Source organism: Nuphar pumila, chromosome 2 (genome assembly GCF_984573655.1).
Source record: "Nuphar pumila chromosome 2, dmNupPumi1.hap1.1, whole genome shotgun sequence".
Taxonomy (NCBI): domain Eukaryota; kingdom Viridiplantae; phylum Streptophyta; class Magnoliopsida; order Nymphaeales; family Nymphaeaceae; genus Nuphar; species Nuphar pumila.
Genome location: NC_143250.1, coordinates 19,125,485 through 19,269,663, shown reverse-complemented (window position 1 = coordinate 19,269,663; position 144,179 = coordinate 19,125,485). Strand labels below are relative to the sequence as shown.

Sequence of the window (144,179 nt, the reverse complement as noted above, 5' to 3'; positions counted from 1 at the left end):
AACCCACTGTTTTGGTTTAGTTTTGGAAGGCATAAAGGGTTGGAGGACCAGGGTTTACTTGGTAAGTGGTGGGCTCACTAAGTGATGCGTGTCACTAAATGGTTCCTCGTCTAAAATAAATAAATAAATACATTGGGTCAGGTTCGAATTGACCAAGCTTAGAATTGGACACGTTCCAAAAGCTCTGCTAATGGTGTCACCAGTTACCGTGATCATTCATATTTTCTTTTTGATATTTATACGGAAAAACCAATGTTATCACTATCGGGGAGTATCGGCCTTGGTTTCGGCCAGAATTTTGATACGCTGCAGGTCCGATTCAATTATTTTTTAATAAATGTAAAAAAATACCAAAAAATATTTTTATAATATTATTTTTAAATTATTTATAAAAAAATACCAAAAAATATTTTTATAATATTATTTTTAAATTATTTAGGTGAATCGCTTAGTTTTCTTATAGAGATCCAAAAAAAAAAAGATGGTAGTTCACACATAGAAGGGCAGGCTCGGCAAGCGAGGAAGGAGGGCAATGATCTGTTATCCTTCCACTGCCAAGAGCGGGAGGTGCTCGCTGCTCTGTGAAACCAGCCTCACGCATTCCCCTCCACTCTAAGGAAGAGCCCACCCAACCTTTCGACCGGGTAGGCCGTGCCAACTCAAAGCTTGGAACAGGGCAGACCATAAAGTGCACCCCCACCTCACCAAACCTGACCAACATGTGGTCCTGCCATCTTATGTGCCCCCACTTGGGTTACAAGCTCACGTTGCTGAGCTCGGCAATGTTTAACAGAAGGTTCTTGAATTTTGTAGCATTAGATATTGAGCAAACTCTTAGATATGGGACTAAACTTTTATTTTTCAAGAAAAAAATCATTTAAGGGACAACTTTTTTTTCCTAATCCTAAAAAGGAGCTTCACATTTCTGTATTTCCTGATATAAGCCTCTGTTTTTTCAAAAACAGCCAAACAAAGGCCTACTCTTAGCTATTAACCATCAACTCAGGTTAAATCTCAACTAAATTAAAAATGACAAAAATACCTTCAAATTAGAAAAATACTTTCCTTCCTTTTTTTCTATGATGATAAATAAGTATTTTTCAACTCCAACGTTAATACAGAAAAAACCAAAAGGATCAAGTTTCCCAAGATCTTCCACCTAAAGTTTAGGTCTCCATTTGGCTGTTTTCTGAAAAAAAACCTGCAGCCCGAATCAAGAAATTGGGAAAGTCACCATGCTTTAAGTATAAGTGATATCTTAAAAAATACCACAAACTTTAGATTTTTAGAATATTATAAAAATAATATTTTAAAATATCTTCAATAATTTTAAAGTAGGCGACATCCTTAAGATATCTCTGATACTTTTAAGTATGATCTAACCTGGGGTTTCATAGAAAAATTCAAACCATATCACATGAGGGAGAACCAAGACCGTATCTTACCCTGCTTGCATTAGCTATTCTTCATTGCATACAAATGTGATTTGGAATAATGAGTCTCATTTGCACAACTATCCACACATGTAATTATTTGAAATCTCATATAAATGAGTGAATGAATCTCATTTGCACAACTAATCAAACATGTTTTTTTGGAGTCTCATGCAAATGAGAAACGTGATTTGAAGTCATGATTTCAAATCACATATTCCAAGCGTGACTTCAAATTTCTATCTCATGTAATCCCAAATCGCATGACATGCAACCAAATGTATTAGTCTCAATTGGGTCCAACCAAAGCGTCTATTTGCTACTTAGCTACTTATAAAAATGTCATTTTGGATAAACTTGTCCCAATCATTGATGGTCCAAATTGTGCTTCAAGTAGATCATGGCTTAGACAAAGTATGGGATCCATCTTTGGATATTGTGAAGGTAACATCAATAAGCTTTAAATGCAAGCATAAAAATTTTCTTTCAAAAAAAAATGCAAGCATACAAATGACATCTCTCCAATATCCTTTTCTAAAAGTGTCTCTTGCCAAAGTCTAATGATTGTCAGAAGGTTGTTGGTAGAAAACCACCAAGAGTACATTATACTTTTGGGTAAAGCCCAATTATTATAGGGGCGTCGTTGTTAGAAGACTGCCATGAGTGAGAATTAGAGAAATTTGTTTCTAACAAAGAAGATGCTTTCATAAGAATTCAAAATGTGGGAAAATGGGTTCCTTTCATGAGGATTGATTGTACTACTGTATCGTGGGTTCTCTAGAGAGAGCAGGGCAGAGCAAGACGTGACCATGTCTGCACCACAAAGCAAGAAGAGAGAGAGAGAGAATGGTGGAAAGAAAGATTATTATAAAAAAAAAAAGGAAAAAAAGGAGCCCACCACCACGTGGATGGGGCTAATGTTGAAGTTGGTTGTTTTTTAACCGGGTTATAGTAGGATGGGACCTATTCACGCCAGGTCAAGTCAACTGCATTGGACCTTTTGAACTTGACAGACTTATTCAGCTCATATCTAATGGAGTGGGTAAGATCTACTTCGACAAAGTCCAATCTCATCAATTTGGATTGTCGTAGTTTGAATGAGGTTGTATAGAACTTGAATCAAGCTTGTTCTCTAGAAAATAGGGGGCTCGATTTTTGGGTAATTTTAGAAACATGCTTGTTCTCTAGAAAATACCAAAGATAGGGTTATAGTTTGTGGTTGTTTTCAAGACAGACCCTCGATCTTTCTAAAATTTCAGAGAACCCCTTGAAGTTTTCTGTTTAACCCAATCAGTTTTGAAATTTTTGTTTCAAGTTGTGGTTTATTTATTGTTACCCAGAACAGACTTCTAACCTTTTTATAGAAAAGTGTTTTTTGGATTTGCTGAAAACCTTTCTTTGACAAAAACTGGTTTGAATCTAGTTATGATCAGAATTGAGCGTAAGTTTAGATCCATATTAGCATAATGGGATCCACAATTTATTTATATTGTCATAATTGATCCATCATGTGTGAGTGCTTTGTTTGGTATCACTTTTAAACTTTTGATTGCATGGGTTTTTTAAGGTTTTTGGATGTTGATCAAATAACTCAACATCGATCAAGTATGTTGATCAAGTTTTGCAACTATTTTATGGCAAAACTCATGGTGTAAAATTCGTACATGATATAAATGAGTTGGATCCATATGAGATCTAAGGATATTTTATATGATTGCATGTTAGTTTATTATGTGCTTTATGGACGACATTCAAGTTTATTTAACTTGGTTACATGAAACTATGTGTAGTTTGATGCATGCATAATTTTAGATGGTTTCTTATTGAGTCCTCTTATTAGACGAATCGTAATGAATCCGAAAAGTATAATGCACGGATATGAGATATAGATCTAGATTTAATCTAAAGATGGATCTAAAAATTGTATTGCCAGACATGTTGTATGGATCTAGATTTGATCAAAATTTTATGGTGAATCTAGACAGAATCAAGCAAAGTTTTTAGACCTAATAATATATTATGCATGGGTCTTGGTTTGACCAGGATAAATCTAGTTAAGCATAATATTCGATGTGTGGTGTTGATCCATTTGAATTTAGAACATAAGAATATGGATTTGGACTATATTCAAATCTGGTTAACCCATGGTTTTGCTTAAGCTTGCATGTAGATTCATTTTTAATATGGATCATGTTGGACTTGATGATAACATTTTAAGTCGGTTTTGGATATGGACTCATATAAATCCAATGGATTTGGATATAGATGTTTGTGTGGATTCGTTGGATCTGAACTTATATGTTGACATATTTGTGGTTTGATTGCTTATTATCATATTTGATATGATTAAGCCTTGGAATAAGATTATCAAGTTTGACATATTCGAATGGTAATTGGATAACTTTCCTTGGATATGGATTTGGTGCATATCTAAATTGAATATGGATACGAGAACTTATGTTTTACTTATAATGCATACTTCTTCTTGTTTATAATGTCTTTATGCACATATTGCTTAATTGCAATGTGTTAGAAAAGTGAGAGTTGAATTATCATTTGTGCATGCATATAGATATTTATTTGCATATGATGATAAATAATCATCATAGATCATGCTCCTTATAGTTTGTTTGTTTGAATGCATAAATGAATGGTTTTAATGCTTTAGAATCTTTATGCATGTTATGCAACATATATAATGATACTTATATTTATTTTATTTGGATTTAGATATATCGATTAAAAAATGATCAGATAGTGGTTAACTTGATGAGAATTTAAGCATGTTGCATGTGATGAAGATGCACATGAATAGTGAGAGTATTTACTATGTTAAAAGTTTGAAAAGTGAGAGTATTTGCTTTGTTTGATAAATCATATTTTATCATGGATCCATAAGTTGACAAAAAATTATAGTACTCTACTAGTGTGCATGTGAATATGATGATAATATCTGATGATATGGTCATGAAAAAGCAATAAGAAACCCATGACTAATTAAGAAAGTGAGACATACTGTCAAAGGTTTATTTCTTAAATAGGTAAGTGGGGTGCAACGGTCCTTTCGTACTGTCGCAAGCCTTCCCATCGTTCGCTTGCTGTTGCGAAAGCACTACCTAATTCTCATCAAATTAACCACTACCTAATTATTTTTTAATCGATATATATATCTAAATCCAAATAAACATAAATATAAGTATCATTATGTTGCATAATTGAGAGTCCAAGAGAGTAAGAGAGAATAGAGAGGGAGAGAAATTGAGAGTGCAAGAGAGCTAGAGAGAATAGAGAGGGTGAGAAATTGCAATAACTTAAGAGTAATCACAACGAGGGTGAACAAAAGAAAGCTCAACGCATTTGCATTCATTCATAATTTTGCCCACAGGCTCATTATAATTCGGATCTACGGGCTGACTCTTCAAAGTATTTATCAACCAGAACCAAAGTGCAACAGTGGCCTAGAAAAGCTACAACTGACTCGAAACTTACATCAAGACTCAACCAAAGCAAAACAGACTCTGAACACAATTGTACCGTGTGTGAAGACTTGCCTCCAAGAGTAAGGCACTACACCATGTGTGAAGAGTTTGTCCCCATGATTGTCAGTGAGTTAAACTTCGACAACATTATCACATTCTGGTTATAAAGAAACTCTATGCCCAAAAATTTTCAAAAATCGTATAGGGATACCACTGAGAAGTTGGTTTTGCCGACCCAACTGTCAATTTGGATAGTCACATCCCTTACTTTACCAAGGATTGGCTTGGCCTGAGAGTTCACCGTCTTGATGGTCTTCTACTTTGGTTCGGGCTTCAAGCCCAACCACTCTGCCTCTTCCTGCGAGACGAAGTTATGCATGGCCTCAGAATCTACCATTATCTTAGTAGACTTTCAATTCTCAATGACTTATAGGAACATGAGTTCTTTGCTCACCGACATGCTCTCTACTGCGTATTTTCTATCTGCATTAATCTACTGCATGGCTCTCATCCTTTGTTGCATGACCTCGGTGTCACTACTCTCTGCCTGCACTGCATTGGTCTACATGTCGTCCTTCACGAGACGTTTTGGATATTGCTTTGCGATATGTTTATCGCCAGAGAACCAACAAGTCACAACTGGCCCATTGTTGTCATTATTGTTGTGCTTTTTATAATTTTGCTCTTTTCAAAATTGTGTTGGGTTGATGCCTCACCCTTAACTATTGCGTCAATCCTCCTTCTTGCTTTCGTGATCTAGTTTCTCTCCAGCCTTGGTCGATAGAGTGAACGACTTGCGTTGAGTATCTACTAGTCGCTCGACCATCATGTACGCATCTTCCAAAGTCTTAAGATTACTCTTTTCTACTTTGAATTGTGCCCACAGCTGTAGTCCCACAATAAATCAGTTGAGTCTGTCTTTATTTAGCATATTGGGTACGTCTATCATGAGCTTCTAGAACGTCCTAATGTAGTCTATTAAGGCTCTAGTGTAATTCAATTTTGACACCATCCGATAAGCTTGGCGTTGTACACTCTTTAGCATAAAGTAGTTGCGTAGCTCATTTTTGAAGGCTTCAAAGGTATCAATTATACATTGCCCTCTTTCCATGTTGCTATGTTTTTGTCTCCACCAGACTATGGCATATTCATCAAGTAGAGTTGTTGTTGCCTTTACCCTGAGGTCCTCGATCGATATATTCTGAATGTCTAAGTAGTCTTTCACTTGGAACAAAAAGTTTTCTATGACCTTACTATCTCGGGAATCATTGAACTTCGATGGCCTCGACACATCTATCTTTGATGGCCTGTCGCCATTTTCGCCATTTAGGGTCACTGTTTGATGCAGAGTGTGGTTCTTTAACTGAAGCTCCCCTACTTCAGTCTGCAGTGTGGTCACTGTCATAGTCTGCGAAGTAACCTGTCCTATTAGTAAGTTCACCTGCTCTCGCAGACTCATCACCTTATCGTCCAATCCTCTAAACGACTCAACTGCGGGTGAAATCGCTTATTTATGCGAAGTTACATCAGCCACCAGACTATTAACAGTCTCGGCCATCTGTGCATGGCCTCGAGGTGAACACATCTCCTCAGCTTCGACAATTGCTTTACCTTTAATGCTACGCAAGTTGTATTGGAACACCATGATGTCTTGCTCATAAATCGTGGTCTGTCAGCGCGTCTCTTGACACCAACTCCTGAGTCCCTTTTCCAGCTCGAGAACGGGCTCTGGTACCACTTGTCACAGGCCTATTTCTTCATTAGGCCAATGCGACATGGTGGTCCTTCCTTACCACACAAGCCTTCTGGTCGCTCGCTTGCCATTGTGGAAGCTTTGATAATAGAGAGTGCAAGAGACAAAGAGAGAATAGAGAGGGCGAGAAATTGCAATCACTTGAGAGTAATCACAACAAGGGTGAACAAAAGAAAGCTCAACGCATTTGCATTCATTCATAATTTTGCCTGCAGACCCATTACAGTTCAGATCTATGGCTGACCCTTCAGGGTATTTATCAACATGAACCAAAGTGCAAGGGTGGTCTGAAGAAGTTACAAGTGACTCGACACTTACATCAAGACTCAACCAAAGCAAAACATACTCTGGACACAACTGTACAAATTAGGTCACAGGGCAACACATACATTGTGATGTATTAAAATTAATATGACAACCTTATGATAAATGGCATGATATTCTACATTAATGGACATTATGCAAATTTTGACAAGATGAGAAACCCATATAGTGATGTGAAACAAGTGCATGAAAAACGATGTCATGGCTTAATCCATACTATATGTAGAATAAATCATGGTTCATATAATGATGAAAAGTCTACATGGCTATGTAAGAAATAACTTATAGCATGCATGAAAACCTTTTATTTTTTAAAATTAATGATGAAGAAATCCACATGACCACGAGAAAAATAACTCATAGCATATGAGAAAAATATTGTATCTTATTATATGAAAATGATGAAAAAATGCATATAGCTATGTGAGAAATAACCAATAGCATGTGTGAAAAACCTCATATTTGAATATGAATGTTGCAAAGTTTACATGCTTACTAAAGAAATAACTTATAACATGCGAGAAAACATCATATTGATATGACCTTTGGAATTGTGCATGGCTTATTGGGTGCATGTTTTATAATGTAATGATGTATATAATACATGATACAACAATTGTGATATAATATGGTTGTTTGCCTCACATGGTCAAGTGAAAGATGTTGGATCATAGTAACTGGATCGAGTGTGGCCATATGAGCTCATAATGGAATCCAAGGAGTAGTTGACACATAACTCACAGAACATGTGAGCAAATTTCCATTATAAACGTATTGAATGGGATTAAAATCCTCATTCAAAGCTGGAACCATGGCTACCTAAGGGAGAACTATAAATCCCCAACTCATGCACACTGTAGGCATGACCAAGAAGGAACCCTCCAGATGCAGGCCTTTTTCCACAATTTTCTCATCTACCTCTTCTTCTTTCTATTCTCTCCACCCTCACTCTAAGCACACCCCAATCTGAATTCCAACACTTCTCTCTATTGTCCGTATGAATAGTTGTTGTATTAGGTTTTTTAGGTATTTTATTTACCCCACGGAGTCTTTATGCTTCACCCAGGATTTGAACCTAGTAGTCTAAGCCCCATCCAACTACGTACATCAAAAAGCACCCATACTCATTGACATGAAACTCATTTAATCCAAAGGAGAAATTTTAACCAATTAGATAGTTGTTATTAGAAGATTTATATTGTTGTGTGTTTTGTTTAGGGATGGTAGTGGACTGGGCACCCCTGCCCCATTTCAAAATTCGAACCTCTATCCCCACCTCCATCCCCGCACGGGGATGGATTTTAACCTCCACCCCCGCCTCCATCCCCGTTTCATGCCCTCCATCCCCGGTCCAAACGAGGGCGAGGTGGGGTGGGGGCTGTTTCCCCTTAGTCTATAGTCATCCCTTAAAGGATTGGGGGCGGGGTTGGGCGCGGTGCGGCGGGGAAAAGCATAAGTCCATCCCCACCTCCATCCCCGCACAGGGATAGATTTTAACCTTCATCTCTGCCTCCATTCCTGTTTCATGCCCTTCATCCCCGGTCCAAACGGGGCAAGGCAGGGCGGAGCCCCGTTATCCTCCGGTCCACTGCCATCCCTAATTATGTTCACATAAAAACTTGCTAAATTGGAAGTAAAGTGAATAAGTAATTGAATAAAAATGTGATGTACAATTATAAAGTCCTTATGTCATAGTTTTTTTTTTTTGACAAGAAAGATGGGGTTAGGCAGACCCTTACCCATTATACAACCATGCCATGAGGTTTGAACTTGCAAATTCCCAACACAAGGTGACGTGCACTAACTGCTCCTGCCCGATAAGTGGATTCCCCATTGGTTGTTTATCTCATAGTTAGCGATAAAGTGAATAACGGGGCACCAGTCTTTTATTACTTGCATTTTAAAACTGGATTTAGGCATGAACAGTTGGTCATTTGCTTAGAGACTACCCGAGGTTTTCTTTATCCGATAAGAACGTTGGAAGATTAAAGCCCCCATCTTCTATTAAGCATAAAACGAACACACGGATTGCAAGTTTGAATCCTAATGGTATGGTTGTATAACTGGTAAGGGTCTGTCTAACCCCCTCGTCAAAAAAAAATTTTGATAGCTAGGTAGGTTGATGCATGATGTACGCCTTTATTATATGCAATGAAGTTGGTGTTTTTTGCTAAAAAAATGGCTAACTCGTGGTGATTAGCTTGTAACATCAACGGATGATTGATTATTTAGGATCAAAGATTTTTTTTCTTTTCTCTCTTCTTTGAAAATATGGACCCTTCCTAAAAAACTAATTCCCACAATTGAGATTCTTATACTTTAGACTTCTTTAGTCTCAGGTTGGTATAAGATAAGTGACACTTGGATTCATTGGGATTTTGCTCTTGTAGTTCTTCCTTAGCTTCAAGCAACTAGTTATAGGGATATAAAACTAAGTCACAGTGCATTCATGTTAGGTCTAATGGTTTTCACTAAGACTTGAATTCTTAAAAAATTAGAGATTGATTAGAATCCATTTAAATAGATTTTTTGTCTTTAGGTAAGTTTTTTGAAGTCTTTATTTTTAGCTCGAAAAGAGCTTATTCCTCACTTTTGTCATCTTTTGACCTAAGACTTGGCAATCATGGGTCTCATGACTACTAGGTTTAGGATGAATGCCACTATTTATTTAATCTTTTACCTTCTAAAAGCCATATGATTGAAGTTTGCCACCTCGCCACAGATCTACAGGAAGAGAGAGTAGAGTTCAAATAGCCGCACAATTTTTTAGGTTGAAGGCTCAACTCATCCAAAGGAAATGTCATTTCGGTGTCATCTGATATAACCACGCCCTCCATTGAGTTGATGATAGTGATGCAACTTTTGAATTGATCTTTTAGAACCCATGTGAGCTCTTTCTTTTTGCATTTCTTTCTCTTAGGCCATTGATAGTCAAGTCTTTGGGTTTCCATTTTCAGCACTGTTGTGAAAGGTGTCCTAAAACTTTGTTGGTTCTTTCCTAGTCTCTTAAAATGTTTGTACCCCATGTACAAGTTCATCCGTTAATGTACATTGAAATATGTCGATATTGGGAGGTGACTCTTGAGATAAGAGCCATCTATCCTTTATTTTAGTATTAATACCTTGAGCCTTTTTGAGAGGTCAACAACCAACACTTGACCCAAATTGGATAATGTCACACTGATGATTACACTAGATGGTGGGATCATCTCTTCCTTCGTCCACATAGTAGCATGTCAGTTTGCCTCTTAGGTCTGAATAGCATGGGTTGTATTGTCCTGATGGTAGGGTCATCACCATATACCACCACAATTTGATTATATCATGGTATCTTGATGCATTGGTGGAACGTGGAAGGGACAACCTTAAGGTCATGGATTTAATGTCTCCCTAATAGTAGGTTGTATACAGGTAGCACATCCACCACATAAAAGAATGTTTTTTTAATAAAGTTTATTTTGTTGGATTCCTGACATGTGCAGGAATCATACTTTTTTATAGAATTCAAAAATTTGCCTAGAATCTCTAAATAAAAGTGTTTCAAGAACACCTAAAATCTAGATATTTGTTTGTCCCGAAATTCAATCTGCCGCTAAACCAGTTTTTGAAAATTGCTTAAAAATCTGACTAAATCAACTCCGAATGAGTTGAAATTTGGTTTGCACTCAATGGACATGCAGATGAAGAAAATAGAACCAATTTCACTTCAAAACTCTGAAAAAAATTATATGAAATGACTAGTGCAACAGACTGTAAAATCTGATTCTAAAGTTCAATTCAACTTTAATCAAAGTCAATGCAATTCATGCACTATCGATACTATGCAACTTCAATAACAGAAATATCAGTACTAACACTTTGCTAAAATATAGTAAACAAACATTAATTATGTTAAAAAAATTAAATCTAAAAATAAAACCTAAATTATTGTGAAGGAATTAAATTCACTCTAACACAAAAGTAAATAACGACTTAGACTAAAGGGATAACCCTAAGCTAATAGAAATAACAACTAATGTGAGTGCATACCAAGATTAACTATCCCCTATGTGGGACCTATTCAAACTATAATTAAAATGAAAAGACTAAAAACCAATGTACGTAAAGAAAATGAGGAAATAACTACTATGCTATCTAAATTCCTAATTAATCATGAAATAATAAAAAATGTAAATGCAAGACTTACCTAAGTCACACAAGCTTCAACTATTATCTATACTAAGTAACATGAATCCTACTTAAGCATTACGAAAGTTAGGAGATATGAAATATAAAACATGCATATAAAGAAAAACACTTACCTCAATAACACACTAGAATGAAGTTAAATGCTACCTACTATGAACCATCCCCTATGTGGGACCTACTAAACATTTAAATAACAATGAAATGAAAATGTAAAAGTTAACTACAAATGACTAACTAACCTGACTAATATGCAAGACTATTTATTAAATGACATGCAATTAGTAAAAATATCTAAGTCAAGCTTTCCTAAATCAATGAAATATGAAATCCGGCATATTATACTAACCTAACCAAGAGAAGGGCCATTAATAAATGGTTAGGCTAATTTAGAATTAAGACGGGGCCCATAAACACTCTTGCCTTAAAGGAAATTGACTTTTTAAAGTAAAAAATGCCAGCCCTAAGGGAACTACATGTTTTTGCATAAAAATCCTCTAATTAATTAAGAGGAGATCTCTTCCTTTAATCAGAAATTTCAATTTTTAAGGAAGGTGATTCAATTTTTTTTTTGAATCACCTTACTTATTTGGACAATGAAAAGATACTCCAAGGCTGGGTCTTCAAAGAAGACCCAAGCTTCCCAAAATAAAATTCCACGAGATTTGGAAACCCATCTTAACTACCAAAATCGCCTATCTCTTGAATTTCAAAAAATACCCTTCATAAAAAATCAAAAATTTAAATTATACTAACTAAACTAAACTAAAATCTAATCTATATAATGTCTAGAATTACTGATGCATGGACAAAACATGGAATAATAAAATCATAAATAGCTATTGCTTACAAAAAAAATGTAAATGCTAGATTAGTTAACTATTTACTACTAAAATTGCTATAACCTAAATGCAATGAATCCAAATGTAAAGTCTTACTAAAAATAATTAATTTACTAAACTAATACAGATCTAAGATCCAACAATGGCTGTCATCCTCTATGGAGAAGATGACAGCCCCTATTGACTTGAATTTTAAGAAACAGAAAAAAAAATGATTTTAGTTAAAATGCAAAGCTAAGAAAGAAAGAAAATTTATAAACAATCAAACACTTTAAAACTCGATCTTAGACTATTAAAAACAGGGTTTCAATATGTTGCAACTACTGTAAAAAAAATCAAAAAAGGGCATTGCATCTGGACACGACATGACTCGATTTAACTAGAAGAACGAGATGGGAAGACTCACCTCAAGGGTTGTCCAACGAATTGGAAGGAGAAAGATCGGTCTTTGGTGCAAAACGACACCTCACATGACTTTGGTATTGTTGCTGCACTTCTAATGGTTGCCGCTTCGAAGTAGGGCCTGAGATACGAAGAGGAAGACGTGTGGTGGAAGCAAAGATGGAAGACCGGTTGAAGAGAGAACACGGTCGATCTTCATGTGTGGTAGACAGCGAACTGAATCTGAGTTAAAGGTGCTACTTGTACGACTGCAACCTGCAAAAAATATATAACAACAATATCAAGGTAAAACATGTTAAAAAACAATGAAAATGAAGCCAAGAAGAGAAAAGAAAAACAAGGTGGGCGTTGGGAATGAGAAATGGCTATAAAGTGGAGGATAGAGTAAGAATTTAGGAAGAAAGAAAGGAGTCAGAATGGACGATAGAGAAAGAAGAATGAAGGAGGGGAGGAGCATCAGTTCTATAGCCAAAAGACCCTTTTCTAGGTTTTTTTCAAAGTATTTAAACCTATTACAAAGTTTTGATATTTCAAAAATAGGTTTAAAATAAAAATATTTGCTAGGCACCACTTTTTGAGGGGGTTTCTTGCAATTTTTTCTATTTTGAACTTTGGATCATGTGTGGATTGAATTAACCTAGTTTAAGAATTGATCTATGATCCAAAAGTAGGCTCTTGGGTTGGATATGGATCCACTTTGCCTCGAAAATCGGTCCAAAAACTTTAAAATGCACTATCATCTTCATTTTAACTTGGATTCAAATGAAATTCGAACCATGGCTCCTTTGCATCTAATTCCACATAAACATGAGTTTTTATCTTTGAAAATATATGTGAATGCATGAATTATGAATAAAATTGATATGTATTTCATGCATCATCAAAGGGATTGTGGTGGACCCTACTGAATTTGAGCCAAGGCAAGAGGTGGATTCAATTGTCATACAACATAAGGGACAAGGTCATGGGTAGACAGATGAGCAGTGTACCAAGGAAAACCAACGGGGTTCGGTTGAGCGTTTAGTCACAGCAACCGGGACAGCAGGCCAACATAGTGCCAGGTCAGGTTCATTCACAGTAGGGTAGTCAGTTTGGTGAGGTTGGTGCGGTATAGGGTGGACAACACTAGAGGGCCATGGCAGTTTGGTTTCAGCTAAGCGCTAACGGTTGACGCCAGTCAGACTTGAAGTGTGGGCCGCTCAAAGGCTTGGCGCCAAGTCAAGGTCAACTCTATAAATAGTTTGATCTTTTATAAATAAGGATTATGAATTTGATGAGATTTGACATTAGAATGAGATAAAGTTTTCTTTTGGCTCCTCTTTTGGAGATCGACCTCTCTTGAGGCTTTAGGCTAATTAGACTAATTTGGTTAGTCTAGTTAGATCATCTTCCTTCCTTTCACTTCCCATTCTATTCTTCTATCTTAATTGAGAACTCAAGTGATCGGATAGATGATGCGTCATTTAGCGATCGTCTTCAATTGCACACTTATCCAGAGCCGACGGATGATCAAGCTTTCCATGTCGCAGCTCACCTCAGCGTAGACTTGCGCCTATGCATAAAGCCTTGACGCAGAAAGAGCACACTTAATCTTGAGGGTCCGTGTGAATCACAGTTGAGTGCAATCACTTACACTCCTTTCTTCTTTAGTTTTTTGTTTTTGAAAATGCGTTTATCATATTGTAGAAACTTGGTTGAGTGGATCCGATCTTCTGCAGCCACTGTGCCAGTGGACTACACATGTCGATTGAGCTTGAGGCACGACGCCAAGCATTGAACACCATAGCGACTATGAGCATTATGTAATGCCTTGCGCTTGCACACGCAAGTCACTTGCCTGTATCTACGTGCACAGAGGAACTCCGCGAGCCTGTGAACGTTGTATGCTTAAGTGCGCTTGCATGCGTTGTGAGTGAAGAAGTGCCTATGTGCGCCAAAATGAGTAATACATGTGTGAGTTGAGGAAAATTTAGCACCTGTGTGTGCCTAGTCAGTTGTGTGCCTGCGTGCACCGAACGAGTGAGCTTGGTAGTAGATGATCCTTAGCAAGGCCGCATCATGCGCCAACAAACTCGTCACATGACCAGCTTTAGCATTTCATCCAACCACTGCACGAGCAACATAGGCGTGTGAGGGCATTCGTCAGCAGGACAGTCAGTGTGAGCATATGCGGCACGTGTGTGCCAATAATAGAAGTGGTTTGAGAGCAGGCATGATTTCAGCAGAGGGATTAGAGTCATCACCAACAGGGTTTGATGCTGGGGCCACCCAAGGCTTGGCGCCAACTCAGCTATGAGCACTATAAATAGTGCCTCTCTTTATATTTTCTGCATTATGTGATTTTTTAAAATTTTGGAATGAATTTTCATTTGGCTCCAGATTTAAAAATTGGCCATATTTGAGGATAGGCTCTTGTTTAGAGCTTTTAAGTTCTAATAAAGAGATTTATTTCTTCTTCTTCTATCTTTCACTGATCATCTTATCCACTTGACACGATGCTTCACCTGTATTGATGTCATGTTGTTGTTGATCACATCTGCAATAACATCAACACAACACACTCCGATTAATCTGCATCAACGCAATTGCACACGCACTACCGCAGCAACAACATGGCATCCGCAACATAGGGCACCGCCTATGCAAGAACTGCAGACATATCTAAGAGCACATTAGCTCTTGCTCATCTTAATTCGTTGTGCAGATGAGTGCATCAGCTCAGTAGTAACTAATGATTTGTTTCTTAACATAATCTATTTGCATTTGACTGTGTAGCTTGCAGCGAACGGATCTCATCATGCTATCTCAAGCTATGCATTGCACGCGCATCACCGTATGATTGATTGCCTGTGCACGTGTCTCCACCTAGTAGCTATGACTTTGCTTATAACTACGGGCTCTACGCACAGTGCTTGTGCATGCATTTGACCTACGAGCACATATGTGTGTGTGGTTTATTTAACGCATGTGTGTGCATTGTTTGCTTAGCGCATGTGTGTGCCATGACCTCTACTACGCCTAAGTGTGCAAGGTTGTGTCCAGCGCCTGTGTGCACCATAACCTCTATCACACCTGAGTGCACAACTTGCATATAGCGCCTGCGTGTGCCAAATTGGACAGTGTTTGCAAGCATAGTGAAAGGACTAGGAAGTGCAGCGTGAGATCCGTGAGAGCAGCAAGGTCTGACCGCAACAATTGGTATCAGAGCAGCATGCCGCCTAAGGCGACTCTGTTGAAGGAAGGCATCCTTGATCAGTTGCAGCAATGTGTGGATGAGAGGATGGATGAAGCCTCAGCCTGAGCCAGTCGTTGGAAGGTAAAATCACCAATGTGGATGGTCGTATGATGGGAATCGAGTCACAGCTCGCCACGCTACAACAACAACTCACCACGATGATGTTAGATTTAAAAATGCACCTCTAGGCATAAGGCAAGTGGCCTGAATCGCCGGAGCATGCTTAGGATGCTCGTGCATCTGTTGCACACATGTCGGGTGCAATTGAGGCTGACACACACCCTATCAGTGCACACATGCACGATGCACAACCATCCAGAACTTACTCACGTGATGCACAAGTTATAGATAGTCACGCGTGTGACTCGCGTATGCACAACAACCCTACACGCGAGGCATAATGCTATGGCACACCCATGCAGTTGTCCACTCCATGCGCTAGTCACAAGTGCCCATGCACATGACATGGCAGGCGCAAATGCCTATATGCATGATGTGTCAGGCGCGAGCGGCCATATGCACCATGATTATGCATGTGACATGCACAACACGCCCGTCGCGAGCACCCATGTGTGCAATAGTCACAGTACGAGCTTCTATATGCACAATGTGCCATTTGTGGACCAGTTCACATGTACAAACTATGTAACTGAGTTCAAAAACTTAGGCAGCTTTCCGGTTTGAGTGAATGAGCAGTGTTATAACCAGCCTAGGGCAGATGAGAACGCATACACGATGGGTTTGAATCAAGTGCATACTCTGCATGGCAGTGACAACATGCCCAAGCATGGGTATGGTCGTCAACCCTATGCGCAATTTGATGAATCTAACAATTTGACTCTACCCTGGTCTATCAAGTTACCATTTCCTATATTTGCCGAAAAGGACTCATTAGAGTGGGTGTATAAGGCGAGGCAATTCTTTATAAGCCATAATGTGAGGCACGCACACAAAGTTAGGTACACGGTGATGAGCTTTAAAGGCGAGGCTCTAAGATGGTTCCATTGGTTTGACCAATGATGTGGACAGACGACATGGGACATGCTTGAGTGTGAGTTGCTCTAATGTTTTGGGCCAACTACCTACACAAACCATAGTGTGAAAATGAAGCAACTAAGTCAAATTGGTTTGGTACAAGAGTATCAATCACAATTTGAAGATTTATGCTCCTTATGTGAGGCATGGAATGCTGGTGCTCTTTTGAGCACATTCCTTGGTGGGTTAAAAGATGATCTATACTATGAGCTCCTAGCTAAAAATCCTCACTCTTGAGAAGTGTTACTTATAAGCCCAAATCATAAAAGAGAAGCATAAAAGAATGCAAGGCTTTCACAAGAGTTTCACTAGCACCAACCATGGTGCAAAGTTTATACCACGGACCCACCAAATAAGGGAGTCAAATTCTGAGGTACTAACTATCCTAAAGTAGATCATATCTCTAGAGAAGAGATGGATGAATTAAGAAGAAAAGGACTTTGTTTCAATTGCAAGAGCAATTGGATGTCGGGCCATAAATACAAAACTCTAAAGTGTTTAATTGTGATCGACAATGAGAGTGACCATGAGTCGGAAGAAGAAGAAGCCATGAAAGAATTTGACCAAGAGAGAATTGAAGTAATTCAAGAACCAATTGGCCAATGCTACGCTTTGGAAAGCAAATCCGCTCCTATTTTCATGCGAGTTTCTGGCACTTTATCCGGCAAGAAGGTTGAGGTCCTTATAAACACAGGGTCTACCCACAATTTTGTGAGAGTGGACTTAGTGTCTAAGTTCAAGTTTCACCCACATGACCATCCGAAGTTCAATGTGATAGTGGAGGATGAAAGTCATCTTAAGTGCGGACAACTTTGCATGGATGTGAAGATTAATTTCCAAAGTTCACATTTTATACTTGACTTATTTGTTCTACCCATTCATGGTGTCGACATTGTTTTGGGAATGTGTTGGTTATGCTCCTTGGGAAGTGTCACTTGGAACTTCACTAGTATGAAGATGTCCTTCACCATGGCGAGTCAACCTATAGTTTTAAGAGCCAATCACATGCATGATGGTTATGTTATTGATGATCAAGAAGCCATTTGAGATCTATCGAGCTACTCATACGGCTTTCCTATGCGTTGCTCAACTGGTCACACCAAAAGAGGATTCTAGCATGGAAAATAATATTTCACCGAACATGGGTGAACTTCTAGGGTCTTTTGAGGATGTTTTTGAGGAACCCAAGGGATTGCCTCCTTCATGCACACAAGACCATTATATTTCTTTATTATTGAGGCAAGGTTTGGTTAGTGTAAGACCATATCGGTATGTTTTTGCACAAAATGGTGAAATTGAAAAATTTCTGCAAGAGATACTTGCTAGTGGCATTATTTGTAACGCCCCGGATTTCCAAAACAAAGCTAAGTTAAAATTTTCATGAATTTCTTTTTTTTTTCTTTGCAGCGGAATTTAGAAAAGCTTTTAGCAACGGAATCAGACGATAATGAGTCGTCAGTTTTAGAAAACTCCGAGCACGTTGCAGGTATGTGGCCAAGCAACTCATTGACCACCAAAGTGTTCCATTTATCGAAAACCACTTGTTTATTACAACACTACTGCTTAGAAAAGCAGTGTAGGTTCAATAAAAAGGAAGCAGTACAACTCTGTCTAGAGAAACCCTGGAACTCGACGCCGCCTTGCTCCGCATATCGCCACGCAGGTACAACACCTGAAATCCCCATGAAACGGGGTCAGAACCACTGATGGTCTGGTAAGCATGCAGTCATATATCCATTCAACTCAAATACAATAATGACCACTCAGGGTCGCAATGCGCAATAACGACGCTCAAGCCTCCAAGACTTAGCGTATATCGCAAGAGCCTCCTCAGGGCTATGAGTTGAACATCCGCTCGAGTCCTCATGACTTAGAGCAAGCCTTTTCAGGGCTGTGATTTGAATAGCCACTTAAGTCTCCACGACTTAGCCATGACCTCTTTCGGGTCTCAAAGTGATGTCTAGCTCAAGTCTTCATACTTGGCACATCCGTATCCCACGCATCTAAGGACAACTCCTCGAGCTTCGCTTAGTCGTGCGGATACAACACGGGTCTTTGCCCAGTCGGTCCAGTAGTATACCGAACATGACACCTTCACAAAGGTTATGCAGGACTGACTCAACACGTCATCCACTCATACATTCAAAGCATCGCTGTACCTAGAGCTAATGCATTGTTTGATAATTAACCGCTCCCGCCTTTGGTACGCAGGTAGAGCTATTGTCCGGGCATCAACGCGACGTTCTGGGGGTTGATTATTCTATGTATTTTAGATACCCCAGAGGCCTGTTGACCCTATCCATAGTAGGGCAGTGTGTTTCAACTGGGAGAATCCTACTAGGCCCATATTCGGATGCATCCTCTACTTGCAGTAGTTGGGTTCAATCCTTAGATCTTAAGGATAACCACGACCCCAAAACCCATGAGTGACTGAGGCCATCGTGGACTCTATCAGGTCCAAAGTAAAATACATGTCACTCAAGGCTGTACCATCACTGTCATTCCACAGTGAGCATAATTCCTGAAGGGGTCTGCCAGTCTTACAATTACTTAGACAGAATCTGCATGCCATTTAGGCAGCCCGTGCTTTCAGCACTACGGGAGTATGTACCCGACCCCATTCAGTCTTCCCCAACACAGTCATTACTGAGGGGGTACCCCTAACACGATCTTCAACTGCGGGGTATGTGCGACCTTAAGTCTTATTCATATGCATGCAGAACACCGCTCTTTGGCACTTCGGCCACCACGAGCATCACACCTCTTTGGGTGGAAACAACACACTCTGGCTCTTCGGCCCTTACGAGTCTGGTTGTGTAACCGTTCTCAATGAGCATGCATATGACTCGATCTAAATAGATCGGCTACTCGGCGTATTTTTACGCAACGAGTCCAAACCTAGCCAAGGCGCAACCTCTACTCCGGCTCAGCGGCCCTTACGAGCAAGGTGTTCTTGCAGGCACAAGGATACGAGCCGATCTGGCATCGTTCCATCAACGGACATCATTATGCCGTTCCATTGGTTCCGGCAGCTCTTCTGCCAACTATTTCGTCAGCACCTCCCCTGCTCTACCGGCAGTGGTGCGACGAACCCTTCTACGTTGTAGAGGGCAAACCATGAACTGGGTAGCACTCTGCTATATGTCAGAGTATCTTGCTACGTTCTTTCTGAGCTATTCTTAGCTTCTTCAGAAATTTCAGCAGCACTTCCTCTCTTTTACGGAGAAAGCGTGCGTTTCTTTTATCCATTTCAGCAGCATCTCCCCTCTTTGGTAGGAAATCGCCACGCTTAATTCGGAAAATGGATGCGCACCGTTGTGCGTACTTTGCATCCATCAAGGTTGCAGGAACCCTTGGCCATAGCCAGGCCATACGAAATTGACTTAGTCATTACGTAAAGAGCATTTTGCCAAAAACCGAAGCCTTTCCAATAGGGGCTTCATTCGTCAAGCAGAATCTTGAACGAGGAGCGGTCAAGGAATCGCATGGGCGATTTGGAGTTGATCTCCATTTGAACGCTCATTTATGCGCTATATATGTAGTATAAGCAGAAGCCTGTGCTTTATACAGCGGCGGCGTAAAGAAATGCATATACTATTGTTCAGGGTGTGTAACTGAACGAAATATTCTACATATATAACAAAGCAGAAGCCTTGGCATCGTTCGACGCGACGGCGTAAGTAAAGACATTGCAGAAAGCAGAAGCCTTGGCATCGTTCGACGCGACGGCGTAAGTAAATGCATAATCGGAAGTGCAATAATCGGAAGTGCAGAAAACAGGGAGCCTTGGCATCATACGACGCGACGGCAAAGGTAAATTACATAGCCTGTGCGATATAAGACGCGTCGGCAGTATCAGCAGATATACACCTAGATCTGTATCCAACGATAGTTACGAGGCGAGCGAGTGAACACCGAAGTGTCCTAGAGGGCTCAACCAAGAACTAGGGTGAGATACTATTTTGAAGAACACATATACTGCGCATTCGAACATATATATCCGACGATAGTTACGAGGCGAGCGCGTGAACACCGAAGCGTCCTAGAGGGCTCAACCAAGAACTAAAGCAAGATACTACTTCAGAAAGTATATTCTATATACAAACAACCAAATACTTGAGAGAGATGGATCAACGAAGCGAACTTACTTCAAATCGTGGAAGAAACGGCTCCGGGTTGCTTCTTTGGCTTCGAGCCTTCCTTCGAGAGGTCAGACTAAGTCAGATGAAGCTGACTTAGTTGAGAAAGAGGTAGAGCAGGTCAAGCTACTCAACCTAAGTGGTTTGAACCAAACAGGGTTCAATCCAAGTCAACTGGGTTCAGCAGGTTCGAACTCAGCTCAAGTAGGCTAAGTCTGGGTTCAGAAATCCAAACCGGAATCTGGACCAAAAAAGGACTTTGACTTTGACTTTAAAAGCAACTAGGTTCAAGTCAAGTCAACTGGGTTTGGACCAGGTCAAGTAGGTTCAGACCTAGGTCAAGTGGATTAGGACCAGGTCAGGCAGGCTCAGGCTAAGTCAGGCAGGCTCAGACCAGGTCAGGTGGGCTCAGGTGGGCTAGGCTAGGTAGGGGAGGTTTAGGAGAGAGAGAGAAGGCAAGAGAGAGAGGGGGGGTCGATTTTTATGAGAAGAGAGAGAGTGGGGAGGGCTATTTATAGCCCAAGCCCACCTCCTCTTGGTTTTTTTTTCATCCCCCTTCTACCCCCTTGGCTTCTTTTTAATTCCAAGAGGTTCCTTGGTGTGGGGCCCACTTGGATATTCCATGGGATATTTTTGTGGGTCCCACCAGATATTTTCTGAGGAATATTTTTGTGGGTCCCACCAATATTTTCGTGGGTTCCGCAAGAATTTCGGGTTTCCGGCGATTTTTTTCCGAAAAATTCTGAGTACGCCATTCCCTTCGTATTGACGTAACTAAGAAAGTTGGCTCGCAGGAATCCTTTGATTTTATTCAGGTAGGAAGTTATGGTTTCCAGAGTGTTTGAGGATATATTCGTGATTCGACGAATATCCTAAGTATAACTGGCTCGCAGGAATTGATTCGTTTCGCATTCTGAGAAGAAATGCTATTTTTACCGGTAAATGCCTCATGAATTTTATTCAGATATTTTCTGAAAAATTGCGGGTCTTACATCATTACCCCCTTAAAGGAATTTCGTCCGCGAAATTCAGCTAAGAGTACAAGGTGAAGAGTTCAGGATATTTATCCCGCATATCCGATTCGGGCTCCCAAGTGCAATCATCGATTCCATGATGCTGCCACCTCACTTTAACAAGTGGAATGACCTTCGTTTTTAGCACTTGCTCCCGTCGGTCCATGATCTCCACTGGCCTTTCTTCTACCGTCATATCTTCTCGGATGTCAACGTCTTCATGTTGAATGACGTGAGAAGGATCATGAACGTACTTTCTAAGCATTGATACGTGAAATACATCATGTATTTGCGCGTATTGTGGTGGCAATGCTACTCGGTAGGCAGTCTCTCCGATTCGGCTCGAAACTTCGAAGGGACCAACAAATCTGGGGCTGAGCTTCCCCTTCTTTCCAAAACGAAACACACTTTTGGTTGGAGAGACCTTGATAAAAACCTTATCTCCAACCGCAAAAGCGAGTTCCCTACGCCGCTGATCGGCGTAGCTCTTCTGTCGACTCTGAGCAGTCAGTAGCTTCTTTCTGATCATGTGGACCTGCTCAGTGTAATGCTGCAACACAATGGGCGAGTCCAAGGTTCGCTCACCCACTTCACCCCAATGGATCGGTGATCTACAGGGTCGTCCATACAAGGCTTCATACGACGCCATCCCAATGCTAGCGTGGTGGCTATTATTATAAGCAAATTCAGCCAACGCTAGGTGGGAATCCCAATCACCTTTCCATTCCAGCATACAGGCTCTTAGCATATCTTCAAGAGTCTGTATGGTTCGTTCTGATTGCCCATCTGTTTGGGGATGGAATGTTGTACTGAACTTGAGTTTCGTCCCCAGAGCTTTCTGAAGCTGCTCCCAAAAGTGAGAGGTGAACTTCGGGTCACGATCAGATATGATCGAAATCGGCACTCCATGGAGTCTAACGATTTCCCGAATGTAGATCTCCGCCAATCGTTCGGTTGAGTATCGAGTGTTGATTGGCAGGAAGTGAGCAGACTTGGTGAGTCTGTCCACAATCACCCATATCGAATCGTGTTGTTTCTTGGATCGAGGCAATCCAACGATGAAATCCATCGTAATGCCTTCCCATTTCCATTCTGGAATCTCGATCCGTTGCATCTTTCCACCAGGGCGCTGATGTTCGATCTTAACTTGCTGGCAGATCAAACACTTCGAGACAAACGTAGCCACATCATGTTTCATACCCCTCCACCAGTACTTTCTCTGTAAATCTCTGAACATCTTCGTACCTCCAGGGTGAATGGTGTACTTGCTATTATGAGCCTCCTGGAGTACTTCCTGTCTTAGCTCAGGGTTATTTGGAACCCAAATTCTTTCTTCCATCCATATTCCTCCATCTTCTTTCAAATGGAAGAAAGTGTTATCTTTTTCAGCACGAGCTTTCAATTCCAAGTACTGGGGATCCTTGAACTGTTCGGCTACGATGCGATCGAGGAACTCAATGTGGATCGTCAAACATGACATTTGGATTTTACCTGAATCAGCCACAAATGGCTTCCACTTGACGAAATCCTCCATCAACTTCCATTGTCCGGTTAGGCTGGCCAGAGTGCCAACAGTCTTGCGACTAAGGGCATCTGCTACAACATTCGCCTTTCCAGGGTGATAGGAAAGCGTGAATTCATAGTCTTTGAGGAATTTCAGCCATCGCCGTTGCCGCATATTGAGTTCTTTTTGAGAAAAGAGGTATTTTAGGCTTTTATGGTCCGACATGACCTCAAATTTCTCTCCATATAGGTAGTGTCGCCAAATTTTAAGTGCGAACACTACCGCGGCAAGCTCAAGATCGTGGGTTGGATAATTTTTCTCATGGACTCTCAACTGTCGTGACGCATAGGCGATTACTTTGCCATGCTGCATCAACACACAACCCAGACCTGTTCCCGAGGCATCGGTATAAGCAACGAAGTCTCCCTAACCAGAAGGTAAGGTAAGGACAGGGGCAGTGGTAAGCCTCTGTTTGAGAACCTCAAAGCACTCCTTACACTGGTCAGTCCATTCAAACTTGACTCCCTTTTTAAGCAATTTCGTCATCGGTACGGCGATTCGGGAGAAGTCTTGTATGAACTTCCGATAATATCCGGCAAGTCCAAGGAAGCTACGGACCTCGGTAATATTTTCTGGCTGCTTCCAGTCCATCACAGCTTCCACCTTCGCAGGATCCACTGCGATTCCATCTTTTGAGATCACATGACCAAGGAACATCACTTTGTCTAGCCAGAATTCACATTTTGAAAACTTAGCATAGAGTTGGTTATCTTGAAGGGTTTTCAAGACGATTTTCAAGTGCTCCACGTGTTGTTCCTTGTTCTCAGAATATACGAGAATGTCATCAATAAAGACGATGACGAAGCTATCCAAATATGGTCTGAATATCCGGTTCATTAGATCCATAAAGGCAGCAGGCGCATTAGTGAGTCCGAAGGGCATTACTACGAACTCATAATGGCCATATCTCGTTCTGAAGGCAGTCTTGGGTATATCCTCTTCCTTTACTCTGAGTTGATGGTACCCAGACCTGAGGTCGATCTTGGAGAACACCCTCGCTGTTCTGAGCTGATCGAATAAGTCCTCAATCCGAGGCAACGGGTACTTATTTTTAACAGTTGCCTGGTTAAGCATCCGATAATCGATGCATAACCGAAGGGATCCATCCTTCTTCTTTACAAACAGCACTGGGGCTCCCCACGGTGACACACTCGGTCGGATGAACCCTTGCTCCATCAGTTCTTCCAACTGACACTTCAACTCACTGAGTTCAGCTGGCGCCATTCGATACGGGGCTTTGGATATCGGCGCTGTTCCAGGTAAGGATTGAATTCCAAATTCAACCTCACGAAGTGGCGGAAGTCCTGGCAATTCCTCAGGAAACACATCGGGAAACTCCCGTACCACTTCCAAACTCTCAAGGGGTTGGTCATTGGATTTTTCCACCGAGAGACTCAACAGGAAGGCCACACAACCCTTCCTAAGGTATTTTTGTACCTTAAGTGCTGATATGAGCCTTTTCTGTGGAACTGGTTTGGATAACCGGTACTCCATCTTAGGCAATCTGGGTTGAGATAGAATCACTCTGCCCTCGCGGCACAGAATCTTGGCATTATTCTGAGCCAACCAATTCATTCCCAGAATGACATCGTACTGTACCATATCGATCAGGATGGCGTCAGTAGGCAAGTGTTGCCCTGCTATCTCAATATCCAAATTTTTCACACACCGGATACATTTGGTGCGTGAACCCAACGGGTTATATACTTCGATCATTTTATCAATCGGTTGCACCGAAGCGTGGAGTTGTTCGGTAAAATCGTCAGAGATAAACGTATGAGTAGCACCACAATCAAACAAGACGTAAGCTGCATGTCCATTAACAGGTACGGTGCCTTCAATCAGGTCACCATTTTCGACTTGTTCAGTCGTTACAGCGTATACACGACCTGCAGCAGGCCTTTGTTCTACTCTAGGTGGAGGTCGTTGAAACTGAGAACGTTGTGGCGCTGGTCGAGAGGGTCCGGCAGATCCGGCATTACCCCTCTGTTCATCTGCAGCCTTCTTGGCGCAATCCCTTATAAAGTGGCCCATCTTGCCACAATATAAGCACCCACCAATGTCACGAGGACATGGCTTTCCAGGGTGGTTCATACGACACCTTGGGCAGCTGAAGTTGGACTGCTGACCATTCGGAGTTGTGTTCTGTCTTGGCCTCACGACTTGCTGAGTGTTGTTCCCTCCTTGGAACTTCTTCTTTTGAAAGGGTTGTCGTGAACCCTGGCCACTTGGGAATGTCCTTTTACGATTCCCACCATTCACTATGGGCTTCTTTGCTATGATCACTTTAGATCGCGCCCAGTCCTCTTGGATTTTTGAAGCTGCTGCTACCGCAGCCTGAAAAGTCGAAGGCATGCTTGTTATCACTCGAGATCGCAGCCCTTCGCGCAGACCATTCACATATTTGTCGGCCCTTTCTTGGTCTGTTTCGAACAATCGAGAGCAATAGCGCTCTAGATTCTGAAATTTGGTGGTATAGTCCATTAGACTCATACCGCCCTGTTCCAACTCCAAAAACTCCATCTTTTTCTTGTTTCTGGAATGCAACGGGAAGTAGTTATCCATAAAAGTCCTCCGAAAGTCAGTCCAAGGAATGACTTCGACTTGTGAGAACTGGATAAGTTTAGTGGTATCCCACCACTTCCGTGCATTATCTTTTAATCGATACGTGCCAAAGTTGGTCTTCTTCTCTTCTGGTACTCCCAGTACTGAGAAGGCACGTTCTGTCTCTTCGATCCAACTCTCCGCGAGCTCAGGATCGGCTCTGCCAATGAAAACTGGTGGGTCAAGCTTGAGGAACTTCTCATAAGTTACTCCTCCCAGGTGCTCATTTCGTGATGCGACTGGTTCTGGCCTTGTTTCACGGATGGCGGTAACCAGGTTGTTGAGTGTCTTCAACAGGAATCCTTGTGTATGGGACTCCTCGCTTGGTATGGTTCTCCTCGTCATAGGAGCCATTTATCTATGCACACACAAGCACATGTTTTTAGTTTCTCGATGTATATGAGGAAGTAAAAGCTTTATTTACTTAATATACATCACATTTACACAAGCATCGCCTTAAACAAAACGTCATGCCGCACTGGCAGACTTTAGGCGTTGAGAAACTATATACATGAGTCTACTGACTCCAAAACATCACCAGTCTCTTTAAGACTTGGATTTCTTTGATGAAGACGAACTCCAAAAGGTCCATCTATTGCCACATGGCCTTGGTGCAGGCACTACTAGCTTTGGCTTGGGCGACACTTCCGCACTAGCAAGCGAATACTGGGGATATATGAGAGACTCCAGTCCACTTTCCCAGTCAGCAAGATCAAGACTCTGGGAGTCTGGAATAATGATTGGCGAACAGAAAGAATCCCCTCTTTTGTTCCTGCCATTTAAGCTCGGCATATGTGATGCCGGATGGTAGCTTGGCGAGTGATAGACCTCCGCAGGGAAGTTCAAATCAAAATCCCTCAGCCTTGGTAATTCATCAAAAGATGTTGGGGTATGGTTGCTCCCAACACTAGAGTGATGCGGTCCACTGACACGCGAAGTCTCATCCCTGAGACCCTTTGAAGCCCGCCGACCCATATCGGCGGTATATTTCCTTTGGCATTCGTTGGCGGAATGCCCATCTTCGCCACAGTATTGGCAGTCTTGGACTTCATACGGGCATATCCACTCATCGTGCATGACCTTGCAGCGATAGCAATATCCACGCGAGTCATGAGTTGCCATCTATACAAAGATGCACCCAGATCAGAACAAAAGTATAAAAACATATACTTACAGTGCGATATCGGTACCATGACGGATCTTGAACCAGGTTTCTCAGACTCATGCTCTGATACCAATTCTGTAACGCCCCGGATTTCCAAAACAAAGCTAAGTTAAAATTTTCATGAATTTCTTTTTTTTTTTCTTTGCAGCGGAATTTAGAAAAGCTTTTAGCAACGGAATCAGACGATAATGAGTCGTCAGTTTTAGAAAACACCGAGCACGTTGCAGGTATGTGGCCAAGCAACTCATTGACCACCAAAGTGTTCCATTTATCGAAAACCACTTGTTTATTACAACACTACTGCTTAGAAAAGCAGTGTAGGTTCAATAAAAAGGAAGCAGTACAACTCTGTCTAGAGAAACCCTGGAACTCGACGCTGCCTTGCTCCGCATATCGCCACGCAGGTACAACACCTGAAATCCCCATGAAACGGGGTCAGAACCACTGATGGTCTGGTAAGCATGCAGTCATACATCCATTCAACTCAAATACAATAATGACCACTCAGGGTCGCAATGCGCAATAACGACGCTCAAGCCTCCAAGACTTAGCGTATATCGCAAGAGCCTCCTCAGGGCTATGAGTTGAACATCCGCTCGAGTCCTCATGACTTAGAGCAAGCCTTTTCAGGGCTGTGATTTGAATAGCCGCTTAAGTCTCCACGACTTAGCCATGACCTCTTTCGGGTCTCAAAGTGATGTCTAGCTCAAGTCTTCATACTTGGCACATCCGTATCCCACGCATCTAAGGACAACTCCTCGAGCTTCGCTTAGTCGTGCGGATACAACACGGGTCTTTGCCCAGTCGGTCCAGTAGTATACCGAACATGACACCTTCACAAAGGTTATGCAGGACTGACTCAACACGTCATTCACTCATACATTCAAAGCATCGCTGTAACTAGAGCTAATGCATTGTTTGATAATTAACCGCTCCCGCCTTTGGTACGCAGGTAGAGCTATTGTCCGGGCATCAACGCGACGTTCTGGGGGTTGATTATTCTATGTATTTTAGATACCCCAGAGGCCTGTTGACCCTATCCATAGTAGGGCAGTGTGTTTCAACTGGGAGAATCCTACTAGGCCCATATTCGGATGCATCCTCTACTTGCAGTAGTTGGGTTCAATCCTTAGATCTTAAGGATAACCACGACCCCAAAACCCATGAGTGACTGAGGCCATCGTGGACTCTATCAGGTCCAAAGTAAAATACATGTCACTCAAGGCTGTACCATCACTGTCATTCCACAGTGAGCATAATTCCTGAAGGGGTCTGCCAGTCTTACAATTACTTAGACAGAATCTGCATGCCATTTAGGCAGCCCGTGCTTTCAGCACTACGGGAGTATGTACCCGACCCCATTCAGTCTTCCCCAACACAGTCATTACTGAGGGGGTACCCCTAACACGATCTTCAACCGCGGGGTATGTGCGACCTTAAGTCTTATTCATATGCATGCAGAACACCGCTCTTTGGGACTTCGGCCACCACGAGCATCACACCTCTTTGGGTGGAAACAACACACTCTGGCTCTTCGGCCCTTACGAGTCTGGTTGTGTAACCGTTCTCAATGAGCATGCATATGACTCGATCTAAATAGATCGGCTACTCGGCGTATTTTTACGCAACGAGTCCAAACCTAGCCAAGGCGCAACCTTTACTCCGGCTCAGCGGCCCTTACGAGCAAGGTGCTCTTGCAGACACAAGGATACGAGCCGATCTGGCATCGTTCCATCAACGGACATCATTATGCCGTTCCATTGGTTCCGGCAGCTCTTCTGCCAACTATTTCGTCAGCACCTCCCCTGCTCTACCGGCAGTGGTGCGACGAATCCTTCTACGTTGTAGAGGGCAAACCATGAACTGGGTAGCACTCTGCTATATGTCAGAGTATCCTGCTACGTTCTTTCTGAGCTATTCTTAGCTTCTTCAGAAATTTCAGCAGCACTTCCTCTCTTTTACGGAGAAAGCGTGCGTTTCTTTTATCCATTTCAGCAGCATCTCCCCTCTTTGGTAGGAAATCGCCACGCTTAATTCGGAAAATGGATGCGCACCGTTGTGCGTACTTTGCATCCATCAAGGTTGCAGGAACCCTTGGCCATAGCCAGGCCATACGAAATTGACTTAGTCATTACGTAAAGAGCATTTTGCCAAAAACCGAAGCCTTTCCAATAGGGGCTTCATTCGTCAAGCAGAATCTTGAACGAGGAGCGGTCAAGGAATCGCATGGGCGATTTGGAGTTGATCTCCATTTGAACGCTCATTTATGCGCTATATATGTAGTATAAGCAGAAGCCTGTGCTTTATACAGCGGCGGCGTAAAGAAATGCATATACTATTGTTCAGGGTGTGTAACTGAACGAAATATTCTACATATATAACAAAGCAGAAGCCTTGGCATCGTTCGACGCGACGGCGTAAGTAAAGACATTGCAGAAAGCAGGAGCCTTGTCATCGTTCGACGCGACGGCGTAAGTAAATGCATAATCGGAAGTGCAATAATCGGAAGTGCAGAAAACAGGGAGCCTTGGCATCATACGACGCGACGGCAAAGGTAAATTACATAGCCTGTGCGATATAAGACGCGTCGGCAGTATCAGCAGATATACACCTAGATCTGTATCCAACGATAGTTACGAGGCGAGCGAGTGAACACCGAAGTGTCCTAGAGGGCTCAACCAAGAACTAGGGTGAGATACTATTTTGAAGAACACATATACTGCGCATTCGAACATATATATCCGACGATAGTTACGAGGCGAGCGCGTGAACACCGAAGCGTCCTAGAGGGCTCAACCAAGAACTAAAGCAAGATACTACTTCAGAAAGTATATTCTATATACAAACAACCAAATACTTGAGAGAGATGGATCAACGAAGCGAACTTACTTCAAATCGTGGAAGAAACGGCTCCGGGTTGCTTCTTTGGCTTCGAGCCTTCCTTCGAGAGGTCAGACTAAGTCAGATGAAGCTGACTTAGTTGAGAAAGAGGTAGAGCAGGTCAAGCTACTCAACCTAAGTGGTTTGAACCAAACAGGGTTCAATCCAAGTCAACTGGGTTCAGCAGGTTCGAACTCAGCTCAAGTAGGCTAAGTCTGGGTTCAGAAATCCAAACCGGAATCTGGACCAAAAAAGGACTTTGACTTTGACTTTAAACCCAACTAGGTTCAAGTCAAGTCAACTGGGTTTGGACCAGGTCAAGTAGGTTCAGACCTAGGTCAAGTGGATTAGGACCAGGTCAGGCAGGCTCAGGCTAAGTCAGGCAGGCTCAGACCAGGTCAGGTGGGCTCAGGTGGGCTAGGCTAGGTAGGGGAGGTTTAGGAGAGAGAGAGAAGGCAAGAGAGAGAGGGGGGGTCGATTTTTATGAGAAGAGAGAGAGTGGGGAGGGCTATTTATAGCCCAAGCCCACCTCCTCTTGGGTTTTTTTTCATCCCCCTTCTACCCCCTTGGCTTCTTTTTAATTCCAAGAGGTTCCTTGGTGTGGGGCCCACTTGGATATTCCATGGGATATTTTTGTGGGTCCCACCAGATATTTTCTGAGGAATATTTCTGTGGGTCCCACCAATATTTCCGTGGGTCCCGCAAGAATTTCGGGTTTCCGGCGATTTTTTTCCGAAAAATTCCGAGTACGCCATTCCCTTCGTATTGACGTAACTAAGAAAGTTGGCTCGCAGGAATCCTTTGATTTTATTCAGGTAGGAAGTTATGGTTTCCAGAGTGTTTGAGGATATATTCGTGATTCGACGAATATCCTAAGTATAACTGGCTCGCAGGAATTGATTCGTTTCGCATTCTGAGAAGAAATGCTATTTTTACCGGTAAATGCCTCATGAATTTTATTCAGATATTTTCTGAAAAATTGCGGGTCTTACATTATTAGACTATGTTCAAGTGCCTATTCTTTGTCCGTTCTTTTTGTGCGCAAGAAAGACAATGTGTGGCAGTTTTGTATTGACTATAGAGCATTGAATGAGGTGACATTCAAAGACAAACATCCAATACCGGTGATAGATGAGATATTAGATGAGTTATTTGGTGGGAGGTATTTCTCCAAGCTTGACTTGAGAGTAGGATATCTTCAAATCTGCATGGCTAAGGAAGACATAGCCAAGACCACTTGTCATACTTATGATGGTCACTATGAATTCTAAGTTATGCCATTTGGTTTGACAAATACATCGGCCACATTCCAAACGACTATGAATGACATTTTTAGACCGATGTTGAGGAAGTTTGTATTGATATTCTTCGACGATATCTTGGTCTATAGTTCTTCAAGGGATGATCACCTTAAGCACGTGAAAATTATGTTGAATATGCTAAGGGAGCACACTCTTTTTGCCAACAAAAACAAATATAGTTTTGGACAAGAGAGTGTGTCCAATCTTGGTCATATAGTGGGCAGCCAAGGGATGGGTGTCGACCTGGACAAAATTGAGGCTACGACAAGTTGGCCTACTTTACGCACCATCAAGGCATTGCAAGGTTTTTGGCTCTCACATGCTACTATAAGTGGTTTGTTCAACATTATGGGACTATTGCTCAACCACTTTTTTTTTTGAAAAAGAACTCATGGGATTAGAGTAGTGAAGCCGAACATGCTTTTCAAAAACTTAAGCAAGCTATGGTAGAGGTGCCGATCCTTGGTCTACCCGATTTCGACAAATTATTTGTTCTTGAAACTGATGCTCGTGATATTGGGATAGAGGTTGTCCTAATGCAAGAAAGACATCATTTGACTTATCTAAGTAAGGCTCTTATGGGTAAGAGCAAAGCCCTTTCAACCTACAAACGAGAGCTTTTTGCCATAGTATTGGCTTTAGAGAAGTAGAGACCATAATTGCTTGGGAGATACTTTGTTATCCAATCAGATCATTAAAGTCTCAAATATATTTTGCAATAAAGGGTATCAACTCTTCTTCAACAAAAGTGGTTGACGAAGTTCATGGGTTATGATTTTGAAATCAAATACAAGAAGGGTGTAAAAAATACAGTAGTCGATGCCTTATCTCAAAGAATGGAGAATGACTCTCTCCTAGTCATTAACAAAGTCACTTGCACTTTTGGGGATCAATTGATCCAAGCTCAAATTGAGAGTGAAGAAATTTAAACAATCATCAAAGAGTTGATTGAAGACTTTACTAGTCATCCCTCTTACTCGGTGAAGGGAGATAAGTTGTATTATGAAGGCAGGTTTGTATTGCCTAATGACTCTCCTATTCTCAAATAAGTTTTGGAGCACTTCCATAATTCTAGAGAAGGAGGGCATAAAGATGTACACAAAGCATGGCAAAGAGTTAAATCCAAATTGTATTGGCCTAACATGAAGAAAGACATAAGGAGCTATGTGCCTGAATGCCAAGTATGCCAACCTAACAAATATGAAGGTATCCACCCTCCCGGATTGCTTCATCCTTTGACTATTCCATCACAAGTTTGTGCCGATATAAGCATGGATTTCATTGAGAAGCTTCCTTCTTCCTAAAAGAAATAAGTGATTTTTGTAGTTGTTGATAAGCTTACAAAGTTTGGCCACTTCATCGCATTGCCTAGCACCTACTCGGCCCAACTAGTGGTACAGTCCTTCTTACAAAATGTGCCAAAATTGTATGGCATGCCCAAGACTATCATATGTGATAGAGACCTGATCGTCCTTAGTCGGTTTTGGAAGGAGTACTTCACTTTGATGGTCACTAAGATGTGCTATAGCACGGATAGTCACCTATAAACCAATGGACTTACCGAGGTGGTCAATCGAGCACTTGAGACTTATTTGAGATGTTTCTCGTGTGAGAAGCAAAAGGCTTAGGTTGAGTTTCTCCCTTGGGCTGAATGATGTTATAATACTTTATTCCATTCACCCACGAGAATGACACCTTATGTAGCCTTTATATGGTCACACGCCCCCTCAACCACTCTTCTATGAAGATGAGTTGGCAAAATCCCTTACATTTGAGAAGCAATTAAGGCAAAGGGATAAGGTTTTAAAATTTTTAAAACAAAACCTTGAACATGCCCAAACTAGAATGAGACAAATAAGCTAAGGATAGAAAATTCCAAGTTGGAGATTGGGTATGGCTCAAGCACATTCCACATGGGTAGTTTTCTTTGAGTAAAGCTCCTATCATGAAGAATACCTCAAGGTATTTTGGTCCATACCAAATGAGCGAGCGAATTGGACAAGTTGCTTATAAGTTTAAGCTACCTCAATGAGTGTATGTGCATCCGGTTTTTCATGTTTTTGATTAAAAGCTTATCATGACCCGATTCCTATTTAAGAAACTTCGACCATGATTGCAGGGCAGCCCACTAAGGTTTTAAGAACTCGAAAAGAGCGAGCACGCAATAGCCGAGTAAAAAAGCATCTAATCAAATGAGACAATGAAGGAGAAGCCACGACTACTTGGGAATGAGACTTTAACATCCATAAGAAGTTTAACAGATTTCTTCTTAGAAGTCTAGGAACTTCTCAGCAGGGAGGGAATGTTGCAAATCCTACTACGCATGTGCCATCGGTAGCAGCCAGCTTCAGTCGATGCACACACCAACAAACTCGTCACATGACTAGCTTCAACATGCCAGCCAACCACCACACAAGTATCGTAGGCGCATGAGGCCAGTGGGATAGTCAGCGTGCACATGTGTGACACATGTGTACAAGCAACAAAAGTGGTTTGAGAGGAGGCACAATTTCAGTAGAGGGATTAGTCATCACCAGCATGGTTTGATGTTGAGGTTGCCCAAGGCTTGGCACCAACTCAGCTATGAGCACTATAAATAGTGCCTCTCTTTGCATTTTCTGCATTATATGATTTTATGAAATATTGGAAGGAATTTTCATTTGGCTCCAAATTTGGATATTGGCCTCATTTAAGGATAGGCGCTTGTTTAAATCTTTTAAGTTCTAATAAAGAGATTTCTTTCTTCTCCTTCTGTCTTTCATGGATCATCTTCTCCACTTGACACGATGCTTCACTCGTGTTGACGTTCTGTTGTTGCTCGCTCTGATTGATCTGCATCAACACAACTGCACACGCACTACCATAGCCAATTGACACATCTGCAGGGCACCACTTGTGCAAGAGCTACAGACGCATCTAAGAGCGCATTAGCTCTTGATCTGTTGGGCAGATGAGTGTATCAACTCAGTAGTAACTAATGATCTGTTTTTTAATATAATCTGCATGCATTTGACTGTGTAGCTTGTAGTAGACGAATCTCATCGTGCTATCTCAAGCTCATGCACCGCACGTGCATCACCGCATGACTAATAGCCTGTGCACGTGTCTCCACCTGGCAGCTGTGACTTTGCTTATAACTACGGGCTTTGCACATAGCGCCTTCGTGCACATTTGACCTGCGAGCGACTGCATGCATGTGGTCTGTTTAACGCTTGTGTGCGCATTGTTTGCTTAGCGCCTCAGTGCGTGAGGTTGTGTCCAGCACCTGTGTGCACCATAACCTCTATCACGCCTGATTTCATGACTTGCATATAGTGCCAACGTGTGTCGAATTGTACAGTGCCTGCAAGCACAGTGAAAGGGGTAGAAAGTGCAGCGTGAGGTCCATGGGAGCAGCGGGGTCTGACCGCAACACACCCTTCTCTCACCTTGGTAGTAGATCAGAGGAACCAAAGGTAGTGATCAAGAACATGTGTTGCAGATGAGGCCTTGGGGAATGTAGTTTAGTGTGTTGACTGATGGTCCTTGATCTATGGTGTGGTCCAAAAAAGGCTCTTTAATCGTTGTTGCTCAGCTTCGGTTTTCTTCATCGATCAATAATTCACCACTGTCAATGTTTTCTTGTATAATATGCTTGAGGATAAAGTACTTCTTTATGTCATGACCTACAACTCTATGATATCTGCAATAATTTGACAGGTTTTTGCCCTTCATTTGTACCTCAAGTAACTTGACTAGGCCATCTTGTAATAGAAGATTTGACTAGGCCATCTTGTAATAGAAGATCTAACACCTATTATTGAGGTTGTTTGAACTTTGTAAATGTTAGGTCCCTAGTTCACTTTGGATTTTCACCATATTCATTTTCATTAGTGTTCAGCTTCCTTGGTACAATCATCTGGTTTCCTGCCCTCTGTCCTTGGTTGTCATTGTTCTAGGAGTTCTGTCTTGTAGTTCTCACAAAATTTACCTGACCTTTAGACGAGTCTCACTTCTTCCAAATATTATTGTCTTTGTTATTCTTTAGAAACCTATCATACACTCTCCTCTTGATGTCTATCTCAAAGATGGTAACATTCTCAATGAGTTCAATATAGATTCCGATCTGAGCCTTACTGACCAGGCTTCTCAAAGGTTGAGAGAAGTTGTTCATGATGATGATTAAGGCATGAGAGTCTAAAATCAATTTCTTTATCCTATTGAACATTGACCACCATCTATTTGTAAACTCATGAGCACTCTGTTTTAGGTCATACATTTGACTTATGGTCGAGAGGGCTTCAAGATTAAAGCAAAAACGATATGGTGGTTTGTAGAGACCACAACCAACATGAGAATGTATGAATGACACTGTTGGGAGTGTTGTCCCAGATCAGACGATCGTTTGCTATGTTGAATAACTGACTTTGTCGGGCAGTGCGGTTGCTAGATGACAGGGATGTCTAAATATAGGATGATGGGTTTTCATCAGCCAGGAACTTTGCTGAACGATGAAGCTTGTAGGGAACTGAGAGGTAGACCCCGCAGGCTCTTTGCCGAATGATAAAGTTTGTAGGGAACTGAGAGGTAGACCATGCAGGTTAGGGACTTCAGCCAGTTTGACGGTCTGCAGAGTGTGCAAACGACAGAGAGAAAGACCGAATTATAGAGTGGTCAATCATTCAGGATACTAGATGATAATATCTTTATATGACTCGATGGTGTAGATGGCAGAGAGGCCAATCAGATGACAGGCCCCGTGCGGCCGATGACAGACAAAGCCTGCAACAGAAAAAAAAAATCAGATCACCTCCCTGCGAGTGTCGTTCAGGGTTGGACGATAGAGGAGCCGACCAGACGATGGTCAATGGCTGGCCAGGCGGTTGCTGGAGAACATGCTCTGTAAGAGTTTAACGTAGCAGACCCTATGAATTAGGGGATGCTAGGTGATCTGACTGTCTGCTGAGGATGTAGATGATAAGGTCAGACGATAAAGGGGTTGGTTGGACGAACTGGCTAGACGACACACCCCACTGGAGTCTAAGGCATAACACCTTGCTGGATTTGGTGTTTTCAGTTGGTTTGACAGTTTGTAGAGGGTGCAGACGATAGTGAGAAGGACCAGACGACAGAGTGGTATGCCATCCGACATATTGGATGGTAGGCTTTGGCAGCAGGAAGATTGCTAGTTGACAGGCCCGGTGAGAGCCTAGTAGCTAGCCTCCAGAAAAATGGTGCCAGACGACTCTCCTCTAGAGGACAATAATCAAATGACAAAGTTGGTATGCCATCCGGACAAAAAAACCATGCAAATGGTGGCTTTTGGGATCTTTAGGACCCAAAATCACTTGATGATGCTATTCTAACTACACAAGATTGAAAAAGAACATGTCATTCCACCATGATTGCCAAAAAAATGTTAACAAAATTTTTTATAAGAAAAGATTTGACTTACCTGAATTTCATAAAATCCTTTTCAAAAGCCTTCAAAATCTATGGGACACTCGTTTCAATCCTGATTGTCCTTTTTTTCAAGAAAAAGGTAAAACAAAGATAGTTTTTCGATCTCCATAGTTTCAAAGCTCACCACTACGTACTGACTCAGGTATGCAAAGAGACAAAATGTGTATTTCTGATAAACAAATAATAATAAGCAAAAGATTTGGTAAGTACCTTTTTTGGACATAAGCATCCGTTTTGGTTCTTTGGGGCTCCTCCTGGGTTCAGGTTCGAGAATTCTTGCAATGATTTGGGCAGCACCTCCATGCAGGTATGTCAATTTAGGGCTCAAGCCAAGAGAGGGTCAGAGTACAGGTATGGCTAAGGTAAGCGTTCTCTAGGGACATCACTTAGGTATATGATTTTTCCATTCCCCGGACTTTAGGAGCTACCTTCTATTTATATGAATCTTGAATGGGATATGGATCCAAGGTTTTTCAGATAAAAATTTAACCGAAATAGATTCAGGCTTATCCTTAATTAGGATAAGGCTCATTAGGGAGAGTCCCACACAAAACCCATAGGAGGAGTCTAAGTTCAACTGGGATAAGCCTCTTCAAAGGCTTATTCACACGTTCGACAAGACCAAATGACACATCAGAGTGTCATCCCAGGCAAGACCGCACACTGAAGTGTCATGCCAGGGTAGTATGACACTCTAGTGTGTTAACATAGAAAAATTTTGGGTGTTTAGAAACACCAATCTGAGTAGGAACGAGAGAGAGAGGATCTGGTCTTGTGCGTGTTGTGAGAGAGGGTGGTGTATGTTCGCCCCCGATGATTCACTGAATCCCACGTCTGTGTTCGAGGGATCGAATGAGCGCCACGTATTCATGCACATGGGGCTCGTATTCCCGTGTATGTTGACATAACTTTGCATCGGACTCTGGTGTTGTTGCAAAGACTTAATCACCCTTACTTGCTTTTCTTGCCCTAAAATGACGGTTCGAGGAAATGACAAAAATATCCTCCATTCAAAAGTTGTGAAACGACGGGTCGAGAAAAGGACAAAAAAGTCCTCCATCCAGAAAGTTTGATGTTAACCATTTAAAGTGGAGATGTTCCCTATTCATTAAACTCCTGCGCCATCTGCTGTAACAGTTGCTCCCATTATCAACCCAAACTTTGCCTTCGTCTTCAGTCAAGCTTTCCGCCTTGTTTTTTATCCTGTTATACAACACACTGTCGCCTGCTCGTGCCTGCCTTGTGTTACAAAACATTTCAGTGTCTTCTCTTTATTGTTGCTGTCGTTAGGCATCATGGAAGAAAGCAATGATGCACAAACATTCCTTCTAGTGCCATTAAGGAAGCATGAGTAGCTTTCCATCTCATCATGCTATCGATGAAGAAGTCATATCGTCTTGTGTGCCATTAAGGCATTGTTTGGTTATTGCAGGTAGATCTTGTTCTTACGAAGGTTGGAAACTTATCGATATTTGTAAGACGCTGGGACCTATTGACAAGAATGCTTGTTTGCAGATGCTAGGAAGGGCCTCTACCCCATCAGGTATCCTACATTCACTCATCATATGCATTGTATCTCAAACCGTTGTATTAGTAACAGACTCCCGTTTTTGTGAGATACATTTTTGTTAGTTAATATCGATTTGTTTGCTATTATGCTCAAGTTCTTCCTTATTGATTTGTAATTTATTGTGCGATATATTTATCGACCTTTTAGATAGTATGGTTTTGTATCGTCGAGTTGTAAGTTATTATGCTGAACTGCCGTATCGATTTTCAATATCTTACAAATCGCTATACATATCGTTTTGTAAGATATTATATGTTTTGTAATATGTATGTGTAAGATATTTGTACACAGACTTTGAAAACGTGTGGATGTAGAAACACATCATTACACGCATGGCGGGGCGATTTTCGCATGCATATCGCTGCTCTCTGAGCGACTTCTATTGAACTCGCTTTAGAGCCTCGTGGATATTATGAGAGCGTTATCGTCAACACACATGTACGACATGTGTATTTTATTGGCATGGTAAGCGACAAGTCGATGCTCAGTATAAGCAAACATGAAACCGCACTTGCTTTGATACTTTCATTCATTAAATCGTTGCTTTGACATGCTTAACCCTAGTGGTATCCGTTGTTATATGCATCCTGATTAAATCGTAGTAAACCTATGCCGCTTGGTAACGCAAATTGATATATTGCTTACAAAATATTCCATTGTCTTCTCTTCATTGTTGTTGTCGTTAGGCATCATGGAAGAAAGCAATGATGCACAAACATTCCTTCCAGTGCCATTAAGGAAGCGTGAGTAGCTTTCCATCTCATCATGCTATCTATGAAGAAGGCATATCATCTTGTGTGCCATTAAGGCATTGTTTGGTTATTGCAGGTAGATCTTGTTCTTACGAAGGTTGGAAACTTATCGATATTTGTAAGACGTTGGGACCTATTGACAAGAATGCTTGTTTGCAGATGCTAGGAAGGGCCTCTACCCCATCAGGTATCCTACATTCACTCATCATATGCATTGTATCTCAAACCGTTGTATTAGTAACAGACTCCCGTTTTGTTAGTTAATATCGATTTGTTAGTTATTTTGCTGCAAACACAAATTGATATATTGCTTAAAACATTGTTGAGCTTAACATCAGGTTGTAATAAAGATGGAGTAGCTCAATCAATCGAAAGATCTGGAGAATTGAATATCTATACTTATGACGCGACTGAAGATTTGAACATCTGCACTAACGATGCACATGAAAAGAAGGGTGCAGACATTCGACCCACTCTTGACTTGAATGTTTCAGTGGAATTAATGCAATTCAATGATGAGGTAGACTACCATGACAGTGCACATAATAAAAGTGTAGGCACCGAGAATGTACACGTAAGTACACTTGACTTGAATGATCCAGGAGAAGAAATGTAATTCAATAATGAGGTAGATTTTGATGTCAGTACACTTAATAAAACTGTAGGAACTGTGAATGTACATGGAATTACACTTGACTATGTTCCTGTAGAAGGAATGCAGTTTAATAACGAGGAAGATGCATATAAATTTTACAATGATTATGCCTTAAAAGTTGGCTTCAGTGTGAGAAGGTTTTCTTGGTCCAAAAATGCACAGGGTGTCTTGGTTAGAAAGACATATGTCTGTTCTAAGCAAGGTTGAAAGAAATCAATGGGAAATTCAACAAGGAGCATGCCAGAATCAAGATGTGGATGTCAGGCGAGATTGGTTTTGAGAAGACATCCGAATGGGAAATTTGTCGTGCGTACTTTAATCAGTGATCATAATCATGATTTATCTGCATCATTTATGACTCCTATGCTAAGGTCACATCGTAAAGTAATTGTAGCGCATGTTGCAATGGCTGAAATAGCCGATAGCGTCGTCATTGCACCAAGAAAGACATATAATTTGTTTACCTGCATAGATGGTGGTCGCGAAAATGTGTCATTCACACCTTTGGATCTAAGAAACCACTTGAGAAGGAAGATGACAGATAACATGAAGAACGGAGAAATATGTTGTTTGGTTCGTTACTTACAGAATAAATCAAGCAATGAACATGGTTTCTTTAGTGCAATGCAAGTGAACAAAGATGGATATGCTGTGAATATGTTTTGGGCAGATTCAAAGTCTAGAGTAGATTATGAATGCTTCAATGATGTGCTTGTGTTTGATACTACAGTAAAGATTAATACTAAACAGTGGTCATTTGCGCAGTTTGTGGGGGTGAACCATCACGCACAGACTTGTATATTAGATGGTGCTTTTGTGTATGACCAGACCAAGGAAAGCTTTGAGTGGTTGTTCAGAGTATTTACACAGGAAATGAACGGGAAGCATCCTGAAACTATACTTACATATGGTGATCACGCAATTGCGGCTGCAGTGCTTCATGTGTGGCCAGATGCACATCATCGCCTATGTTTGTGGCATATCTTTCAAAATGCAGCAAAGAACATAGGACACATATTTAATCAGAATACAGGGTTTGACAAAAAGTTTACAAGGTGTGTACTTCATAGCGTAGACGAGGTCACCTTTAAGTCAGATTGGGACAAAATGATTAAGACATACAACCTTACTGATTGTGTGTGGTTACAAAATTTATATGCAGAAAAAGAGAAGTGGGCATTGGCATATGGAAGACAATACTTTTGTGCAGGTATGATAAGCACACAAAGAGCCGAATCTATGCATGACACCCTAAAGAAAACCCTGTATTCATGTTTAACAATGTTTCGTTTCATGGAACAATATGAATTATTTGTAGACTGTCTAAGACAGAATGAGCTTGAACAAGACGTGAAATGCTTCAATACACGACCTCTAACTTTTGGCATGAAAATATTGATGCGACCTACAGCTCTGTATACACTAACTGTATTTGAATGGATCAAGAAAGAGGTGTTGCATGTCATGAATTGCAAAATAGAAGGACTCGTGCAAACCGAGAATATGCACAAATACCATATTTTTTGCCAGGGCAAAAAGCATCAGGAAAGGCAAGAAGCACATGTCACGTACAATGTTGACAATGGAAGGGTAGAATGTTCGTGCAAAATGTATGAATTCAAAGGTATTCTATGTTGTCATGCATTAACGACACTCAATCAAGAGAAGATACAAGAAATACCTAAGTCTTACGTAATGCGAAGATAGACGAGACGCGCGAAGATTGAAATGCTCGTTATGGACAATGTGAGTAAATCTGGTGTTGACGAGAAGTGCCACATAGCCTCCCGTTACCAACAACTGTGTAGGTCATTCATGCGTGTTGCTGATTTGGCATCGAGAAGTGAAGAAGGCTATGCATGTGTGAGAAAAGCTGCAACGGAGTTACTTGAAAACGTGGAGTTAATTCACATTAAGTCCGTTGCAGCGAATGAATACCAGCCGAAGATAATGGGATCGAACAGCGTAGGTCAAAATCATGTTTCGCTTGACACTCCCGAGAAGTTGCGCCGAAGCGTAAACATTATCTTCAACAAGTCAGTAGTGAACGTTGTTGATTATCATGGACATATTCATGAAGCGAAGGGTATCAAAAGAAAACCTGCCTCTGATCGCAGTCGTCGGAGGGCAAAGGGTGCAATAGAACTGGTTGGCAAGAACAGGACTAAGAAACAACCAACCTGTAATAAAAAACAACAAAGCCCTTCGAATGAACAGGTATGTAAAACATTATATTACTTCTCATTGCATGAAGTTTGTCAAATAGCTAACTCGTGTAATGTCCATCATGCAGCAATACCCTGCAGAAGTACCACCAAACGTTCAAACCTACATTCCTCCCGACCAGATTTCCAGCAACGATCGCTACAGTTTTACAAGTCTTTTGGTATGTAATCAATGTTGCGAGGAGGTATGCATTTCTTGTGAAACTTAATTCAGTGTCTAATATTTTCTCTTTCATGACAGGCTCTGATGCATTCGACATATAGGTATGGGACACAGGAATCTCGTGTGGGCTATTAATTTAGTTGTCATGCCTCTTTGCATGCCCCGATCTTCACAATGCCGGATTTGTTGAGAGTTTATAGTCATTTGTCACTGACGACTTGCGGTCCGTGGTTGGATTTGCTTAAATCGATAGATAATGATTTTTTGCTTCTGCAGGAAGTCGATTGATGACATCACTGTATGGCGATTTGTGGTTATCATTGATTAGCGATATGTGGCATCGCAGCGTAGTGATTTGAGTGTATTGTTCGAATGTCAATCAAAGTGGGATGACAAAGGTTGTTCAAGTAAGCTTTTTTCGGGCAATGAGCAAGGTTGTGCTTCATTTTATTATCTAAGTATGCTATCACCTGCGCGGTTGAAAGCCTACTTGGATCATAAAATGAAGCGCAACCTTGCTCAATGCCCCAAAAAAGCTTACTTGAACAACCTTTGTCATCCCGCTTAGATTGACAGTCGAACAATACCCTCAAATCACTATGATGCGATGCCACATATCGCTAATCAACGATAACCACAAATCGCCATATAGTGATGTCATCAATCGACTTCCTGCAGAAGCAAAAAATCGCTAACAGCCGCTACTTATAAATCACTCTCTGACTCACAGCACAAACTATCCAGCGATGGCAACAAATCCTTGTCCAGATGACAGCACATTCGCTTTCCCGCGTTAACCACAACTATCTACGCAGGGAAAGCGAACTCTACTTACGCAAGCGATAATCACTAATCGAAGCTTACACTTCTTCGGCGCCATGCCTGGACGAAGAGAGATCAACCATGGAACAAAGAAGGAATTTCGGTCAACTTTACCAACTTTAGTTGGCAAAGCTATGACCTAGCATCAATTCAACTTCTTCTTCAGCAAATCTTTCGTGTTCCCGACACCTCCAATTGCCTTTTGAAATCATTATTGTTATCTTGTGAAAAGTTGTATCCATATATTATAAATAAAAGGCTACTCAATGTGTCTTTTCTCTTCCTCACTTCATTTCTTAAGAGGTAAGTAAATCTCTTCATCTGATATAGGGGGAACTTTGTTCGCTTTAACAGTGGAAATGCAAGTGTGAGTGGTACTCCACAATTTCTCACAATCGCTATGTAGTTCAACCCGTGGGATCTTTCTGATCCGTGGGGTTTTTATCAACAAACGTTCATTATCGTGTTATACTAGTATCGTTTAACACCGCAAATCGGTGTTGACTAACACCCTTTACAAAGGCCGAGTATTGTTGTAGAAATCGCTTGCTCGCGATAACCACAACTCGCTATGCAGCGAATATGAAGTCGAATTACGCAGTTCCAACGGATAACCATAAATGTTTGATTTGTCGTACAGTATTCATTGATCATGTTGGTTGAGAAGTACATCTTTTAGGTAATAAATAGTCGCACAAGTACTGAAAGTTGTGTTTGTCTTCTACTTCGTGAACCAGCAACAACCAAACCGACGATTCCTTCATAAACCTGGCGATCCGCCCTCGAACATAGAAAATTGTGGTCGGTGACGCAGACGAAGACAGCTACACGACCAACAATGGCGAATCATGGGTATATTGTCTACACATCGTCTACATGTTCAGCAAAATCCGTCTCTTTCATGCCGCTTTTTGCGATTTGTTTTTGTGTACTATATAATGTAATTTCAATATCGTTCGTTGTAATGTCCGCATTCATTTCAGTCGAACATCCACCGACGAAGTTGGGCGAAAACTTAGTCAATCACTCCTGGAGGACATCAACCGAATGCGCAGTGAATTCGCACAATACAACATGATTAGTAATTTTGTTAGTATGAAACTAGTAGCAGTTGTCTATATACGTAAGCCATGTGTACGTGCGTTAACAACAACATATTTGCTGCAAACAGACTATATCCAATTTCGTCAGTTATAGTAAAAGCAACGCACCAAGCTAGACTGTAAGCGTCGTCAGCCTGTATTTCATGGTATATCGGTTGTATTTTATGTTGCTTTTCATTATTGATTTAGTCCAATTGATTCGTATGTTAACGTTGGTGTTAGCAATGTTTCGATTTGCAGACTATCTTACGTCGTTTGCCATACTCCAGTGGATTTCAAGACGACATACCTTATTGGGTTAATGGTAATCACTGCAGAGACCTTTTGGCAAGTGAAAATGTAAGCAAACAAACCTAGAGTGCAATATTACAGCATAACAGTGTTAACAACATTTTTTTGATCTATTTGCAGATATTGATTCCTACACTCTGGCAATCTCAAAAGCATTGGGTCTTATACGTGATGGATTTACACAAAAAACAACTATGGTGTTACAATTCGTTGGAAGTTGACAGTGGTTTACAGCTAGACATTTCCCATCTCGTAAGTTTCAATATCTATGTGAGGAACAAGTCATGTACTGGGGTCATGAATTTACTGTCGGTGGCATTATTCTCAGATCGGTTTCCTCAAAGCCATTTTGGGAGTCGATGTTAGCGAGTGGATCTATCGCACGGCATACCATGCTCTTTTACAAGATAATGGCGTTGATTGCGGCGTATTTGTAATGAAGTACATTGAAGCGATATACAATGGTGCAAAACTCTTTTTCGACGTTGTATGACATTTCTTCGCCTCTGTTATTGGGGATTAAGTGCATGTCTATTGCTTCTACTTTACAATCTGTTTTTGCAGGCTGATATACCCGGATTCCGCGAAGAACTCTGCAAAAAATTGACGTCCTTTCTAATTGCGGAGGAGAAACAAACGGCGGCCTCGCGAGGATCTAAAAGGCTTGTAATTGATAAAAGATGTGCGCTCAACCCGCGTGATTGACAGTCGCAGAGTGAGACTGCGATGTATGCAATGAACAAAGACTTCTAATGTTCGAAATGATAATATTCAACATCGCTATGAAATGTTGTATGCTTAAACATCGCTTTATTGCTGGCATATGAAAAAAGTGGTGAATAAGAGTCATTAATGTCGCTTTCATATTTTATGAATAGTACAAAGCGATACGCTTGGTGGTCTAACGTCAACTACACTGCTACCACCATGAAAACTTGTGTAAGAATTTGAAAATTTCTTGAATTTTAAATGACGTTTCCTTCAATTATGATCTTGCAGACATATGAAAAAGTATAAACGGATACGACAACTGCGTCGAAGCCGCCTATATACTCGATTCAAGAATAAGTCGTTTATGCAGAAATTGTCGATTTGTCGGTTCCTTATTCGTGAAGCAAAGTGAAACTGTGTGTTGTGTCATTCAAATATTAATGAAACGTCTTATCACCCTCCGTCAGTTTTCAAGTATATACGTCAGTTTCATTAAACCAAAAGCAAATCTTCAATAAAAATGCACTCTGCATTAATGAAATTGAACAATGTCATGTCAGAGGGCTATTCTCAATAGTAATCAATGCGATTGGACCGAATCGCTCGATCTTAAATAAATCTACAAGTACGTCCACACGCGTCCCAAGAAATCGCCTTAGGTGTACATTATCGTAAGTTCAGCAATACAACGATTTCTAAGAACAAACTTTTCTTATTGATAAGTTCAGCGAATGCGATTTTTAGAAATATCTTTGGCCGTACAGTATTTTTTATTACTGAAGAACAACTTTTACCAGCATTGGTTATGCGTATACAACACAAAACTATTTCTGAATACGATTTACTTTTCGTAGAACACCCGTCACCGGAACGAGATGAACACCCGTCACCAGAACGGCAGCTCCGCTGAGACCTCCTCGCTAGGGAGAGGAAGAGGACGTGGTGGAGCTTTTGCTGGCCATCCTCAGCGCGACTGCACCGACTGGGTTGCTGTCGAGGAGGAGGGTGAGAACGATGATGGCGGAGCTCGTTAGGTTATACAGACAGAGCAATCGATAGGTTTCACTTTACATATTTTGTCTTCCGTTCTTTTTAAACTCAATCAATTATTCGCATATTTCGTAGCGTATTTCTGGCGTATAATCCTGCAACAAAACATGTAATATGAAACCAATATATAACATGAATAAACAATAACATCGGATACGAAGCTCATACAGCGTGGAAAGAAGGTTCTTCTCCATTGTATATTGCTTCAATATGCTTCATTACGAATATGCCATAATCGACCCCATTACTTTGTAAAGGAGCATCGTCAGCACAGAGCAACATCCACTCGGCAATGTCGACACCCATAAGCCCGTTAAGGAATTCTGCCTGTGATAAAGGGATAATATATTACAGTCCGATCCACCTTGAATAGCTACGATTCACCTATGGGCACAAGCTTACCAAATACATAGTATCGCGTTCTACGCCACTGTGGCAGTCCAATGAGTTGTAGCACCATAGTTGTTTTTCCAGAAAATTCATCTCGTATAGGACCCAATGGTCGGGATTTTGCCAGAGTGTAGGAAGTAAAATCTGTGAATCGATAAAATAATTTTTCATTCCAGAGACATATCGTGATGGAGAAGAGGTTTGTTCACTTACCTTTCCAAATTTCGAAATGTCTAGGCACTCATCATCGTTGTTCCAACAATGTAGTGCATCTGTGAATCCAATGTTGTATGGCTTTCGCCGGACATACATCTGTTGCATGAAATAGTAAGATTTAACCATCAAGAAACGTGAGTATGTCATAAAAGCAAACAAAACAACAATGGACCAGACATACCATGAAATAAGGGTTGATGATGTATACTGTATTGCTTTTTGGGTTGCTCTGGATGTAATTGACAAAATCAAACATTGTCTGGTTGCACAAATTTACGAACTTCAAAACATACAAACCGGAACGACCTAAAAATTGATAGTGGTTAAATACTTACAAAATTACTGATAGTGTTCCCAACTGCAAATTCATCTTGCATCTGCTCGATGTCATCTACGAACTCGTCAGGGCGTGGTCGCCCACCCTTGCTTGTGGATGTTGAACTGAGTGCACCATGGGCGTGGTATTCAGGATTCGACATTGAAATTATTGTCTACAGTAAACGACATTAGTCCAAATACGACATGAAAAGGCAAATGTTGACTAAACCGCTCATGCGTTTCAAAAAATATACGTCTTAAGCGCTAATGCTGGTACTGTGGATGTGGTTGTCTTCTTCTTCGGCGCCGTGCCTGGCCGTTTTGCTCTCATCGTCCTCTCCGTTGGTGCCGTGCCTGGTCGTTTCGCTCTCATCGTCTTCTCCGTTTGCTCCGTGCCTGGTCGTTTTTCTTCCATCGTCCACTCTTTTGGAGCCGTGCCTGGTCGTTTTGCTCCCATCGTCCTTTCTGTTGCCGCCGTGCCTGGTCGTTTTGCTCCCATCGTCCTCTCTATTGCCCCCGTGCCCGGTGGTAGTGCTCCCATCGTCTTTGGCGCTGTGCTGGGTCGTATTTCTCTCGTAGTCCTCTTCTTTGATGCCATGGCTGGTCGTACTGCTCCGATTGTCCCCTTCTTCGGCGCCATGCCTGGACGAAGATATCGATGGCACCTTTGCAACGCAGATACGAAAATGCCGTCCTCAGTCAAATACAAAGGTAAAGTCCTTTAACGTGCCGCCCTTTTTCGAAAACAACCCGCTAATTAAATGATTGTGTTTTAAATAAATAAAAATACGTCTTTTCGCATGCCGCCATTTTTCGATAACCGCCGTCAAATTAAATGATTGCGTTCGAAGTATTTAAAAATACGTCTTTTCACAAGCCGCCCTTTGCGTTTTAAATAATTAAAAATACGTCGTCTCACATGCCGAACTTTTTTGGAAACACCCCGCAAATTAAATTATTCACTTTTAAATAATTAAAAACCTGTCGTTTGTTGGTCGCATTATAACAATCTTTCAGTGGGAGATTGACACGACCGAAACAAACCCGTTTTCCAGGTATGAATAATCTTTCACGATTATTCTATTGATTTTCGTATATGGATACATCGATATATTCATGCAATATACTTTCTTCAGCGGTTTTTTAACAACAAACCCTTTTCTTATCGCTATTGACTGTTATCATTTACGCCCTCAGAACTCGTTAAATTATTATTCATGGCTTACATCGCCAATCCTTTTTGCGATATTCTTTCGAGGCGGAGACAAATACAACGATTGCTAAACAGAAATGCTATATCTTAGCGATGCCAGAGAGGTTAGGCAATGCCACAATTTCTGAACAAACATCTATTTTCGATTAAAGTTTATTTATTACCGAGATCCACAGACGAAAAGATGTAATAATAAAGAATTAAACAATAAAAGAATGTCACGTTACTACAACTCATTATACAATTACAACAAAAACCTAGCGTGATAAAAATGAAAATCTAGGATTTATTCTGAGGCACTTGACGAATCAGATGAAATATCATAGACTTGTCTCTCACTTTTTATTTGTGGACTGTCTATCCTGCGTGACATCTTCGTTGCGAGACCTTTATTAAGAAAAGTGGTCATCATATCTACCACTGAGTTCAATTGAATCCCCATAGCGCTTACTTCTGCCCTTAATTTCTTATTCTCCCTCTCCATAACTTTGAACCTTGCGGCAGAGACAATGTTCTCTTTTAAAGCAAGTGTTCGCTCTTCCTCGCGCTTTGTTACTGAGAGACTAGTTGTAGTAACCAGAGAGAGACGACGTTTTGGTTATAGAGGCTGGGCTACAACATGAGAAGGGGCAGTTGGGAGGCATGGGTTCACAATTTTTTCAATCTTCCGATTTCGCCGCATTGGTTCCCAATACCTTTCGAAATAGAAGGGATCAAATTGTCGTCCTTCATGATCATACGATACGACAGGGAAATCACCTGAGTTCCAATTTAATAATTCGTCCCTATAGCGATCACGCCAATTCACGTTCCTGCCCCCACTACTATTCATCTTCCTTCTCACTTCCAAAGGCTTATTTGGGATAGACTGCCCCAAGCCAGATTGTAAGAGAACTCGACTACATTGCTGCAACTCGGCTTCAAAATTGCAGAATAGCCACAAATCGCGGTCAGACAATCTAGCAGCCTTCGCAACAACGTCTTCATCAGCGTCCTCCCCATCTCCATAAGGTCTCCACAAAATCTGTACATTGGTAATTCTTTTTAATAACAAATAACAAATATATTAAAATTTATTTACGCATGATATGACAACAACGATATGTACTACGAAAGACAATCCTGCAGCGATGGATACTTAAGAATGCTGAACATTACAACGATTTATAATACTCAATGGTAAATGCTGACGCGATTGTAAACAATTTTAGAACGTTTACCTCGTTTAGTTACAGCCCATCTAAAATGAACTTAGCATTATAAACTGCGACGTTTATTCTAGCCCAGCGACCGATCTTTGGAAAACCACAAATCGGAGGGTCACAACGTGGACGCAATGGGATAATATGTTCCAACGCCCACGCCTAACAAAAACAATATTATTAGTAACACCACAACCTGCAATGAGATTTGTCAACAATTACTAAGTATGTAATCAACAAATACCTGAACAAATGGCCAAAATCCACCAACAGTTTTCGTACCATTACTCGCACGGTGGAGTTGACTGTACAAGTGTGCGAGCATAGCGGCACTCCATGCATAGTCGTCGACTTCATCTAAGTCTGCCAGGTACTGCAGCCACATGGAACTTATTCTCGAACCAGAACAATCGGAAAATAATGTAAGACAAAAAAAATATAGAAGGAAGTCACGCAACTCTTGGTCAACTATTTCAGATGCACAAGTAGCGGAGTGGCCTTCCCATTTATTACGAAAAAATGAGACTTTCATTGATGTGGAATTCATTCCACCAGAAATACATTGACTCCATTCGTCCATCGACATTCCTAACAAGGCCGTGCATTTCTCCCTTGCGTTATAGTTTGAATGTCGTAACAGGACAACACTGCCATCACACTTAAGGCCAGTGATCCTCGCCACATCTTCTAGAGTCATGGTGATCTCAAAAGAATCAAACTGGAATGTGTTCGTCTTATCATTCCATTTATTTACCAGGTGGGTCATGGTATTCCAGCAAGTTTCAAAATATTGCTGGTCTAAAAGGCCACCGAAGTGCATATTTCGTAATCGGTCCTTCTGATATGCACTCAGCTGACCATACCACGACAGAACTACAGTCCATTGACACCGACCTTCGAACTTTTCACCTTGTGCTCTACTTCTTCTGTGAACTCCCTGTAACACAAATAAAATATTATTCCTACCAATTGTAAATTAGTTCTATTTATACTTATAAATATTATTCTACTAACCGCTATAAATAATATTGGTTGCAGACAGACTATCACAGTAATCGCTATACATATTAATACCTAACACAGTAATCGCTATACCAAAATCGCTAAACATGTTATTAAATCTTCACAGACAGAACAGATATATTTACCTTGTCGCTATTTTCTCCTGTTCTCCATCCAACCTGGGACTTTTTGGTGGGTCCACTGCCTCCAATTGCCTTTCAATCTCCATCTCTACCGGCTCCACCATCGCATGCCTTTCTCTCGCCTTCCTTTTCTCGCCCTCCTTCTCCATCCTTTCTCATCCTCCTTCTCCTTCCTTTCTCTCTCCCTTTTCTCCTCCTTCTTCTGCTTCCTTTCTCTCTCCCTATTCTCCTCCTCCTTCTTCTCCTTCCTTTCTCTCTCTCTTTTCTCCTCCTCCTTCCTCTGCTTCCTTTCTCTCTCTCTATTATCCTCCTCCTCCTTCTGCTTCCTTTCTCTCTCCCTTTTCTCCTCCTCCTTCTGCTTCCTTTCTCTCTCCCTTTTCTCTTCCTGCATCCTTTCTCTCTCCTTTTTCGCCTCCTCCTCCTTCCTTTCTCTCTCCTTTTTCTCCTCATCCTTCTGCTTCCTTTCTCTCTCACTTTTCGCCTCTTCCTCCTGCTTCTTCCTTTTCCTTTCCTGCACTTCCTCCTCCTGCTTCTTCCTTTTCCTTTTCTTTTCTTCCTCCTCCTTCTCCTTCCGCTGCCTTTCTTTCTCTTCCAGTTCTTGTTTCCTTCTTTCCTGCAATTCTTCCTCCTGCTTCTTCCTTTCTCTTTCCTTTTCTTCCTCCTCCTCCTTCTCCTTCCGTTGCCTTTCCTTCTTTTCCTCGTTTTCCTTTTCCTGCCTTTGCATTTTCTTAGCTTCCTCAAACTCCTTCTCGTTCATTCGCCTTTCCTTTTCTTCCTCATACTGAGGAATATTCTGTTCCTTCTCTTCCTCTTCCTTATTCATTTGCCTTCGCCTCTCTTCCTCCTCCTTCAGTAGCCTTGCCTTGTTTCACATTGCACTACGCTCCAAGTCTCTCCTCTTACATGCCGCCTTAGTGTCCTCCACTAAATAGCTAACATACCTTTCAAACTCCTCCACATTCTTCTTCCTTTTTTCCATCACCTGTGCATTAATCCTCCGCCTTCTATCTATATTCTCATCAATATTTCTTACCTTTGCCTTCAATTCGTCATCTTTGTTCTGCATCTTTCGTAATTCAGAGTTTTTCCTTTGGTCCGCAGCCTCGATATCTGATGGATAATCCTCTGCATAATACAATTCCAAGCCTTTTTCCCTGTCTTCATCGTTCTTAATCTTAAGTATATTTTAGTATCTTTCAAAAACCTTAGATAGATGGGACTGGCGGATCACTTCTCTAATAGACAACCCATAGAACGACGGGGTATCTCTAATTTGATGAGGCGCAGACATTGCTAACCTGCACAACACATTACACGATCATCATGATTAGAAATCGTCGGAATATTTGGGTTCATAAGAAACAAATCGTTGTATAAGAAGCAATCTTCAGATTGAAGAAAGAAACCTTACACGAAACTCACAGAAACGATGAGAATTTGGATATTCTTACTGTAGAGTAAGCAGTGGTAACAACTAATACGCAACAGAAGGTGGTTATTATGCTGCGACTGCGCGTAAGACGGAAACCGATGCTCTAAAACAAAGGGAAATGATGCTCCGACGACTCCAGATGAAAGCAAAGAATCTCCGGTAGAGTGCTTAGAGCGAGAATGGATTGTTTTGAACTATTTGAATCCTACAACATAACGCTTGCTACATACGCAAACTCTGCGGAACGTTTTGGCGCGATAACGATGGAGGACAGTTTTGTCCTTTTCACGAACCGACGATTCAGTTTTTTAGAAGGAGGGCATTTATGTCCGTTCGAGGAAGAAGAAGCGAATGGCGGTAAAGGGTACTTAAGTCTTTGCTGCGGCACCAAATTACGATGCAGTATGATGCGAAGAAACATCGGGATACATGCTGGTCTGGATCTTATACGTGGCGCTATTTGGAACCCCCGAACATGAGATCTGAGTACCGGCCCTGTTGGGGGGGGGGGACATATAACCTGCTTTGCCGGTGTGCGCGGTGCATCAAAGGCTGCCTTCGAACTAGGGGAGATGGTCAGAGCTCTTCAAAACTTTGAGTGAGGTGGGTGGTAGGCGGTGGCCCATGACTGATGGGCCTGTCACCTGTGGGTTCAGGAAGAGCGGGGGAGGGCACACAAAAGGTCTAGAGAGAGAGAGAGAGGAATATATATATATATATATATATATATATAATGTAGGTGGTAATTACCTTCCACTTTTCTAGTCTATCGCTAACCTACTGGGCTTTGAAAAGTTTTTTTTCTATTTGTTCTAAAATCTGACCATACTATGTGATCTACATGCTTTATTTTATAGGAATCGACTTTTAGATCGTCCGATTTTGACATGCTGGTAGGTTTCATAATATTTAAAAATCAATGGTCTATAATTTTAAAAAATATTCAATGCTTAAAAAATCATGTTTTTATCAAACAAACATGATCCAAGTGTTATTTCTTAACAAATTGACCATGTCAAACACATCTGAAAGGTTAAATTTTACAAAAAACAACACTAAAACACCTTTTCAAAAGTGATAGGCAGCTACCACTTTATATAACATAGAGAGAGAGAAAGTGTGGAGTGCACTCAGCTCGAGGTCACTCTGATTGAGTCCAACACTAGTGGTGCTCACCTTGACCTGAGGCATTGCCCACTTGCAGTCTGGGTCAAGGTGAGCACGCCCCCACCTGCTTTCCGGTCACCCATTACCCTTTGAAGGTTTTTGTGGGTCAGGGTGGACATGTGTCCACCCTACCCACAACGTGGTTCCACCTCTGCCACCACCTCACCATATTCAATACCAAAACTCCTTCAATACCAAAGCCACTACTACCACCTCAGTTACCACTCCAACATTAAAACCACTACCACCATCATGTCCACTCTTCATCCTTTCCATATATTTCTTTTTCATGCATCCACCAGCCGCTCCTCTTTCTAGTTAATCTTAGTTTAAACGGTTTATGATTTAAATACACTTAATTATAAATAAAAATAAATTCTTATTCCAAAATATATCTTTATTTATATTTGTAAACAGCAAACACAAATAGGTCCAAATAAGGCGTACAATATTTTGTAAATAAGTGACTAATACAACTTTTTTTTGTCATAGTTAAAACTCACTTCTCCTTTTTATAGGGTGAGTGCGTCCGAATCCCATCGGTGTAGAGAGCGCCTTTCGCTACAACCTAGCGGGCAAAGAAGGTGGGCGCAGCTCCGCAATGCCTCGTAATAAAGGCCAACAGGTTTCTCTCCGACACTGCGGTGCGATTGAGAGAGAGAGAGAGAGACGGGTCGGTTTGGGTGGTTTGAATCAGAGGAGTAATTTTACACTATATCTATTGCTCTACCTGCGGCAACTGACGACAACTTTTAGTTACTCTTCTCTCCTTCGCTTCTCACCCTTCTCTGTTCGTTAGTTTCACGCCCTCCAAGAAGAAGAAGAAGAAGAAGAAGAAGAAGAAGAAGAAGAAGGATTTATCTCATTGAAGATACCGCCAGGTTCGTCCTTCCATCTGTCATTAAACGCTTATGCTTTGCTGTTTTTTCCCCCCATCTATGCGCTGAATCTTGTCCGTTTAGCGCTTACCCACTTTGGTTATTCGAGAAATATTGCTGAAATTGGTTGCTTTAGATAGTTCTTTGCTAGGGAATTTGAGTTTTATGGAGGGTTCAGCCCATTTTCTTCGTTCTTGGCTCTGTAAATCTTGTTATGGGAGCGGTTAGTGCATGCAATGGCGGATGTTGAGATACCCAATTGGCTGAAGGGGTTGCCCTTGGCGCCCGTGTATCATCCGACGGAAACCGAGTTCGCCGATCCGATTGCTTACATCTCCAAGATTGAGAAGGAGGCGAGCTCGTATGGAATTTGTAAGATTGTTCCGCCACTGTCCAGGCCTTCGAAAAGATATGTGTTTTCAAACCTTAACAAGTCATTAGCAAAAACACAGGAATTATGCGATGGTGTTCGTTCCCCTGCATGCAAAAATGCTGATGATGAAGGGGGAACTAGGGCAGTGTTCACTACTAGGCATCAGGAATTGGGTTGTCACACTTCAAAGAAAACAAAGGGCCAGTGTCAATGGGCAGTCCAGAAGCAGGTTTGGCAGAGTGGGGAGATGTACACATTAGAGCAATTTGAATTGAAGTCTAGGAACTTTGCTCGGTCTCGATTGGGGATGCTTAGGGATGTTTCTCCATTGGTTCTTGAGTCATTGTTTTGGAAGGCTGCGTCTGAGAAACCCATCTATATTGAGTATGCAAATGATGTGCCAGGATCTGGCTTTGGGGAGCCAGAGGACACAGTTTGCTATTTGTATAATCGACCGAGGAAGAGGAGATTATATCGGAAACATATGAGTACTGCTGGTAAGAAGGAAAAGAAGGTGCATGCTGAGAACAATTCCGTGAAGAGTGAAAGTACATGTTCTGCCATGCCATTGGAGGAAAACAACAAAATTGGTATTTCAGAATCATTGGAATCTGGAAGGTCTGGTACTGCTGAGGAAGGTCTGGAAAATATGCATGGAGCTATTAATTCCATCTGTAATAGGGAAGGGACTGCTGGGTGGAGGCTTTCCAACAGTCCATGGAATTTACAAGTTATTGCACGTTCATCCGGGTCTCTGACATATTATATGCCTGATGAAGTTCCAGGCGTTACTTCTCCAATGGTTTATATAGGCATGTTGTTCAGTTGGTTTGCTTGGCATGTGGAAGATCATGAGCTCCACAGCCTGAACTTCCTCCATACAGGCTCTCCAAAAACTTGGTATGCGGTTCCAGGGGACTCAGCATCATCTTTTGAGGAAGTCATCCGAGTGCAGGGTTATGGAGGCCAACTTGGTCGTGCAGGTATATCCTGGCACCCCTAAGTGGGGTAGGATCTGACTCTATTATGTGATGATTTAGGTTAGTTCAGTCTCGTTCTCGGACTTGTGTTTATGAGTTTATGACAATTGTTTTCTTTTACTCTTTTGTCTTTTTAGCTGCATTTGCAGTTTTGGGTGAAAAAACAACCCTGTTATCTCCTGAAGTGGTAGTTGCATCTGGAATCCCCTGCTGCAGGTGGTTATTCAGTTCGCCATTTTCTTTTCTTCTGGTCTTTCCATTTCTCCTACATTTCCTTATAAAACTTATGCATAGGATATAGATCTTCAATTTGCTAGTTTTGACATATCAGAGTGCTACCTGCATTCAGATCTCTTATCAGTAATGGTTCACATATGATTGCCTCTATCCCTTTTTCAATCTCTTATCAGTTCCAATTTTCTATGTTGCTGGGTTAATTTCTTTGCGTTATTTTTGGTTCAGGTTAGTGCAAAATCCTGGTGAATTTGTTGTGACCTTTCCAAGGGCGTACCATGTAGGGTTCAGCCATGGTAAATATCTTACCTTGAAAATTTTTTATTGACCATTTTTATGCCACCTAAACTACATGCATTTGGTCTCTAAGATATTGATGGTCTAATGCTCTCCTTACGAGCTTTTGTCAAATAAAATCTTTCATCTCTTAATTTCCTTTGACCATTCTGTTTAACAATCAGTCATGTCTTAGCTTAATTTTTTTTGAGTGATGGAAGTTATTGTATCGGCTATCATATATTGACTATTACATCATATAAATCAAACTAAAAGAAGAATGGTTCTTGGTGCAATGTTTTATGAATTCTTGCTATTGGTAAAAAAATATAGAAACCCGCTTCTGATATGAAATGATACCAGCTAGTTGGTATCAAGGTAGCAAAGGGATTCAAAAGACGAAATTGGTAGGGAAGATGGAGTAGGTTGGCTAGGCAAAGAAGGTTGGCTATGAAGGTTTCTTGGGAAGGTAAAGGATAGAGAGGGAGGAGGAGGAAGAGAGAGGTTGATGATGATGGCTAGGGAGTTGGAGATGGTTGGGAGAGGTTGTTGGGAAGGGATTCTCTCAAAACAAATTGGTTAGAGAGCCAATCTCTGGTAGTTTCTTAACTAGAGCTGCATATCTCAAGAGAGACTTCAAATTCCATTAAGGATGGAAAATATACTACAAATGAGTGAGCAACCATATTTATAGGCTATTCATGATTACAATGTCCATAATGCTCCCATAACAGCTCAACAACTACCCCTATATCATTACCCAAGTTGCATGTAGACTTAAATGTAATTCTCAATACAAGTTCCATACAATACAAGCCATCCCTTAAGACTCAACCCATGATCCAATGACCCAGTCCAAAAGATCTGTAACAATTCTCACCCTCTTGAAAATTTTCCTTGTCCTCAAGGCAATCGAGTGTGAATATGGCTGGACCTCTTGCTCTAAGCTTACTTCTTGGGTTCTTAGGTCTTCTTGCATCTCTTCTTGTGTAGATGTGCTTGTATCCTCATATGAGATAAACATTCTCTTTACATGGTCCATCTCAAGTCCCCACTCCCACAAAAAATACATTAGGCCCCGATCATAGTTGCATTTCAATGAAAATAACTACTAATTCTCTTACACTCTAGCTAATACTAGTCGCAATTTCTCAAAATTAGAAGGGTATTAGCCCTTTCCATGAGTCATGCCTTGCTCCATTGGAAATACCCGCGAAAGGCATAAGAGTAGTTGTTGCCTTGGCTCCAAGACGAGAATCCATGATAAGTGTCGGCGAATACATCCATTTTCCTTCTCGATGCATGCTCCACCTTCTCTGGTAGTTGACCACTACTCAGATACGAAACTTGAGTGATTGCCTCCAATTGGAGATCTTGGCATCTCATGGTTGGAAGCTCCTTTGGTTCCCGAGTTATTATTCTAGGGGCTTTAGAAATACTCTTTGCTTCTAAAATATGTTGATGCAGAGCTAATTTTGAGGCTTGCTTAGCCCTCTACCCTGTAAAAATGTCTACGAAGAGACAATACGCATACAAGCACAAATACCTCACAAGAGATGTGCACAAAGGCACTCAAATAACACTTGAACAAGTACGCACAAAGGCGTAAGAAAAATAATCATGCACAAGGGCATGAAAATGAAATATATTGAAAATGAGAAAAGAGCTTGAGCTCACATGCTTACTTACAACAAGGGAAAATACCCCTATTTATAAGGAACCAAATGAGGCCTTGGAGGGGCCTCCAACATAGTCGTTGGAGCCCCTCCAACGGTCACAAATGTGACCGTTGGAGGGGCCCAATGACTATATTAGGCCCCCAAGGTTTGACCAAAAAGAAAAAAGAAATAAGAAAAAAGAAAAAGAAAATAAAGAAAAGAAATAAAAATAAAAGTATAACATATTCCTATTGGAATATGCGCAAAACAAAAAAGATGAAAATACCCTTGTCGTGTTTTATAAGAATTACTATATATATTTATATATATAGAGATATATTTGCATATATACGTGGTATATATGTAAATGTATCTCTCTCTGTATATAAATATATATATTTATACAAATACGAGATTACATTTGAACACCCCCCTCAAACTTATGGTGTGATGACCGCAAGTTTGCCCAAAAGAAAATTAAATATGGGAGAGCAAAGCGACTTGGTGAAGAAGTCTGTTAGTTGATATTTAGATGTCACATATGGAAGATCGATAACCTTCTTCAAATATTCTTCTCGAACATAATGACAGTCCATCTCTATGTGCTTTGTGCGCTCATGAAAGGTATGATTCTTGGCAATGTATATCGCACTCTTATTGTCGTAGCATAACTTTGTTGGTTCTTGAGTTTGAACTCCCATATCTTCTAGCAGACGCCGAATCCATACTATTTCCATGGTTGTAGATGCCATGACTCTATACTTAGCTTCGGTGGAGGACAAAGAAACCTTTTGTTGCTTCTTGCACCTTCAAGAGACCAACGATTCACCTAAGAAAACACATAAACTAGTGGTGGAGTGACGGTTATTAGGGTCACCTCCCCAATCAGAATCAGTATAGGCAATTAACTTTAATTCAGAAGATGAAGACAAAAATACTCCCTTATTTGCAGTTCCCTTTAAATATCTGATGATGTGAAGAAAAACACTCATGTGAACCGTTGTAGGAGCATGTTAAAACTAACTGGCAATATGGATCGGATGTGACAAATCAGGTCGTAGGTCGTGTGATGCTAAGATACATCAACGAGCCTACCAATTGTCTGTAAGGAGTAGGATCGGTCAGAGGAATCCCGTCATCGATCTTTATTTTCGAGCCCACTATTTTAGGAGTTTCGCAAATTTTGTCATCCGAGATTCCTGACCTGTCAATAATCTCACAAGCAAGTTTAGTTTGAGATAAAAAATAACTACGTTGGGATTAAGCAACCTCAATTCCCAAGAAATATGTTAGAAACCCTAAGTCTCACATTTCAAATTTCGAAATCAAGACGGATTTGATATCTTTGACTCCTTTGACATCATCACCTGTTATTAACATATCATCGACATATAATAATAATATCACAATACCTACATCGGATTTTTTGATAAATAATGCAGTATCTGTATAACAGGAAGAAAATCCATTTTCTAAAATAACATTGTTAAATCTGTCATACCAGGCTTTGGGTGCCTGTTTGAAGCCATAGAGAGCTTTTTTAAGATAAATAACTTTATCTTTAGGAACTTTCATACCTGGTGGGCATCCATATAAACTTCTTTATTAAGATCACCTTTTAAAAAGACATTTTTAACATCCATTTGAAAAATGTTTCATTTTTTAATAGACGTAATAGTGATGAAACATCTGACTGTAACCATTCGTGCTACGGGTGCAAATGTCTCTCCATAGTCAATTCCATATTCTTGACCATACCCTTTCGTGACTAAGCGAGCTTTATACCTCTAAAGAGATCCATCGCTCTTAGTCTTAACTTTAAACACTCAACAACAACCTATAGTTTTCTTTCCAAAAGGTAGAATTTGAAATTCCCATGTGTTAGCTTTCCTAAGAGTTTTGAGTTCATTTTTCATAGCTTCTTGCCATTCGACACATTTTTTGGCTTCCTCAAAATTTCTTGGTTCAAAATAAGAATGAATGACACTAAGACAAACTCTATACTTAGGTGAAAAAGAGTCAAAAGAGACAAATCTTGTTGGAGGCTTCCTATTTCTTTCGGATCGTCTGGGATCATGTGTGAGAATAGAATCACTATATTGCTCAATTGTACTTCTGAAAGTATTTCTATCTCTACGAGAATAGGTTATTGGGTCATTTGTTGTTCTGTTTTCTTGAGTACTCGGTGAGTTGAAGTCGTTAATGTTTACTTCATTATCATTATTGTTGAGAATAGGTGGTTTTAAGTGAAGTCTTTTTATATTAGAGGTTATTTGAAATAATTTTTTTCATAAAGGGCTTAGATGTAATTAGTCTTTTTAGCCTCTCTCTATTTAACATAGAGAGATGCCCTAACGAAAGAGTAAAGTGTTTTTCTCTGTGCAGCCGTCTCTCCCTCTCACTCTCTCTCTCTCTTCTATCTTTCCCTCTATCTCTCTATCTACCTAGGGTTTGATGCTTCTTTCAACATGGTATCAGAGCCACGTGCGATCTTGGGTGCCTGAGCTCTAATCTCAGCTTCCTTCAAGCAATAAAACCTCTTGGTGGATATCGCTCCTCTGCTGATCAGCGATCAGCGCCTCTTGGTGAAGATCAGATCTGGCGACAGATTTGTAGTCAGACCTAGTCACGACAATGAAGATCTGACTGGAGGTCATGACTCACATCTGAAGCCAGATCTGGAAGGTGGATGAAGACCCAATGGTCGTGGGTGCCAGAACTTGTCGTGTACAAGGTGAAGATCTGAAAAAAAGGGGGAGGAATCAGATCTTACTCAGATCTGGGTATGTTTGTTAGGAAGGCTTGGGAAAGAAAATCAAGTCTTCGATTTTCTGTCATGGTTGAAGTCACCAGCTGCTACCCATCAAGTGGAGATCGGGTCTGCTGAAGATTGACGTGGAAGTTGACTGTGGCGTGTGGATCATGGTTTTCTGCCCTGAGTTTCTGCTGTGATGCCGTGATCTCCTGCCGTGATTCCTTGTTGTGTTTATCACTGCCGTGATGCTGTAATTTCCTGCACTGTATTGTTGCCGAGTTCTTTGAAGGCCTATGTTTCTGCGTGCTCAAGTTATCGCTAGTTGTGAATCTGGATGGTGAGTTTATCTCAGATTCTATTTTGTTGGTAGATTTCAGAAGATGAATATTAGCAGCCCTCCTGTGTGTGTAGATCTGTTCCCTGCCCTAATGAAAGTATGTGCTGTGAAAGCAGCATGTTAACTTATTGCAGATTTTTTTTTAAGTAGCAGTCATGATTCCCTGCAGTGTGGGAAAATATTTTGTTTGTGGGATTTTTTTTTGTCGAGGGATTCTGTGTTGAGTTCTGCTACTGGTTGTCTTAGTTGCTGATGCGTGATGATAACACACGCTATTCCTTGTGTCACTTGAAGCTTGTCCAGATTTTATCTCTGGTGTGGAAACTGTGTAGTCGCGGAAAACTGATGTGTGATAGTCTAAAAACCAGACACAACCTTATCGTGTTGGATGTGTGATCTTGATTTGCAACAAATAGCCATCCGCGGTTGAGGTGGAAGGTGCTGGTCAAGGTTCTTTAAAATTTTTAAGTTTGGATCTGAATAGTAGCAAGTCGTTTTTCTCAGATTTCATTGGTGAAATCAAAACTTGATATAGTCGGGTTCGTAGTTGATTGTGGGTGTGCGCGTGTGGTTGCTCCTTGATTTTGTGAATCTAGCCAATTGTTTATATTATGGCTCACGTGGTTAAATCAGATGCAGATTCCTCCAATGATTATGTAACACTTAGCAGGGCTGAATATGATGAGCTCCTTGCTTTACGATCATCCACTTCGAAGTCTTCGGTTGCGGAGGTTGTGTGCTCGGCAGGTGATGGCCTATCTGGTCAAGGTGATAGGCGGATCATTGATTCTGGCGCCTCTGGTCACTTGTGCGGAAATTCGAGTAATTTTTTGGGTTTAAAACCTGTGACTGGTCAAAAAGGGGTACGTCTTGCTGATGGTAGTTCTTCCCTAATTGTAGGGAAGGGAAGCATGTTTATTACTCCTACTCTTCAATTGTCGCATGTTCTTCATGCTTCTTCGTTTCTACAGAATTTACTATCCGTCAGTCGAATGACAAAAGATTTGAATTGTAGAGTGATTTTCGATCCTATGGGGTGCACCTTTCAGGACTTGCTGACGGGGAGAAAGATTGGTGGCGGCTATGAGGAAGGTGGTCTGTGCTACCTACACCAACCAGAAGTTTTGGCCTATTCTACTGGTACATTATCCTCAAGTCCTCTATTGTGGCATCATCGTTTGGGTCACCTTCCAGTGACAAAACTTCGTCGTGTCATTCCTCATATACCTCCCTCAGTTTCTTTTCAGTGTGAAACATGTCAATTGGGAAAACATTGTCGAAGCTCTTTCCCCACTAGTCAGAGTCCGTCAAGTCAATGATTGTTTGATCTTCTTCATGTTGATGTGTGGGGTCCGAGTAGGATTCCAAATAGGTCTCAGTGTCGTTATTATCTAGTTATTGTTGATGACTTCTCAAGGTTATCGTGGGTGTTCCTGTTAAAAGATCGGTCTCAAGGTCCTGTCATTCTTAAATCTTTAATTGCCGAGATAAAAACTCAATTTGATGTATGTGTTAAAATTGTTCGCACTGATAATGCTCTTGAGTTCAAATCCAAAGACTTACTTCAATTCTATTCTGGTAATGAGATTCAACCTCAATTTACATGCCCCCATACCTCCCAGCAAAATGGGGTGGCTGAGAGGAAACATAGACAAATCCTTAATGTTGCTCGGTGCCTTATGATTCAATCCAATATGCATGCTTTATACTGGGGCGATGCGGTTCTGACAGCTGATTTTCTGATAAATCGTATGCCGTCAAGCTCTGTAGAAGACCAGATCCCTATTCAAATTCTCCATCCAGAGGCTCCTCTCTTCCTTATCCCCCCTAAAGTGTTTGGATGTGTGTGTTTTGTGCATAAGCTGGGTCCGGATCGAGATAAACTTGCTGCGCAGTCTATTAAATGTGTTTTCCTTGGGTATCCTAAGAACCAAAAAGGATATCGTTGTTACGACCCTATATCTCATAAATAGTATGTTAGTGCGGACGTTACCTTCTTTGAGTCTATTCCTTATTTTTCAAGTACTACTCGCAGACTACAGGAGAGCCTTGGTGATATCCTTCCTCTGCCGATTCCTCCCTTTCCATTAGAGTTGCTTCCTCCTCAGTCCTTGGTCCCAGTGTCAGGTGTGTCTCGCTTCCGAAACCCTCCCATAGTATACACGCACAGGGTGCCTCCTACCTCCATGCCGCCATCACCTCCTTCTCCTCAGGTAAGTATTTCTGAGCAAACTGTTGCCCCTACATCTGATGTTGATCTTCCCATTGCTCTGCGCAAGGGAAAGAGACAGTGCACTCTTTACCCCATCACGCAATTTATATCAGAAGCTAATCTTGGGGCTTCTATGAAGAATTTTATTTCTGCTCTGTCTGCCTCTTCTGTTCCGCTTCATCACAGTCAAGCTCTAGTCGACTCCAACTGGATGCAGGCTATGCGTGATGAGATGGATGCCCTATGGTCTCGAGGCACTTGGGACTTGGTTGATCCTCCCACAGATGCAGATATTGTAGGTTGCAAATGGGTATATAGCATTAAGTATAACTCAGATGGGTCGATTGAACGGTACAAAGCCCGGTTGGTTGCAAAAGGCTACACTCAGACTTATGGGGTTGACTTTTTTGAAACTTTCTCCCTAGTTGCTCGTCTTGGCACTATTCGTCTCGTTCTTTCTGTTGCTGTGCACCATGGATGACCCTTGTTTCAGTTGGATGTCAAGAATGCCTTTTTGTATGGGGATTTGCATGAAACTGTCTACATGCAACAACCTCCAGGGTTCGGGGTTCAGGGGGAGTGTCAGAAGGTGTGCAAGTTGAAGAAGGCTATTTATGGCCTGAAGCAGAGTCCGCGGGCATGGTTTCACAAATTATTTGAGGTAATGTCGAGCTTTGGATTTGTCAGGTCAGCTTCAGATCATTCCTTGTTTATCAAGAAAACCAGTACTGAAATTGTTGTTATGGTGGTATATGTCGATGACATCATATTAACAGGGAGCAGTGCCCAAGATATTTCTACAACAAAAGATCATCTTCAGAAGCACTTTGTTACTAAAGATCTTGGTCACCTTCGATATTTTCTGGGTATCGAGGTTGCAAGAAACAAAGAGGGCTTAGTGTTGTCTCAAAGAAAGTATGTGTTGGACTTATTAAAAGAGACTGGAATGCTAAGAGCTAAGCCAACTAATATTCCAATGGATCCCAAAACTCACATGTTCGATGAGAAGTCTCACTATGTGGATAGTGCCAGCTTTAGATCCTTGGTGGGTAAGTTGCTATATGTGACTGTTACTAGACCTGACATTTCATTAGCCGTGAGTAAAATCAGTCAGTTCATGGACAAACCTACAAAAGTTCACTGGGATGCAGCTATGATGGTTCTTCGATATTTAAAGTCATATCCTGGTAAAGGTATGTTGTTTAAACGAAATCCATCATTGGATGTGGTTGCCTACACTGACGCAGATTACGCAGGATCTGTCGAAGATAGGAAGTCAACATCTGAATTTTGTGTGTTTGTGGGAGGAAATCTTGTTACCTGGAGGAGTAAGAAACAAACCGTTGTAGCCAGGTCGAGTGCTGAATCTGAATACCGAGCAATGGCCCAGACTGCAGCTGAGATTATGTGGGTAAAATCAGTCTTGACCGAGCTTCAGGAGAAAGTATCCCTTCCTATGTTGATGATGTGTGACAATAGGGCTGCTACATATATTGCCAACAACCCAGTGTTTCATGAAAGGACTAAACATATTGAAGTTGACTGTCACTATGTTCGTGACCTGGTTCAAGCTGGGTTTATCTGCACCGATCATGTATCTTTCGAAGATCAAGTAGCAGATACCAAAGCCCTGGCGAGCCCTAATTTCTCAAAATGTTGTGACAAGCTGAGCATGATTGATATCTATGCTCCAGCTTGAGGGGGAGTGTTGAGAATAGGTGGTTTAAGTGAAGTCTTTTTATATTAGAGGTTATTTGAAATAATTTTTTTCATAAAGGGCTTAGATGTAATTAGTCTTTTTAGCCTCTCTCTATTTAACATAGAGAGATGCCCTAATGAAAGAGTAAAGTGTTTTTCTATGTGCAGCCGTCTCTCCTTCTCACTCTCTCTCTCTCTTCTATCTTTTCCTCTATCTCTCTATCTACCTAGGGTTTGGTGCTTCTTTCAACAATTATCATGGTTTGATGATATTTCATCATCACTAGACATATCATCATTACTAGATAATAGGTAAAATAAAAAAGAATAGTCAACATTTTCGTGGTGAGAGTCATTTTTTTCAAAACCACTCTCATTTTCTAAAAACGTCACATTTCTTGAAACATATAACTTATCATTTTTAAAATCGCAATAGCGAAAATCTTTTTGAGTCTCGGAATATCCAAGAAAGACACAGGGAATAGCTTTAGGTGAAAGTTTGTCATTTTTATCTGGAAGAACAAAACATTTGCAACAAAAAATTCGCAATCTATTATAATTAGGTTCCCTTTTATATAGTGTTTCAAAAGGAGAGATTTTACCCAAATTTCTAGATGGTAAACGATTGATAAGATAGACAGATACAAGAGCTGCTTCGGCCCAATTTTTTTTTGGAATATTTTGAGCTATAAGAAGAGTTTAAGTGGTTTCAATGATATGTCTATGTTTTTTTTCGGCCAACCCATTCTCTTGAGGGGTTTTAGGACATGACCTTTGATGAACAATACCACTATCTTCAAGATACTTCTTGAATTCATTTGAGAGATACTCTTCTCCGGAATTAGTTCTAAATATCTTTAAGTCGCTATTAAACTGATTTTTAATCATCACATGATATGATTTAAAGCATGAAAAAACTTCATGCTTATGTCTAAGAAAATATATCCAAGAGTATCTAGAAAAATCATCCACAAAAATCACATAATAGGCAAATACTCCTTTTGAAACAACAGGTGCTAGTCCCTAAACATCCGAATGAACAATTTCGAAAGATTTAAAAGTAAACATGGATCTTTGTTCAAAAGGCATACTTCTCATTTTTCCAAGAATACAATCATTACAAGAGAATGTATCTTTACAAAGTTTTTTAGCAAAATGCAAATAAGATAACTTGGTGATATTGGGATGACCAAGTCTTTTGTGTCAAACATTTATATCTTTATGTTGGGCAACACTACAAAACGATTTTTTAGGAACATGAAGAGAGTCCATATAATATAAGTCTCCCTTCCTAGAGCCTTCGTCGATCCTGTATTAAACATTTATCAGAGGAAAATTTAATATCACATCCATGGTCCGAGAGTTGAGAAACGGAGAGAAGGTTCAAGTTTAATTTTTGTATAAATCTAATTTTGGGGATGAAAAAATTTTGAGTTTCAAAATTCCCAACACCTTTAATTTCAAGAGAAGTCCCATCCACAATAGAAACAAAAGATGGAGAATTATTTTTTGAATATTCGGAAAGAGTATACTTGTTTGGGAACATATGAAAGGACGCACCCAAATCCAAAAGCCTAAAAGTTTTACCTGGAGGAGAGAAAGAAGATACAACGGCTCCCGAGATGGCTCCCTTGAGGAGAGGTTGAAGTGCCTCCACAATTTGGTTTAGTGAAAGAGATCCACTTGAAGGGGTCTCCTCCTTTTGCGGCTGAGAAGTGGTGGCCATGGCTAACAACTTATTCCACTTGGGACAAATGGGTTTGATATGCTCCGTTTTTTCACAAAAATGGCAAATAATTTTGCTATAATCATTTTTTCACCTTGTCCACCATTTTCTCTTTGATTTTGATTTTTAAAATGAGGGGGACAGTCACGGGCCTATTTCCTTCAATGGGCCAGCGCGGCGCGACGGTCCTTCCTTACCGCCGCAGGCCTACTCGTCAGCTCGCTTGCCGGTCGCGGAAGCTTGTAATCAGAGTGCAAGAGAGCAAGAGAGAATAGAGGGAGAGAAATTGCAATCACAAGAAGCAATTACAACGAGGGTGAACAAAAGAAAGCTCAACGCATTTAATTCATTCACAATTTTGCCCGCAGGCTATTACAGTTCAAGTATACGGGCTGCCCCTTCGGGGTATTGATTCACCTGAACCGGGCAGCTTACATCAGACTCAACAAAAGCAAAACAGACTCTAAGCGCAACTGTACACTGTAAGTCGCAAGGGAACATGCTCCCCCCTTCAAATCATGCGCCGTCCTCGGCGCCATCTGTTTCGTGGTAAGCCCTGACTTCAGCCGGGTAGTGGCTGTTCATTCGAAATACAGGCTCCTACGTTGGTTCCGCTGTTTCCTCCCACTACACCAAGTATTTCTTCGCTTGTCCCAAGTAGTTGACCTTGTGGCGAAGGATCTGACTGAGGTGCTTCTCGGCCCGTTGTGCTGCCGGGGCCCTTTGCATGATGGGAGCACGTTGTGGCACACTGCGTTCCGGGTCTCCATCATCTGGATGAAACTGCTTGAGGTTGCACACGTGGAACACCGGGTGCACCTTGAAGTCTGGGGGCAACTCCAGCTTGTATGCCAGCTTGCCCACCTTCTTTGTGATGGTGAAGGGTCCCTCATACTTTCTGAGTAGTCCGCGGTGCCGCCCACGGAAGATGCCTGTGCGATCAGGATATAATTTCACCAACACTTGGTCTCTAACTTGGAACCCTGCGGGCCGACGATGTTTGTCCGCCCACTTCTTCATTCTCTTTGCCGCTTTGTGTAAGAATGCCTTCGCCAACTCATTTTGCTCGTGCCAGTCGCGAACAAACTGATGTGCGAATGATGGCCTTCCCTTTTCTTGTGTGGCAAGAGTGTGCGAGGTCAGTGGCTGCTGCCCCGTGGCTATCTCGAACGAACTGTGGCCTGAAGACTCGCTCTTCTGCAAATTATAACAAAACTGTGCCACATCAAGGAGCTTCACCCAATTTTTCTGATTGACACTAATAAAGTGCCTAAGGTACTGCTCCAATATCCCGTTGATACGCTCTGTCTACCCATCTGTCTGCGGATGAAAGCTTGTTGAAAACAACAACTCAGAGCCAAGTAGCCGAAATACTTCACGTCAGAACTTGCCCGTGAAGCGAGCATCGCGATCACCCACAATGCTCTTTGGTATGCCCCAGTGCTTCACCACATGCTTTACGAACAACTCTGCAGTCTTCTCTGCAGGGCACTCCTTGGAAGCTGGGATGAAGGTGACATACTTTGAGAAACGATCCACCACAACCAAAATAGAACTGAGGCCCTCTACCTTCGGCAGACTAACAATAAAGTCCATGGAGATGCTATCCCAAGGACGTTCTGGAATTGGTAGAGGCTCAAGGAGACCGACAGCCTTCTGGTTTGTTCCCTTATCTTGCTGGCAGATGAGACATGTCCGCACATACCCCTCAACGTCGTCTCTCATCTGCGGCCAATAGTAGCCGCGCTCAAGGAGTGCTAAGGTCCGCTCCTGACCAGGATGGCCGGCCCATAGTGTATCATGGCACTCCTTGAGTAGCTCTCGGCGAAGACTTCCCCACCGTGGTACAAAGATGCGTCCCCCTTTTGTTACGAGGAGGCCATCCTGTAGCCAAAATCGCTGAGTCTTCCCTGCCTGCGCCAGAGAAACAAGGTGTTGTGCGGTCGGATCCTGCTGCGTACCCTCGCGGATGCGGCTCAACAATGTACCCTCCAAATGCACTTCGGAAGACTCCGCGCGCGCAATTGCCAGTTCGGCCCTACGGCTCAAGGCATCCGCCACAACATTGGTCTTTCCAACCTTGTACTCCAAGACAAAGTCGAACTCAGTCAAAAACATCTGCCATCGAGCTTGTTTAGGCGTCAACTTCTTTTGTGTCTGAAAATAGCTTGTGGCCACATTGTCCGTCTTGACGACGAACTCGGCACCTAAAAGGTAGTGTCGCCAAGTCCTGAGGCAATACACAATGGCGGTCATCTCACGTTCGTGCACTGTGTAACGCCTCTCTGCATCCTTCAGCTTGCGACTCTCATATGCGATCAGATGACCATCTTGCATAATAACTCCGCCAATGGCAAAGTCTGAGGCATCAGTGTGGACTTCAAAGGGTCTCGAAGGATCAGGCAGTCGCAGCACTGACTCCCTCACTAAGGCTTTCTTCAAGCCATCGAAGGCATCTTGGCACGCTCCTGTGCAGAGCCATACCCGATTCTTCTTTAACAAATCTGTGAGGGGCGCAACAATAAGGGAATAACCTTCGATGAAACGCCGATAATAGTTTGCCAAACTGAGGAATGACCGCAATTCTGACACTTTGCTTGACGAAACCCATTTCTGGATGGCCCTTATCTTCTGCCCATCCATACGCAGCACACCACGCCCTACAACGTGGCCAAGAAAGCTGATCTCCTCCTGCCCGAAGAGACACTTATCTCGTTTGACACAGAGGTCATTCTCCTTCAGCACCTGAAACACTGTTCGCAAGTGCTCGACATGTTTCTCCATGTTGCTGCTGTAGATCACGATATCATCCAGGTAGACTACCACAAACTTGTCTAAGGGTAGAAGATCTGGTTCATTAAAGTCGTGAACGTGGCTGGAGCATTTGTCAACCCGAATGACATTATTAGAAATTCGTAAGCACCATAGCGGGTGACGCAAGTTGTTTTCGGCTCATCACCTTCGGCAATCCTCACCTGCCAGTAACCCGATCGCATATCTAGCTTGGAAAAGATACGGGCACTGCCTAGCTGATCGAACAAGTCCGCTATTAATGGCAATGGGTACTTGTTCTTCACCGTTACCTTGTTCAAGGCACGGTAATCTACACATAACCGTTTAGAGCCATCATGTTTCATCTGGAAAAGGACCGGGGCACCAAATGGGGCTTTTGATGGACGAACAATGCCTGCGTCCAACATCTCGTATAGCTGCCTGCGCAGCTCCTTCAACTCAGCTGGTCCCATACGGTATGAAACCATTGCAGGAGGCTTCGCTTCCGGGGTCAACTCAATCTTGTGGTCGACCTCGCGTCTTGGCAGAAGACGCTTTGGCAATTCCGGGGGCATCACCCCCCGAAACTCCTCCAATAGTGGGGCTAGGGTCGGCGGCACTACTGCTTCTACCTTCCCTTCATCTGCACGCACTGCAACTAAGAATGTCTGCTCCTCATGCTTGACACCCTTCTTCTGTTGCATTGCCGATAACACGGAAGACTTGCCTTTTTGCGTAATGCACTGCACTGTGTGTGACAGGTCTGACCCCATGATCGTCAACGTGTTAAACTTTGGCATCATCATAACATTCTGGCTTCGCAGAAACTCCATACCCAAAATCACCTTGAAATCGTCCAAGGGCACCACAGAGAAGTTGGCTTTGCCGACCCAACTCCCCACTTGAGTAGCCACATCTCTTGCTTCACCAAGGATGGGCTTGGCCTCAGAGTTTACTGTTTTGATAGTCCTCTACTTTGACCAAGTTTTCAAGCCCAACCGCTCTGCCTCTTCCCGCGAGACAAAGTTGTGTGTGGCCCCCGAGTCTACCATTGCTAAAGTAGACTTTCCATTCATAATGACTTCTACGTACATAAGTTCCTTACTGACCTGCATGTTCTTAGCTGCGCAACTTCTAGCTGCGTTAATCGATCGCATGGCCCCCATCCTTGGTTGCATGGTCTCAGTGTCACTGCATTCAGTATCGCTGCATTCTTCCCGTGCAACATTGACTTGCCCGTCGTCCTTTACAAGGCGCTTTAGGCACTGCCTAGCGATATGTCTATCGCCGCAGAACCAACATGTCACAACCGCACCCTTGTTGCTGTTGTATGCTTTGTGAAGTTCTGTTTTTTTTCGGATTGATGGCGTGTCGACGCCTCACCTTTATCATTGCGCTGCTTATCCTTCTTGCCTCCGTGGTCAGGCTTCTTCCCAACTTTGGTTGATGGGGTGAAAGACTTGCGCTGAGTGTCAACTAAGCGCTCTGCCGCCACATATGCATCTTCCAAAATACGGGAGTTGCTCATTTCCACTTCAGACTGTGCCCATGGTTGAAGTCCCACAATGAACCAGTTGAGCATGTCGTCTTCTGGCATATTAGGTATCTCCAGCATAAGCTTCTGGAACGTTCTGACATAGTTTTGCAACGAACCAGTGTGTTTGAGCTCACGAACCATCCGGTAAGCCTGTCTCTGCGCATTTCTTGGCATGAAATAGTTGCGCAACTCTACTTTGAAGTCATCAAAGGTGTCTATCACACATTAACCCCTCTCCATGTCATTGCGCTTCCGCCTCTACCAAGCGATAGCATCCCCATCAAGCAGGGCCGTTGCAGCCTTGATCCTCAGATCTTCGAGGGTCACATTCTGGATATCCAAGTAGTCTTCTACTTGGAACAAGAAGTTCTCAATGGCCTTGCTGTTGCGAGAACCATTGAATTTTGCGGGTCTAGGTACATCAATCTTTGATGGTCTCTCACCATTTCCGCCATTTAGGGTCACCGTCCGCTGCAACGTACGGTTCTTCAACTCAAGATCGGTCACTGTAGTCGTCAATGAAGTGACCTGCCCCATTAGTAAGTTCACCTGCTCTTGCAGGCTCGCCACCACATCATTCAATCCATTGAATGATTCACATGCGCGTGACATCGCTTTATCATGCGAAATCACATCTTCCACCAGCTTGTTAACAGTTGCAACCAACTCTTCTTGGCCCCGAGGTGAACCCATCTCCTCAGCTTCGGCAACTGCCTTGCCTTTGGTGTTGCGCAAGTGTTGATAAGGTGCCACGATGTCTTGCTCACAAATCGCAGCCTGTCGGCGTGTCTGTCGACACCGACTCCGGAGTCCCTTCCCCAGCACGAGAACGGGCTCTGGTACCACTTGTCACGGGCCTATTTCCTTCAATGGGCCAGTGCGGCGCGACGGTCCTTCCTTACCGCCGCAAGCCTACTCGTCAGCTCGCTTGCCGGTCGCGGAAGCTTTTAATCAGAGTGCAAGAGAGCAAGAGAGAATAGAGGGAGAGAAATTGCAATCACAAGAAGCAATCACAATGAGGGTGAACAAAAGAAAGCTCAACGCATTTAATTCATTCACAATTTTGCCCACAGGCTATTACAGTTCAAGTATACGGGCTGCCCCTTCGAGGTATTGATTCACCTGAACCGGGCAGCTTACATCAGACTCAACAAAAGCAAAACAGACTCTAAGCGCAACTGTACACTGTAAGTCGCAAGGGAACAGGGACGATAGGCTCTTAAATTGTTTCTGGACCTAGACACCGTATTGACCCCATCATTGTCTTCGAAATTGGATGGAATCGCAAGCACATTAGACCCTTGCTTACTTAGACCCATACGGGCTTCTTCCCCACTTAATTTGGTGAGAACATCTTCAAGAGAAGGGGGAGTGAAAGATTACAAAATAGAAGACCTTATTTGCTCAAATTCGAGCCTTAGCCCATTCAAAAAATTGAAGAATCGATCTTCTTCTAATTATTTGTGACGAAGTTTAATCGCCTCTTCACTCTATTTTGGTTCGAGCATAGCAAGCTCATCCCAAATGGAAGAAAGTTCGGCGAAATATTCTCTAATGGTCATTTTGCCTTAAAGAAGAGTTAAAGCCTTATTTGAAGGTAATATTTATGGGACAAGTCCCTAGAAGTATACAGTTTCTCAAGATACTCCTATGCTTGAGAAACCTTTTTGAATTTGATAATATTCACGTTGATTTTGGTCTCAACGGAAGAAAAAATCCAAGATAATATTTTGAAATTCTTCGTTTCCCATTCATCATGCTTTTTCGAATATTCCTCAAGTGCTTTGGTTCTTTCCTCCCCTTCAAGGATCTTAATTTCACCTTTTTCTATCAAGGTGATTTTGGTTCCGGTTCCGGGATTGTGCCTTGCACATAACCCCAAAGACTTTTTCCTTTTATGTGAGCCTCCATGTTTGTGGCCCAAACGTGATAGTTAGAGCTATTGAGTTTAAATCTAAGAGAGAAATGCGACTCTTTTTCACCCATTAGAGAGAAAAGATGGAAGAAGAAATACGTACCGCAATAAGATTTTTAAGTCTTATTTGTCGTAATGCCCTTCTAAATAATGAAGGAAGAGAAGCCCCCACTCCAATCTTCAAGAAGCCAAAGGCACGTTTTTCGAGGCACCCGAAAAACGAAGAATCACACGATCTTCAATCTTTAACCAAGCGCTGATACCATGTAAAAATGTCTACGAAGAGACAATACGCATACAAACATAAATACCTCACAAGAGATGTGCACAAAGGCACTCAAATAACACTAACAAGTAGACACAAAGGCGTAAGAAAAATAATCATGCACAAGGGCATGAAAATGAAATATATTGAAAATGAGATAAGAGCTTGAGCTCACAAGCTTACTTACAAGGGGAAATGCCCCTATTTATAAGGAACCAAAGGAGGCCTTGGAGGGGCCTCCAACATAGTCGTTGGAGCCCCTCCAACGGTCACGTTTGTGACCGTTGGAGGGGCCCAACGACTATATTGGCCCCCCAAGGTTTGACCAAAAAGAAAAAAGAAATAAGGAAAAAGAAAATAAAGAAAAGAAATAAAAATAAAAGTATAACATTCCTATTGGAATATGCGCAAAACAAAAAAGATGAAAATACCGTTGTCGGGTTTTACAAGAATTACTATATATATTTATATATATAGAGATATATTTGCATATATAAGTGGTATATATGTAAATGTATCTCTCTCTCTATATATAAATATATATATTTATACAAATACGAGATTACATTTTAACATACCCGCCTCTTTGAAAGCTTAGGTGCTCTTGTTACTTTGTTTTACATCATTCCCGGGTGTCTCTATCAAGATTGCTTCTTTCTCCCCTTGTTTTATCTCCTCCTCTCCTTTTTCATCTTCCACTATTGGTTTGAACATGTTTTCACATGCATGACTTGTTTGCCATCGTTATGAGTACATAGATGGTACTCTATGCACTCTTGCATGCATGCATCAGGCATTGTATCTACATGAATGCTTCTTAATTGGACATTTTGTAGTACATGTACGAAATAAAGAAATTTCTCTTCCACTTTAGGAAGATGAGGAGTTGTTGCTAGGCACTGCTTGAGCTATACCATTGCCTCATCCAAGTCATAGAAGTTGGTTCTTTTCGATTGATCCGAGGTCCTATCTATGCAATCATTCAAAATATCATACATTGGAGGGATAATCTTGAGAATTACATTGATTTATTGCGCATCAATCTCAACTCCCATAGTGAGAACTTCCATAATTTTGAACACTCTTAAACCCAAGTTAATGGATATCTCAAGATTCTGAAAGTCGTGGCCCTACATTTCAGTTTTTAATTCAAATTCATCTTCAAGATTGTGCACCCCTTGTGTAGCCATTGCTATAGTGCAGGAAATAAGTGATTTTGCTAAAATTTCTCACTGCTTCTCGGATCAAAATCTCCAAACAACTAGTAGGGATACCACTCAACTTTTAAATTTAGCGTCTTAGGAAGCTACACACCAAATTTTATAGCAAACTGAGCCTTTTTTTGCTGGTGAACTTGGCAAATTTTGGTAAGCTATTACCCGCAAACAAAATGCAATATTTCTTGGTCACAGAAAGCACACTTTGGCAAAATGAGGACATCTCCCAATTCTGAATTCCAGTGATTGTAAAATTTATTTTGTTTGAAAATAGACACCTCAAGCTGGTTTCACACCAAATTTGAGTAATTAACTTCATACTGTAAACACCTCAAATTTTTCATGTCCTTTCTAGACAACTCCTTTTCACAGATGCCAGTCTTTTGCAGGGCAGTATCGAGTCTCACCCCTAGGTTTATCTCAGTCTAGAGGTCAGTTTACCTCGTTTTGATAATAAAATTACCATTTTATCCCTGAGTCGTCCTTAGCCTTTTTGTCAGTCAGGCTTAGCCAAACTCATTTTAAATTCAGAACAGTTAAAATGTCTGTCATTTCTAGCTCCCCTGAGCTTACGATGAGCGAATACTGATCATTTCTGACCATTTCAGCCAATTTAGCTTATTTCAGGCAAAATGAGCTCATTTTAGTTCGAATTTTAACCAAACTGTCCCCGAGTCAGTCAAATCCATTAGATCCCATCCTCGTGAGTCTAATTTAAGTTCACCAAGAGTTCGAATAACTCAGTTCTAGTTCAAAGTCACTCAGACCTTTGTTTCAGCTCATTTGAGCTCATTTTGCTCGTTTGAGCTCGATTTAATCCAAACTGAGCTGACCCCAGCTGGTTGAGCTAGTGTCTTAGCTCCAGATTTAGTTCACTTAAGTATAACTGGCTTCAGATTCTGTAACGCCCCGAAATTTTAACCCAAATTTTTTTGAGGATTTTATTTTTTTTAAACTTGTAATTCATAATAGCTGAAAGAACTAATATTATGGGGTTAAGCATTCCAGAACATTACAGTGGAGGGCAAGCAAAAACATTTATTTCATTTCACAATCAATGAATAATGACATTAGAGTTTTAAAGACATAAAATGAACTCAAACTATCCCGGGAATAATAAACCCAAAATCTCGATCTCATCCCGCAGCCGCTCATAAATTCTACTTTTCACCTGAAAAATGGTAAATTATAAGAATTAGACTACACCCAGTTTAAGTAAAAAATATTGTAATTCTTCTTGCAAGTATATCATGTGTCAAGTATGTGATGTGGGTGCCATGTGTGTTTTTCAACATATACAGGATCAAATAAAGAAACTACACAACAACATTAACATGTATATCATTTAACTAACAACCACAACATTAACATGGATAACATTTAGCTAACAAATACACATCAACATGATTCAAATATCTCACATGTTATAGTTTTTAAAGTATGGTAAAAGTATAAAACTATATTCTGAAAGAGTTGTGAAGCTATACATCTAGAAATTTTACTCAGTGTGATACCTATAATGTTCTAATTAATGTTTATCTTTTCTTATCCCGCGGGTACACGCGGGCGAAGGCAACCGTAACAGAAGCGAACATTCAGGGGTTTATTATTCATTCATGTTTTATTAACCCGAATATTCTAACTGAAACTGTAAATCCTAAGGGAGCGGTCAGTGACCGAGAGAACCTCTCAAAGGCCCAAAACCAAAACAGGATGCATCCCTAACTTCTGTAGAAGAACAAAAAACTACCACCTAGGACACATTGGTAGTCTGAGTTCCCCAACTCTGAGGACTGGGGACCAACGAACCATTGTTGCTCGAAACAATAAACACATGTCCCCAGAGTTTTGTACCACCTACCCTCTCCAAGGTAAGCCCAAATTTGAGTGGGTTGATCTTTTATTTATTTATTTTTTTCAAAATTCTGGGGTGTTTTTTCAAAATTAATTTACTACTACAAAGGTATACAAGCCCATTTTTGTCTATTTGATTGCACAAACCCACTCAGAGTGCTTTGGTACCTTTAAACCAGTCAAGCACGGATGCCCCGATACCTTTAAACCAGTTAGACTCACAAAATTTAAATTTAAGTTTCTTACCGGTGTTATTTACATTGAGTGCAAGCTCATCAACCCAAGTACCCGCATCAGGTACTCAACCCATATTGCCCATTAGGTAAGATTTCCCAAACACCCACTCAGTGTGCTCCGATACCTTTAAACTAGTCAAGCACGGATACCCCGGTACCTTTAAACCAGTCAGACCTGCATGTATTTATATATAATTCAATTTTTCACATTATTTCCGCTTATGATTTCAAGGCTAGTGTGACCCAACACGTAGTGCCGTGCATTATCAACTCTTACCAAGAACAATTAGAGTATTGATCTCTTAAGTTAAAGAGCACATAGGGCAGGTTCAGGGATTTATGATTTGCAACCATATATACCCTTTTCTCCAACACATTAACATTTAATGTTTCAGAATATGCAGTAATGTAGTCATTGGAATCACACTTAACCAGGTTAAATAGTCATATAGATCATGGGTATCTACATATCAGAAACATTTCTATAGCACAATCTAGCAGCATATGCATATGTATGAACCCAACACAGAGTACCATATGGTATTACATCAAACTCCATCATAAAATTTCCAGCTAGCCAATTTCAGGAAAAAAATATAACCCACAGTACTTCACGGTCAATATCATACGGTGAACCAAGTGATCGATCTGAAAATTTATCATACGGTACAGAGTTAAACGAACTGGTGCAACCTAATGCAAAACCCATAGTCAAGGCTGATGTAATCAAGTGAACCCCCCCACTTGTCTAGGGGTCGGCTACGATGAAATCAATTCATACTGATTCAAATAAATCAGTACTATAAAAGCAAATCATAATGGTGCAATAAAATCAGTATTGTGAAAGCAAATCATATTGTTGCAATAAAATCACTGCTGTGAATACAGTTAACAACATCTAATCAAAATATAACAAGGTATGCTAGTCAGAATATGATAAGGTATGTTAATAAGAATCTAACAAGGTATGATAATCATGTTATCTATTAAGCGTTAACAAGGTATACAATTGACGTGAACTGATCAGAACCCTGTAAGACAAATCTAAGAGTGAGGCGATTGATCTGTACAACAATTTAGCAGTAAGGCAAATATGCTATTTGCTAAAAGGCTTCCACCGCACTGTACAAGAGCTATTGTTTGAAAACCCCTACACAAGCTAAATCGCAGTGCCAAGCAATATTACACTGCTAAAGCAACAATATAGGAACAAAGTGTGCTGGTGTGCATGTGCGTGTCTGAGTGCACGTGTAGGACACCTTAGTGTCCTGGTATTGGCACAACCTTTCACAAGTAGTGTTTATTATCTAATGACTTGGCAAGACTGTCAACTCAGGCATAAATTATTCAAGAACCCATAGAGGTGACTATGTCACACAAATATTACTGTATGTCCCCTTTTTTTTTATTAATCTTTGGCAGTCGGAATCCCCAAATCGAGCGATTTGGGGTTTCCGACAACCCTCACAGCACCCTCCTTAATTAAAACCCCGAAACCCCTTGATGTCCATATGCAAACCCCCTTCATATTAAAAATCCGAAACCCCGAAATTGTAGATTTGGGGTTTTCGGTTTAGGGTTTGACAACACCCTTTTTAATATAGAAAATCCGAAGCAAACCCCCCGTCCCTCCTTTTAATGTCACAAATCCAAACCTTCTAACAGAAAATCATGACCCCCCCTTTTTTTTGATTTGGGATTTCTTGGACTCCCACACACACACGAGCATAATGACATACCTGAAAGAAAAGGTACAATGATCCTACCTTAACTAGCTAGAGGAGGAGGTGGCTGCCGTGGTTGGGAGGTCGCCGACGTCGATTGCTCCACTGTCGAGCACGGTCGAGAGGGAGGGGAACAGGGAGACAGAGACAGTGGAGAGAACGAGGGAGCGAGAAGACAGAGACGGGGAGGAGAGGAGAGTGGGAGGAAGAGAGAGGAGAGGAGAGGAGAGGAGAGGAGATTTGTAGGAGGGTGGCCCCTCGAAAAGGAAGGAGGCGGTTACCTCCTCCTCCCCGACGACTGCGCATACCCCTTCCCCTTTCTTGCTATCGCCCTGCGTTAGGGTTCACTCAGAACCCTAACGCAGCTTATCGGGCAACCCCGTATCGGGTGAAAAATTTATACACTTACCTTGCGTACGCGGGGTGCGTCTTGGGTCTGGATCCGAGACCCAGGATCCAACCGCGAGTTGGATCCGTGACTCACTTGGGATATGGATCCGTAGGTTGGATCCAACTGCAGATCCCAGCGTTATTATTATTATTTATAATATTATTATTATTATCTATTTTTCTTTCTTTTTCTAATAGGTTTATATATATATATGATATTATAAGTATATACCCTTTATGGATCCTGGATCCGAAATGTGGATCCCATGGGATCTTATTTTGGATCAAAGTAGAGTTTTAACTGGACCCAAATATTACCGATATAAAATCAACATTGAAAATTAAGGATCCGATATCCAAGATCCAAATAAAGTAATGTGGATCCAAACATCGCCTAGGCTATTGCGGATTCCCAATAAAGTGTTATAGGTCCAATATAGAAATTTTCTCATTAACATTTAATTTAAACTTCGCAGACCCGTTGAATTCATCCTGGATCCAATATCCAATATAACCATGATATTGAGGATCCAATATCAGAGATATGATTCATTTGCCTAAAATCCATTAATGGTTATCCAATTAAAAATGTTTGTGACTCGATATCTAAGATCCAAACATGATATTGAAGGTTCGAACTAGATATTAGGGACCCAATCATTGAAGATCCAAATAAGATTCCTAAGATCCAAATACGAATAACAATTATAAAAATAGCTTTTGCGAGTTTATTTACCTAATAAAATTCACGGGTATTACAGATTCAGTTCATTCCAATCCAGGCCAGTTCAAATTAGTTCAGACCAGTTCTATACTGTGTTTCTACCCCTGCAGGGCGAAAACAAAAAAATACAAATTTCTTCAGAACACTATTTCTGACATTTTTCTAAACTGGGACAAGTCCCAATTCAGTCTCGGATAAATTCCTTCATCAATATCTTATCAATATCCGAGATCCAATTCCTTTCAATTCGGATATTGGATCCAATGCTGGATCTGGTATCTAATTTCATCCTGGACATGAAATTTTCATTTGATTCATTTAGAAATCCATATCTAGAGTCCAATTGAGTCTTTGAACCTAGAATATCCCATTAGATATCCAGGATCCAACTAAACCATTTCGGATCCATTTAAGTCTGGATCCACCTTCTGATCCATTTAGAAGGTTAAATTGAATCAATTTCTGAACTCAGATTAATCTAACATCATAGATTCAATTTCACTTCTTGGATTCTGATTCAGGTCCAAGATTTAATTTCATTCTCTGATGGATCCAAGATCCAAGTCCAAAATCCAATTTCCATTATGAATTTGGGGTTTTTCATTTTCAATTCTTCAAAAATCCATATTCAAGGCTCGATTCCCTTTTCGAACCAATTTTCTTCAAAATCGAGTTCTAGATCCAATCTTTTTCAAAACCTCAGATCCAGATCCTTTTCAAAATTCAAATTTTATTCTAATTTCAAAATCAATTCTTGAATTTCAAATTCAAAATCCATCATTTTGCAAAAATCTTTGAAAAATACCCTGGATACAATTCATAACTCAATCTGGATTTCGAAATATCAAAATGGGTCTAGATCCAGTTTCAAAATCCAATTTTTATTCAAAATCAATTTGGGGATTTCAAATTTAAAATCAAAATCCATTTTTTATCCCCAATTTAAAAAATAATCTTTGAATTTCAAAATCCAAAACCAGTATTTTTGCAAAATTTCTCAAAATTCAATCTGATTCTGTTTTCACCCAATTTGGATTTCATAAATCAAAATTATGTTTTTGAAACTAATTATCTCCAAATTCCTCTTTTTATTTTCCATATTTTATTTCACTTTTCATATTGATTTTAAAAATAAAAAATCAAAAAGCATTTTCAAAGAAGGGGGCGCCACTTGGCATTTTAAAAAATCAAAATAAAAATTATTTTGAACAAACCTTTAAAAACCATTTTACTTTTAAAAACCCACATGAGCATCACAGTTTAATACGATACCTTATTTACCCATCTACAAAACAAAAAAAAGACACACATGGTGCCATGTGTCAACCTTTTTGGCAAAAGGGCAACTTTGCTCCTTTTGAAAACAATAAAGTACCTACATGGGGTTGGCGCCAACCCCATATGAGCCCCCTTTGCCACATCAGCCCTAGGGCTTGGAAATATCTCAAATTTGAGATGCCCAAAGTGCCTCCAAAGTGGGCTATAAATAGACCCCTTGGGGTCTCTCTTTTCCATAAATTAAAATTTTGAGAAATTGAGAGAATCAAAAGAATTCTCTCTTTCTCTTCTCTCCTCTCTCTCTCTCCTTCCTTCCTCCTTGGGATTGGCGCCAAATAGGGAGAAGAAGACCCCTCTTCAGCCCAAAGGTAACTCCTTCCCCCTTTTGATTTTTTTTATTTCTTTTCCTTTCTTTTCTTTTTGCCATTTTCGATTTTCTTAATTAGATCTTTTCCTTTTTTTTTCTAAATTTCTTTCTAATTTCAATATTGATCTATCTTAGTTCCATGTTAATTTCCATTTTTTTTGTTTTAATCCGTTCAATTTGCTATTTACTTTGTACATTTTCATTCTAGCCATTTACAATTATGAGATTTGATTTTCAATAGATCAAATCTTATATTCAATGTGCTAAATCGATTTCAATTTATGCCCCAATGCTTTTAATTTCATTTTAGATGCTTTTATTCTGTTTTTGCATTATTTTCATCATCATTCATGGTTTGAAATAATGGATCTCATGTTTGATCATTGGATCAATTCATTAATGAGATGTTATTCTACTCAATCATGTTTAACTGATATTTTCAATTCTGGTCCGATTTTAACATCAATTCGCATATCATTAGATGATAAATTTTCTCTGATTTTTTTTACTACATCTTCATGCATATGTTTTCGGGATCTCCACCAAAAATCAGATCAATCTGAGTTGATTTAACCCCTAAAAAAAATCGGGATTCGGACCCTGTCATTTGGCCTCGTTCGAATTTTCCCTGAAATCAGACCAACTTGTTGGAGTGATTTCTCCCTAACCAGAGATGATCTTTCAAATATGTAAAAAGGGATGTTTTCAGCATTGAGTAAAGTTTCTTCATGTAAATTTTCATCAATTTCTATGGTGTTTTCATATCTGATTTTGGTCGAAAACCACAACCCTGTTACCTTGTGTTATTTTAATGATTCAAATTTTTGTCCATTTTGTAAGAGTCTCTAATGGGAGATCATTTTCGAGATCTGTAAAAAGGATCTTCTTTATCTGCATGTTTAGTTCATCTTTGTAAAATTTCAGCCATTTTTGTGAAGGATTTCTATTTCTTTTTCATTTTAAGTCGGAACCTTGTCTGTTTGCAATCTCAGGCATTGCTTAGACCCAAGATCAACTTGTTGCATTCATATCTCCTTAATGGGAGATCATTTTTCAAATCTGTAAAAATGAGTTTTCTCCTTAGAATGTCTAGTTTATGCATGCCAATTTTCATAAACTTTCATCTTCTTTTCATTTGTCAAACCCGCTTTTACAGGTTTTTGGCCAACTTGATCAGATTTGATCTCCTCAATGGGAGATCTGTAAATTGGATCTTTCTCCTTTGCATGTCTAGTTTATCTCTGTAAATTTTTAGCAATTTCTATAGATTTTTTATATTTGATTCTGACCGAAAATCAGAACCCTGTCATTTAGCCTCATTAAGCATTACTTAAATTTTGTTTCAACTTGTTTAAATGTGTCATCTTTAATGAAAACTCATTTTCAAAATCTGTAAAAAGGTTTTCTTTCATTTTGAGTCTAGTTTATCCATATCAAATTTTATAAATTTGTATGATCATTTGACCCTTCATCCATTGCATTTTCCAAAATCGATTTTACAAAAGACATCTTCTTTGTTAAAATAAAGTTAAATTGAGCATTTTAACACTTTTAAATTCAATTCTCAAACATAATTCGTGTATTTTATGAATTGAAAATATCTTTTATCAACTTAGAATGCCTTAACTTTATTTTAAAAAATTTTTGGAATTTATTTGCCTTTTATTTCAATCATTTTCAAGATATTTTCATGAAAACCTCAATTTTAAGGTTAAATTCATTTTAAATTCAAATGTTAAAGTGGATTTACCTATTTCAAACCAAAATTTCAAAAATTTGAAACTCCAAAATATCATTTTCAAATATTTTGCAAAGTCAAACATCATTTGCTTTATTTTTGTTTAATTTTTTTTATTTTTGGGGCATAAAAGGCTAATTTTGGATATTTTCTTCAATTTTCTATTAATTGAAGAAAATCCATAAAAACCTATATTTATTTATACTAAGTTTGCTAATTTTGCTGGAATTTTCATTTCTTTTTCAATCATTGTAATTAGTTCAAAGGTTGTAATAATTTCATTAATGAAAATTTTACTTTATGCTTAGTTTAGAATGAATGAGCATCTCTGTTTAATTTTTAATTTCATTTTAACTTGTTGTATTTTTCTTTTTTTTTAAATACACTATGGAAAACATGAATGATACATGCACTATTTAATAAAAAATAAATAAAACTAAATAAAGTTCGTATTTAGGGCCTTAGTCGGGATACAAATAATACTTAGAGTTATTATTCTTTATTAAATAAAAATTTGACCTATACTTCTAGGTCATTTTCAAAAATCATCATTTCTTTTATGATTAATCCTCTTTTCTTCCTTTATTTGAATTAAAATAAAGATTAATTCAAAAATATATTTGTGGTCCTAGTCATGAATATATTAAAAATTAATTTTATTTTAATTCTATAAAGGCATAAAATATTTTTTCTATTTCTTTATTAGAATTTTAAATAAAGATTAATTTAAAGTATATTTGTGACCCTAGTCATGAATATATGAACATTAATCTTGTTTTAATTCTATAAAGTATAAATTTTTTCTTATAATTCAAATGATTTTTCAAAGAAATAGCATATTCATCATTAAAGATAGAATTGCATCATTTTTTTTAAATTATTTCAAGTGATTTTCGAAATGATTTTCAAAAACAATTTTCATTTAAAATTTCAGAGTCATTTTTCAATTTCCATTATCAAATTCAAAGTTATTTTTCAATTTTATTTTCGATTTCATTCCATTTCAAATCCTATTTCAAATATTTATTTTCAATTTTCGATTTTTATTTTTAATTCTAAGTTTTCATTTCTCAATTTCAAAATTCAACTTTGAATTTCATTTCAATTTCAAGTATCAAATTCAATTTTCTATTTCTTTCAAATTCCAAATTTCATTTTTCATTTCAAATTCAAATGTCAATTTCAAATTTTTCATTTTCAAATTTCAATTCTTAATTTCATTTCAATTCTCGATTTTTATTTCAAATTAAATTTCGAATTTTCAATTCTAAATTCCAATTTCATTTCCAAAATTTCAATTTATTTTTAAATTAATTTTCAAATTCAATTATATTTTCAATTTCAGATTTCAATTCTTTAATTTTAAATTTAAAGTTCAATTTTAATTTCCAAACTTCAAATCTAATTTCTGATCTTCAATTTCAATTCTAAATACAATTTCAAAATTCCAAATGTGATTTCCAAATTCAATTTTAAATTCAAAAATCAATTCCAAATTCGATTTTCAATCAATTCAGACTTCCTAATTTAAATTCAATTTCAAACTTTCTGTTTCATTTTGCAATTTCAAACCCAAATCCAACTTCAACTTTTCAATTCGAACTTCAAGTTTTCAAACTCGAATTCAATTCAACTTCAAGCTTTTCAATTCAAATCAAATCCAACTTCAAGTTTTCAATTCAAATTCAAGTTCAAATTCTTCCATTTCTTATAGGATATTTTTAAATCCATTTAAAAAATCACTTGGAAAAATCAAATCTCTGAAATCTTTTCAAAACCATACATATTTTTTTCAAGTTCAAAATCATAGCACAGGCATAATTCTTTGTGCATTTAGGACTTAGAATAATTTTTTAGACAAATTTAGGCAATGCAAAGGCATAAATTCGATCATTGGTTCGATTACCCTTGGTAAAGGTGCAAGGAATGGTTGAACCTCGAACTGATGTGCGAGCCCCGTCTTGCCATTTTCTCGCATTTTCTAAAAACGAAGTCGGGTATTATTTCAAAATCTTTTCAAAAGGTCAAGCGGACCTTGCGAGAGTTTTCTCTTTCCCTGAAAAGAAAAGATTTTTTTTTGCAACGACCACACATACCAATTGAGAACAGTTGGATTATGTAAAAAAGCACAATTCTGCTACTATGCATAGTCTTTCTATCAAAATTCCTTTCTGTTCTCTTCTCAAGAAAATTCAATTCTCCCAAATTTTAGCACCAATTTGAACAATTCTTGATTCTAGAGTGATCTACTCTATTTGAGGAATCTCTACCATTACACTGGAAATTCATAATAGACATTGAAAATTGATTTTGACTAACACATGAAATTTTCTAAAATGTATTGAATACTTCATGTTTATGCTTAATGAAGTATATCTAGGTATAATGAGAGCTTAGTTGTCAAGGGGGCTGAAATGAAATGGGGATCTTCGAAACACGAGCTTTGATTAACAAGAGCAAGTGTCAAGAATGACACTAAAGCATAACCCTTAAAAAGGGTATAACTGGAAACAAAATAAAAATAAAAATGTATTCTTTATTGATATGAAAAACCAATTGCTTAAGAAGCATTGGAGTAAAATACAAGAGGGGCTGCACCCCTTTATATACACAGCTGAAAGAGGACTCAATAGAGCTGTTGGGCACAGTCCAACAGCTCTATTAAGAGCTGTTGGAATGTGTCAGTCCAACAACTCTATTGCTAGTCAAGTCTGGACAGGACTTGACTAGCAACAGTCATTCTAGTTTAAACTGAACTAGATGACATAAAGACAAAAAATAAAAATAAAGGAAAAAAAATACAGAAAAGAAAGAAATTAAAAATGTATTTATATATATAATAATATAATATTATTATATATACATATATGTACAGTTTTACATTTTAACACTCCCCCTCAAACTTACGGTACAATGAGCGAAAGTTTGTCTAAGAGAAAGTGAAATCGGGGAGCAGCGAGAGGCTTTGTAAAGAGGTCTGCTAACTGATATTCTGAAGTGACATATGGCAGATCAATTATCCCGTGTAGATATTCCTCTCTGACGTAGTGACAATCCATTTCGATGTGTTTGGTGCGTTGGTGGAATGTTCTGTTACTGGCAATGTAGATCGCACTTTTGTTGTCACAACACATTTGTGAAGCCTTTGTTGCTTCAACTCCCATGTCAGCAAGCAGTCGTCGGAGCCAAACTACTTCCATGGTCGTGGTTGCCATGGCTCTGTATTCAGCTTCGGTGGATGAGAGAGATACCTTCTGCTGCTTTTTACACCTCCACGAGATTAATGATTCCCCTAAAAAGACACAAAAGCCAGTGGTTGAGTGTCTGTTATTGGGATCACCTCCCCAATCAGCATCAGTATATGCAATTAAATCAAGAGAAGAGGAGGAAGATAAGAAAAGTCCTCGTGAAAGAGAGGACTTGATGTATCTGATAATACGCATGCCTGCTCCCATATGAACAGAAGTAGGAGCATGTTGAAATTGACTTGCTGTATGAACAGCATGTGCTATATCTGGTCTGGTAATGGATAGATAGGAAAGTGCCCCGACAAGCTGTCTGTAAGGAGAAGGGTCTGCAAGAAGTTCTCCATCATCAATCTTCATTTTAACATTAACAACTTCTGGAGTGTCAACTTTCTTATCATCAGTAATACCAGACCTGAAAACAATATCAAAAGCAAATTTAGTCTGAGATAATAAATATCCTCTAGGAGAATAAGCAACTTCAATGCCTAAAAAATATCTCAACAAGCCCAAATCAGTCATTTCAAAATGAGATTTAAGAAGTGTTTTGATTGTTTCAACTCCCTGTTTATCGCTTCCGGTGATGATCATATCATCCACATAAAGAAGAAGCACAATGATTCCTGCATCAGAATTCTTAATAAACAAAGCAGTGTCAGTTAAACAGAATTGAAAACCAATATCAATCATAACACGACTAAACCTATCATACCAAGCTTTTGGTGCTTGTTTAAGTCCATAAAGAGCTTTTTCTAAGCGAAGGACTTTACCCTTAGGAATACTTAGACCAGGAGGGGGTTCCATATATACTTCTTCAACTAGCTTTTCATTTAAAAAAGCATTTTTGACATCCATTTGAAAAATAGACCATTTTTTGATAGAAGCTAAGGCAATTAAGGTTCGGACAGTAGTCATACGAGCCACCGGAGCAAAGGTTTCTTCATAATCAATCCCATATTCTTGGGCATAACCTTTGGCTACTAAACGGGCTTTATATCTTTCAAGAGTACCATCACTCTTGGTTTTAATTTTATAAACCCATCGACATCCTATAGTTTTCTTCCCTGGAGGAAGATCTTGAATATTCCATGTAGAAGCCTTTTCAAGTGCATCTAATTCAACTTTCATGGCTTCTATCCATTTGATATCATTTTTTGCTTGAAAATATGTGGATGGTTCTTCATATGAGTGAATTAATGCAATAACTGCCCTATATGTGGGTGAGAAAGACTCGTATGATACAAACTTTTCTGGAGGCCTCGAGATTCGGGATGATTGTCTAGTTGGAATGTTAGAATATTTCTCAAGTGCACATGGAGTATTAGACTCTTGTCGCCTGGAATATTGAATACTAGTATCTCTATGAACTTCTTCATTTTCAACATTAAGATCAATAATTCTTGGATCATCATCAAAGTTACAATCAAGGTCATATTCATCAGATGTTGATGTTAGATCTAGCAAAAAGGAGTACTCAGTGACGTCTTTTAATTTTCTAAAATCAAAGAAGCTCTCCTTTTCAAGAAAGGAAACATTTCTAGACACATAGTTTATTATTTTTGAAGTCAAAACATCTATAACCTTTCTGGTTTTCAGCATATCCTAAAAAGGCACAGGGAATCGCACGAGGGGAAAGTTTATCATTTTTGTCAGTAAATATGAAACATTTGCACCCAAATATTCTTAATCTAGAGTAGTCTGGAGAAATGTTCATAAGTTTTTCAATGGGAGTGATATTTTGTAACGAAGAAGATGACATCCTATTAATGAGATAGGTGGCAGTTAAGGCAACTTCTGCCCAAAAGTCTTTAGGGACTTGATTTGCTATTAATAAAGTTCTAGTGGTTTCTATAATATGACGATGTTTTCGTTCTGCCAGTCCATTTTGTTGAGGTGTATAAGGACAAGATCTTTGATGTGTGATGCCATGCGATTTAAGATAATTTTGAAAATCTGTGGATAAAAACTCTCCCCCTGAATCTGTGCGAAAAATAGTAATATCATTTTGAAATTTGTTTTTAACCATATTATGAAAAGTTTGAAAGTATGAAAATACTTCAGACTTATGTTTGAGAAAGTACATCCACGTATGTCGGGAGAAATCATCGACAAAAATAACATAGTAAACAAATCCTCCTTTAGAAATTACTGGTGCAGGACCCCAAACATCCGAGTGTATTAATTCAAGTGGTCTTGAAGAGAAAAAGGTTCTGTTCTGAAATGGTAATCTTTTCATTTTGCCGAGAATACAATCTTTACAATCAAATGATTCAGAGTTACAAAATTTCCCTAGATTTGGAAAATGTTGGATTTTGGCTATATGTGGGTGACCAAGTCTCTTATGCCACAGTTCCAACTCTATTTTTTGAATATTATAACAAAAAGCTTTCTTCGGCATTTCCAAAAAATCCATGTAATAGAGTCCTCCTTCTCTATGGCCTTCCCCAATCAGCTTGCCTGACTGGCGATCCTGTACCCAACAACCATGAGAAGAAAAAAAAATATTACACCCATAATCAGAAATTTGAGATACAGATAAAAGATTTAAATTTAATTTGGGAACATGTCTAATTTCTGGAATAAAAAAATTTTTTGTTTTATAAATTTTTTCAAAATCTCCTATTCCTTCTATATCAAGAGAAGTCCCATCAGCAGTAAAGACCTTTGACACACTTGTTTTATTTTTAACACATTTGGATAGACTTTGATTATTTGAGGTCATATGAAAAGATGCACCAGAGTCAAGAAGCCAAGAAATTTTACCTAAATCAGAAAAAGATGAGGCTGCTGCGCCGGTTGAAGCTTCAGATGAGGAAGATGCACCTTTAATGAGAGGCTGAAGGATCTCCATTAGTTGGGCCAGGGAAACTGGTGCATCCTGATCTTTAGGCTCCGATCCAGCAATTGCAGCTCTTTTTTTCTCTCAGCTCCTTAAGTTTGGGACATTGTGGCCTGTAGTGTCCCGGTTCATGACAGTGATGACAAATAACTTTCTTCTTATCATAGTCACCATTTTGTCGGTTAAAGTGAGGAGGCCTATATGATCGAACATGATTCCCTGGTCTAGACACGGCTAAAACAGAATCATCTTCAATTTTTAAAGAACCTTTCCGGAGACGATTTTCTTTCATTGTTAACTCTTCAATAGTTTCCACAATAGAAGGAATTTTTCCCCGGTGAAGTAGGGCCGATTTAGTGGTTTCAAATTCTGGCCTTAATCCAGTGATAAACTGGTAAAAATGTTCAACATCGAGTTGTTTCTGACGAAGCTCGATGTCTTCGGCACAATGCCACTTTGGTTCTAAAAGGGAAAGTTCTTCCCAAAGTTCGGACAACCCATTGTAATATTCACGAATAGTTTTGTCTCCTTGTGTCATCATTCGAACTTTTTCTTGGAGGTTGCACACGTGTGCAATATCTTTAAGGGAATACATATTCTTAAGGTATTCCCATGCCTTATCGGCATGATCAAATTTGGTAAGACTTGAGCATTTTTTAATGTCAACGCTATTGATAAGCCATGACATTATCTTCGCATGAGATATTCTCCATTCTTTCCATTTCTTCTCGTATGAGGCAATAGCCTTGATTTTCTCTTCTTCGGATAGAGGGACGTCTTTATCTCCCTCCTTTTTAGTAAGAGATAGCTTAGGTTTCGAATCGGAACCATCCACAATCCCCATAAGCCTTTTCCCCATATATGGTGATTCATGATTGAAGCCCATGTTACATAGTTCGTATCGCTTAGTTTCATAGGCATGATGGTGACTTTATCATTGTCATTCATCGATTACAAGGAGAGAAAGAATAGGGATAGAAGAGAAACAAGAAGGAAAATGAGAAAGAAAGAAAAAAAAAACAATACAACAAGATGTGAAATCTTCTCCAATGAAGTGATAAAACACTTCTCTTCAAGTGGCGAACACTTTTGCAAACGGGCACGGAAATCGAGGCAGCTTTTCCTCAAGATTTAGTACTTCCGCGGCTTTGATACCATGAAATGAAATGGGGATCTTCGAAACACGAGCTTTGATTAACAAGAGCAAGTGTCAAGAATGACACTAAAGCATAACCCTTAAAAAGGGTATAACTGAAAACAAAATAAAAATAAAAATGTATTCTTTATTGATATGAAAAACCAATTGCTTAAGAAGCATTGGAGTAAAATACAAGAGGGGCTGCACCCCTTTATATACACAGCTGAAAGAGGACTCAATAGAGCTGTTGGGCACAGTCCAACAGCTCTATTTAGAGCTGTTGGAATGTGTCAGTCCAACAGCTCTATTAAGAGCTGTTGGACTGTGTTAGTCCAACAGCTCTATTGCTAGTCAAGTCTGGACAGGACTTGACTAGCAACAGTCATTCTAGTTCAAACTGAACTAGATGACATAAAGACAAAAAATAAAAATAAAGGAAAAAAATACAGAAAAGAAAGAAATTAAAAATGTATTTATATATATAATAATATAATATTATTATATATACATATATGTACAGTTTTACATTTTAACAGGGGCTAGGCGGAGAGGCCCTAAAAAGCCTAGGCAAAGCTTAGGCGGTAGCTTAAATAAAAAATAAAAATAAAAAACTATACAAAATATGTAAACAAACTGCTAAAATTACTAACAAACATGCATACAACATAAAAACAATCAACAATAAGCAATAGACAAATAATATGTCATCGAACACTGTAAAGCAATTATATTACTGCTCAAACAAATTAAGAATAAATTAACAATTGAATAAACAAACCATATACAACTAACAATGTGAATGAACAATATACAAAAAATACAATAACGTATACACAAAAATTAATAACATTTGACATAATACAAGCAATAGACAAATAAGAAGAAGAAATGAATAATTAAATAAAAAAACCACGATGCAAATGATAACCTGCTAAAAAAATTAAGAATAAGTGAGAAATTAAATAACCAAACCATATAACTAACAATGTGAATAAACAATATACAAAAAATAAAATCATGTATACAAAAAAATTAACAACAGATAAGAAGAAGAAACCATGCGACTGATAACTTGCTCAATGCAAATAAAAGACAAGTAGGCAACTGCATAATTTAAACACAATTAAAGCCTTAACAATATTAAATTCACATCTAAGTCATACTAAAATGTCATAAGTAAATAACTAAAGTATTGAGAGTTCATGACAACTAAAAACGTCACATTTAACCAATGTCTTATCTACTAATTTTCATCAATAAACTATAAAGATCCTAAAACTAAACTATCTTCTAGAGCCTATTTGCCAAACATTAGGACAATATTTTCTCAGTGTTGCATCCAATTGCAGTGCGATGATCTCTTTATCTTGGGTCATTTTTTGGCAACTGGGTCATCATCATCATCTTCAGAATCTGGAACAATGGTTGGAAGTTCTTTGCATTTTTGCAAAAATTTTGAATTTCTTCTAGTTCCGCAATAACATCAACACGAAAAGTGACAGGAATAGATGGAGAAGGATACAAATGTACATTTTGTCGAAGACTCGCAATATGTTCCTTAAATCTATACGCTTGTGCAGTATTGCCATACAATATCATCTCGTGAAGGAGACCAAAAAATCTTAAATAAAACACAACAAAAAATTAAAACATAACCAATTATATAACTAAAAAAATAATCAATTAGATAACTCATATGCTTATAGATTATATATGAATTACGTACACATATATGTATATATATAAAATTATATATAATATAAACACAAAATATTGTAAATTTATAATATATGTTTATGATATGTTAATATATATAATTATATATATTTACACAAAAACATATATATGTGTGCAACTCGCATCAGAATCAAGGGCCCAAGCCATTAAGCACTAACAGTAAATGCAAATAAGACAATGCAAAATCTATTGAATAAATATATCTTTATTTATACAATGCATATTCGTTTTCACAAAAAAAATAGCCAACAATAAATTCATAAGCAACAAAACATAGCTAACTGATAGTGTAACACCCCAAAATTTCAAACTTGTGAATCTTTCAGAAAACAGGCAAGAGACTAGACGAAAATCTCTTTCCTTTCAAAGTTTATTTATGTAATCAGCGAAAGATAATTCTTTTGTTGAATTTAGAAAGGCAAGCTGACAACTTTAGGCACATTAGCTAAAAGAACCAAAACTCACTACACATGTTACTTGCAAAACACTTGAAAAAGCCACTTTCATTTAAAGAAGTTTCCAAATAGTACAAAATTCGGATATCCAAAGGAAAATCCGTGACAAAACCTCAAAATGTCCAGGACGCGAGCTAAGAGCAGAAAAAGAAAATCTTGAAGCCATCGCGCCATCGCTCGTGGTGTACCTAATCATCACCTGTAACTATAGAATGAGTTAGTTTCGCGAAAAACTAGTAGGTGCACAAGACTATAGGAAACTAAATTAAGAGCATTTAATTCAGTATGCTAAGCAGTTTAAAGCAGATCAACAGTTAAACAGGTAAGCAGTTCAAAGCAGGTAAGCAGTTCAAAACTCGATTGAACAAAACGTATGTGTGATTAAACTTTTGTCTTCGCAAGAGTTTATACAAAGCCATAAAAAGGGTTTAGCAGAAGACTATAAGAATATTATCTTTTACTTGATTCGACACAGATGAAGAGACACACTGAGACATTGCTCTAGCTTGCTTTCGTTCCTTGAACGGAGTCTCTGTATTTAATCATTATTAGGTCATCGTTTGTCGCTCTCATTATTTCTAATAAACTCTTTGTCGTGAATAACCTTAATTTATTTTCATCTCTCAAGGCCTTACACGACCAACTGTCACCTGTTATAACTCACTTAAGGCGTTATACTTTCTCAGAAAAACCCACCCTTCTATAGAAGGTCTAAAACATGATCTAAAATCAATAAAGATCTGATTCTCACATCTGGGTTCAACGTATAATCATGCTAAAATAGAAAGCCAAATCTATAGATTCATAACTGGCTATTTCAATCAATCTCATAAGATCATCACAAACAACAACAACAACAACAACTACGCCTTCATCCCAAAAACATTGGGGTCGGCGATATGAACCAACAAAGAAAATCATTCTGGGTCTTCCACATGAATCCTTCTCCTCCAATCATTTCTATCCAATGCCATGTCCTCGGTGAGGTTCAAAGCCTACATATCCTTTCCTATCATCTCCATCCAAGTCTTCTTAGGCCTACTCCGACTTCTTTTAACTAATATATTTTCCCATTTCTCGATCCTTCTAACTGGAGCATCATTAGGCCTTCACCGAATATGTCCAAACCACAGTAAACGATTCTCTCATCTTATTTTCAATGGGTGTAACGCCTACCTTCTTACGTATCTTCTCGTTCCGAATCTTATCTTTTATTGTATTTTCGCACATCCATCTAAGCATACGCATCTCAGCTACACTCATTTTTTGAATATGATGTCTCTTGGCAGCCCAACATTTCGTACCATATAGTAAAGCGGGCCTAATAGTTATCCTATAAAACTTTCCCTTCAACCGCAATGGCATTCTACGATCGCACAACACTCCAGTTGCACTTTTCCCTTTCATCCACCCAACCTTTATCCTATGATTTACATCTCCATCAATTTCTCCATACTTTTGAATGATACATCTCCATCAATTTATTTAAAGACTCATGAGATTATCCATAAAAAATCTTGTCTTAGAACACCTCAACAAAATGTAGTTGCCGAAAGAAAGCATCACCATATTGTTGAAACCACTAGAACTTTGCTTATTTGAAAGGAGTTCCAAAAACGTTTTGGGCTGAAGCCACTCTTACGGTGGTGTATTTGATAAATAGAATACCTTCACAAATTTTGAAAAACAAATCTCCAATTGAAAAACTTTTTAAAATTAACCCGGATTTGAAAAAAATTAAGGGTGCTCAAATAAAAATGTTTTGTTCTTGAAAAACATGACAAACTCTCCCGCAAAGCCATAAAATGCGTGCTTCTTGTATATGCCGATAATAAAAAAAGGTTATCAGTGTTGTGATTTGAAAAATGATAAGCTCTATGTCTCTGGGAATGTTACTTTTCTTGAAAAAGAAAAATGATTCGATTTTCAAGAATTTAAGGAAGATCCCGAGTATGCTTTCTTGCTTGACTTGTTACCTAAACAAAATGATAATATTGAGAATTATGATTCTAGTGAAAATGTTGATGATGATTCATCTAATGATCCTTATGAAAATGTGAAACCGATTAATGAGACGTGATGGTGGGGATCATCCATGTGCACATGATAAATATAGTCAATCACTTGAAATAAGAGAACCTAGTCTTAGGGAGTCAGAACGTATTTCTAGAACACCAAATAGGTTTGCTTCTTAAGAATCTTTTTCGCCCAATTATAGATCTTGTCTTATAACTATACATTCATATTATGAACCTTCAAATTATAGGGAAGCGAAAGACATAAAAGAATGGGTTGATGCTAAGAATTTAGAACTAGATGCCTTACATAAAACTAATACTTGGAAAATACAACCACTACCAAAGAAAAAAAGTACTATAGGATGTAGGTGGGTGTTTAAAATCAAGACAAAGAGTGATGGTTTATTAGAAATATACAAAGCTAGGAATATGATATAAACTACGAAGAAAGCTTTGCTCCAGTCTCCCGAATGACCATTGTTAGGATTTTAGTTGCAGTATCATCCATTAGGAATTGATCCATATACCAATTAAATGTTAAAAATGCCTTTCTAAATGGTAATTTGAATGAAGAGGTTTACATGGATCCACCCCTTGGTCTGAGTATTGAGAAGGGTATAGTTCTCCGTCTTCGCAAAACATTATATAGGCTTAAACAAACCCCAAAAGCATGGTATGATAGGTTCAGTAGAACTATGTTGTATCTCGGTTTTAGATCATGTTATACTGACACTGCTCTTTTTATCAGATCTATAGGTTTCATGATTGTTATTCTACTCTTGTATGTTGATGATATGATTATCACTAGGAGTGATAAGAAAGGAGTTGAGAAAATTAAATTTATGCTTAAAGAAACTTTTGTTATGACTGATCTTGGCTTTTTGAGATATTTCTTAGGTATTGAAGTTGCCTATTCGCCAAGAGAATACATTTTGTCTTAGATGAAATTTGCAGTTGATATAGTTGCATGCTCGAAAATCACAGATGATAAGCATGCTGACACACCATTAGTAATTAATGTCAAGATGAGAGTTGAAGATGTGATTTTACTGGATGACCTAACACCATATAGACAACTTATTGAATCATTAACTTGTCCATCACTAGACCAAATATTGTGCATCAAAGTCAATTTTAGCATGCGCCAACTTTTGTTCACATGAGTGTCATATTACCATATTCAAAGGGTTTTTCTTGTTTTCCTTCTCGTCTTTAAATCTTATTGCATATACTGACTCTAATTGGGGGGGAGATCCCAATAACTGACACTCAACTACTGCTTTTTGTGCGTTTTCAAGTTATTCCCTTATATCTTGACGGTATAAAAAGCAACAGAAGGTATCGTTATCCTTTACGAAAGCTGAATTACAGAGCGATGGCTACGATAACAATTGAGGTCGTGTGATTGCAGTCTTTAATTAAAGATACGGGAGTTGATGCCTTACAGCCTTTAAAGTTGTGTTGTGATAACAAGAGTGACATTTACATTGCGAGTAATCATGCATTCCATGAACGAACCAAGCATATCGAGATGGATTGCCATTGCGTTCGAGGGAAACACTTGAAGGGAACTATTGATTTGTCATATGTATTATCTGAATTTCAGATCACAGATTTCTTCACTAAAGCTCTTTACTGTGATTTCTCTTTTTTCTTAGCAAACTTTCTGTGATCTCTGAAAAGATGTCACGACTGGGTCTGGATCTCAGACCCAATCTGTTTTAGTTGTATTTAAACACATGCTCATTAATAGCATGTTGTAAATTCCATACTTTGTGTAAAGGGTGTTTCTATACCCTAATTAAAGTGTGCTATGTATATATCTAATGAAGAAAATCGCAGACCCCAATTTTGGGTTTTCTGCAACCACCGACATCTCTCTTCCTCTCTACTTCTCTTCCTCTTGTGTTTGAAGGTGGGATACCATTTGTAACATGGTATCAGAGCATCAGATCCCTTGAAGATCGTGTCCAGCCTCCTTGCTATTCTCTAAGGTGTTTTTCTCTCGGTTCCCATAGTCTCTTCCTTTCTTCACAATCCAACGATTTCTTCTTATCCTGTTTGTTTCCTCTTTCTCTATTTCTTTCTTCATACAACATATTCTTTTCTGATTTCACCCATAAATAATCTTTTCTAACCCCACAAATCAGAATTCATGTTTGCGTGATTTTAAAGTTTGAAATCACGTCAAACCCATTCCTTATCTTTCCTCATATTGACGTCAGAACTGAATCTGACCTGAAGACGTTCGCTGTACTTCCTTGATTGATTAATATCACTCTATCTACCTCTCAACTTTGGAATTTTCCCTTTTATAAAGAAAATACGTTAAAGAAAACACGTTATTTTCATATTAACATGCCTTCTTACTGATTGATCCATATTTCTTTTAGAGCAGTTTCTTTTCTTTCTTACTGCATATTTTGTTTTCTGTCTTGGGTCTACAGGTTAAAAAAAAAACAAAATAGACAGTCGAGTTCTAAGTTTACTTTGTTTGCTCTAAAAGTGATTTCTCTTTCCGGTCTCTTAATCCTTCTCGTTTTTCACCCATTGGCTATGGATTCATTTCCTTCTTCGCAATCTGACATATCTTCCAACTTTCTCAGCCAGCTTATGTTTGAGAAACTGAACAATTCCAACTTTTTAACCTGGAAGAGACAAATTATCCCATTCATAAGGAGTCAGGATCTTTCTGGACATTTGAATGGCTCTGTTCCTGTCCCTTCAGAGTTCTTATCATAAGAAGGCAAGAATGGGGAGGGTGAAACTTCAATTACACTTGTTAGAAATCCAGAGTATATATCCTGAATGAAGCGATATCAGGCTTTGGTTGCCTACATCACTTCCACTCTGTCACAGGAGGTGCTTGTGGCAATCCCAGATGATTGCTCAACTATGCAGTTATGGCATCGTCTTGTTCAGACATATTCTCAAGTTTCTCAGGCTAGAATTTATTTTTAAAGAAAGAGTTTTAAATGCTGAGGAAGGACTCCATGACGGTCATGGAGTACTTAAACAAAATGAAGACTGTCACAGATTAGTTGGCCATCGTGGGTTGCGCAGTCAGTGACAAAGATATGGTGCAACAAACTTTGAGTGGGCTGGGACCCGATTATCACGTGATGGTTACTTCTTTACTGTGTTTGCTAGACTTACCTACTTTTGAAGACCTTCGTGCTAAGCTCTTACAATATGAGATGACCTTGAAGGGATTCTCCAAAGGTATTCACAACCCCATTAGAGCACATAAGGTCCTTGCCACAGGTGTTACTTATGGTCGAGGACGTGGTAGGTATGAATCTCGGGAAAGGGGAGGTCAAGAGAAGAATGGACAAGGAGCCCGTGAAATTGTACCTACTCCCAGTATGCCTCTTAATCTGCAAAGACAAAGGACGATACCTACCTGCTTTCTCTGCAACAAAAGGGCACATCAAAGCAAATTGCTGGTATAACCCGCAAAATCGAGGAAAACAATTGGAGACAAGAAAGGGAACAGATACATTGAAGAATACTGGGGAAGTCAAGGAGTTGTTATCTGCCTTAGCTGAATTGAATATCAAACAGAATGATCAAGGTACTTGGTATGTTGATTCTGGTGCAGCCACCCATGTTACTGGTGATACTGGTAAGCTCCTAAATCTTGCTCCTTATGTTGGTAGAAATAGTATTGTCACTGGAGATGGGTCTCATCACCATATTTCGCACATTGGAAATTCTGTAATTCCTATGTCCAACTCTTCTCTTGCTCTTTCAAATGTCATTCATGCTCCTAATATCAAGAAAAATATTGTTTCAGTCTCTAAACTTGTCGATGCCATTAATGCTTCAGTCGAGTTTACTCCTTTTTCTGTTCATGTTAAGGACCTTCACACGAGGGAAACGTTTGCTGAAGGAAAACGGCAAGAGAATATGTACGTGTTCCAAGAGAATCCTTTCTCTCGTGTTCAACCTGTTGATTCCATTTTGAAGCTCACATCATCATCTTCAACTTCTCCTGAGAGTGTTCTTAATATTTCTGAATGTATTGAGCTGAATCTTTGGCATGGTCGTCGGGGTCATTATAGTAGTCATTTTATTGATAAACTTGTTTCAAGCGGTCTTATTCCCAAGTCAAGTCTGAATTTAAGTGTCGATAATAAAAAATGTTCTAGTTGTCTTTAGTGTAAGAGTCATTGTCTTCCATTTCATTCCATTAATAAAAGAACTTCAAGACCATTTGAAATTATATGTTTTGATGTTTGGGGTCCCGCTCCAGTTCCTTCCATGTCTGGCATTAGATATTATCTCATTTTTGTTGATAACTATTCTCGATATACATGGATCTTCTTTATGAAAAGCAAATCTGAAACCTTCAAATTGTTTCAGAATTTTCATACCTTTGTTCAAAATAAATTATCTGAGAATATTACTTGTTTCCAATGTGACGGTGGGGGTGAGTTCTCTTCAAATGACTTTATTAATTTCCTCCAGACAAATGGAATAAGTAGGCAGGTGTCTTGCCCTCATACACCTCAACAGAATGGGATTGCTGAATGGAAGCATCGCCATATTGTCGAAAATGCAATGAGCATGATGCATGATAGTAATCTTCCAGTTGTCTTGTGGACAGATGCCTTTCATACAACAATCTATGTCATAAATCGATTGCCCATGAATATCTTGGAAAACAAATCACCCCATTTTTCTTTGCATGGTGTGCATCCAAATTATCACGATTTGCGTGTATTTGGGTGTGTATGTTATGTTCATGTTGACAGTTCAATGCGATACAAGTTTCAGGATAAAACCTTACAATGCAAATTTGTGGGATATGCTGATGATTACAAAGGATATAGATGCTATGATCCCGTGAGCAAACGCATCAAGATATCCAGAAATGTTGTGTTTGATGATTCAAATTTTGGTCATAATGTTGACACTCCTGAAATTGAAACTTATCACCCTTGGTTGAACTCAGATCTCTTTTCTAGTATTGACAGTGTTTGCCCTACAGATTGTAATCAAAGAGATGAGGGAAACGTGTCTACTGCTGTGTAAAGAACTCAGAAAAGTATGTTCTCTGAATCATCATTGGCTCTCGAAAGGTATAAAGGCATTGTTTACTCTCTACGTGAGAAGATCTTCCCCAACTCTAATCAGGAGCTAAATTCTCCTATTTCCATTCAATCATCTGTACACAGAAGGTCTACCCGACCTCGACATCCTATTGATAGGTAGGTTAGTTATGAGAACTTCACAATGAATTTTCAACTTTTCTTAACCGCCTTGGGCAAAGAAGATCAACCCACCACGTTTTATCAAGCAGTAAATTCTAAAAGATGGATTGAAGCTATGAACGAAGAAATGGAGGCTCTTCATGAGTGTGACACTTGAGATATAGTTCCCAGACCACACAATCAAAATGTGGTTGGTTCAAAGTGGGTGTATAAGATAAAGTATAAGCCGGCTGGTACTATCGAGCGATACAAGGCTCGACTGGTTGCCAAAGGCTTCACACAGGAGCCAGGACAAGACTATGACAAGACCTTCAATCCAGTCGTGAAAATGGGCACTATCCGCATCATATTGTCATTGGCTATTGAGCACCAATGGACTCTCAGTCAACTGGATGTAAAAAATGCTTTTCTCCATGGAACTCTGAAGGAGGAAGTATACATGGAGCAACCCACTGGGTATGCCGAAGGGAACTCCAAAGAATACATGTGCAGATTAAAGAGAGCTATATATGGTCTGAAACAGGCATCTCAATCTTGGTTTGACAGTTTCTCTCTTAAGTAGAAAAATATGGTTTTAGTCGGTCTCTTCTTGACCATTCCCTTTTCATATTCAAATGCAAAGATATAGTTACCCTCTTATTGATATATGTTGATGACATTATCATTACAATTAACTCTAATGAACATATTGAACAGGTCAAAGAACTTTTGAACCATAGATTTAAGATAAAAGATCTTGGTAAACCGCAATACTTTCTTGGAGTAGAAGTTGATAGGACTCCTGAAGGTATGACACTTACTCAACATAAGTATACTGTTGATGTTCTTAGCAAGGCAGGTATGACAGATTTCAAGTCTCTAAGCACACCCAATGTACATCAGAAACTAAGTTCCCAAGATGGAGATTTGTATGAGGACCCTACGGGATATCGCAGGTTTGTCAGAATGCTTCAGTATCTTACCTTCACTCGACCTGACATTGTCTATTCGGTTAATCAGGTATCTCAGTTCATGCATGAAGCACATATTGGACATATGGAAGCTGTTAAACGCATTCTTCGATATTTGAAGGAAACTATTGGCGATGGTCTCCTGTATAGAAAGAGTATGCATGACCATCACATGTATGAACTTCTTACTTACACAAATGCAGATTGGGCAGGAGATCCAGATGAGCGTAGATCAGTCTCAGGATACTGTGTTTTCATTGGCCTAAATCTTGTCTCCTGGAGCAGTAGAAAATAAAAGGCCATAACCAGGTCGAGCACAGAAGCTGAATACAGATCAATGGCAGCTGCTACATCCGAAGTGACATGGATCAGACACCTGTTGGCAGAAGTAGAAGAATCGATTTCTAAAAGCATTCTCTTGTGTGACAATCAAAGTGCTATCAACATGTCATTCAATCCCATCTACCACTGTCGTGCCAAGCATATTGAAATTGATCAACATTTTGTAAGACAGAAGGTTGAAGAGAAGGAAATTGAACCAGAATACGTTCTAACTGCTGATCAAGTTGCTCTTGTTCACAAAAGGACTTATCAAGGACAAATTTTGGATGTTAAAAGGCAAGTTGTTCATGGTTCAAAACCATGTACAACTTGAGGGAGAGTGAAAATATGTCACGACTGGGTCTGGATCTCAGGATCCAAACCCAATCTATTTTAGTTGTATTTAAACACATGCTTATTAATGGCATGTTGTAAATTCCATACTTTATGTAAAGGGTGTTTCTGTACCCTAATTAAAGTGTACGTGTATATATCTAATGAAGAAAACTGCAGACCCCAATTTTGGGTTTTCTACAGCCACCGACATCTCTCTCCCTCTCTACTTCTCTTCCTCTTGTGTTTGAAGGTGGGATACCATTTCTAACAATCTCACCGTAAGTTTGGGGGAGGGTGTTAAACTATATGTACAATTATCTATATATATATGTATATATATGTGTGTGTGTGTGTATACTAGTTAGTATGTATCATAATGTTTAACTAGTATATGTATTATATATATAATAATGTATATAACATTTTTAGTTTTATTTTCTTTTTGAACTATCCATTGGGCACTCTCAATGGCTAGATCTAGCCATTTGAATGTGTATATAAGGGGATGAATCCCCATTGTGTAACTCACCCCTTGTGAGCTTAATAGTGAATTAAATATTAATTTTTTATATTCTTGTTGTGCTCTCCTTTGGGCCTTGGTGCCTTGTATTGTCCTTAGTGGCTTTTGTATTGCCTATATTGGCTGTTGTGTTGCTCTTAATAGCTTGTGTTCTTGGCATATTGACTTTCGTACTTGTGTTTATATTTTTTGTTATTTCATTTCACTTATCTCCCCCCATCCACCATGTTGCATCGTATCTTGTGTTACATGTTGTATTGGAAGATGCAATTATATTTTATATGTTTTGTTGAAAATTTTTAGGTAACCACTTTTATATCCTTTTTCCCTTTTAATGGCACTTTGTATAATAAATAAGGCTTTAGCAGAGTCTTCTTCACCTATTTCATAAGCTAAGAAAATAGAAAAACAAATAATCTTCTTAGTTTATTGTGATTAGTGAAGACATGAAGGAAGGGAAGTTTTATGAAAAATAACTATTATTTATTTATTTGTTTATTGTGATTCGCAAAATTGATTCAATAAAAAACTTTGTGCAACCTGTTTTTCTAATACTTGATACTATCAAGACTTTGTTTTTTTATATAGTCTAGTACTGCTGGAACATTTTTATGTTCTTATAGTAAGTATTTGTATGTTAACAATTTATATAATTTTATATAATTGGACTTATTACTTTCTTTCTTTTTACTTTACAGTTTTATATAATGTGACTTATTACTTTTTTTCTTTTTACTTTCTTATGTTCAATCTCCAGCACTTTTTGTAACGCCCCAAATTTCAAACTTGCGAACCTTTTCAGAAAAACAGGCAAGAGACTAGAAATATCTCTTTCCTTCAGAGTTTGTTTATGAAATCAGCGAAAATTTTTTCTTTGATAAATCATAAGGCAAGCTGACAACTTTGGGCACGTTAGCTAAAAGAACCAAAACTCACAAGATTCGGATATCCCAAGGAAAATCCGATACAAACCCATAGCGTCCAGGACGCGAGCTAAGAGCAAGAAGAAGAAGTCTTAAAGCCATCTTGCAATCGCGCCATCGCTCGTAGAGTACCTAATCATCACCTGTACCCATAGAATGGGTTAGTTTCGCGAAAAACTAGTAGGTGCACAAAGGAGACTACAAGAAACTGAATTAAGTACATTTAATTGAGTAGGTTACGCAGTTTAAAGCAGATATGCAGTTAAACAGGTAAGCAATGCAAGCAGGTGAATAGTGCAAACACGTAAGTAGTACAAGCGAATAAGTAGTGCGAGCGAGTAAGTAGTGCAAACGAGTCTGCAGTTCAAAGCAAGTAAGCAGTTCAAAGCAAGTAAGCAGTGCAACTGACCAACGCAACATACAATCCATTTGATCGTAAGCTGTGAACTACTATGCAACAAGCTTGTTCTCGTTCCTAGAACGAGGTCTCTGCATCTAATCACCATCATGACATCGTTTGTCGCTTACTACTTCTAACAAACGCGTTGTTTTGAACAACCTTAATCTATTCTCATCTCTCAAAGTCTTACGCGGCTAACCGTCACCGGTTATGACACAATAAGGCGTCATACTCTCTTAGAAAAAGCTCACCCTTTCGTAGAAGGTCCAAAACATGATCACTAACTCAAATTGCTAACGATCTGATTCTCACACCTTAGTCAAGCATGTAAACATGCTAAAACAGAAAGCCGAAACTATGAATTCATAGTTGGCTATCACAAACAATCTCAGAAGATCGTCACAACTCACCATAACTTTTTATGGTAAGCGAAAACACAAGATCCACGTCGGATCATTCGGTCCGAGAGATATACGACCGGACAAGGAATTACCGCCCTAGAGGGTATACCTGGTCTTGGACCATACATACCCTCATAGATAATCCTTTGGAGATCAGGTGCTCGACAGACACCCCACTTAGTGATACATGCATCAATAATCGGCTGCTTTGAACCATTGACCGCCTCGGGGTCGGTAGCCACAATATGGGCACAAGCATGCATATCAGCAACATGCATCGTATCACTTCACATAGAAGCATATAATCCTACGCATCGTGTTATTGCCACAAGGAATATTGCAATCCTCAAATAGGTCCTCAAAGCATGTGTAAACGACACATGAGAACGCGCAGATATGGCAATTCAGTTGATTCTATGGGCGAAGGGTAACTAACTCTACCCGTCAGCCAAACAAAACAACTGAATAAGACAAACACTCATAACAATGCTCGTAAAACACATAATTACCATAAAATGGCTCAGTCCATCAACAAGTAATTAAATTAATCGTAAGGCATAAACCATTACATCACAAGCCATTCATAAGCAATCATACGGCAACAGTTATATCACAATATGTAAGCAGCTTATAAGACAGACGACCACATCAATCCTAGTTGCCACCAGTTCGTAGATTACGAGCTGTATGCAATCACATCAATCATAAGAGATGCAAGCCAACAAGTGCTACGCTACAATAAGCACCCAACAGTTCTACCAAGGGATAAAGCAAGTCACATGCTAATATGCAGCAACTGGTATAATGCTATTATTATAAACATTTAACTAGTATGAGAAACTCCTTATTACTTTGCAAAGAACTGCGTAAGCAGTTTAACCAACTAGAGTAACGCCTTGACAGACGTGCACAGCTCAACGAGTAGCATACTGAACTATCGAGTAAGCAAGCGAATTAGTAGTGCAAGCGAAACAGTAGTGCAAGCGAATCAGTAGTGCAAGCGAATCCGTAGTGCAAGCGAAGCTCACGACTCAACGACCAGTGTGAACAAACCTTATGTTTCGATAATTACGAACCTACGGGTACGCGCAGGCAAAACGTAGAACCAACTGAGACTAGTTCAGGCGTTTGTTATTCTATGTATTTTCAATAACCCGAATAGCTAGTTGAGTTCGCTCCAAAGGGACGACTTTAGCCGAGAGAGGATTCCCCAAAGGAGGCTGTGCCACGGACGCATCCAACTTCTGCAGAAGTGTTGAGCTAACTAATGTAGCCCCTTTCCCCTAACTCCAATGACTGGGGAGGCCAGATCGTTGCCCGTAGGGTGGTTGTTAACAACCTGTCCATTGGAGTTTGTACCGCTCTGTCCTCTCCCTTGACAGACACATAGAAGCGAATAGGTACGTTAGGGGTTGCTTAACTAACGACCCATTCTATGCTGTGGTCTTTAAACCACTCGAGCATCTTGCCTGTGAAGGCGAATGTGAGGCCATTTATGTGATTACAACATTTTGCATTTAGCGTTGTTCAAGGTCGTACGACCGTCTCATCCGATCATCGCAGTACTAGACGTGTCGTGTACGACTACAAGTACTCTAGGATGAAGGGGGTATAGCTCCTCAATAGAAGCCTCAACAGGAGTGTTTCACACAGATGTAAAGTTTATCAACTTTACTTTATCTTTTGAAACATCAGTACCTTGTGCCAACATTATGCATGTGATTATCTCGAATCACATCCTCTATCGAGGTATCTACATGTCTCGCATGACTCGATACCGGCCTCGATAGACGGGATACGGGTTTCTCAACAGAACACCCGCTAAGAAGTTCGCTCGAACCCCCAATTCGGGATCACCCGAGATAAGCCAAGAAGGCGAGCAAAACTAGCCAGTCACATCCTTCCAAATGCTTCGATTTGGAGTAGTCTTTGATGCTTTTGCGCAGCTCCCTAAAATCTCAAGTCGACTCTGCAGGACTGTGCACACGAAGGGCCAAGATCCTTGCGAGGTATCCCTCTCCTTAGACGAGGATGTGTCGCTCGCTCCCGACTGAACTCTTGTCGCAAGAGGGAGAGTGGCAAATGCCCCTTGCATCCTCCACGAGGATGCCTTTAAGGCATACGCAAAGAGCAAGAACCTGCACGTCATCTGCAAAAGCAAGGCAATACCAACACATATGCAAAAGCAAAAGCCTAGGCGCAAAGCGCAACGGCAAAGTAAAGGCGGTAAGCAGAAGTGCATCACAAACCCTCGCACAACGCGCAACGGCAAGTAAAAACTGTAAGTAGGAGTGCAACGCAGAACCTGTGCGCGATGCGCAACGGCAAAGTAAAGGACAAGGATCGCGAAACCGCGTCCTTGAGTTAAATGCATACTCGTATAAATATATATGATATATATATATATGCATATATATTTATTTAATTGTCCTTTTTAGTTAATTGAACTCAATTCAATTGTCTAAGTCTTCTGTGCAATCTTCCCCTACTTTTGAGAGTTGCAAGCTTGCTGTCGTCCGCGGATGTACGCGATTGGCGGCTCGGGTCGCAGAGCGCGAGCAGGGTCCGTCGTACGAGCTGCAAAAGTAACGATCTTAGCAAACTAATACCAAAATAGAAAGTCAGGGGCACTATCGTCGTCCTGACGTAAGGGAAGCAGAGGCAGGGGCATCGTGCACATGCGTACCTGCTATAAGCGCAAGAAGGGGCTGCGAGCCCCTGCTGACTTGCTGTCAGCGGACTCCGAGGAAGCAGGGGGTTGCACCCCTGCCCTCATAAAGCGAGGGCAGGCAGGGTTGCGCCCCTGCCTGACAAAGCAGAAGAGAGGCAGGGTCAAAGCCCCTGCCTGTCAACAACGAACGGAGGCCCGCCTGATGCCAGGGAAAGGCGAGGCGAGGGGGTTGGGCCCCTGCCTAACGAGAAAAGAGGCACAAGGAGGGCTCGACCCCCTCCCCTGCAGCAAAAAGGAGCAGGGAGGGGCTCGACCCCCTCCCCTAACGTAACAGAAGCAGGGAGGGGTCGTGCCCCTCCCCTGCCGAACAGAGGGAACAGGGAGGAGGGGGGCGAGCCCCTCCTCTGTCGTAACAGGAGGCAGGGAGGAGGGCTCGGCCCCTCCCCTACCTTGACAGGAGGACAGATAGGAGGGGGGCGAGCCCCTCATCTGCCGGAAGAACCACGAAGAGGTAGGAGCTCCACCCCTGCCGAAAAATCCACAAAAAGGCAGGGGGCAAAAGCTCTTGCCGAAAAGATGGGCCGACACAGGGAGCTCCGCTCCCTGCCGGCGAAACAAGAGGTACAGGGGGAGCAGCGCCCCCTGTCGACACGACAAGTGGCAGGGGGCTGAGCCCCCTGCTGAAACAGCAAGTGACAGGGGGCAGAGCCCCTTGCCAAAACAGTAAGCGACAAGGGGGGGAGCCCCCTGCCGACACAGCAAGTTGCAGGGGGCTGAGCCCCCTGCTGAAACAGCAAGTGATAGGGGGCAGAGCCCCCTGCCAAAACAGTAAGCGACAGGGGGCGGAGCCCCCTGCCGACACAGCAAGTGGCAGGGGGCTGAGCCCCCTGCTGAAACAGCAAGTGACAGGGGGCAGAGCCCTTGCCAAAACAGTAAGCGACAGGGAGCGGAGCCCCCTGCCGACACAGTAAGTGACAGGGGGCGAAGCCCCCTGCCGGCGAATTGCGACGACAGGGGGCTCTGCCCCCCTGTCAGTCGACCCAAAGAGAGAGAGGCTGGGGGGGAGTCCCCCTGCCGACGACAGGGGGCTCAGCCCCTTGTCGGCCGATCTCTCCCGGAGAAGAAGAAGAGGAGGCGGGAGAAAATAGGGGAGACGAAGAAGAAAAACGAAAGAGGAGCGTACCTGGTGGTCGCCGGCGGCGGCAGCGTCGACATCGGAGGCTGTCGGCTCCCTGCAGCACACGGGATGAAGGCGGTGGCCGGCGGCAAGTCACCGGCGTCGGTGGCCGCAGGGAGGAACGAGGGGGAAAGAGAGAGTCGGTCGGGGAAGAGAGACCGAGAGACGAGAGGGGGAAGAGGCGCTGAGGGGGAGAGAGACCGAGAGAGGAAGAAGGGGGGTGGGGGTTCTCTTTGAAACCCCTGCCTTGCTGTCTTCAAAAGACACGGGAGGCGGTGCCTCCCTTTCGGGTCCGGGTCGGGTCCGACCCGAATCCAAGTTTTATTTTTTTTCTAGTTTATTACACTTTTGATGCATGTAATAGGTATGTTTTTATAACATCATAATTCTGGTTGTTTTTCTTTGCTAGTTTTGTATATTTATTCATGTTCAATTTATTTCATAATTAGGTTTGCTTAATATTTGTTTGACTGCTCAAATGTATTTTATTTCTCTTTCTAGTCATCTTTTATTTTTTATAATTTTATTCTATTTTATTTTTTATTTTTATTCAATTTTAATAACTTTTTTAGCTTACAATACCACGCGATATAACCTGTATTTTGAACCCTTCTGATATGCCTTATGATATGTTTTTTATAACTTTGGGATGGGTCAGCAATGGAAGCTTGGCTGACCAAGGGGACCGAGTGTCAGACATTTGAGTGGTAGTCTAAGTGACTCTTGAGGCAACTCTAGCTACAAAAGGGGACAAAGTGGTAGAATTCTGGGTGGTAGTCTAAGTGATTCTTGAGGCAACTCTAGCTACAGAAGAGACAACAAAACCATGTATCACCTTTCGATTCCATTAGTTCATCTAATTTGAGGCATTGTTGGAGTGGGTAACACAAAAGCATAAGTGTAGCACGAATCCATTCCTTTCATGTTATATTATGAGTTGTAAACATTGGGAATTTACTAATCTATTTTAAAAGTGCACACCTCTCTAGAAGCTATTTCTCATACTAGCAACGGCTAAAAGCAAAAGTAAAACTGGTAGCCAGATGCTATATTTTCCAATGTAGTTTCCAACCAAATCGTCTAAAGCTCTAGCAGTGTCCATTCCTTTAAAGCAATCTCTGCACCAGTCTATCTGTATTTTCTTCTATAGATCTGTTGCAAATAGCCCTATGCCATTCTCCTAAAGAACTTCCACCCACCCAACTAAATCAAAGAAGATATTTGAGCCGCTAAGGCTATTAGACAGAAGGCTTATGGAGCAGCATAGAAGCCCCATTCTAAGGCAAAGGAGCTCCTAGGCTAGGATACATTGTTCTAATTATGATGCATTGAGACGCAACAGCTGATTGAAGCTCCATGAGTAAAGCATTATTTTGAAGTTGGCCATGGAAGCGATACCAAAATGATACTGGATATTAGCCCTCAGGCATAAGCTTCATTGTTGAGAAGGAAGCTGAGACTAATAGAGGAGAAGGAGAAGGGAAAGTGACAGAACATTTGGAGAAAAAAATGACATACCATTGCTAGAGGGGTGGCCTTTGATCTTATTTATAGTCAAAATCATTAGGTCAAATGCAAAATTACAATAAATTTATACCAGTTCTCCGAAAATGCCACTTAAAGGTGGCATCACCTATAGGCTAAATATTTGCAATAGTGCAACCTAAAGGTACATTAGAGGAGCACTTATATGAAAGGCATTATATAAATCATAGTAGCGCAACTAATTATGTTGTTCTCAATCTCTTGCAGCATTTATGTCTCCAAATGGCAAAATATTTCAGTTTCAAAACCAAACTTTTGGTTTGTAAGTTTGTCATTGACCTTTCAGATTATTTTTGTTGATTATCTGTTTTAAGCAGGGTTCAACTGTGGAGAAGCTGCAAATTTCGCTACCATTCAATGGCTCAAGATAGCAAAAGAAGCTGCAGTTCGAAGGGCTCTGATGAATTACCTGCCCATGCTGTCTCATCAACAGCTTCTTTATATGCTGGCGTTGTCATTTGTTTTGAGGTAAAATGTAGACTTGTAAAGGGATTTTTCTTGGTGATACGACATTAAAAAACATGTCCTCTAATTATTTTTTGATTGAAACACCAGGTGTATTCATTTTTTCATGTTTGAACAAGAAATCCAGATTTTTTTAAAAAGAAAATCAAAAGCAGATAGTCATAGCATATTCCTGCTCAATGGAAAAAATGCAAAAAAAAGAAAAAAGATGGTTTTCTCAGAGATGTGACAAAAATAATGCAGATATTGATGGACTGACATTCCATCTGATCAGAGTGTAGCCTCTATCTAATCTTAGAAGTTTAGAATCTTTGACAAGAAAACATTAGGTGATGCAACCCTTATCTATTTTCTGGAATTTTCTGTATTCATTATTTTCACAAGAAAGAAGCTTACTAAGCAACTTAGCTCAAAGTGAAGGCTTAGTGCCTTTGATATTTGGAATGGTAGTTTGTTTGGATAAGCTTTAGAATGGGAATGCAGCATGAAACATCTGATCTCTTGAAAGCCTACTGTTTTGTTTCATAATTTTATAATCAGTGTAATACCGTTATCTATTTTCTGGAATTTTCTGTATCCATTATTTTCACAAGAAAGAAGCTTACCAAGCAACTTAGCTCAAAGTGAAGGCTTAGTGCCTTTGATATTTTGAATGGTAGTTTGTTTAGGTAAGCTTCAGAATGGGAATGCAGCATGAACCATCTGATCTCTTGAAAGCCTACTGTTTCGTTTCATAATTTTATAATCAGTGTAATGACAAAGCACCAAATGGACTATTGGTCTCTCTCTCTCTCTCTCCCTGATACTGTCTGCATTGCTCTTAATATGGATTTGTAATCCAGGTTATGCTTCATCAAAAGCAATGCCCATGAATTGCAAAGTTATAAGGGAGTATTATCCAACATGAAGTTTAACAAGTTTGGGAATACTTTTTGATGAGAATTGAGTTATATGCTTCAACAAACATTAGAAACTTTAAACAATATGCTTGTCAGTAACTCCTAATCAAAGGTATGTGGTACACAATTCGAAAGTCTTATTGAAATGAACTATTTTAGGTTTCTGTCCAGGGGAACAACGTCACCATTTAGATACAATTGTTTGGGGTGAAGACATTAATATTTTCTTTCAACTTTTTTTATCTTATAACCGGCTAATGTTTTTGGTTTGGACTTATTGTAGGGTTGACAATAACAATTGTCAGATCTTATGATAATCCGGCAGGAGCCCTTTATTGATTTCCCTGCTGCTGTTTGGCTTTATTAAGAAAGAAGATACAAATGGAATCATAATGAAATACTGCAAGGCATCTCCTTGTTTGAGTAACTTTTTTTTCCGACTTGTATGCCACATCATTTGTACTTTGGGAAATGAAAATCTACTTTGAAGATGATTTTAAGCAAAAGATATAGTAAGTTTATTGAAAATTTTATACATATTTATTTTCTATGGAAACTGTCGAGAATAGTTGTGAAATAATTTTATATTAACATGATTTTGTGTTGGTATTCCCATGTTATTCTCCTTTGGGAAAATCTTGCTGCAGTTATTGCAAAAGTTTCACCTTGTTGGCAGATGTTAAGCTCAACCTTCCCATTAGTGAGTTGGTCAAGTCTTCTTTTAGGTTTTTACAGGAGTATATGGAAATTAGATATGTGGGGAAGCAAGAATGGTATAGTATATATAGATAAGCAAGCCCTGGATTCTTTCCATCTTGATCCTAAGAGAACAAATATATTTTCTTTTTATTAGGTGTATGTTTGAGAAGGGGGGTTAGCATGGGGCTCGGATTATGCACATGCATGGTACATACAACCAAATCCAAATGCATAGGCACACACACATAAAAACATTAGTTATAACTGTTGACAACCACTTGTAGCATTGACGTGTTCACAAAATTTTTTGCCCTTAAAGTTTACCACATTTGATGGTGGCTGTAAGATTAAATGAGTGATTTTTATGAAAAAATTCTTCACATTTTATTACTTCTATTTTGTCTTCCTCTCAAAAGAAAAAAGTTATTATAATAGCCCTTAAAATTGGAATTTCTGAGGACTTTGCAATGTCCTTGTATAACATGTAATGTAAGGCACCACCATGGTATTTCAAATCTGCTGTGGAAAAAAATTTGATGTCAAAATCCACTGATAAGAGCCATATGTGCATGTTGTTAACTTCCTGTTCTTTTGGATGTTAACAAGTTCAAAAACCTTTTGTCCTTAAGAAATTCCAATATACCATGGTGTCTCGTTGTATTAATCACCACTACTTTAGTTATCTGATCAATTCCTGAAACTTCATTTCACATTTCTAGTTGTACTATTGGGGCTTAAAGGTTCTTCAATGTTATACTTTCTATAATCTTGTTCAGATGCTTTCTTAATATGATTGGTGTATAACACTATTAGGGCATCTCAAAATTCATTATGAACAAGAAAAATGCTGTAACTTGTTGACCTCTACTATATGTGATATGCATTAACCGCTCCCCGCACATATGCACCCCTGCTAACTCTCTATTACAAATGTCCATCATTGTTGGTGGATGCTTAACATGTTTACTAGGTATTTTTCACTCCTAAAATAGACCCTACTATTGGTTGGTATTACCAAATTTATTTCATTTCCATAAACCAACAAATGTTTTTTGAGTGTACTAATACATGTCATGCCTTCTTCCTGAAATACTAAAAATGCCCTTGATGGTGCAGGTAATGCAAAATATTTAAGAAATTATCTGGTTTAAACATTTACAAAATATGGACATTGACATACACATTATATTGGTGTGTGCTTAATATCTAAGAGATTGCAATTTTCTTGTAGAAATGGAGCATTTAGTAGATATAGGAAATCACACACATATACATGCACTATATTATTCAAGCATGCATTTTAAAATACTTAATCCACTTTGTGGCACCATCCTGCCATTGACATCATGGAGACTGTAGTTCAAAAACCTAGCGAGACTTGGCTAGTTTGGGCTTGACATAGGAATCGACTAGGTTGGCCCAGTGATTCAACCGGGTTTTACTAACTTTACTAACTTTTATTTTATATATAACTGCGGTATAGATATATTGTCATTTAAATTTTTGTATGTAATTTCAAATATCTATTACATCATAATATTTGCATATAAGTGGAAATTTAATAACACTTAGTGATGTAACTGATATCTAAGTATAAAATATATCAATTATAGAAAGTAAATTCATTATTTTTATGATTCACCAAACTAGTATATCATACAACACAATCAACTAATCACCATGATATATAAAGGATTCAACAATTATTGTCATAAATAATACCGTAGTTGTGAAATTGGGATATTGATAAAGCAATCAAGAGTTCTATTCAGAAACAAGAGGAACCCTCCACTTCAATTGTTCTTTTTCTGCGAGAAGCAGATGAGATAACAAATCACATATTTCATGATGATGTCAAATAGCTGTCCTGAATTCAAATTGATTATGTTTTGATTCTTCCTTGGATGGTCATGGTGATCTATATACCAATTTCCAAATGTGCTCATAAACCTAAAATAGTAAATAATAGGCATGAAAATATGAGAATAGGTTCATGTACAAATAAAACAGATAAAATTCCATTTCTGTCACCGTAAATCTTATAATGATGCTAATCATGCATAATTGAAACCTATAAGCTTGAAAATATGAACGCAGATATGTGTGATCTGGTTCAACCAACTGGGTTCACCTAGTGGAAGGGCTAACTTGAACCGTCATCGCATCGAGCTGTTGCATTTTTAAACTATGAAATTCAGTCAGAAACATCATTAAAAAATGGGGTATCCATGCTGATCAATTTCTATCTTTGTCATAACCAAAATTAATGTTGAAAACAGTGATTTCCTTTTTTATGCTAATCAATTTAGGCTTTCGACTACAACTGGGAAATGAACTGTGCAGCTCACAGCTTGTCTCGGTTTGGTTCGTCTGAAGCTTGTTCGTGCTCGTTAAATGAGCTTGGCGAGCCAAGCTGCAAGCAGCTCATATGCTATATATGTGCCGTGTAATGTCGCGTATTTCCGTACTTAGTCATTTTCTGATTTTGCCAAAATTTGGCTAGGTCTGGGAGAAAAATCATTTGAGCATCGATTTTAGACCGATACTTTTGAGTCTGGGCTTGGTCCAGGTCTCATCAACAAGGTCGAGACGAGCCAATCGAAGCGTAAGAAATAGTTGTATTTTCGATCTTTAAATTCGAGCAAAATTTGGGTTATTTTCGGGCGAAATTCGGAATTCAATATTTATGTAATATGTCGTTGGATGCGTCTCGGAATTCTGAGCGCAACGATATTTTACCTTTTTGAATTCGAGTTTCGGTTGGCCCGGAAATCACATTTTTTAAAAAATTGAGCAGTTTGTCAAACTGGATCCGAAGTGGATCGGATTGGATCCAATGCATATGATCCGAATTATTATGGATTTAGATTTTAGTTAAGACCCATTTTAATCTGGATTTAATCCAGATCTTGATCCAATTTCATTTTAGGTATGGGTTTGGATTTTGGATTCGGATCCGGACCCAAATCCATGTTCAATAAAAATGTAGTTGTAAATTCAGTTTAAAGCTTTAAATTATAGCTAACTGGAGTTAGAAAGACTCCTAAGGTAATTAAACCAACTTTGAAAATTCGAAATTATTTAATTAATTAATAATTAAGTTATTATTTAATTAAATTGTATTAATTATGAAAATTTAATTTAGGGATGATTAGGACTTCTTAAAAGAGTCCTCATACTTACCTAAAAAGACTCAAGAAGGATTAAGAAAGGATTTTAGAAATTTGGAAAGTTTTGAAAAAAAGTCAACAAGAGGAATTTTGAAAATTTTGGAAACAAAAGAGAGAGTTTCAAATTTTTAGAAACTCTCCTTTTCCAGCCCTTTTAGAGAGGGCTGGAGAAGGGGTGGGTGGGGGGCGTCACCCCCTCTCACTCTCTTTATATTAAAAAAAGAGGGGAAAGGAAAGAAAGAAAAGAGAAAGAGAGGAAGGAAGAGAGGAAAAGAGAGGAAGGAGGAAGAAGAAGGAGGAGCCCTCTTCTCCAGCCCATCCGGTCTTTTCCACCATTGTTTTTCATTGTTATTTCAATTTTTGCAAAGGTACGGTTTCTCTCTTTTGGGATCAAGTGAGAAATCGAATGTCGATTCGATTTTTCATGCAATATTTGGTGTAAATCCACGATTAAAGAGTGAATCCATATGTTCACTCTAGAATACATGGATGAGGATCCATGGATCCTCTTTCATATGTGTGTTTTTTATTCTTTTCACATTTTCAAAAGAGTAAATTTTTGTACATACTAAAACAGAATTTTTATTAATGGTAGAAATGTTTTTTTTAATGTTTTTTTTTATAGATATTGGTTCCCATGACTGATATATATATATATATAATGGACTGTCATGTGCATGTACTCTGGTGATTAAATGATTCATATACACGCATTCATCAAAAGAAAAAATCGTAGATTGGTGAATCCGATTATTTTGTTGGAGCTGTTTGTAACTTTGTATACTTATACATGCATATTAGTGTTAATCATGCATAATGCATATGCTTGAAGACATGTATGCACACAAGTGCATACATGGATCCTTAAATCTGAATGTGCATGCATAATACAAGTTTAATAGCATGCATTTTTGTACTTATGAAAAATAATTTTTTTATGGGGACCCTATGCTGGTATGTTTTTTTAGCATGCTTGGACTGTGCTGGAGGGCCCAGCCGAGTGGGCTTGGCTGGGCAGTCTACTAGTGACTTGGGGCTGCAGGCGTGGCCTGGTCTGGTCAAACTTTGACAGGCCGCAGGCCCAGCTGAAACCATTCAGCTGGCCCAGCCTGTTACACCCTTGGAGCCCAGTCGAGTGGCTTGGCTGGGCAGCCTTGTGGGCCTTGCAAAAAAAAAAGGTAAGGGATTTAAAACAAAAAAACAAAAACAAAAAAGGTTTTTTTTGGGTTGGGGCTGTCAGCCAGGCCCTGGCAGCACATACAGTGTAACGACCCCAATCCATACCCTTTAAAAATGCAGAATATTTTTTTTTCTAAGAGTTGCGGAAACCTTCCCAGAGATCTGGGGTCCTCACAGTTCCAATTTTCATTGGATAGCCCAACCACCACAAACGAAGTTGTAATCATCATCCATTAGAATCAACTAAAACTCTTTTATTAATGAGTAAGAAAATTTCAAAGACAAGGTTTTATTCAACTGAAAATAAAGCGACAATTGGAAAGAAGCAAGAAGAATTTAAGAAAGAGCCACTCTGTCCTCTGTTGAAGCCGTAAGGCTCAAATATGACTCTCATCCATCCCCAGATGCATGTCCAACTTCACTGTTCACCATATCCTGTGAAAAACCAACAAAGTAAGGTGTCAGAACCGAAATTTTGAGCACAGCTACTTCTAAAGAAACCAGGTGAGAGAAAGGAACATGGATAAGATTTCATGCAGTGATTTGAGTGAGTGCAGATATAAAATTTGCAACCTTCAAATATCCATAACTACCAACAATTGCATATACTCACCAGTCAAGAACAGTAAAGCAGTGTCACCATATCCTGTGAAAAACCAACAAAGTAAGGTGTCAGAACCGAAATTTTGAGCACAGCTACTTCTAAAGAAACCAGGTGAGAGAAAGGAACATGGATAAGATTTCATGCAGTGATTTGAGTGAGTGCAGATATAAAATTTGCAACCTTCAAATATCCATAACTACCAACAATTGCATATACTCACCAGTCAAGAACAGTAAAGCAGTGTCATATATCAATAACTAAATAATCAAACCTTTCAGCATGATTTCACAAAGTAAATCATATGCTACCACTAAATGATGTCATGATATCGATAATGATTCAAACATGCATGATCTAATGCATAACAAAAAAATGCATGATTATGTGCAATGCATGATTTCTTCTGTTATCTTGTATTTAAGTTCCATCTTTCCATATGCATGCCCTATTAAATGCATGCATCCTTAAGTTGCTCTTTTTAATTACAGTGGCCCGCGGATACACCAAACGGGTACAAACCCCGAAGTCAAGTAGGTTCCCAGGGTAGCTTAACACACAATTTGTATTTTATTACCGGGTTCCAACTTAGCCCTCGACCGATATCAGGAAACAGCACCATCCATCAGAACATTAGACCTCCACATCTAATGTCGGGGACACAAGGGACACTCCACGCCCACAAGTGCCACTTCCTTGGTACCATAAACTCACAGCTGTGACTAACACACCACTCCCGGGTAAAGTGGCGGACTCTCCCTAAAACCATGGCCATGAGAAATAACCTCAATATCAGGTTCAATGGACCAAATTTCAGCACACGGAGTTTTTGTATCCTCACAGTCTCCCTCAGACCGGATATCCCCCAGACCGGATATCCAAGATTCTCATACTCCAGATGAGATATCCCAGAAAGTATATTACACTGTTCGTATTCATTATATTTTTATTTAAAGTTCATTCTTTAAATTTGCAATACCATATGCAAAAGTAAAGTGAAAACCCGCATCCTCCCTTTGCGGGGACCCATTCGGGACTCCAGCCCGTATAAACTACTAGAACAGTGCAGTAAAGTGCCAAACCATCTTATGTGGTTCAAGTGATGCATTTAAAAACATAAATAAAAGAAAACTAAACTCACGGCTCTCCAGGCCGACAATAGTCCATTTAAGCCATCGATGCATCCCACAACCAAAATCATAACTTACAATGTATGCAATAATACCAACATAATTAAAAATGCACATTCATTCATACCATTTTAACAATGTGCATGAGCTTCCACAGTCATATGCATGTGTAACCATCCATGTGTAAGTGCTTTCATGTAATCACTTAACACACATGCATTTGTTCATAGTTTCATAAGTATATGAGAATATTTATGCATGATTATACATGCCAATAGACATCGATCCCATATATGCACATGCACTTGAAACCAAATCATACATGCATGATAATTAAACATGTCCTATAATGTAGATACATGAAACCTTCCATTCATAACATGAGTTATCATCCACACCCATGCACATAAACCGGATCTAGAAATTTATATTTAAGGGATGCACGCATTCCTATCATGTATGCACCTCCACCAACCAATTATGCAATAACAGAACTATACATTCAAGAGAAGGTATCTTAAATATTCATAATTAGAGAAAAGTAAACGATCGGGTGTAACATAATACAAAAACCAATAGTCAGTGTTACTTTAATCAATTGAAGTCAATCCCTACTGTTTCAAGAAAATCAAAGCTGTGAAAGAAATTCATAATGGTGCAATAAATAAAAAAAACCATTTTGACCCAGCCGACTACGAATCCACCGATCATACTGAAACCACACGGTCAATGCCATCAATGACTTCCCAAATGTTGCAGATCAGAGATACAAGGATAATCCCAACGATAATGGTGTTGGGGATAACACCACTACTTATAACCCTCAAGCTACAGGATATTAGATTGATGTGAAACATTATGTCAATGTGAAAGTGAAAAGTACAGTGAAGAAATTCCAATTTCTATCAATAAATTGCCTGACAGAAATAAAATACTAATTAACCCATTCAATTTTCCGTTAATGAATAACCTGAATCTACAACCTATAAAATTATGTGCTTATAAACAGAAACGGAATTTGATACTGTATATACAACTATTAGTTATTCTGGAATCTGACGCAGGCATCAAGAACTCAGGTTCTTTATGAGGTTACAGAAATTTAAATGTGAGATATGCTGTATGGATCACCCACGGAATTCTGAACTCAGGTTCTTTATGATGTTACAGAAATTAAATGTGAGATATGCTCTATGGATCACCCACGGAATTCTGAACTCAGGTTCTTTATGATGTTACAGAAATTAAATGTGAGATATGCTGTATGGATCACCCACGAAATTCTGTGCTTGTAAACAGAAATTCTGTTCTCAACAAAGAAAAATCAAAATCTAACTAAGAAGAATCAATCTGCTCAACAACATATATGATCAAGAAACCATACGCTCAAGAGAATGAACCTAAGCGTGAAGAAATAAAAGCCATCTGATCACAAGCATATACGATCAAGAACATCATTGTTTTCCAGAGAATGAATAAATTAAGGGAAGGAATGACCCCCAAACTGTTCCGATTTCAAGATTTAGGGCTTATCAAGCAAACCCCCAAATCAACGTATGGAATCGAACCCCTGTTCGATTCCTCACCCAGGTTCGAAGAAGAACCGTACCTGTTTTCGATGGATTTCCCGACGATTGAAGGCTGAAATCACGTGGGTAAGGCCGGCTGGGGCTGCTCCTTGCTGCTGCCGTGACAGGGAGCTCGCTGGAGGTCGGCGATGGCTGCTAGTTGCCGCAACTTTTTCCGGCGTGCCCTATTCCTCCGATGCGCACGCAGACAGAGAGAGAGAGAGACGAGGGACGAGAGAGATGGGGGACTGAGTGGAGAGAGAGGCGAGGGAGAGAGAACCCCTAACTCCCCTCCTCCTTTTATCGGCCCCCTCCATGCCGAGATGGGGGGGGGGGAGGTCGGTTACGCCCTGCGTAACCCCCCCTTTCCCCCTTTCCTTTTCTGTTACGCACTATCGGGCAACCCTTATCGGGTTGCCCTTTTTTTTTTTTAAAGGGTCGTTACATGGGGTGGGGCTCGGGTCCGGACCCAAGACCCGTAACCCGCCCCCTATCGATATGGATCCACAAGTTGGATCCAAATGGATCCAACTGTGGATCCTCGGATTAATTCTAAAAACTTAAAATTCTATTTATTTATTGTTATTATTATTATTAAATCGGGATTTAAATTAATTAATCCTAATTACCCTCTTTATGGGTCCTAGATCCGAAATATGGATCTAGGCCAAATTTGAATTATTTTATAAAAATTTCGGGTTTTACATCCTTACCCCCTTAAAAGAATTTCGTCCGCGAAATTATAATTTACTAAATGTGAGTAGTACCAAAATTAAATATCGCATGAGCCTAATGATTAACAACTAAGATATACCTTAGACCAGATCAGTCTGATCGTCCTGAGTAGAAGTCGTAACAGCATAAACTCTCCCATTAGTCTTCCGCTGACCCTGTTGCGGTTGAGGTATCTGTTGTTGCTGCTGCTGTGTTTGTTGTCCTACCTGAGCTGCTGGCTTGTTCGGACAAAAAGGAGCAATGTGCCGTGACTGTTGGCACTGATAGCAATTTCCCTTGAACAACGGGCAAAAACCTAGTGGATGGTTCTTGCCGCACCTACGACATGTTGGCGGGGCCTTTTCTTGCTGTTGCCCATTATAGGTTCGCTGCTTCTTGCCACCCTGAGTCTTTCCGCCTGTAGGTGGATCCTTCCTCTTTCCACCAGAAGCATCACCTCCATCTGTGCCTCCCTTTTGTGATACGTTCCTAGACCTTTCCCAGTCCTTGGTCAGAACAGTGGCTGACTCGATAGCATCGGCCAAGGTAGGAGGCCGACCTGTTACGACACGAGTTCGCAACCCATCCTTTAATCCGTGCACGAACTTCGACGCCCTAGCCTTCTCATTCTTGAAGAGGTTCGAGCAATACCTCTCGAGACTCCGAAACTTGGTAGTGTAATCTACCAGACTCATGGTTCCCTGAGTCAAATCAAGGAACTCCCGTTGCATCTGTTCCTCAACATTTTTAATTATGTTGGTATTATTGCATACATTGTAAGTTATGATTTTGGTTGTGGGATGCATCGATGGCCTAAATGGACTATTGTCGGCCTGGAGAGCCGTGGGTTTAGTTTTCTTTTATTTATGTTTTTAAATGCATCACTTGAACCACATAAGATGGTTTGACACTTTACTACACTGTTCTAGTAGTTTATACGGGTTGGAGTCCCGAATGGGTCCCCGCAAAGGGAGGATGCGGGTTTTCACTTTACTTTTGCATATGGTATTGCAAATTTAAAGAATGAGAAACAGATGCAACGAGAGTTCCTTGATTTGACTCAGGGAACCATGAGTCTGGTAGATTACACTACCAAGTTTCGGAGTCTCGAGAGGTATTGCTCGAACCTCTTCAAGAATGAGAAGGCTAGGGCGTCGAAGTTCGTGCACGGATTAAAAGATGGGTTGCGAACTCGTGTCCTGACAGGTCGGCCTCCTAAACCAAGCCTCATTGGCCCTTCTAAATTTGGCAATATTAGCACAATTTTTAAGGTCTACATTGTTCATAAACCATGCCAAAATTTTTGCATGGTTACTTTCCCAATCCTCAATTTTGGATTGATGGTCATTAATAGCTTTGATGCGCTCATCGCCATCTAAAGCTTTTTCAACCTCATTTTCGATTTTGGTGAGAACAAGAGAGGGTTCGGGAGTAGTTCCCATAACAAAACCCCAAAGTTTCTTACCTCTTAGATGATTTTCCATAGCGGAGGCCCACATGAGATAGTTGAACCCATTTAGCTTAAAAGAAAGCTCCACTTTAGAGTCACGTTCCATCGGCACCAAATATCCTTCCTTTCTTCAAAAATTTGAGAGGCACATGTTTCAAGATAACAAAGAAAAGCCCAATCACCAACCGAGCTCTGATACCATGTAATGAAAAGAGGCGGAAGCACCAATAGAGCAAAAGGCACTCTTTAAGAACACAAACACCAAATGTGCACACACAAAACTCTCAAAAGTTGAAAATGACTTAAAGTCATAAGTTGGCTATTATTGAAGAAAGGAAGAGAAGGGTGAAAAACCCATGCTTACAAGAGGAGAATACCTCCTCTATTTATAGAGGAGGGAGGCTCAAAGAAGGGACCACAAGGGGGCTCCCTTGTAGTCATTGGGAGCCCCAACGGTCAGAAATCTGACCGTTGGGGCCCCAACGACTACAAGTGTGGGGCCCCTTGTGGTCTTACAAAAGGGAAAAAATAAAAAGAAAAAAAGGTAAAAAGGAAAAAGAAAAAAGGAAAAAAGTAAAAACAAAAAAGTACTTTGGTTTTACAAGAATACCCCTATCGGGTATTTCACTAAAAGAGAAACAGTATATATATACATATATGTATATATATACTTATATATATACGGATGTATATATATGTATATAAGTATATGTATATATATATATACATATTTTAACAGATGCATCATTCTTTTTTGGCCTTATTGTTGTTGGATTAGAGTTAACAAGTAAGCTGAGTTATGTATGCACCTCATGTCATCTTATTAGTCTAGATTCCCAAGGGTTATGAGTGACGTGTTGTCACTTGTCTTGGGTCTGATTGATGGTTGATTGGCCTCTGGATCCATGTTGCTTTTGTTGAACCAAAGATGTTTCTTGGGGTGAGTTGTGTGCACCTCATTTTTTTGTCAGTTTAGATTGTCAGCTTATAGTTTGACTCTAACTGACAGTTGTTTGATCTCTGGTTCTGTGAGTGTGTTACATGACTCATTTGTTTATTTGACCATTGTTATTATGAATGCTTATAATTATGTTTATCTGTGATGACTATCTATTTTTAAAACCATAGTGTTTCAAAAGATTGTTATATCCTTATTCTTCTTGGTGACATTAGCTTGTAGTTCTCTTACCTCATGTGTTTCCTCTTAATATGTTTTTTATTTAAGTATCATTTTATATAGACAAAAGATGTTTTGTAAGATGATAAGTTCTTGTATCATCACCAAATAAGACTTCAAATGGTCTTAACCAAAGATCACACATAAGAACCATAAGGATTCAAACTCAATACCCAAAAAAGGGTATGCAACAAAAAGAGAAAAAAAAAGACAAGGAGTCATTGGGCTCCCAACGACTCTAAATAGAGCCACTGGGAGTCCAACAACTCTCTTACCTTTTTGACTAAGTCAAAATATTGACTAGTCAAAAGGTTATACATGTACAAAAATGAAAAATAAAAAATGAAAAAGTAAAAAATCCTATTCTAACTAAACTATACTAACTAAAATAAAGAAAAGCTAATTGCTAGTTAGCCTAAGATATTACATATTATTTAACAATTTTTTGTTATGAGTTATGTGCACCCATTGGTTATTCACTCATTTTGCGTGTTTGTATTATGTTCTTGTTCTAGTAGTTGATACACTTAAATATTGAGGTTTGTCTCTTATTTAAGTGTCATTTTATGTAGACAAGAGATGTTCACACTTTTTGTGTGTTTGTTAAGCCCATAAGTGACATTGTAATTGATCTCTTGTTCTAGTAACTGATACACTTGAATTTTGAGGTTTAGTGAGGTAAATTGCTTGTGGTAGTTGAACTATTGTTAAGGTTTGCAAAATATCATTTCTTGATATTTGTGGGATTTTTAAATCTTCATAAAATTTTTAATTTTTTTCCACTCATTTGCCCTTATATGGGAAACAATTATTGAAATATTTTCATGCATTTTGCATTGAATATGCTTTAATTGCATGATTAAAGATATTTTAAATTTGTTCGATCATTGGTTATCTTTTGTGACTTATATCATAATATGCCTTGGTTGATATGATGCTATATTTTGAGTGTATTTATTGATAATGTTTCTATTGTTGAGATTTAAATTGTTATGATCAGTTTGAAGCAATATTTGTCATTATTACAAAATATCTCTTACGATTTTCGTTGTGCATTTAATATGGCTACTTGTTTTAAAAAACCCTTCTTTATGAATATTTTGTGTGGGTTCAACTCCTTTGTGAGTTATTTATTCATGGTATTGATGTTTGAAAATCCATATTTCATGCTTTTTATGTATCAATATGTTTTTCGTGATAGATGTGTGAATTGACTTTGAATAATGCATATTTTCATGAATGTTTAAAGTGATGAATGACTTATGAGTTTATCTTTGAGATATTTTATGCATGCATCTTTTCTTTTGATAATATGCAATTATGTTCTCTTATAAATTAAGAACTATGATTTCGCAAAATTATCTATTGATGTGGGACTCTCACTGGATGTTGTTAAAATATGTATATATATATACATATAAATATATATATAAATATATATATATATATACATATAAATATATATATATATATATACATATATGTATATATATATACTCTTTATTTCTCATTGTACATACAAATACCCAATAGGGGTATTTTGGTAATTATTCTATACTTTTTTTGCTTTTTTTTATTTATTTCTTTTTTATTTTTCTCTTCTTTTTTTTATTTAATCTTGTAATAAGACCACTGGGGACCCCACCTTCTAGTCGTTGGGGCCCCAACGGTCACTAATATGATCGTTGGGGGCTCCCAACGACTAGAAGGGAGCCCCAAGTGGTCCCTCTCTCTTACTTTTTCTCCTCTATAAAAAGAGGGCTCTCCCTCTTGCAATGTATGGCTTTTAAGCCTTCTTTTTTCTCTTCTTGAATAGTATTCTCTTTGCCTTTTAGGCATTTTACCCCTTAGTGGGTTATTTGCGTACTTTACGTGTTTGTGTTCTTGGCTCTTTGCTTGCCTCTTTTAAAGAGTTCTTTGCATCTTTTGTGCTTCCGCTCTTTTCATTACATGGTATCAAAGCCATTGGATTTTTATTAATCTTGGAAGATCTTTTGGAGCTCTTCATATTCTATCTTTCCCGTCATCAATGGAGCACAAATCAAGAGTTGAGCTCTCCTTCAAACTCAATGGTGCAAACTATCTTATGTGGGCATCGACTATGGAAAATCATCTAAGAGGTAAGAAGTTGTGGGGTTTTGTGATGGGCACCACTCTTGAACCCTCCTTAAAGTTCACCAAAATTGAAGGAGGTGTTGAGAAAACTCTAGATGGTGAAGACCGCATCAAGGCCATTAATGAGCACCAATCCAAGTTAGAAGATTGGGAAAGCAACCATGCCAAAATTTTGGCATGGTTTATGAACAATATTGATAATAAAAATTGTGCCAACATTGCGAAATTTAGGAGAGCCAATGAAGCATGGTTCTTCCTTAAGGGTATGTATACCCCAAACGATCTAGCTAGATAATTTTTTGGTCAAGAAAAAATTAGATCTACTAGACAAGCGAATATGAGTGTTCGTGATTATTTTAGTACTTTAACCCCTCTTTGGGACAAACTTGCTCTTCTTGAGCCCAAGTGGGTTGCTCCAGAAGATATTGAGTTAAAAAGAGAACAAATGAAAAAAGAACATTTCTTTCAATTCCTTCATGGGCTTAGGCCGAAATTTAAACAAGTTAGGGCATCTCTTCTTCATAGAAATAAAGCCTTACCTATTGAAGATGCTCTTGCCAAAGTATGCCAAGCCGAAACTCGTCTTGGCATAAGTCTTAAGAATAATGAAATTTTGGCCGTTACTAGGTCGGGAATAAATGTAAATGTAATGTTGCGTGTTTTTGTACTTATTCATTTTATGATCTTATCCAAAATTTGGCAAAGTTTGGGAGAAAAATCGTTTGAGCCTCGATTTTAAGACCGATGATTCCCTCGGAGGTGTTTAGGGAGGAGTTTCTGGACACCTACTTCCCTTTCTACGCTCGGGAGCAGATGCAACAGCGGTTCCTTGAGCTTACTCAGGGAAGCATGACTTTGGTGGACTACGCCACCAAATTCAGGAGCCTAGAGCGATACTGTCCGAACTTGTTCGCTGGTGAGAAAGCAAGGGCGTCTAAGTTCGTGCGCGGCCTGAAAGACGGGCTGTGGACCCGAGTGCTGATGAGCCGACCTACTACCTTGGCCAATGCAATAGAGTCTGCTACAGTCTTGACGGAGGACTAGGAGAGGTCCAGGAATGCATTCCAGAAGGGAGGTGGCAACGGTGGTGGTTCTTCGGGCGGAGCGAGGAAGATCCCACCTATAGGCGAAAAGACTTAAGTTGGCAAGAGGCAACAGACCCGTGAGGGGCAACAGTAGGGTGCACAGCAGGGTCAACCCCAACAGCAGAGGCAGCAGGGAAAGGCCCAGCCAGTATGTCGCAAGTGCGACAAGAGTTATCCTCTGGGCTTTTGCCCGATGTTCAAGGGGGTCTGCTACTAGTGCCAGTAGCTTGGGTACATTGCTCCATATTGTTTGAACAGGCTAGCGGCTCATGGAGGACAACAACAACAGCCACAACAGTAGCAGCAAAGACCTCATCAACAACAAGGTCAGCGTAGGACCAACGGGCGGGTTTACGCGGCTACAACAGCTACTCAGGGCGATCAGACTGACCTGATCGAAGGTATCTTCTTAGTCGCTGATCACTTTGCACGTGTGATGTTTGATTCGAGTGCGACCCATAGCTTTATTTCCGCTTCGTTTGCAAAATTGCTCGAATTGGTTTCTTCTAGCCTTGATAAGGCTCTCGATGTGATGTCACCTATGGGTGCATCCTCTTCCTGCAAAAAGTATTTTCCGGCAGTTAGCATTGTTATCGAGGCGCATGAGTTGTTTGCCGACTTGGTCATATTAGATATGACGTTTTATGATGTCATTCTGGGTATGGACTGGTTGTCCAGACATAATGCCACCCTCCAGTGTCGGTGCAAGAAGGGTTCTTTTGGAACGCCCCGAACTGTTCGCTTTGGCTTTTCAGTCGACTAGACCGGCAAGCGAAGTAAAGATTGTCTCCGCATTGAAGATCTCCAAGTACCACAAATAGGGTTGCATGATGTTTTTGGCCAGTGTGTCCGCGCAGGACAGTTAGGCGACACCGTTGAAACAGTTAGACGTGGTTTACGAGTTTCTGGATGTCTTTCCCGAGGACTTGCCAGAGTTGCCACCGCATCGAGAGATTGAATTCTTGATCGAGTTAGTGCCCGGTACGACACCTATTTTTCGAGCACCGTATCGTATGGCACTTGCAGAGTTAGTGGAGTTGAAGAAGCAATTGCAGGAGCTTTTTGATAAAGGTTTTATCAGGCCGAGTGTATCCCCTTTGGATGCACTGGTCCTCTTTGTCAAGAAGAAGAATGGTTCGATGCGGCTTTGTATTGACTACTGCATGTTAAACCAAGTGACGGTGAAGAACAAATCAGAGTTACCAGAAGCGCCTAGGCAAAAGGGGAAGCGCGCTTCGGAAGCGCGAAACGTCGCGCTTCGGAAGCGCGAAACATCGCGCTTCCGAAGCGTGAGGGGAAGCATCCCCCTTTTTTGGGAAGCACACTTCCCTTTTATGGGAAACGCGCTTCCCATTTATGGGAAGCGCGCTTCCCCCATGTATCCCCCACGCTTCCCCCTCGCTTCCCCCTCGCTTCCCCATTTTTTTCGCTTCCCCCTCGCTTTCGGTTCCCTTCCTAGGTCGCTTCCGAGACGGTTCCGAATTTTCTTCTAAGTGGTCCCCCGCTTCCCCGCTTCCTAAATTTTTGAAAGTGCCTCGCTTCCCGCTCCTGCTTCCTCGATTGATAACTCTGGAACAAATACCGATTGCCTAGGATCGATGATTTGTTCGATCAACTGAGGAAGGCAAAGGTGTTCTCGAAAATCGACTTTCGTTCTGGGTACCATTAGTTAAGAATCAAGGCAGAGGATATTCCGAAGACCACGTTCAGGTCCAGATACGAGCATTATGAGTTCTTCGTGATGTCTTTTGGACTCACTAATGCCCCTGCAGCGTTTATGGACCTTATGAATCGGGTCTTTGGTTTATGGTTGGATTCCTTTGTCATTGTATTCATCGATGACATTCTTATATACTATGAGAGTGTGGAAGAGCACCGAGAACATCTGCGGTTTGTGTTGCAGAGACTGAGAGAACATCAACTTTATGCTAAGTTCTTGAAGTGTGAATTCTGGATTGATAGGGTGATGTTTCTCGGCTACGTGATATCCGAGAGGGGCGTGGAGGTCGATCCAGCCAAGGTGGAGGCCGTTTTGTCATTGGGGCAGCCGAAGACGGTGACTGACATCAAGAGTTTCTTGGGATTGGCGGGCTAATACCGTTGATTCATCCATGACTTTTCACGTATAGCTACTCCGATGATTTATCCAGGCATTACCATATGTTACTTCAGAAAATCAACTGGCTGACTTCTTCGCCAAAGCACTTCCAACTCCGCGTTTTTTGTTTTTTCTTGGCAAACTTTCGGTCTTCTTCCCGTAAAGTTTGAGGAGGCGTGTTAAAATATGTATATATATATGAGTATATATATACATATATACTCTTTATTTCTCATTGTACATACAAATACCCGATAGGGGTATTTTGGTAATTATTTTGTACCTTTTTTGCTTTTTCTTTTTTATTTTATTTCTCTTTTTTTCTTTTATTTATTTATTTAATCTTGTAATAGGACCACTGGGGGGCCCACCTTCTAGTCGTTGGGGCCCCAACGGTCATTAATATGACCGTTGGGGCTCCCAACGACTAGAAGGGAGCCCCAAGTGGTCCCTCTCTCCTACTTTTTCTCCTCTATAAAAAGAGGTCTCTCCCTCCTGTGATGTATGGCTTTTAAGCCTTTTTTTTTTCTCTTCTTGAATAATATTCTCTTTGCCTTTTAGGCATTTTACCCCTTAGTGGGTTATTTGCGCACTTTACGTGCTTGTGTTCTTGGCTCTTTGCTTGCCTCTTTTAAAGAGTTCTTTGCATCTTTTGTGCTTCCACTCTTTTCATTACAGATATTGTGTTTGAAAATTTATTGTTATTTTCAAAATTAATGTCGAAAATTTTTCTTACTATTAAAAGATTTTGAAAATTATTAAATTGTCTTATTAAATTTTTGCCGTGCTTGGCAATCCTCTATCCATAATATATATAGCTAATTTTGAAATCTTTTTTACGTTTATTATATATATATATATATATATATATATATATATATATATATATATATATATATATATATATATATATAGTGTGTGTGTGTATAGTTGGAATGCTTCGTTAGCTCTATTTACAGGTTCTCAAGTAGTGATGATATTGAAGATTCTGAAGACTCTTTGTATAATAGAGCGTATGATTGAAGATCATGAGCACCCTTTAAATAAGCACCAAATGGAAGAACTTGCTAAAGTCAATTAAGACTTTTTATGTAATTGGTTCCTTTTGTAATTGCAAACTTACATTGAGTCACTGTAAGTTTGAGGGGGGGGGGGGTTAAGATGTATGTTCTATATATATATATATATATATATATATATATATATATATATTGTATCTTAGTCAACCTAGGTTGACTAAGACTAGCCGTTGAGGGGCTCCTCTTTTTCTCTCTCTTCTTTTTATAAATATTTTGTGTGTGTGGGTTGAGAGAGTGGTAGGTAGTTTTAGGCCTTTGTGTGTTGGAGTGTATTGTAATGAGGATTATATGTTATTTTTCTTTGTATTTTTTAATGTTCTTTATTAATGAAGTTATTCATTCACGTTCATTTGTTTCATTTTAGTTATGTTTTTGTCCAAATGTATTATGTTTCGATTCTTGGAGCTCATTTTGGAGTGCATTGGGATTTGTGCCATTTCGTAACACATTATTGTGCTTTTGTCATATTAGAACTTGTTTTTGTTGGTCTAATTCTTGGGTCTCGAATACCATTTTGACTACTTTATTATCATTGTGGATTATCTTCCTAAAAAAAAACATGGTGGATTATGGATATCTGCGGGATCATCTTTTCCAGTTCCATCTATTGTGCTTCAGATGCTCATTATGAAATAATAGTGATCTGATGATCTATAGTAGGTTTGATTAAACATCAACTGGAAACTAGATATTTTTCTATTATCTCAATACCCTTCTCTTTAATTTAGTTCATTGGCATTTTCTTTAGTTTTCTATGGTTAATTGTAGTTTGCGATTCTGCTATTTACATTTTTAAATAATTCTGTCTGTGTTATGGGAGCCCTTATGGAAGTTTGAATAAATGAACTATTGCAATTTCAGAACACCTGGAGAAGATCATGGGGAGATTCGTACTTCTCGGCTTCAGGATCGGAAGAGGGAAAGAGAAATGGAAGTCAAAAAAGCATTTATTGATGATGTAATAACTGAAAATGAGTTATTAGTTACTCTCCTTAGAAAAACATCATCCAGTGCTGTGCTATGGGATCCTGGGATGTTGCCTTCCTCTTCAATCTCTCAACCAGTTCTTTTGTGCTCTATTGAAGACCATGACCAATCAGTCAAGGAGGGAAGATTGGAGGTGGTCCCTTGCAGTTCCTGTGAAATAAATTCTTTTGGATGCAGAAAGAATGATTCTTTTTTCCAAGATTCACCAGCAGGTGAATCTACCATTTTAGCAGATAACATAAAGGTTGATGGTTTTTTAGTCAAATGTGTACAGGAAAAGCACATCAGCGGTGCATGTTCTGCAGAAGCTGTTGATAAAGAGAATTTAAATGATTATTTTGCATCATCGGGTCTACATCTTGATTCAGGAGCTCTAGCATGTGTGGCTTGTGGTATTCTAGGTTTTCCATGTATGACAATTATACAACCCTCTGATGAAGCAGTAAAACATCTTTTTCCTGATTTAGATCAACAAAGTAATCAAGAAATTTCAGTTTCAGGAGCTGTAGAATCAGGTACACCCTATGTTACTGAAGCAATTGCATTGAGCTCTATTTCTCGTGCCAGTGCTGCAAGTAGAATGCTGCACTATAGCTTGTTATATCTAAAGATTGCTGATAGTTTGACAAATTGTGAACGTTATATGATTGTACTTTATATAAATAAAAACAAAACCATAGTGTACATGTAGTCTACATAGTTATCAATTGACCATCTTGTTGGTTTTAAATATGTCTAGATCATCTTTTTTTATATTAAATGTCTTGCAATTAGTCATGAGTTCATAATGCTTGCAGGAAATTGCATCATATATCTTTATTCTTGCTGTATCCTTCATGACATCAACTATAGCAATATGTTGCTAAAGCTATATTGCATGCATGTGAACATGGGGCATAGGTATATCATAGATGCTGAACAATTGGGAACTAACTTGGATACTGGAACTTGTTTATATATAGTAATTGTACAAAGTACTGAACACATAGTATATATTATAATAATAAAATATTGAATGCCTAAGAATTAATTCCCAATTTGCAAGTATAGGCGGTTGATCAATTCTCACTGTATAGGTTGTGCCCACTAGGGGCACTAGTGTCTTTGTATATATATTTTTGTTTCCTTTATTTTTTTTTGTTTTGTAAATTTATGTTTTTGTTATGGGCAATATTTTTTACTCTCTGTTTTTTGCCCATTTGTGGGTTGTGCTTGTGTGTTTGTATTTGACCCATAAGTGGTCCTTGTGTATACACACTTTTGTGTGTTTGTAAAGCCCATAAGAGTCACTCTATTACTCTTTTTTGTATTTGATTATATATATATATATATATATATATATATATATATATATATATATATATATATATATATATATATACCCCAAGTTTTTTGAAATGGCCGTATTGCACCCTCCACACCTGTATCCGCATGTGCACCCACACCTATGTGATCTAGGCTGAAAGTATTCACTTATTCTGCCATACTTGGTATGATAGATGCTGCCCTCTACAACTGCCTAACCCAGCTATTGAGCTTATCCTTGAATCCCATTCTACTTGTGCAATAGAATAAGAATCTCCATTTTACTGAATCAAATGCCTTAGCCAAATTGAACTTCAAGAACACCGGTATCCCTTCCCTTTTGACTATGTGGATGGCCTCATTCACAATAATGATCACACTCATGAACACATCGCCTGGGCAGGAAAGCTTGTTGGTTGTTTGAGACAAGTCAACATAAGACTTTCTCTTTGCCAATGGTTTCAATATGATCTTATGCATTGTATTGGTAAAGAGTTAATGTTTACCAATATCCTCTTCTTCATCTTCCTTCGAGATAAGGATAAGAATAGATTTCCCCAACTCTTTAGCATCTTACTATTTTTGAGGGATTCATTCAAAACCTGCATGATGTCATCTTTGTAAGTGTTCTAGCAAGATTTGAAGAATTGCAGTAGGAAACAATCTAGACTCCGTGATTTCCCCTCTTTCATTAATCAGACCACATGCTTAATTTCTTTTTTTGATAAGGGCACTTCTAGAAAAGCTCTATTTGTGTAATCCAGTGTTGAAAATTCAGGTTCAGATTAACATGCACTTGGCCCTGAGAACTTGTGAATGGGTTCTGAAAGAATACTGTAGCAACCACTAAGATCTGGTCGTTTCTCGAGTTCTTCTTGCTAATGCACGTATGAGTTCAAGTTTGTTCATGGCCATGTGATGCTATCAAGTAGAAAAATCTATTCTTGTCACCACCATTGCTTAACTGGAGAACCTTCATCCTCTGCTTCCATTTGATAAAATCTGCCAAAATCTCTAAGTGCTCCCTCATTTCTATTTTTTCAAAGAATTTTCCTATCAGGCTCTTGCACAGATGACTGCAGCTGTCATTACAGTGCCAACAATTCCTCTTCCAACCTTGCCACTTCATTGAACGGTTCTCTACCTTGTTTTCGTCCAAGCTGAAATCGAGGTCCCATATGTGGGTTACGCCCACCTGGAACGGTTACGGGGGAGAGGGCGGTTACCCCCTCTCCCTCTCCTACAGATGGAATGTGGGGAGAGGGAGGGGGGAAACACCTCTCTCAAAAAGGCAGGGTCCCCTTTCTTTCCCTGTCGGTTTTGGCCAAGAGGGGAGATTGGAGGAGTATTTATAGCTTATATACTGTAGTGATGATACAACCATCTGACAACTTTTTAAAAACACCCCCAAAAGCTGGTTATGGTTATCTGCAAAAGTGTGCATGCCAGTAATATCTCCTACATTGATGGCATGTGGAGATCTATGGCCTATAAACAGTTTCTATGTTTGAATCTTTTGATCTTCCCATCTTTTTGTAAAAGCTTCCTGACATTCCCTATATGATTGTGCCTCTGTTTTTCTTTTGCCTAATTGGCATGAAGCTAACAGTGATGCAGATATATGTTTCTCAGATGATCTACAAAAGGTTGATACTGCACCGAAAGTGAGTGTTCCTTCTAAAGAAATTGCGATGATATCAAATACAATATCAAGTGCTCTTCAAAGTAATCCGGATCTCCTTGCCAGTGGATTAGAACAGTTTCCAGAATCCACAGCTCCAGACTCGGTAACGAAGGAAGCGGTACCAGAAAATATTTGTGAGTTCAAGAATTGTGTTCTTGACATTAAGAAAGTCCATACTGATGATGCTTCCTCATTGGAGATCCTTGATCATAAAAGATATGAAGTGTTTAAGTTAGGTGCTACTTCCTATAATTTGGTGGACCAATCTGTAGGTATCTTGGACGAGAAGCATGCTTTTTCGCACCACCAAGAAGGGTCAGATTTGACTATGACATCTGTAAAGGACACTATTCACGTGTCCCCATCAAGTGAAGATGTGGTATCTGGAAGACTACAAAATAAATGCGAGAATGTAATGCATGAAAATTTGAATGGTCCAGATATTCAAATTTCTCTGAAGGAAATGTCACCCAATGATTGTTCAGAGGCAAATACTGTGCTTACTAACATATCCACCAAAGTGGATGTTTTGACAAATAATGTCAGCAAAGAAGTTGAATCCCATAGTAGTTTAGCAGAACACGGTCCTAAAGTTGGCCATCTTTGGAACTCATCCATGGCGTTTCTGAGACCGCGAGTGTTCTGCTTGGAACATGCTCTCAAAGTTGAGGAGATGTTGAAAAAGGAGGGTGGTGCTAATGTTCTTGTCATTTGCCACTCAGGTGAAAATGGATTTTTTCTTTGCTTTCTGATAATATATCCTGCTTTTGATTTGATTCTTCGCTTTCACTCTTTATGTTATTTGCTTTATTTTTACTTCATCTAAGCATATTATTTAATGAATGTTCGTGTACATGTCGAGAGCATTTTGTTCATGATTTGCTGAAATTTGAGCATAGGGTTGTACAGAACCCCACATGATTTCCCCCTGCAGATTCGTTATGCTTTTCAAAGGACTAGTGTCATGTAACTGGCAATCTTAGATCATAGTTACTGTCTTGGTTTCTAGCTTATCTACTTGGGTCTTTACATATGACCTTCAAGTTGGGTTGAAGGCCTCTGAGTCACTAGTCCTCCTCTCAGGTCACCAGAATGACCCATATGCTGGAAACACAAGAACTTAGATATCTACATCTATGTGTGAACTAAGGAATTAAAATTTCGACGGGATAGTATAAAACTAAGCTCTCTCTCTCTCTCAATTAGTATATATATAGATAGATCGATAGAGAGAGAGATATATACAACCATGGTGCACATCTAAATATGAGATTTGGCCTAGATGATACCTGTTACATTTTGCAGAAGTGAATCATGTCCGTTGTATGGGTGCTTTAGTGCATTCACTTTCTGTAAGGGAGGAATTGCTGAATATATTTTTGACTGTATTGTTTTTACTTCCTCTCTTAAAGAATCAGAATTTTGTAAACTTTTTGGCTCCTACATAGTTGATTCCTGTTTGGTCATCCAGAAGAAAATAAACTGTTCCTTATGAATTGCATGTGCCTCATTCTTTTACTTATGTAAATGACTTTTGAATCAATCACATTTGGAGTTGGTAGAAATTCAATAACATTGTTTAATTTTCTTTTGTTCCAATCAATTTGCATAATTGGACATCTATACCTCACTATTTTGAACTGTTAGCTTATGCATATGCATGAATGCAGTATAAAAACTCAAGTTGTTGAATTAGTATATGCAGATTATCCTAAAATAGTGGAAGGAGCCATGCATGTAGCCAAAGAGGTCGGTGCTGATTTTAGTTGCAAAGATATTCCTTTGGTAAATGCATCTAATGCTGATGTGGACTTGATTAATTATTCTGCTGATGATGAACTCAAAGAAAGTTGTGAAGATTGGAGTTCAAGGTTAGGTGTAAATATGCAGCAGTATTGCAAACTTAACAAACTACAGCCTTCATCTGGTCAAGAGTTGTCTCTATTTTTGTTGAATGGGTTATTTAGCAACCCTGCAGAATCACATGCATCATCCAAGGACATCTTAAATGCAGTACCTCATCCTGGTATGTCATCCATCAAGTGGCAAATTCGGAAAGCTCGTTCTCATCACAAAAGAAATACTGCCAAGAATCATGAGGTGGAGACCAATGTTTCAGTGGAAGATAATCTTGCTCCACATGTAAAACATTGTGGTGAAGTGTGCAGGAAAGGACCTGTTCTTCAATATTTCAGATGCCGTAAGAATGGAGAACTTCCACGTCATGTTTGGACTCTCGACCTTTTTTCCTCAGAATCTGCAGTTGAAGAACATGAAAATTTGTGTACAATAGAAGTTCAGCAGGCAACAGAAGTTATGGATGTAAACATGGAAGCATCTGGTGATAGACATTTTTCAACAATTGACAGGGAACAATATACTTGTGTTGATTTACCTTCAACTGCTAGCTCACTTCCAGAAAAATTGGAACAAGTTGTTGATGCAGTTGACAATGCCTTTTCTTCTCAAGATTGTACAGAAATGACGAGAGAAGCTGAAGGCATTCCCAGAAAAGGAAACACTGCAGCATGTGATTTAACTGGTTATTCCAAATCGGCTGGGAGAAAGGGTCGCAAAAGGAAAGGAGAGATGCTTGCAAGATCAGATGTTCTGCAGTTTATTCATGGCCCTTGTGAAGGACTTCGGCCACGTCGACCTAATAGTACCAGTGTGAACAGTAACATGAATGTAATGATAAATAAGGTGGACAAGACAAGTAAAAGAGTGCGGAGAAAGGTCAGCAAAGGAAATGAAGGTGAAAACTTGTATGAGTGTGATATTGAAAGTTGCAGTATGAGTTTTAGAACAAGAACAGAACTAATGTTGCATGAAAGAAATCGGTGCACCTTTGACGGGTGTGGGAAGCGATTTAGCTCTCATAAGTATATGCTGAAGCATCAGCGTGTTCATGAAGAGGAGAGGCCACTCGAGTGTCCATGGAAGGGATGCAGCATGTCTTTTAAGTGGGCATGGGCACGGACTGAGCACCTGCGAGTTCACACGGGGGAGCGCCCATATGTATGCAATCTTGAAGGTTGTGGGCAGACATTCAGGTTTGTTTCTGACTTCAGTCGGCATAAGCGCAAGACTGGGCATTCAGGAAAGTAGAGAACCAGAGCTGTTTCAAGTTCTTTGACATGAGCTGGTAGGGGAGCTATTGTTGGCTAGCCTTTTGGGCGCTTAATTTTTTTTTTCCACCTGCAGAAGAGATTTATGTTTCGATTCTGCAGATTGTACTTGTACAACAGAATCAGATTGAGGTCCCAAGTCTCAAGAAAGCCTTATCTTTTCTTTCTGGTACTTTCGGAATTTGGATGATTTTTTATGATGCCTAGAAACTCTCTCTCTCTCTCTCTCTCATGAAAGCATGCATGTGTTAAAGTCTATACAATGTGCTGACAAATTAAAGAGCATAGTTTTGTTAGTAGGAGCATTAGCACGTATATTGCTAGTACACTTTGTACTTAAAAAACATGTTTTCTAGACGAGTGAGGAGGCATTCGAGTCCTTCAGGTCCCAAATCCGGGGGAGATCCTTGAATTTGAGAAACAACCAACCCCCCTCTCTTCCATTCTCAGGTTCTTTTCCCTTCACCCTTTTATATAAGGGATCTCAAATCAAATCTCATGCTTGAGAAGCCTTAGATTTCCGGATGGGGTCCGAGCCACATCAACATGCCCCATAACACTTCCGATCCTAGGATTTGAGATTCAAGGCTCTCAAATGCCCCCAAGTGTTTCTGAATAGGCATGAAGCATTGTATCTATAAGCGTCGTTAGCATTTTGATTTTCAAAATCTCAAAGCGCTAAAGGATATGAATAATCTTGTTGCCCATAGATAAGCTGAGTATGTCACGGCGATGGCCCAACTTGACAATGTATCATGTCCACTTATATACTATTTTTAATGAAAAATACGCAAAAATGGTATATCCTGTGTCTTTTCTTGTGACATAACACATGACAAGAGCATTCCCACAATATTTCTATACTCAGTAGGATTATCATATAATTCCCCAGTCAATAGCGGAGGAGAACTATGGTGTAATTGTACTGAGTCAAGGCCAACTCATCCTTTTTTCTGTCAACTTCAACTCCCAAAAAATATGTGGACGATGATCTTTCATCTTAAAAAGCTTAGTACTTTCTCCCTAAAATGACTGTAAACTTTAGTAACAATAATGTCATTTACATAAATAAGTAAAACAATCATGTATCTATTACCTTTATCAATAAACAAAGAATACAAAGAATGATCAAGTGAAGATTTGCAAAAACCATGTTTTTGTATTTCTAATTAGAAACTCTGAACAAGATGCCTGCTTCAACTTGTATATCCCCCTCTTTAGTCTACAAACATATTCAGCCAAATCTTTTTCACTGCGAGAACATTTAAAAGTGAAAAAGATGTAAGAAAAGTGATATAAAATGAAAAATCTATGCAATTTTTTCAACCCTTTCAAACAACAGAAAATCTTTATGAAAAAGTTTTTCTAAAACTACACTTTTTGATATATAACATTCTTCCACCGTGGAGGAATGTTTTCTACCAAGAGAAAATAGTAAGGTCCACTCACCACCACCCACCATCCATCTCACTACTACTATCACCACCATCCATCTCATCACCACCACCTACCCTCCCCATGATGATTTTTCACTATCCATCACTACTACCAGCCACCATCACCCACCCCCTGAAAATGGTGCCAGAAAAGTTCCACCATCCCTCATGATGATTTTTAACCATAATCTATCTCACCATCACCTACCTTCGTCAAAGCCACCCTCCATCACCCACATATCGAAAAATGATTCTGAAGAAGCTCCACCCCCCCTCCTCCTCTCTCTCATTTTTTTTTAAAGATTTTTTATTTTATTTTTCTCATGCTACCGAAACAAGTGAAGACATTTCATTTTAGAAAAAGTATCATGTCAAAACTTCTCGGCAAAATTTCCTTTTTTTATAAGAGTTTTTCTTGCTTTTAAAAAGTGCCTTATATCCTTGTGGTTGCTTCATATAAACTTCTTCTTTTAAGTGATCATACAAGAAAGCATTCTTGACGTCAAGTTGGCTCAAGGTCTATCCATGATCAACAACTAATGACAAAATAAGTTGCTACTTTCTCATTTCAACCACAAGACTAAAAGTCTCTTCATAGTCCATGCCATATTCTTGTATAAATCCTTTTGCAACCGATTGAACCTTATATAATCCTTTTTATGTGGATTAAAGCTATGATGTCATTGTAAATTAAAATGTAGATGCTCACCATCTGTGAACCATTTTGGTGGTGTGTGTGACACAAGCGGACACGTGAACACAACAAGAACGGGGAAATATGTTAATGGTTTTTTTTGGTTTATTTCAATAAAAATACAAATTTAATATCAAAATACCAACAAAAAAATTTATTGATAAAATTTAAAAAAACTATGTCCTCGTGTCCTGTTTTCCAAAAAAAAAATTAAAACTTTAGAGTTGAATCCGCATCATGTGTCCTTGTGTCCACTTGTCTTTATGACATAGGAGCCCATCAAGAAAATATTACGCTTTGGAGATTAACTGTTGGTGGTTATAGAAGATTAAGGCTCGTTTCTTGAACCCAAAAATAAAAAATAAAACAGTAAGGTTGTGTTGGGGGTTAGGCCCCCTTCAATTAATAAAAAAAGCATACTTACACAAGTGATCTTTACAAAACTTTACAGATGGATATTACATTCAGAAATAAGGTCCCAGTCAGCAGGTCTATCTGCCCAAAGCCGGTTCTCTCCCATTTTCACTAGGGATAACAGAAGAAGACAAGTCTCCTCCGACGGGGAGCTGGTCTGAATCTCTGAAGATTGCATCCATCGGGCAATGCAGGGAAACCGAATAGGGAATGAAGGGCTACGTTCTCTAGACACAACCAACCGAGATCTCCAGAGGCTGATGGAGGATGAGATGGTTATCAGTCCATTGTGAACCTCAATGAAGAGAATAGCATTGTCTACTATAGGAGATTCCATGAACAAAATCGAGTCCCTAATCAAGGAGACACCTGCACACAGGAAATTACCCTCAGACAACCTAAGAGAGGCACGACTATCTATATGGAATTGCAGTTTTGTTGACCTTTTCTTAATGAAGAAAATAATATTTAATGAAATGAACAATTGTAGGCTTGCTCCTTAGCTGAATCCGTAGCCAGCTGGATACATAGCTCATTTCTTCCCACAACTAATTTCAATGACGCGCTTGGCTTTGTGGCCAAAATTATTCCCTGATCGAGAAGACCCTTCCTTCTATTAGGGTTTCAAGCTGGCCTAAGTTTCTGAGTTATGGACCTGTCATACCACAACAGTGATATTGGTGTGCGCTTCAAGCAGATCTCGATTTCACAAGTGGTATCAAAACTTGGATGGTCATTTTTTCTTGTTCAAGAAGATCCAAGATGGCTCATAAAATATCGACTGTCAAGTTTGAGGTGGTGAAATTTGATGACAATAAGAACTTCAGCTTGTGGCAAAGGAGAGTTAAAGGATCTAATCCAACAGGGCTTGTACAAGGCTTTTGTTGGTATACCGATTGAACTAGCCGTAGTTGTCGATAAAGAGGTGACCACCAGTACACAAGCAATGGCTGATAAAGAATGCGAGGACCTGGAACTCCAAACAATGAGCACAATCTGGCTATGCCTCTCTAATTATATCATGTATAATGTGCTCGATATGAAGTCAAAAAGAATTGTGATAGAAGTTATAGAATTTGCATGACAAAATCTCTAACTAACAAGCTATATTGGAATCAGCAACTTTATGATCTACAGATGAAAGATGAGAGTATTTTGGAACACCTGAATACCTTCAACAAGATCGTGAGCCACCTTGTGAGTATAGATGTGGTGCTTCTAGAGGAAGCTAAGTCATTAATACTCTCAATATACAATTTTGAATGCTGACACTACTGCCAAAGAATCTGCTGCCTATCAGCAATGCTGATCAAATTAATTTGTTGCAACGTGAAGACATTGACGATGTTGATGTTCGAGTCCCCTTCGTGGCTGAACTTGTCGATCCATCTCAGAATGTGGTTAACGCCAATACAGATCAATCGGATGCAGATCTGGTACAACATATCAACAGCAGAGTACAACGGGACGATATGACAATTCAAGCTACCTCGGTTCAACCACTGACGATCGAGTTCCCCAATCCGGTCTTGTCGGTTTATGGACAGAACACGACGACCAGGACCGTTCTCATCTCTGACTTCTGGATCAACCATGGACAGGAACATTGTCTGGGCCCGGGCATTCAAGGTGGATCGGAACAGGGAATTTTTGCTGGACAACGAACCGGCTCAATCGGACAAGGGGCCGGTCATTTCAGACGCTGATTTGTCTTCTTCACCGCTCACTACCTCAGGTATGCCCACTGCTGAATTGGGTTTGATTGGTGTTGAGTCATCGATTTCTCTAGGTCCGTCCGAACAGGTTCCCCTCGAAAATGTAGAATCGGTTAACAGGGGGACTGTTGGTCAATCTGAAGGGTTTGACTATGAGTTCAAGGAGGTCTTAGATACTATAAAATTAAAATTGCCACCTCGCTCACGTGCGTTGATTTTGGAGGACACGAGGAAAATGAGCGGTAGAGGAAAATGAGCAGTTGTAGGTTTTGGTAGGGGTGGCAAAACCTGACACGACCGGCCAACCCGACTCTTAGGCGGGTTCGGGTTTGGAAAAAATGAATCCGTTTAATAAACGGGTCTACCCGCCTAACCTGTTTATTAAACGGGTCGGGTTCGTGTTAGGGGTATGCCAACCCGCTTGACCCGTTTAATAAACGGATTAGGCGGGTGGGTCAACCCGCCAACCTGAGAACCCGTTTACCCGACCCAACCCATTTATTAAATGGGTTGGCGGGTCATGTCGGGTTACCCGTTTATTAAACGGGCCGGGTTCGTGTTTGCCACAGCCAACCCGTTTAATAAACGGGTCGGGTTCGGGTTGAGGTATGCTGACCCGTCAACCCGCCAACCCGACACGATTGCCACCCCTAGGTTTTGGAGTGCAGTTAGATAGGATGGCGGATTTTGGTTTAAAATGAATATGAAGTATGAACTTTTAGAATAGGCTACCAGATATAAAATGCAGTGGTAGAGATATACGTAACAACTGTTCTGCCACAAAGGCGAAAAAAAAAACAATTTTTTTTTGAGAACCACCAAAAAGTAAAAAGAACCTCTCGTCAGGTGATGTTTCATTTGAAAAATGTGTACTCCCCTAAATCCACCACTAAGCAAATTAATGAGCTTCTAGTTTTTTTTACCAAAAATTCAAAGTCAATTTCCTTCATGTCTGGCCATAGGGTGTTAAAATAATATAAAAAAATAGAAAATGACCGTAATATCCTTGCAAAATGACGTTTCTTGAAATGCCCCAAAATTTGCATTATCCCCTCGTGTCAACAATCATGCATGCCTCCACTTTTTTAAGACATTTTTACCCTTCAAGCTTGCTAATCTCGTGAGGTTCCTGCGCTACAAATGTCCTTACGTCACTGACAATGTCTAACAAAACAAGAACCCAAAACCCAAATCCCAAATCCACATCTAGTTATTTGGATGAGTTTGAGTATACCACAATGGACCCTTAATATTAAATATTAATTTGATATTATCATGAATGAACTAATGTGTTGGAGATGAGCCTTATCCATTATTTCTTCTCTCTACTCAGCATGAGAATGAAACTTTAGGTTTTGGTTTTTGTTTTGTCAGATGAAGAAAATAAGACATTGCTAGTGACAGGAGGATATTCACACTAAGTGGTTTGGGGACCTTATTGATGATCAATTACTCAAAAGAAAATTAGCATGAAAGCTCACAAATGTCATAATATATATATATATATATATATATATATATATATATATCCAAATGTCGCCACACATTTGCAAAACTCCTTGAAGGTCAATTACTTAATTCACATGATTGCTTGCATCGTATGTGAATGTCACCACACATATGCAAACCTCACTTAAAGAAGATTTATATGGTAGCTCACAAATGTCGTACTATATATATGTAAATGTCGCTACATATTTGCAAACCTCCTTGACAATCCGTTACTTAAAATAGATTTATATAGTAGCTCATAAATGTCATATATATATATATATATATATATATATATATATATATATATATATATATATATATATATATATATATATATAAGTCACCATATATTTGCAGATATCCATTACAATTAATTTCTTAAAAGAGATTCACATTAAAGGAGGTTTGCAAATGTATGGTGACATTCAAAGACATATAGTATGACATTCGTGAGCTATCATGTAAATCGGCTTTAAATAGTCAATCATAATGGAGGTTCGCCAATGTACGATGACATTCACAGATATATAGTACGACATTCATGAGCTACCATATGAATCTCTTTTAAGTAATTGATTATCAAAGAAGTCGATAAATGTGTGATGACATTCACATATAGTATGACATTTGTGAGCTATCATGTGAATCTCCTTTAAGTAACTGATCTTCAAGGAGGTCCACAAATGTATGGTGACATTTACGTATATATAGTATATGATTCTCCTTTATGTGAGGTCTGCAAATGTGTAGTAACATTCACATATATATAGCATGACATTTGTGAGGTACCATGAGAAGCTCCTTTAAATAACCGATCATCAAGAAGGTCTACAAATGTGTGGTGACATTCGCGAGCTACCATGCGAATATCTTTTAAGTAACTAATCATCAAGAAAGTCCACAAATGTGTGGCGTTATTCACATATATATAGTATGACATTCACAAGCTACAATGTAAATCTTTTTTAAGTAACTGAGGTCCACAAATGTGTGGCGTTATTCACATATATATAGTATGACATTCACAAGCTACAATGTAAATCTTTTTTAAGTAACTGAGGTCCACAAATGTGTGGCGACATTCACAGATATATAGTATGACATTCACGAGCTATCATGCAAATCTTCTGAGGTCTGCAAATGTGTGACGACATTCACATATATATAGTACAACATCCATGAGCTACCATGTGAATCTCTTTTAACTGAGGTCTGCAAATGTATAATGACATTCACATATATATATAGTATGACATTTGTAAGGTACCATATGAATCTCTTTTAAATAACCGATAGAGGTCTGAAAATGTGTAGTAACATTTACACACACACACACACACACACACATATATATATATATATATATATATATATATATATATATATATATATATATGTCATTCATAAGCTATTATGCAAATCTTCTTTAAATAATTGATCGTCATGGAGGTTCGCAAATATATGATGATGATATATATATATATATATATATATATATATATATATATATATATATATATATATATATATATATATATATATATATATATATATATATAGTAAGGCATTTGCGAGCTTTCATGTGAATCTCTTTTAAGTAACTGATCTTCAAGGAGATCTACAAACCACTTAGTGTGAATGTCCTCATGCCACTTGCAATATATGTTATTTTCTTCAAGTGACAAAACAAGAATTGAATGTGTGGAGAGAAAAAATAGTGGTTCATCTCCCACCCATTAGTTTATTCATGGTAATAGCATATTGATATTTAATATTAGGGTTGCCAGCCCATCGTGGGTATACTCAAACTTATTCAAACTAGTTGTGAGGTTTGAGTTTGAGTTCTTGTTTTGTCGGATGAAAAAAAATAACCGATATTGCTAGTGACTTGAGGACATTCACATGGTAGCACCCAAACCTCAAGATATTTGCAAGCTCAAAGGGTAAAAATATCCTAAAAAAGGTAGGGCATATGCAATTATAGGCATGGGGTAATAATGCAAATTTTAGAGCATTTTTGTAAGGACAATACAGTTACTTAAAAAAAAAACGTCCTCACACAAGGTGACGTATACTTACTGTTCCTACGAGACAAGTGGAGCCCAAATAAAGTAAATTACTAATTATCAACCAAAAAAATATATAGCCTTGATAAAGTAGGTGCAAGTTATGAATGTTATTATGTTAGAGGGGCGTCTCAGATATAGCTTGAATTTTTTTGTCTTGGTATGTTATGGTGAATTTTTCTTTTACCTTTTTTTTCACTACACTCATAGGGTGGGGTGTGAGGCTTGATTCATGATTCTTCTTGTTTTTTTGCTTTAATTTTATTTTTATCATGTTGCACGGAGAAGTAGAACTGTTTATAGTGGTCATTTTTATGCTGACAGTACAATTAATGCATTTAAAAAACTGATAATGGACTCTCCACTGAATGGAGCAATTTTCAAGTGGGGAGCAGAAAACTTTTAACTATAGAATATTAAAATGAACAAATGACGAGGAATGAGAAGCTTGGCACTTAATGGTCTTTGGTCTTAAAGGAAATGATCACCATTGGCAGTTACCTAAAGCTTAAAAGGCAAAAAGTAAGTCAGCCTAGGTTGTGATAAGCCGTATCAAAAGTATAATGTGGATTTCTCACCTATGGTACATGGTTTTGCATAACACCAAGAATCTCCTCCTTTGATCAACTTTTATATGTGCTCCTGAGTATCTGTTTTCCACTCTTGGTTGTTCCACATGTTCTCCATCAAATTTGATGTCCATAGTGTCAATTAGTGCTTAACATTGGATTGGATAGCAGACAAATCCTTTAAGAGTTGGATAATTCTTCAAGGATCAAGATCTCTTTTTCATGGGTTAATGCCTAATATGGACCCGCAATTAATTATTGAAGTGTAGACATTATCCCAGCTAAAATACATTTTGTAATGTTTACGGACATTTATATGTAATATGAAACGTATGGACAAGTCTCATTGGTCCAATCGGTGCTATCTCTTGTTTGTAAGTAAACCTGCATTTATATGCATAGAAAGTGAAATTGCCTCATTTATTAGCCATATTTCACACTAATCTTTCGAAAAATGATCGTATTGTATGTCAAATTTGATTTGTTTCTCGAAATGCCCTACAATTTATCAAATTTGTCAAATAGACAATTATGCAGATTTCTAATTTTTTTTAGATACTTTTACCCCTTGCAGCTGCAAATTTTTTATTTTTGCAGGTCACGATGCTAAAAGTTGATGGACTTGTGAAACTTGTTAACAAAATCACAATTGATATTGTGATATTCTAAAAATTATTCTGAAAATCCTTTACCTTGCAAAATTCTCAAAGAGTATCGTATGAAATATTGCAAAATTACTAAAAACTTGTAAAAGTCCTATATTGTGAAATTTCCAAGGAGTATCGCAATGGTATTGTGAATTTTTTTTCTTACAAAATTTCTATCTATATAAATGACACTTCATTTCTGAAATATTTATTTACATGCGGATGCCATATTTTTGTAACCCTAAGATTCTTTTGGTCCCCAACCAATGGTCCTAATCCTTTTAGAGACATTTCGATAATATTCAGGCAATATTTTGGATTTAAGAAAATTCTTAATCTGCGGTGGTTCATCGG

At 39.4% G+C, this 144,179-nt stretch overlaps 1 protein-coding gene and 1 non-coding gene across 4 annotated transcripts; one reads left to right on the top strand and one right to left on the bottom strand.

The window, feature by feature from the left end:
- Nucleotides 1–477: 477 nt before the first annotated feature.
- Nucleotides 478–781, bottom strand: LOC149844945 (signal recognition particle RNA). The gene has a single exon (XR_016430687.1).
- Nucleotides 782–53,762: 52,981 nt separating this feature from the next.
- ELF6 (Zinc finger (C2H2 type) family protein / transcription factor jumonji (jmj) family protein) lies at nucleotides 53,763–134,962 on the top strand. Of its 3 annotated transcripts, none has more exons than XM_089995393.1 (8): nucleotides 53,763–55,455; nucleotides 55,590–55,668; nucleotides 55,915–55,982; nucleotides 108,575–108,725; nucleotides 128,548–128,806; nucleotides 128,948–129,188; nucleotides 131,596–132,384; nucleotides 133,368–134,962. In XM_089995393.1, the coding sequence occupies exons 1-8, from the start codon at nucleotides 54,336–54,338 to the stop codon at nucleotides 134,768–134,770; spliced, it is 4,110 nt and encodes a 1,369-aa protein (XP_089851519.1). In that variant the 5' UTR covers nucleotides 53,763–54,335; the 3' UTR covers nucleotides 134,771–134,962. The 3 variants fall into 3 exon arrangements, with proteins under 3 accessions (XP_089851519.1, XP_089851516.1, XP_089851518.1); XM_089995390.1 differs by having other exon boundaries at nucleotides 53,863–54,102; nucleotides 54,236–55,455; nucleotides 128,548–129,188; XM_089995392.1 differs by having other exon boundaries at nucleotides 53,996–54,102; nucleotides 54,240–55,455; nucleotides 128,548–129,188.
- The last annotated feature ends 9,217 nt before the right edge of the window (nucleotides 134,963–144,179 follow it).

Excerpts from the sequence above, each read along its gene's own strand:
- ELF6 (XM_089995390.1), top strand. The coding sequence starts at position 54,336 with ATGGCGGATGTTGAGATACCCAATTGGCTGAAGGGGTTGCCCTTGGCG. Across the intron at positions 55,669-55,914 it reads TCTGGAATCCCCTGCTGCAG|GTTAGTGCAAAATCCTGGTG; the intron begins GTGGTTATTCAG and ends TTTTTGGTTCAG. Across the intron at positions 132,385-133,367 it reads TCTTGTCATTTGCCACTCAG|ATTATCCTAAAATAGTGGAA; the intron begins GTGAAAATGGAT and ends TAGTATATGCAG.